The sequence below is a fragment of the Eleutherodactylus coqui genome, chromosome 6 (genome assembly GCF_035609145.1).
Source record: "Eleutherodactylus coqui strain aEleCoq1 chromosome 6, aEleCoq1.hap1, whole genome shotgun sequence".
NCBI classification, from domain to species: domain Eukaryota; kingdom Metazoa; phylum Chordata; class Amphibia; order Anura; family Eleutherodactylidae; genus Eleutherodactylus; species Eleutherodactylus coqui.
This window is the reverse complement of record NC_089842.1, coordinates 143,906,287-144,032,438: the sequence shown is the minus strand read 5'-3', so window position 1 is coordinate 144,032,438 and position 126,152 is coordinate 143,906,287. Positions and strand designations below refer to the sequence as shown.

At 42.7% G+C, this 126,152-nt stretch overlaps 1 protein-coding gene across 2 annotated transcripts; it reads left to right on the top strand.

Moving 5' to 3' along the window:
- The first annotated feature begins 6,363 nt into the window (after positions 1-6,363).
- On the top strand, positions 6,364-99,901 carry LOC136632719 (myosin-binding protein C, fast-type-like). 2 transcript variants are annotated; one of them, XM_066607795.1, is made up of 30 exons: positions 6,364-6,531; positions 28,761-28,829; positions 32,369-32,398; positions 34,074-34,151; positions 38,717-38,865; positions 41,260-41,377; positions 47,440-47,485; positions 47,596-47,655; positions 54,185-54,372; positions 55,675-55,807; positions 65,264-65,388; positions 66,349-66,454; positions 66,685-66,851; positions 66,943-67,108; positions 67,231-67,337; positions 71,612-71,641; positions 71,735-71,874; positions 72,054-72,213; positions 72,318-72,422; positions 72,547-72,735; positions 73,600-73,734; positions 75,625-75,792; positions 75,884-75,972; positions 79,037-79,232; positions 82,923-83,062; positions 86,106-86,265; positions 88,113-88,249; positions 92,709-92,895; positions 95,621-95,663; positions 97,869-99,901. In XM_066607795.1, the coding sequence occupies exons 1-29, from the start codon at positions 6,513-6,515 to the stop codon at positions 95,629-95,631; spliced, it is 3,408 nt and encodes a 1,135-aa protein (XP_066463892.1). In that variant the 5' UTR covers positions 6,364-6,512; the 3' UTR covers positions 95,632-95,663; positions 97,869-99,901. The 2 variants fall into 2 exon arrangements, with proteins under 2 accessions (XP_066463892.1, XP_066463893.1); XM_066607796.1 differs by lacking the exon at positions 32,369-32,398.
- The last annotated feature ends 26,251 nt before the right edge of the window (positions 99,902-126,152 follow it).

The window sequence follows — 126,152 nt, the reverse complement described above, 5'->3', positions numbered from 1 at the left end:
ATTCCCCCAGCCCCACTAAACACCCTCTCCGACAAGACGCTAGCCGCAGGACAAGCAAGCACCTCCAGGGCATACAGCGCTAGTTCAGGCCACGTGTCCAGCTTCGACACCCAGTAGTTGTAGGGGGCAGAGGCGTCACGGAGGACGGTCGTGCGATCGGCTACGTACTCCCTCACCATCCGTTTACAGTGCTCCCGCCGACTCAGCCTTGACTGGGGAGCGGTGACACAGTTTTGCTGGGGAGCCATAAAGCTGTCAAAGGCCTTGGAGAGTGTTCCCCTGCCTGCGCTGTACATGCTGCCTGATGTCCGCGCCTCCCCTGCTACCTGGACCTCAGGACTGCGTCTTCTGCCACTAGCGCTGTCGGATGGGAACTTTACCATCAGTTTGTCCGCCAGGGTCCTGTGGTATAGCATCACTCTCGAACCCCTTTCCTCTTCGGGTATGAGAATGGAAAGGTTCTCCTTATACAGTGGGTCGAGCAGTGTGTACACCCAGTAATCCGTAGTGGCCAGAATGCGTGTAACGCGAGGGTCACGAGAAAGGCATCCTAACATGAAGTCAGCCATGTGTGCCAGGGTACCTGTACGCAACACATGGCTGTCCTCACTAGGAAGATCACTTTCAGGATCCTCCTCCTCCTCCTCCTCAGGCCATACACGCTGAAAGGATGACAGGCAAGCAGCATGGGTACCCTCAGCAGTGGGCCAAGCTGTCTCTTCCCCCTCCTCCTCATGCTCCCCCCCTCCTCCTCCTCCTCCTCAACGCGCTGAGATATAGACAAGAGGGTGCTCTGACTATCCAGCGACATACTGTCTTCCCCCGCCTCCGTTTCCGAGCACAAAGCGTCTGCCTTTATGCTTTGCAGGGAACTTCTCAAGAGACATAGCAGAGGAATGGTGAAGCTAATGATTGCAGCATCGCCGCTCACCATCTGGGTAGACTCCTCAAAGTTTCCAAGGACCTGGCAGATGTCTGCCAACCAGGCCCACTCTTCTGTAAAGAATTGAGGAGGCTGACTCCCACTACGTCGCCCATGTTGGAGTTGGTATTCCACTATAGCTCTACGCTGCTCATAGAGCCTGGCCAACATGTGGAGCATAGAGTTCCACCGTGTGGGCACGTCGCACAGCAGTCGGTGCACTGGCAGATTAAACCAATGTTGCAGGGTCCACAGGGTGGCAGCGTCCATCTTGGACTTGCAGAAATGTGCGCTGAGCTGGCGCACCTTTCCGAGCAGGTCTGACAAGCGTGGGTAGCTTTTCAGAAAGCGCTGAACCACCAAATTAAAGACGTGGGCCAGGCATGGCACGTAGGTGAGGCTGCCGAGCTGCAGAGCCGCCACCAGGTTACGGCCGTTGTCACACACGACCATGCCCAGTTGGAGGCTCAGCAGCAAAAGCCAGCGGTCGGTCTGCTCTGTCAGACCCTGCAGCAGTTCATGGGCCGTGTGCCTCTTCTCTTCTAAGCTGAGTAGTTTCAGCACGGCCTGCTGACGCTTGCCCACCGCTGTGCTGCCACGCCGCGCGACACCGACTGCTGGCGACGTGCTGCTGCTGACACATCTTGATTGCGAGACAGAGGTTGCATAGGAGGAGGAGGAGGAGGAGGAGGGGGGTGGTTTAGTGAAGGAAGCATACACCGCCGCAGATACCACCACCGAGCTGGGGCCCGCAATTCTGGGGGTGGGTAGGACGTAAGCGGTCCCAGGCTCTGACTCGGTCCCAGCCTCCACTAAATTCACCCAATGTGCCGCACGTCAGGGAGATATAGTGGCCCTGCCCGCCTGTGCTTGTCCACGTGTCCGTTGTTAAGTGGACCTTGGCAGTAACCGCGTTGGTGAGGGCGCGTACAATATTGCGGGAGACGTGGTCGTGCAGGGCTGGGACGGCACATCGGGAAAAGTAGTGGCGACTGGGAACTGAGTAGCGCGGGGCCGCCGCCGCCATCATGTTTTTGAAAGCCTCCGTTTCCACAAGCCTATACGGCAGCATCTCCAGGCTGATCAATTTGGCTACGTGCACGTTTAACGCTTGAGCGTGCGGGTGCGTGGCGGCGTACTTGCGCTTGCGCTCAAACAGTTGCGCTAGCTACGGCTGGACGCTGCGCTGAGAGACATTGCTGGATGGGGCCGAGGACAGCGGAGGTGAGGGTGTGGGTGCAGGCTGGGAGACGGTCGTGCCTGTGTCCTAAGAGGGGGGTTGGATCTCAGTGGCAGGTTGGGGCACAGGGGGAGAGGCAGTGGTGCAAACCGGAGGCAGTGAACGGCCTTTGTCCCACCTTGTGGGGTGCTTGGCCATCATATGTCTGCGCATGCTGGTGGTGGTGGCTCCACAGCTGATCTTGGCGCGACAAACCTTGCACACCACAGTTCGTCGGTCGTCTGCACTCTCAGTGAAAAACTGCCACACCTTCGAGCACCTCGGCCTCTGCAGGGTGGCATGGCGCGAGGGGGCGCTTTGGGAAACAGTTGGTGGATTATTCGGTCTGGCCCTGCTCTACCCCTGGCCACCGCACTGCCTCTTCCAACCTGCCCTGCTGCTGCACTTGCCTCCCCCTCTGAAGACCTGTCCTCAGTAGGCTTAGCAAACCAGGTGGGGTCAGTCACCTCATCATCCAGCTGCTCTTCCTCCGAATCCTCTGTGCGCTCCTCCCTCGGACTTACTGCAATTACTACTCACCCACTGAAAGCTCTTGAGACAGTTGCCGGAAGTCCCCAGCCTCATCCCCCGGACCCCGGGAACTTTCCAAAGGTTGGGCATCGGTCACGACAAACTCCTCCGGTGGGAGAGGAACCATTGCTGCCCATTCTAGGCAGGGGCCCGAGAACAGTTCCTGGGAGTCTGCCTGCTCCTCAGAATGTGTCATTGTAATGGAGTGAGGAGGCTGGGAGGAAGGAGGAGCAGCAGCCAGAGGATTCAGAGTTGCAGCAGTGGATGGCGTAGAACTCTGGGTGGTCGATAGATTGCTGGATGCACTTTCTGCCATCCACGACAGGACCTGCTCACACTGCTCATTTTCTAATAAAGGTCTACCGCGTGGACCCATTAATTGTGAGATGAATCTGGGGACACCAGAAACGTGCCTCTCTCCTAATCCCAGAGCAGTCAGCTGCGATACACCTGGATCAGGAGCTTGGCCTGTGCCCACACCCTGACTTGGGCCTCCGCGTCCTTGCCCGTGTCCACGTCCTCTAGGCCTACCCATACCCCTCAGCATGGTGTATTACGAGTAGAGCAGAAACAGAATGCTGTAATTAAATGTGCCGCTTATTGGCCTGTGGTTGGAGGCTGACTTCGCTTACGGAACGCACAGCAGAGCCAGGAAACAATTTTGTGCACGCCTGTAGTGAGACGTAGGTGCGTATGACTGAGCTAGTGGAATTCACAGCGCAGAAGCAGTCAAGTGGCCAAAGGGCAGTGGTAGGCCTTAAGTATTTGGCTTCAATTTTTTTAAATGGTGAGCTGAAACACCAGACAGATATTGTATGCAGCGTATATTATGTATACTGTTTCCCTCTGGTGCTATGACGGCGGTGATGTAACGGGCACAGCAGAGCCAGGAAACAATTTTGCGCGTGCCTGTAGTGAGACGTAGGTGCGTATGACTGAGCTAGTGGAATTCACAGCGCAGAAGCAGTCAAGTGGCCAAAGGGCAGTGGTAGGCCTTAAGTATTTGGCTTCAATTTTTTTAAATGGTGAGCTGAAACACCAGACAGATACTGTATGCAGCGTATATTATGTATACTATTTCCCTCTGGCGCTATGACGGCGGTGATGTAACGGGCACAGCAGAGCCAGGAAACAATTTTGCGCGTGCCTGTAGTGAGACGTAGGTGCGTATGACTGAGCTAGTGGAATTCACAGCGCAGAAGCAGTCAAGTGGCCAAAGGGCAGTGGTAGGCCTTAAGTATTTGGATTCAATTTTTTTAAATGGAGAGCTGAAACACCAGACAGATACTGTATGCAGCGTATATTATGTATACTGTTTCCCTCTGGTGCTATGACGGCGGTGATGTAACGGGCACAGCAGAGCCAGGAAACAATTTTGCGCGCGCCTGTAGTGAGACGTAGGTGCGTATGACTGAGCTAGTGGAATTCACAGCGCAGAAGCAGTCAAGTGGCCAAAGGGCAGTGGTAGGCCTTAAGTATTTGGCTTCAATTTTTTTAAATGGTGAGCTGAAACACCAGACAGATACTGTATGCAGCGTATATTATGTATACTATTTCCCTCTGGCGCTATGACGGCGGTGATGTAACGGGCACAGCAGAGCCAGGAAACAATTTTGCGCGCGCCTGTAGTGAGACGTAGGTGCGTATGACTGAGCTAGTGGAATTCACAGCGCAGAAGCAGTCAAGTGGCCAAAGGGCAGTGGTAGGCCTTAAGTATTTGGCTTCAATTTTTTAAAATGGTGAACTGAAACACCAGACAGATACTGAATGCAGCATATATTATGTATACTGTTTCCCTCTGGCGCTTTGACGGCGGTGATGTAACGGAGACAGCAGAGCCAGGAAACAATTTTGCGCAAGCCTGCTGTAACGCTTAGCTGCGTATTAATTAGGACTACTACCCCCAGCAGACACGCAGTACACTGAAGACGGTCACAGGCAGCCCAAATATAGTATTTTTCCCCAATTTTTTTGAAAAAGCCCACTGCCTATATAGCCTGTATATCTTTCCCTGTACCACTGTTCCTGCCTCACCAGTACTGCCCCTATACTCTGTACAATGACTGCAGACTGAGGACGCAATGGTCTGCACGCCCGATACACAAAAAAAAAAAAGGGGGCAACACTGCTAAAAGCAGCCTCAACAGTACTGCACACGGTCAGATGTGGCCCTAAGAAGGACCGTTGGGGTTCTTCAAGACGAATATAACACCTAACGCTCTCCCTATAGCAGCTAAAGCAAGACAGCACTGTCCCTGATCTCTGTCAGAATGCATCTGTGGCGAGCCGCGGGCGGGGCAGATTTTAATACTCGGGTGTCATCTGATCTCCCCAGCCACTCACTGCAGGGGGGTGGTATAGGGCTTGAACGTCACAGGAGGAAGTTGTAATGCCTTCCCTGTCTTTCTATTGGCCAGAAAAGCGCGCTAACGTCTCAGAGATGAAAGTGAAAGTAACTTGAACATCGCGTGGTGCTCATCTCGAGTAACGAGCATCTCGAACACCCTAATATTGATGACCTATCCTTAGGTTAGGTCATGAACAGTAAAAGTCCCGAACAAACCCTTTAAGGAGTTGATTCATTATGGCCAGGCTCACGTGGCCGTAAGCAGAATCTGCAGCAGAGGCCCGCAGCACATTACAGCTGTGAGCTCGGGTGTAACTTTTTGTACGGTTGTGAAATTGTACTACGCTTGACCGCGTACTCATGGTGGCGGTCATGCACAGTACACCTGTTTTTTATCTTTGTTATATTTCCCGTGCTTAGCGATGACTCAGAAATAATTAAACAAGATTTTAATGCAGCCAGCCAACAGCAGCTCTCTAGAGCTTTTAATATAATCTTTGTCAAAGCACAACTTGCAAGAGGATTTTCACATTCATAGAAGATGCAGAGATAGCCTTTGCATGTGGGCTCTGGTGGCTTCTGTCATATAAGAAGCTAGCAGTATTATAAGAGACACATGATACAGTTGGTGGGGGTGCTGCTACAGATTTTGCATTGGGACCGAGAACCTTCAAGTTATCCCTTTGGAGTACTGAGAAAAGGTCCCTTGCTGACATGGATTTAACTATAGGGGACACAGAGGTTGCAGTTACATTCGGCCCTGGGTCTTAAAAGGGCCCAACAGGATCTTTTCCGGCATAGGAGAATAGTACTACAAGTAATGCATGGGAGCCTCAGGAAACCTGTTATAGACTTGTATTTGTTTTTTGACGTTAACACTTTGCCTGTGAATATATATTGAAGGTCTGTATATTAGTAGTGGCTTTTCATTGATACAAAATCCTGCAGAAGACAGCACATGCAGATTAGATGTGTGTCTAACGTGTATTATTTTTGTGCATTACTCTTATTTTCTTAATTTATGGAAATCATGATTTATGTTTATTATCTGTGAAAAAAAGTCTCTGCTTTAAAAATGCTCACAAAACCACTCAGAGGCATATTTACAATTCTAGATATTTTGACCCATCAGAAAAGTGATTAGCTGCAGCTCAGATCCTCCTAACTCTTGGCTTTCACTCAGGTTACATGTAGGAGCAGCTGGTCCCTCTATCATACTTATAGCTGTTCAGTTCATCTGGGAGTCTCCAAAGCTTTAACAAAATCAGATCCTGTGCCCTCCACAGCTTGTTACTATTAAGGCCAGGCCATGAATCCCCCCTTCATGAGGTTTAGGGAAGTTTATGGAATGACTTAGGAATTTGGCAACCAACTCATGGGGTCAGGTGACATTTATCAACGTCTCCCAGAAGAGGAGAGACTGTCTTTAAAGACACAAGTAGAACCCTCAGGAAGGAGTTTGTGCCTGGACCCAAGGAGAGGGTGACACAACCATGCCTGAACCAAAACCTGGTAGGATTGTCTTGGTTCTGAAATGTCTGGAGTTTATCTACAGATATTAGATATTCATATTGGTCAAGTTTTCAGTTTAAGACTTTTCTATATGTTTGGTAGTACATGTATATGGTAGTATGTGTGATGAGCACCAAAGATTCATCCCTCCATTCCCTATTCAGTGTGGGATATTTTCCAGAAATTTGAGATACATCCCTTGCACATACAACTAAATATTCCCAGTTGGCATAATATTTCTATACTAATTGCTAGTACCAATTTTTAAAATGTTAGCCAAAAAGATCTGAAACATGGAGAATCTTAGAATTCAACAACCTGTCGAAACTTTACAATACCTTGCACCATTCCAACAATGCTCATGTGCCATACAGCTGCTGCCTTTGGGCATAGAGTCCTTAGTGTTCTATAACAGTATAATTAGCTAATATACACATAATTTACAATGAAATCTGAAAAGGGCAATATTGTAATTTATAGCAACATTTACAAATTTGTACAAAGATCGAACTAATTATAATTAAATCTGTAGAGTGAATAAATATAAAATCACAGTGTTTAATGCTATTTTAGTTCAACATTATTTAATATTTTTACTTTACATACATAATGCATATCTATCTATCTATCTATCTATATCTATGTATCTATATCTATCTATCTATCTATCTATCTATCTATCTATCTATCTATCTATCTATCTATCTACGGTATCTTTATACTTTTTGTATAAACTTTTCTAGATTATTACATAAGTCAAGTATAGCATCAATTCTTTATGGGTTTCTACCACCCATACAATCCACACTAAAGCTGACCATAGACATTATATAAGAACTTCTCCTAAATTTTCAAGGGCAATTATCATCTAATCAATCACTCATTACCATTTATGTTATGTACATGCCTGTTAACTTTATACAAGGGAGAGTGGATGCTGTACATCAAAGATGCTACTTTCCGTACTAAACAAAGCATTAGGCTGAGGCAATGTCATTCCTCTGTCCATAAGCATGCACATGAGATTGTCAGCAAATGCTACCTAAAATGATGGATCTGGAAATAGAAAAAATTATCAGTTGCACAGTTTTTGATGTTTTTGGAGCCAACCCAGAAAATAAATACTTGGCAGAATTCATAATACAGCATTATTAAGATTCCTTGACAGGTCTTACTTAAAAAGCACCTGCCACATCTCCTGAACTGTCTATTTATGAAATACTTGTATTCCCCAATTCTGGAGCCTCTTTTCTCAGATCTCTGTCCTGTGCCATTCCTGTTATTCCTCCTAGAAATGTATGAATAAATTGACAGCTGGTTGTTACCATTCCCCTTGACCCCTTAACAGAGGAACGGCACGTCTCAGGGTTAGAGAAAGATGCTCCAGAATTGTTATATCAGGGAGAATACAAGTATTTCCTAAAACACATGTCAGGAGAGGTGACAAGTCCTCTTTAAGCACTAGCACCATAGCACAGATACTGTAAGGCTAGTCACTATTAAATGTAGCATTATTCTCATTCTATTGCTAATGTGGTAACATGCAATGGATAAAACAATGTCTGATTAATATTTGTCACGGCTAAATATTACAACACACTGTACTGGATTATTAACTTATTAGATCGTGCATTTTACGTCTTTGAGTGCTCATGCATGCATTACAATGTTTTCATCCTCTGTACTTCAGCCACAAGATAAAATGGAACTTTTTGAAATATTTGAAAAAGTCAGGTGCCTACTTTACTGTCTTTGAATTGTAAGAACTATTAGGACCTATCACCAGGATGTTATTATCCATTTTATTGACTTTTTAATTAGACTCCCCCACCCCCCAGTGAATCATTTTATATATATATATATATATATATATATATATATATATATATATATATATATATATATATATACAGCATTAAAAATTGCTACCAGCACTTAAAGTGTGCAGCTCCCCGCAGGAGTCAGGCATGATCTTCTGGGTAATCATAGCACTTTCCCAATAAGCCTCTATGGCTACATATGTGATCACAGAATGAGATCTCACTGTCATCACAAAACTTTGTGGCTTTCACTAAACGAGCACTGTCTGCACTTTAGCTCGTCACTTAATGATTGGTAAGTGCTGCATTAATGTAAAGGCTAGGTAAAAGCACAAACAGCGCTTGTTTAGTAAAAAATCATACACGTATATATGTTAACAGAGAAATTTATGCTGTGGCCACATATCTTGCCATAGGGGCTTGTGAGGGAGCTGCTGTGAATGTCAGGATTAGAAATCCTGGAAGTTGATGTCTAATTCCTCAGGGACTTTACATGGAGGTATGCAGGATGAATTGAAGGAATTTTTAAGGACATAAATTTGCCAAATTTTTTTATCTTGAGGGAATCTACTTAAAAAGTGAAAAAATATGATATTACATGCTGGACATAGGTCTTCATTAAAGTGTACCTATCATTCAAATTGTTTTTTTAATGTACCGAGTATGCAAGTATGAAGCTCCATTTAGACACGAGGAATGTTGGGCAAACGACGCTCAACACTTGTCCCTGTGTGTCCTCGCTCCCATGCTGTTGCACCGGAGCTAGTGTCGCTGGCTTGCTCACAGAAAATCTCCTATTTAGCTCCTTAGCTAGGAAAAGCACTGCTAAGAAAATGTGTCTTCAGCTCACAGCATAGCTGAACACAGAGCTCCTTTCTTCACTGCGCCTGCACTGTTATCTGTAGTGCAGGCACAGCAGCTTACATATCACAGTTTATTAATAAGATCTGTTCTTTATTTGATTCAGTTATACACATATTTCCTCACAGGATGCTTATCCTCATTACAATAAATAAAAGCTAGCAAAATCTAGGTATTCCAGCATGCAATTTTATATGGGATAGTCTCACAATATGGATATTAAAGCGTGTGGGGAAGGGGAGTAGGAGGGGGGGGGGGGGCAATGTTGAATGATTGCAATTAGTGAATTGTATCATGTAAATTGCTATCCTCTGACTTGAAATAATTCAAACTACACATTACATCATATACAGGGGTTTTGGTCGTGTCTAAATAAAAATGTAGTGTTTCTACTTGGTGATGTAAATAAATTGTAATGTGTAAATGGACTTATAATTGCAGCAGGAAGAAAGATATATCCATTTTTTTGCATTTAAATGGCAATAAAATAGTGGTTCATGAGAAAAGAAATCAGCTTAGGCATCATATCAATTGGTCAGCATTTCTTACAGAAGCCCCTCAGCTACCCAGATGATAGATCACAAACATTGAATTCCATTGACCTCTATGTTATGCTGCTCGAAAAGTTCTATAACTCAAACCAACTGAAGCCAAGCTCAACTTCTAGCTGAGGATGGACTGGAATCAGTTTACGTACAATGCTCTCATGTACTGTTTTAGGTCTAGCTGATATATAGCTACAGTCAGTGAAGACAGGTTGTAGTGGCTGTCATAGAAGTTAATCATCCATATGACAGCTTACCCAAAGTAGTTTACAAAACTATATCCTAGCTCTACATGGGAATGAACATTAGTAAAGGAGTCTTCGGTAGGTAATAGAAGGTCTTAATTTCACATGCAGAATTTTATTTGGCAAAACAAAAGAAATTGTAAAACATGAAAGAAGTTCCAAGGATGGAATATAAATCTAGGCATTATCTGGAGCATCAATCAACTTCTTACTTCTAAAAATCTGTAGAGCGTAAGGCAGACATACACATGTAAAAGTTGACAGCAACAGCTATCTGTGTTGAGTTCATCTTACATATACATGATTGTCCTGTCAAAACACTTCTGTCAGTAGCTTATCTCCACAAAGGATCTACTTTTCCATGACATCTCCTCCAGTTGATAAGCCCCCATACACGCGATTGTTCCATAAATATCAACTTTTTCTATTATGTATATCCAACTTTATAATTTCCAGAGTTTGTAAAAGTAACCTTAGAAGAGATAAGATGATGTCCAGTTATACTACAGGCAATGTTAACCTGCACAGCCCCCCCCCCCCCCCCACCACCACCACCACCACCCCTCTCCACAATCACAGCAACACTTAAAAGGGGCTACAAGATCTAGGTGCTTATACTGCAGGAACCTGAGGTGGTTTGGCATGAGCATTCATCATTCGGGGGTCTTCTTTTTTTTTTCTGCAACAAAAGCCCTCTTTGCTATATATACCCCTAAAGGCAGGTTGCGGTGGTGCCATAAGAACAGAGGTTTAAAGGCCTTCAGATATATCATTAATATATATCATTCGGAAAGAACAATCATTAGGATATTTGTCTGTTAATACTTTTCTGAGAAGAAAGGCATTGTTATGTCAGAAATAGGAAAAGGTTACTACTAATAAGTCTTTTCAGGCAAATGCTTGAAGTGCGTTTAGACAGAACGATTATCGTTCAAAAAATTGTTCAAATGAGCGAAAGTGAACGATAATCATTTGGTTTAAGCACAAGCCAACGACTGAACGACGGAAGGGAATCGTTCACTTTTCGTTCGTCATTCATTTTATGCAGGCATAAGAACCATCGTTGGCTCGTTCGCTTATAGCTTGGTTTAAACAGCAATGGTTCAGTCCCTCTCACTGGCTAATCAAGAGACTGAAGGATTCTGAATGATTCTTATTTCAACAAGTCAACGATGCATTTGCCTATCTGAACAGGCTGCACAAGTGCAAACGAGTTAGTGGTGACGTCACTCGCTTGTTCGCCCATTCAAACAAGGACCCTGAGCTGATTACACAAACCTGTGACTAGAGATAAGGTTACTAGGTAAGATGCAATCACTGACCAGACTCTCCTCTAAGTCCAGGAAATATGTTAAGAGATGCCAATTGGCAAATATATTCTAGCTACTTGTGACTGCGACTTTGTTGTGATAAGTTAATATAATACTGAGACTGATTAAAACAAATGGTGTGTTTAATAACTAAAGCTAACTAAGAACTTCATATGGCAGTACCTGAAACAACATATGGACCAATGGACATATGCTCCATCAAGAACACTTTTTGTTAACTACATGTTTATCATGAGTGGTAAATTCTATGATCTTATCATTTACATCTCAGTTTTGTGAGGAAAAGTCATGCAGGACAAAGCAACAATATACATTTTATTTCCCACAAATTAAATCAGCACATGCTGCCAAGGATCTGTCACGTGAGAACATACCCTTGAGGGCTCAGTCAGACGAGCATTTTTTCCTACAGAACGCATGTATAAAAAACGCACGACTGAACCATCAGACGCATTTTGTATTCACACTTGTTGTGCAGTCACACGATGGGAAATTAGCACATAAAAGTGCAGTCCCATTGCTATTTCCTGCTGTGGCTGTGGCAGCTGCAGCAGAGGATTCCTTGTGAAACCCTTTGATACTGTCACATCCAGGGGTTTGACCTTCTTGTCAATGGGGCCAGCGGCAGCAGCGCCGATCCCTTTGAAAACATAGGGAGTACATCGCACTACCATGACACAGCCGTGACAGCTGTGACAGCTATGGCAGTGGATTCCTTCATCCCCGCAAGTATGAAAGAATCCCCTGCCACAGCTGTGACAGCTGTGGAAGAAGTTTGCAATGCTATCCCATTGCCTTCAATGGGCCGGCGCTGCTGCCGCCCCATTGAAAGCAATGGGATGAAGTCAACCCCTGCAGCAATTATTTTCGGGGGGGGGGGGGGCTTGAAATATAAGCCCTACCCCAACAATCATCCCTAGCTGTAGAAAAAAACAAGTAAATTAGCTCATCTAGAAGCGCTGTCCAACTCTTCTTGCCATCCCTGGCAGTCTTTTCTGTATCCTGTATTCTCTGTATTCAGCTGTATGACAACTGAGCGCTGCCTCTGATTGGTCACAGCACTCAGCGAATCAGAGGCAGCACTTTCTGGAGGCGGGGATTTTTTAATCTCCGGCCACCGGAATACAGAAGAAAACTGCCGGGGACAGGGAAAAGAAGTGGACAGCGCTCTTAGGTGAGTTAGTTTTTTTTTCTACAGCTAGGGATGATTGTTGGGGTAGGGCTTATATTTTAAGCACCCTCCCCCTCCCCGCCCCCCACGAAAATAATTGCTGCAGGCGTTGACTTCAATTGTGTGAGCGCCAGCCCCATTGAAAGCAATGGGATAGCATCAGGCTCCTCTCCCCACATCAATGACCACTGTTTACAGCACTATCATAGTGTTCAGTAAAGATAGGACCCCCTGCGGGGATGAAGGAATCCCCTGCCACAGCTGTTACAGCTATGGCAGGGAATTCCTTCAGGGCGATGCGATGTGCGAATTGCACAAAGCTGTTCTATTTTTTACAGGTACGAATTTTATTCGCTTGTAAAAAAACGGACATGTGACCGCTTTCATTGTAAAGCATTGGTTCTAATAAATGGGAATCGAAAATGCAACTATAAATGCGTTTAAAATACGCTCATTTGACTGAGCCCTAAAACAAAGGTACTAATTGAAGCTCCTGAATCTCAATGAAAGATTTATTACAAAACCTTTCACTCCAATGTTCCATTTATGTGGCAGCATGGCCTTTGAACCTTCTCTGACTTCAGCGCCCAGGTATGACTACAACCTCAACACCTCCTATAGCTATGCCTCTGCTTAGAAGGCCTCTTAGTCTAGGGATCATAGCGCTAACAGTGGTCAGAATTACTTCCTCCTCTAATGAGGCTGAGCTTTGCCAACATACTCTAATGATGCCGAGCTTTGCCAAGGCACAGCCCATGAACATAAGTGACACTGGTTCTTCAAAAAAAACAGGTTTTTATTTTTTTAACTTTTTGTTCAGGTGGATTTTAGTTGGTACAAAAACAAATGTATTAGTTTTGTTGTAATTTTTTTTTTCTAAACATTTTAACTAAATTCACTGGTAGGAATTGAGCCAAAAGAACATTACTAGTTAAAAGCTAAGAAAATATACAAATGGTCCAAATTCAGAACTCTGTGTGTAGCGACCACACAGTCATATTTGTTTATCTCACATATTCTATAATCTATGAAGTACCACAACTGATAGGAAACATATGGTTGATTAATACTCTTTTTGTTATTGGATATGCATGACATTATCTTGAGTGGCCGGCATTCCTTTTACCACAAGAAGCGTCTTTACAGTGCAAAGGGTGTTCTGAGAGTTCTGAAAGCAACTTGGCAGGAGGCTTAAAAAGAAATAAAATCCTTTGGTAGTATTAGGTTGTCAAAAATCTGTAAGATGATATTTAGGTTTGTTTTGATCTTTCTGTTTGGAAATGATTAGAGAGGAGCGGTGACATTTGAAGAAAGTCATGAAATTAACAAAACCCATTGCCCAATTTTTGAGTAGCAAAGCAGGTTAATTTTAATTATTTCCCGTTGATTATATAGGGCCACATATTCAACAATACTGGACAGAGATTGTCATCGTTCACATCAATCTCTCAATGGGGCTTATACATACACACTAGGGACAATGTCATACAAAGCCATACACAGGGAGAACATGCAAACTGCATCCTGAACTTGGATTTAAATCTACAGTAGGACCCCAGTTTTTGGCCAGCTACAGACAAACGTATTGTCATGCATCCGTAATAAGGATGCGTATTACAGATGTCTTTCAGATGACATTATCACTGTATGTAATCAGTATTTCACCACTGTTTAATCAGTATTTGCCCCCATATATTTTAATTTCTACTGGGCAACTGCTGATACGTATTTGTCCAGTAGAAAAGAATATAAATACAAATGAGAAAAAAAATAGGTCACGCTGCATTTAAAAAAAAAAAAAACGGCCACTAAAAATATGCCTATGTGAATAGTTCTATTGATTTACTTTAGCTTCGTGCTATGGTGCTCAAAATACGGACCAAATATGTAGGTAAAATCTACTTGTCTAAAACCGACCTTTTAGAAATTCCTTGTAATGTCTTGTTCAAATGGTCGTGTAGATTAGTGTCTAGCCTCCTTTACTATATAACTAACACATCTTTAGGCTGCAATGGAAACCTATGTTGTATAGTTGGCCAATTATTAACAACTGTGCATGTAGCCCACTCAGCTAGCCAATATGATACAAGATAGTAATTGCTCAAATTCTGTGTGCACACAATGCACAACTGGTTGCAAAACCAATTAGTTGTGTGCAGAGGTGTAACTTGAAGCTCCTGGGCCCCAATGCAAAACCTGTAACAGGGCCCCAACTATAATGCTTTTTTCATATTACTGGGCTCCCTATAGGGAGAAGGGAGGCCCTTACATGGGCCACCTAAGGCTTCTGGGCCTGGGTGCAACCGCATCACCTATAGTAGTTACGCCAGTGGTTGCGTGTGACCTCCTGAACTCTAGTTGGCAGCTTTCTCCACTGACCTATCCAGCCCTTAGACAGTTCCTTTTTTGAAATTTAGCCTTGTTCCTGCAACCCTGAACTAGTCCCTGTTTTGGCTCCACCCTACCTGTTAATTTGACTTCCTATAAAAGCCTGGCCCTTTCTCCAGTACCCTGTGTGATTATTGTGCTCCAAGCCTTGATCAAGCGCTACTTCTACCTGCTCCTCTGCTATTCAGCTGAGACCTCCCGTTACTGACCCCTGGCTTCACCTTTGCCTATGTTACTCCCTTCCTCCATCTGTACTGCAAATTGAGACCTTCCGTTGCTGCCCCCTGGCTTCCCTTCTGACTATGCTGCCCGCCTCCTCCATCTGTACTGCGAACTGAGACCTTCCATTGCTGACTCCTAGCTCTTCCCTGACTACTCTGCGGCTATTACAACTGAGGCTCTAACCCAGTGCCTGAAACCGCTACATCCTTAATCAAAGCCAAGGGGTATGGAAAATTACTTAAAGTCGATCTGGTGACATACTATAGAGACAAACGCAATTATAGTGCATATACACTGATATACAGAAGTCCGTCAAGTATCTATGACAGTTTTCAAATGTATAACGTACTAATGTCTTCAACAGCAATGCAGGTTACAACAGCGCAGCTGTTAAATATTGTTCTAGGTGTTTATGTGCTGGCATATCAAGTGATGCTTATAATTGGAAACTCCTACGTCCTCAATGTTATAGATGACTGGTATGTTATAGATCACAGGCTTGGGCTTCTTGCCCTATGAGACTATGCTTTCATACCACACATCATTTCAAATGGACACTTGCTATTGTCAATAATAAATTTACGCAGTCCATGAAGAAACATAGAAGGATACATATGAAACCAAACCAAAAAAATAGCGTTTTTTTTGTCCTCTGCACCGATCTATATCACTTTCCCCAAAAGAGGGTGTGGCTTTTCAGTACGACGTGTGGTTTACTGGACAGAGACGTTTTGGTATAATTTACAGCAAAGACCAACGTTAAATATACCAGAAATGCACATTTATGTACGCTCATGGAGAAGCTGAGATGAGCATAAAATATGAAGAGAGGTGGGCCTCTTCATAGATTAGATGTATCATGCAATGGTGGGAATAATATAAAATGGGTTTTGTCTTTAAAAAAAAAATTCTATACTCACCTATTCCTCCCTAGGCAGACTCCTTACTGCATCTTCTCCTCACTGCGCTTCTCCAGTCCCCTGGGTCACCTAACCACAAGCCGTCTGGATTCTCTTCTTGTTATTAAACGTGCATTCCTTGCATTCTTCTTCCGGCAGGTCAGTGAAGGTCACGCCCCTGTGATGTAGCGTTCACTGGCTAGGAATAAATGCTGATCTATTGCAGGGACAGCGGACATGCATAGTCTCTGCAATAGCTCAGCACTCCCTGCTAGGCTATGAACTAGTGACGTTTTGTACAGGAGACTGCCTGTCAATATAGGTAACGTCACAGGAAGCAGAAGAATCAGCCAGCTGGAAGTAAGGTGACCCCCTGAGACTGCAGGAGCCAAAAGAAGATCTGGTAAGTAGACTGCCTGGGGAGAAAAAGGTGAGTATAGATTTTTTTTTTAATGACAGAACCTCTTTAAGGCCTTATTTATGTGGAGATGCTTTAGTTTGCTGGCCACATCACAGCCAAAAATAGCATCAGTGATGGATTGCCGTGATCAAACCCTAAAATTAACTAGCGTTTTCTCATCCATTTACACGGACATATCACAAGAAAAATACGCTGTAGCACGGAATTCTGTCGGTCGGCAGAAATCCTTGGAATTACTTTTAATGCTTAAATAGATCCATCTGTCTTTCTTTCCGAGCGCCGGACGCAGGTAAACTCCCTGCCTTTCCCTTTTTTTTTTTCATCTCCCATAGGAATCTATGGGAGTTTCCAGTGTTTTTCGTCAAAAGATAGGTCAAAACCTATCTTTTGACGCAGCATGAAAAATTGGCGATCGAAAACGGTTGCTGATTTCACATTTTGACAGTGCGATTTTTTCACATGCCCAAAAATTGCCCATGTGAATGAATGCACTGGAATTCAATGCTTCACATGGTTGTGATTTTCGGCCGACGTTTTGTGTAAATGAGGCCTAAGACTGGTGCTTGAAAAGCTAGTCTTAGTATACTGTATTTCTCCCTATGTTCATAGATGGTCTATTCAAAAGTGTTGGATTTGTATAGGAGTATCCAAAATGCAACAAACGCCCCCATAGAAGTCAATGGGGATGCACAAATGTGCACAAAATATGCTTGGAGATGTCTGAAACACAGCGTAATTATGCAGGAAAAAGAACACACCTGAAACACATTAGACTAATTTGCCATTTTATTTGGTGCATATTTTTTTGCTGGGCGCAAATGCACATGTCCTTGCACATGGAAAAAGTACAGTAAAATACGACAAAGCATGAAAAAAAGCATTATTCGTTCCTCAAAAAGGCTATGCTCATGCACGTGCAAATATGCATATGCTTGTGTGAATCTAGCCTTAATCTTACATAGTGTAAACATGGTCTTTAAAAATAATTTCACCCCCCCCCCCACCCCCGCCCCCCATGCTATAGATGGAAAATGAGAATTGCTGTTATGGTTCCAGCAATGTCAGTTGTGTTCTTATATGATGGTAGAATTGACAGACATGTAATAGGCCATTAAATAGTCCATCAGCTAACGACTGCTGGCATCTACTGAGGTGCAGACAACTAGACATGACCTTTAGCTTCTTCTTTCTCTCTTTTAATTTCGCTTGGCAGGTTATGACATGCTGTCCAAAGGTAGACAAAGGTTAAATAGAGAATGATACTAGCGGCACTCAGTATCTACTATTTCATTTCAATGATAGTCATATGGTTTATGATTTTTAATTAACTATTGTAGCAAATATAAGGGCTTTGAATCCATTTTATAATTTTACCAAAATCCACAGCAAAGGAACTTATCACTTGAGTAAGAACTAATGTCATACTTTATATTGGACAAAACCAAAATCTTTACATATCTAAGTATATCAGTATATACAATATTCATACAATTGGTTTTGCACAGCAGTTGTGCAGCGTCCCAGCGGCCACCTAGACACGAGGCCCCCACTGAGGAGCTGGCGGCGGTAGAGGTGTCATTTGTCACGGTGGATCTACCAGACTCCTCCCCAGAGGGACGCACGCAACCACTGCCAAGGCACCGCTAGGCCTCTTCCAGGCAACGCTGGGACAGCAGTTACCTTTATACATGTGGTAGATTTGTCACGCGTGATGCCACCATTCCTTTTCATCGTAGCTTGTACCCGGTAGTTAAATGAAGAGAGTCCACACACACGGTTGAAACTTGATAACTTGGTCACTGGGACGGGCAATTACCGGTGAACTTTACTTGAAGCTTTGCAGAATACAGCTTTACACACCAGTGCAGGAAAGACAGAGAATGTGAGTTCAGGGAGGAGGCACAGGATGACATCGGTCCTACAGGCCAAGTTATCTGTAAGATACCACTCCTGGAAAGGGGAGCACTCTAGAGGAGGATAGGGGTAGGAACACTCCACTGACACTAACTCAGTACTTGAAGATAGCTCTGCATGGCGGACTCTTCACTTCACTCGTTCTTCAGAGGCAGTTCCTGGCATGGAGAAGTTCAGGATACCTCTCCTCTTCTTCCATCACTTCACCACATGAGTGTTGAAGGTACCCCATGTGGCCAGCACTCCACTCCACTCAAACCATAGAAGATGATGAAAGACTCCCTACCACACCCCAATCACTCACATTTATAGGGTGCAGACATCACATGAATAGACAGATATTGATAATTTTCCAGATGTATCCCAGCCGCTTTCAGATATTAACCTCTCATATGCTACGGCTGAGCAATACACATAACAGCAGACAAGACACTTTGCACAGTGCATCTACATTGAAGATATGACATGTATGACAATTATGGAGGGGACAAAAATAGGTATTTCGAGCCACTACAGTTGCATTATATTACTGTGTTCTAACATATGTTTACCTGTTACACACCTATAAGAAGCAAGCATTGTCTGGACTACCGGCTCTCCCATATTGTCACTTTAATATGTAATGACCTGGACTGGCACTACAGGATAAAAGTACTTTACCTGCAAGTTAAGAGCAACTGTTCTAACTACCAGTTCATTTATCAAAGTTTAGTTAGGCTGGATTTCATTTAATAAGAAGAGGGAGTCAGGAAACTAAAGAGTTAAGGTTTTAGGCTCCGTCGTAAATCAGTTAGTGACAGGCCCCCTGAGTGAGGGAGTAAGGAAAAAAAGGAGGGGGCTTCTTCCTGCTCATTTTTTATTGCACAATTTTTCACGATAAAACAGTGTTACAAGACAGAAGTGAAGGGCAGTATGGAGGAGGTATGGAATGAGGCAGGGAACCATTCAGTCAGTGGGGCGAGAGAGGACCCAAGATGGAACCGGAGGAAACTAACAGCCATGTAAAGACTCAGCTTCTTCTCCTCCTCTGTTCTGCTGTAATTAGAGACTCGTTATGTAAACTTTAAAGCAATCCTGTGTGCAGCAGCCCATAAATCACCCAGACAGATGCCAAAACTGGTTATTTGCCCAAACCTGATGTCCGTTCAAGTCAGCCCTGCTTTCTACCGGATGACAACTTCAGACAAGAAGCAAAGAATCTTCATAGAGGTTTGTGAGTACTAAAGAACACTTGAGCACAGTGTTTTAGGAATGGCAAAACTGTTAGTGGGGTTTATAAAGGGTATTTTCTTGTCAGTCCTTTCTATATAGCTCTTCCTTAGCTCAGGTGCTGCCCCTTCAAAGTTTGTTTATCCGTGTATGAAGTGTTAAACAGTGTATTTGTAAGTTGTATATGCAATGTCTGGTGCATAAGAATAATGCAGACAACCACAAGCCTGAAAGTAAATAGTGTGCCTGCCATTTACCTACAAATATGTGTTATATTGCTACCAAGCTCTCTTAATCCAGGCACTGGCGTCACGATCACCTAATTCCATTACTCATCCAGATCCTGTTATATACCTTCAATGGTGCGCAAGAATAAAAAGAGTGTGCTGCTCCTCAGCCACATCTTAGAATCCGCTCAGAAAGTGCAGGCCTCTTCCCGCTTGTCGCCTGTTGCAAATACTCTGTGATATCAGTAGGGTACTTATAAATTCCTACTGCGGGATTACAATTAAAATAAAATAAATAATAAAGCAACTTTGCAAAAGAGTCTTAAAGCAACCCTCCGGTCCTGAAAAAAACAAGATGGCCGCATCACTTCTCTGCATTAGTTTTGCATCAGTAGCCTAAGACACTGCATGCTACCCAATAGGCTGAGTTGATATGAATAAAGATATATGCAAATAACTTCCAATCATAGAGTCCTTTTACACAGAGTGGGAGGCTGTTGGAACCAGTGAACAATGACAGTGTCGTTTGCTTTAAAATGCCATCAGTTTACACACACAGATCATTTACATTATTATGTCATTTGCTTATTCACTGGATCGCTGATCCTTCAGTGGATTGTGTCAGTGAATGGGAAACAGCCAATGATCGATTCTTAAAGGGGTTGTCCCGCGAAAGCAAGTGGGGTTATACACTTCTGTATGGCCATATTAATGCACTTTGTAATGTACATTGTGCATTAATTATGAGCCATACAGAAGTTATTCACTTACCTGTTCCGTTGCTAGCGTCCCCGTCTCCATGGTGCCGTCTAATTTTCAGCGTCTAATCGCCGGATTAGACGCGCTTGCGCAGTCCGGTCTTCTTCTTTTCTGAATGGGGCCGCTCGTGCCGGAGAGCGGCTCCTGGTAGCTCTGCCCCGTCACGTGCCGATTCCAGCCAATCAGGAGGCTGGAATCGGCAATGGACCGCACAGAAGCTGTGCGGTCCACCGAGGGAGAAGATCCCGGCGGCCATCTTCACCAGGTAAGTAAGAAGTCACCGGAGCGCGGGGATTCAGGTAAGCACTGTCCGGTTTTCTTTTTTAACCCCTGCATCGGGTTTGTCTCGCGCCGAACGGGGGGGCTGTTGAAAGAAAAAAAACCTGTTTCGGCGCGGGACAACCCCTTTAAATATAACAACTTGCAAATGACTGAGCAATGATTTTTATGCCTGCATAATCATTCAATATAAGGCTGGGTCCACATGGGACGGATTTGCAGCGGAAATTCCATGCAGAATTTCTGTGCGGCTCCTAATCCCGGGATTAACCAGCCAAGTGGCCAAGATTTTGCAAAAATCTCATCCACACGGGGCGGCCAATCTGTCGCTGCAAAGCCGTGCAGAGTCGGCGATGCAGCGTGGAATTGACAGTTGTAGCATGTCAATTCTTTTTTTTTTTTCTGTTGCGGCCTCACTCCTCTCTATGGGGAGAGAAAGCCGCAACGGAATGCCGCCGGCTGAACCACTCCAAAACCAGCAACACAATGCCACAGGTTTTGAAGCTGGGGCTCTCCTGTGGTAATATAGCGGCCTTTCAGTGCGGCCAAGCCGCGAGATTTCCGTCCCGTGGGAACCCAGCCTAAAAGGCCCTTAGTCAGACTTGCTGCCTGTTTTCTCTATAACAACAGCAGTCTGAACTAAATATTAAAGAGGGGAGTGTGTAGGGTAGATTGCAAATACAAAGGAACACTTTGAAGTAAGGCCATGTTTACACGTCCAATATTTTCGAACGAGTTTTATGCGTTGCGATATGCACAAAACTTGCATGAAAACAGAATCTATTGTTTACAATGGGTCTATTTACATGGACAATACATTCTCGCACGAGAGTAGTACATTCCAATGTGCGGTGTCCCACTCATCACACTGCACATGGATGGAATGTCTGTGTGAATATGGCCTTAGATGAACTCAAAGTTTGCTATTACCCTTCCTCTTCCATTTTACCTCTCTCTGAAGTACACAGGTCTAGGTTATTAAACAAGTATATCACCCCTCAGTATTCCCTGTAATTGTCCTGTTGTCAAGAACGGGCAAAATATACAGGAAATGTTACTGATACAATTTGTACAGAAAAAAAAACACTTGTGTTCCTCTGAAGGTAAATTCACACAGCAGATTTTTGCCATACAATCCATGCCAATTCAATGTCAAATGCTCAGCAAATGCTAATCCCATTACATTCAATGGGTCATAGTTTATACAATGCAGATTTTTTTCACACTCAGATGGCAAATCCACATCACTACTGGGAATTGCATAAGCGGATTTGCCCATTTAAAAGGGCTTAATCTGGGTGCAGATCCACAGTTAAATATTTTGCATAGCCGTGACAGAAATCCACTACTCAAATGTGCATTTCTATTATGGTTTTTAGAGGCAGAAACCAATGGAAAGTCCATGTAAAGGCCCATTTAGAAAGGCCGAATGTCAGGCAAACGATGTCCGACACTTGTCCCACACATACCCGCTCACGTGCTTTTGCACAGGGGTGTGTATCGTTGCTTAACAGTGGGGCGGCTGCAGGACATTTCTCTCTTTGCTCTCCCCCCCCCTCTCCATTCACTTAACATAGCGGCTGATCATTGAGACCCAGTGGTTGGACCCCACAAATCAGCAATTTATACTCTATCTATTGGCTAGGGAATGCTTTGTTTGCATGTGACAATGCCTTTAACTAATTTTGTACATCTGATGATGACGGAACTTACAGTCATTTTCTTAGTGATCAAAAAACCCAAATCCAATGCTGTGATGATTTTCTTTTCAGACCTTGATATACAGTATGCGTGCTGATAGACATCTTAGTATAGTGTCATACGATCATATGATCTATAGTGTCATATGTCGTATGATCTTTTTTTAGTGCAAGCAAGATCTCCCATTTCCAGATGCCATTACCCTGATGTATAGTGACAGCTTATATGATATTTACAGGTTAAATTCCAACACATTTTAATAACTTTTAATGACAGAGAAAATTAATATTCAAAGCTCATAATTTATCATTCTGAGCAACCAATATTGTCATCATCTAACACTTTGGAATTGTACATATATTGAAATATAATTATATCAATAGGAAATTAGTGGCGTTTTGCCATTAGAGATTAGATACCTGTTTATAGGTCTAATCAATTTTGTCTAGATCCAGTGGTAAGTTTATGCCATAGAGACTTGCAGACTAAAGATCGAAAGTTGGGAGAAAAATAGATCAGATAGGTTGGATTTTTTTGTTTGATTCTATAGTTTATTTTGAGATTAGAAAGAAAAAAAGCAACTGTCTCTTTCGAAATTAATATAATGGAGCAGCAGGTAATCCCCTTTTTACACTTCAGCTGGAAGCTCCAACAATCATCGGTAATCTGTGGAGAACCTGGCAGTAACTAGTCAATTTCCCTGCAGTGCCACCACAGGGGAAATCAAGTATTACAGTTCTCATTGAAATGAATGGGTAGTCCATGCAATGCATAGTCATGCAGGGTCATCCAGAGCAGAAGGAACTTTTTTGTGGTCACGCTCTGGTAAATAGATGTGGGCCATGAACAGATGACCCCTCACCCCAAAAACCAAGATTGACCTAACAAGATATTAGAAAGAAGGTTTTTAAGACAGACAACCCTTTTACCATGTATTTTATTATGGGAATTGTCCATTATAATTATTATATGAGAGGTTACTAAATGGTTTGACAAATAAAAAAGTCATTCTCTTATTTGTATAATCTTAGTAGAGGATCAATATGGTTACAGTTCTGGAACTAGTGTTCACATAATGTCTGGCTGCCCCTGGTTGATTTTAATGTAAATCCAAGTAATTCATTATCATTTTTTTTGTCTATGAATGTTTGCTGATTACTGTAATTTCACTAGCCAAAGCAAGCAGCTAATTATATCTTGGTTGCATGTTTAATAAACAGACTGCTGCCCAGTTCTATCTGCCCCAATTAGGCAGGGACCCAGAAAGGCAGCAATTTGAGAAGGGGACCAAAAGGTCAAGTTGTTGTCAAAGAGGAGGGGAGCTAACTTAGGAAGCGAAGCATTGATGTGTGGCTTCTTTAATAAGTGGCTAATAGACTAGCTAAGTATTTGGGATGTGAGACTCGTTCTCTTGACTTGATAGGGTAGAATAAGACTCTTATTGCATTCCATACATTCCTAATCCAACAAAGATTCCCATAGACCATGAACCTTCTTCTGTGTCAAATAATCGTAGACTAAAGTTCATTCTTTTTTTACTAGTTTCTATCTAATCTCTAGGGACACATTGGCACTGGCATTCACTATATAAATGTAAAACCCATCCACGTTCAGACAGCAGTAGTTGTGGAATCTCCTAGTCTACATGGCTGTGTCAGTAAATATGTCTATGGATCAGGCAGTGACATAGGGCTAGAATAGGAGATGACAGTTCACAAGAGTATAAGACAATAGGAATCATCTATCCAACCCCCACCCTTATAACCTTTATTAGGTAAGTGATGGCACTTTTGACCAATAGCTGCTTGGTAGCAGCACTTTTAAATAGCATAGGAGGATATTGAAGTCATAAAAATGAGGATATTAGTAGTTAAGATAACCTACTTTGGAGGGATATATGGTAAAGATATAGGACAAATTGCAAGCAAAATAGTTATTTTTTAGAATATTCAATAATTTAGACAAATTGTGACAGTTGACATTTTTATGACTCCAATATCCTCCTCCACAGTGTGTTATTTAATTTGGCCTATTTAACTATTAGACTGCTTTCAGACAAGCGTATTTACTCGTATTTGGTCTGTGTTTTGTGTACCATAATAACTAGCAATTATACAAATAGATCTATGTATCCATTCACATGGCCATAATTGTTATAGTAGTTGTAGTTAGTGTTCTGTTCAACCACAGCAAAGATTAAGCTCACTGTCCTTCCACTATAACTGTATACCTTGACCAAGACAAATTAGGTTTTTTTTCAATCCCCCCCCCACCCCCCTGAACACCTAAGGCACATAACCAGCAAGCACCCTATGAATATGCTACCCTTCAACATACTTTTAATAGGGATTGGAAGAGGGAAATATGTATGATGGATTTGATTGACAGGCAACTATTGTACTAGTACCTAGGTCAAGTTTTTTTTAGAACATGTTAGGATACTATAGAAATAAAACTTACAATGACATTGACACTCTGACTACAACAAAACTATTCTTTCTAATAGTCTATAATAATTTGGAAGCTACAAATATGACTCTAAAAGAATATAGTACTGCACCTTAGTGTAGATACTGAGGAAAATATGGGGCTAGAGCAAGCTATCTTCTACAAGCGGATAAAGGGTTTTCCTTCCCGCTAAACATAACAGCCTTCCACTTGATCTGTAGTGGTTTAGAAATGATAAGCATGTGGGACATGGTTCAGTCTTGGTTCAGCTGCTCATCTCCGTACCAGTATGAACATACTGAAATACCAACAGCTGCCTCTGGTCTTGGATATCTGAGAGCAGAAATAAGGACCATGAGAGGACGTGCAGGGAACTCTATCTACTTCGCTGTATGTAAAGCGATTGGAACCTAAGTGCTTCACTAGCATACCAGGACTTATTTAAAACATGCTATAAAGTGCTATGAGGTAAGAGTCTTATTGGAAGTGAGAGCACTTACTGGAGGTGTGATCAGTTAACCTTTCTCCTCATCTGATTGTTCAGCAATATGCTACACCAAGAGCTAATTATTTAGAAAGTAGATATTTGCATTGAAATGGCTCTCTGGGAATATGTCATTAAGGATCATTTAGTAGAAAGCAAGACATGCTGTAATTAGCTAATAGGGCACATTTGGAAACATAAGTCCAGGAGTGGGGACTTAGGATAAGGCCATGGATAAATTACATATATAATGATTTATCTATCCAGTTGTTGTCGGCTTTCAGTCACCTTGTGGATCAGCATACGCCATGCTTCCCTGTCTTTGGCCACTTCCTTCAGATTTTCCACAGTCACGTTCATGTCAAACTTGATTGTATCTAGCCAGCATTTCCTTCAGCGTCCTCTTCTTCTGGACCCACTGACTGTGCTGAGCATTAACCCTTTCCAATCCAATTTGTATCCTGGTTTTCCTAGGGGGTTAACTCTTTTTCTGCCATTATATAACGGTGCTATATGCTGGCTAAAGCCAGTACTGCATGAGGTGATACATTGGATAGGCTCTGACAGCAGAGCGGCTGGCAATATACAGTAAGAGAACCCCGATGGATGTCTTCCAACATCAGAGCTATACAGTCTTAAATCATAATGTCTTTAGACGTCAGACAGTGGATTGGAAAGGGTTAATGTTGTTTCAAGTGAATATATATTTCCACTCATAACAGTAACAATAACTGAACGCTACTATGACAAAACTAAGGGTACTTTTACATGGAATAATTGTTGGGTGCAAAAGTGCCCAAAAGTTGTCCTAGTGATTATCCCTCCTATGCTTTCACACAGGAACAGGAACCACTCACTGAATGGAGCCAAAGTGTGCTGGAGATCTCTTCTGGCCTCTCGTTGCCATTCTGAGTGAACAGACTGTTCAAACAGGCCAATAGTTGCTTGTTTTTTAGATGACTCTCACTCACTTGCACTATCAAGGTCCGTATTCACATTGGTTGACTGTCACCTATAATTGCTCTTTTGAGAAATTATTAGCCTGTGTACCCTAAATCATTGTAACAGTAAGTTGGTTTTAGAAGCCATAAAGTTAGTCAAATGGAAATCACTGATGTGCAACAAACATGAGACAAAGGATATTTCAGTTGTTGGATAGATGTAACCATATGAGTAAGGTCCAATTGCTCATGTGCTAGTGCTATGGTAATACAATACACAATACAAGAACCAAAGTAAATACTCCCAAACATTTTCCTCTTTTGGATTAGGACCCATTACCATTTTAAAGAAAAAGACATATTGAAGAGTAGATCTTCTGTATGTAGTGAGAAGTTAGTCATTTAAAAACAGGAAGGCTATGAAATTCGATTGACCCATCTACTCCTCTGAGCACCTGTCACGGGAGCTTCATACTCTTCAGTTTGCTTTCAGCCCTCCGCTGCTGAGCTGTATTTTTGACAGCTTTGTTTAGAATTTTCTCTCCTGCTCTGCCAGTGATCAGAAGGATTTCTGGAAGGTTTAGAGATACAGTCACCTGTTCCTCAAGTAATAAAACAGACGAACAGTTACTGTATCTTTTTATAGAGAATGATTTGCAGTACAGTCAGGTGAAACTAGTAAATATTAAAGAAGACCCAACAGGGTATTACTGCATATTATTAGGGGTATTCCGGGACTTATTTTATATTTTTTCTATTGATGAATGACAGATTAAGAATAGATTATGAATGGGGACCCGCTGCTCGGATCTCTATGATCAATCCCAGGGTCACTGTCACTGTGGTCAGTGCAGGAAGCAGAAAGCATTGACCATAGTGCAGTGGCTCGGGCTGATACTGCAGTGCAGATTCCACTGAATTTCATTGAAATATTTGCTAGTTGGTATGTTTTCAGGTGGCCAAATTTATTAGAGGTAATGTAAGAGCACAAAGAAGCTTGCAAATTACTCAAAGCATAGAATGTGATAGAAAGTTGTCTGATTTATTAGTTAATCCACAGATAATTATAATTTATTAGAATTCATTTATTATCATTGGTTATTAAAAACTCAACAAGTGCAGTGATGTCTCTTTAGAGACAGAACTTCTCTCAGGCCAATTGAAGCTATTTCTCATGAGACCTCAGTAAATGGCCTTGGAAAACGGCCTGGCATTCCTGTGATAGAAACAATCATCATATCTGCATATGTGCTAAGGAAAGACAGAGAAATGGAGAAAAGCAGGTTACAAGACAAGATGGACGATAGAAAATATTATGGCTTCTCTCACAAATTCAACAGGAGCAGTGCCTGCAATACTAATCCAGGCCACTGTGCTATGGTTTCTGTTTTCTGGGCTGACTACAGTGACAGCGGCCCTGGGAATCAGCTGATTAGTGGAGATCTGAGCGGTAGGTTCCTGCCCATAATCTATTGATGACCTGTAAGTCATCAATAGAAAAAAATGTAAAAGTATCAAAACATCATTTTAAATATTGAGGCCCTTTTACTCGCAATGATTATTACTTGAACGACCAAACGACTGAATGAATTAACAACTTTTTTGCCAAAAATTCTGAGCATTTAAATGTATAGATAATCATTTGAAAGCCTCTCCATTTTCCTCATTAGCTAAAGTAAGCACTGTATATGTTGTTTGCTCATGTGTGTGTTTATGCGAGCAATCTCTGGCCAGCAGGTTTTTAATTAGTGTGAGGAAAATCCATTGTCTTCTGAGGGCATGAGTAAACAAGCAATCATTGTGTTTTAGCTGGACAAACAATAACCCCTCTACTCAAGTCTTTCAGTCTTTCAAAGCACTGACCACATGCCATTTAAATGAAACGAAAAATGAACTACCTAATGACTATTTTTATGCTGGCTGAAACTCAGTGATAAATGACAAGTGAATGAATAGTGCACGATGGCTTCGCATTTACATATACCGATTATTGCTCACTGATTATTTGCTCATTTGAATGAATTTTGAGCAATAACCGGTGTGTGTAAAAGGGCCTTTAGTCTTATTGCTATAGAATAGTAAATTACAATATATGTGTGGTAGTAATAAATAATAATAATAACAAAGAGTGATATCTCCAAATCTATCTATCTATGAGTACCAACAAGTAGCAACTTACTCAAGGGATGCTTAAGAAAGGGGGACGTCCCTGGAACAATGCTAGAAAATTGCACAACTAAAATTATTTAGACTGAATGATGGTATGATATATCTTATGTTATATGTTATCCATGGAGAAATGAAAATGATAAAATACTAGTTACCTAGTAATTAAATTGCACATTTCACATTTTCTGTTCACAGCTATTAAAAAGGGACCTGGTCCTGCCAAACCGGCAGCAAAAAAAGAGGAAAAGCCAGCTGAGAAGGAGGGTAAGATTATTTAGTGATTCTAGCACTGTATACACTGCGGCTCCATTTATGGTGATAGAAATAAAATGTTGAGTAAACAAAAAAGTTAAACTAAACATTTTGCAAAAGACAGAAAAAGCATATGTCCTCCTTAATGTGGCGCGAGCCACTTTGGACAACAGAAGATTTCTGGTAAATTTAAGAGTTGACTCCAACAACGGGAAGCAATGACTCTTTTGACTGTTCCCTTTCATGCAGTGTCCATGGCCAAAATGTTGCTTATACTACATGGCAATGAGGTCAGTTACAGTAGTGCTCTATGATAGAGCTCTGTATAGCTAATTTTAATTACATACCGATACCAAATAAGAATTCTCTCATCATGAAGCTTCAGAAAAGTGAAGGTTCATTTAACAGTTCCGGTAAGAGTACCATAAATTTAAGAATTGTGAAATCTCACTATGGTGGACGGAATCAATGCACAAAATAACCAGCTTTGATGTACAATAAATTAAAAACATGTTTAATAAAAATCTAATAAAACTGGCTCTGAAATATCACTAAAGACCACGCTGTTTTTATTGATCAATGTGGTGTTTGCTCTTTATTGAGCTGTTTTATTTTGTCTTTTGTCGGTTGGATTTTACATGTAGTAGAATACTCAAAGCTTGTCAGTTGTTGACATTCTTGTAATGGTACATTGTAAATGTAGTGTGTAGTCCATATGTAGCAAGCCAGTATGTTCAAGTCATTGATGTAATATGTAAATTGTTTTCACATCTACTGGAAATTGTCTATATGTCTTGTTAGCAGGGCTCCATAGTACATTGCTTTTCTATAATACAATAATATGAAAAAATTAGGTTACAAATCAAAACTTTAATTAAAGGGTTCAAGTCAACTGTGGTTGCAATAAACCACAAAAATAAACTTAGAAGATATCAAAACTTTGATCTGATTTTACAATACATCCTCTGACACATTTTATACTAAGTTGCAATGATTTTAAGATTTTTTTTTGTTTGAAAGCTAAATCAGAAACAATAGATCCAAAGGATTCAGAACTATATTTTATCTAAAGGACCAGACACTGTTTAACACTTTTACCCATTTTTGTATATGTATATATATATATATATATATATATATATATATATATATTTATTTATTTTTTTTACTTACTTATTTTTGTAATTTGTTTTAGCATCTATGCTCCCCATGATATCATATAAGATCACTTGGGGACAATCACACTGTTTTACTTTTTTTTTACACTTTTCCACTGTAACTTGAACATCCATAGGTGCCCCACTTACAGGGGAAAACATCTCCCTAGTATGGCAGTAGACACTGTCAGAGCTGGTCAGGGGTCTGCTAAGCTATGACATGCCGGGGGGTTGCCGGAGATCACAATTGCCAGGACCTATGCAGGAAACAATACTGCCGCTTTCTGCATTCTCTACATAGTGTTTGTTGGAAGCCTATAAAAGCTGAATACTCAACCTTCTCCTTCTAGACTGAAAGGCGTTTGTCATACGCCGAAACGCGTTGCGTTTCAGACTTTTTTGTGTTTTACTTTTGGATGCATTATTGCAAGTATAATAAAAAAAGTCCCTTTGGCCATTACCAGTGTTTTGTCCAGCATTGAACTTTTAAAATAAAAAGTAAAAAAAAAAATTCCATACACTCAAAATGATTCTATGAGTCCTTCTATGTTCTCTGTGCTGTTTTTAGGGGGTTATCATGTATTGTACCTTTGTCTGTTATATCTGTCAGTACCTTAAGAAACTCACACCATTCATTCTTGTAATAGATAGGGTTACAGTTCATGCACCACCCACCGATAAGATCTTTAGACATGTTTCAATGACCAAATGTATTTACAGATTTACGTATTTTAAGAGATGAGCAGGTAGTTTTTATGGGAAGGCGAATTTAATATTAAGCTCAATAAGCCCAATTAATGGCATTAATTACCATTTGTCAGAGATAGTAATATATTCATGATAATACAATGGTGGACATTTATGAAAATAGCCTCAAAGAAAAAGGTGCTATAACTAATCTCAACATACATGCCATGCCTTATTTTATTCTAGAAAATCATTTGGCTAATTTGTGAATCCCAGATCTTTTTTCCAATGTACTCCTTTTATAAATGTCCCCATTGATAGCACTAAAGTGTGTTTAACAACAGAAAGCATAACTAATACTTATACTGATGTGCACGCTCTCCTGTTTTGAAGGCCATATGTGTTACAATAATGCAGGGCCGTGTTACAGAGTTGGCAAAAGAGGCAAATTCACATAATCCTTTGTCGTCAAAGACTCTCTGCCACCCTCCTCATCATGGTTGCCTCTACATCTTGGATGTTTACCTTGAGTAACTGGGAATGTAAGACTGCTACTGATATTTAGTTAGTGTATGACAGTGTTCTTATCAAACTATATGCCATTATTATTTTGGCACACTGCATATGGCTATATCTAGTCATTACAGTGATATTTAATACACTGTTTTGTTGTAATTGAGCTACAGTATGTAATCTTTTAATAAATTGTAACTGAATACATCTTTCTCATGTAGCTTGTTTTTTTCAAGATCTAGTCTTTCTAGCCTTGTTTCAAGGCATACATAACATAGAGATAGCTCATATAACTAATATTGACGGAGGGAGCCCAGTTGTAGTTGGCACATTCTCTCTGCCATTGGGTGGTAAGACCCTAAGCAGAACTTTGCTCAACAGAGTAACTTCACTGTTAGTAAACAATGGGGTGTAGAGTTGGCCCAAGAAAAATGTCAAGGATATGGAGGAGGAAGAAAAACACCATGGGTGTCGAATTTTGATCCCTGTTAAGGGTTTCCTTTCTTTTAAACAAACTACTGCAATAACACACAGTGTTTTGCCCAGGGGCCTAACAAACCTTTATCCAGTCTTGCAATAATGTATTTTAATTAACTCCTCATTAGTACTGATGAACATTTTTGAGATAGAATATATATGTTTTCTGTTAAAACTAATATTTAATGAAAACATAACCCAAGCTCTAGCTCTTGTGCCTTCAGTAAGACACATAGCAGCAATTAATTGCAATTTTCATACAGAAGACATCTCCAGCTAACATTGATAATATATTCACAATCTATTATAATGTAATAATTGTCTAATCTTCGTTTTATGTGCCGTTTCCATACTACATGTGTGTTTGTATTACATGTGCTAATTGTGCATGGCTGCATGTCAAAATTTTCAACAGCCATCAGTGAAGTCATTGAAGATTCCAGTGCTACTCGGGTTGGGTGAGGAGGTGGAAGATTTATTTTCAAGTGGGGTATGAAAAATATCTGATGTCGTCAAGGAGGAGCGGAAGCCAGAAATGTTTACCATGGCAGAAAACCACAGTTCCTTCCATATATTGAGCACAGGTTATTTCCATTTGCTCAATGATTCCTCTTCAGGCAAAACAAGATTGAATGGTGTAGAAGTCGTGGTATGAAATGTTCTCATTTCTATTAATATTAATTATTTATTGTGTCAATTTCCTTGTTTGATTTATAGGAGCCCCTGAGGAAGAACTTCTGCCTGCTGGTAAGTGGTCTATGAAGGTAAATATTGTCAGACGGCTGAAAGAAATACTCAACATGAAAATCAGAAGAAATGTAGAACTATCAAGGCTTGAAGAAATTCTGGAAATTGAAATATCATTGAAGACATTGAACATAATCAGATAATGTTGACGAAGACTTAGATAATCGATATTATTCAAGATCCCAACACACACTTAAAGCCTGGATATTGAAATATTGAAGAACTTCAGAGATTCAACATCATTCATTAATCTATCACAACTATGGACTGTAATACCAAAATGAAGATACCGAAGAAAAGAACTTCTCCAATCAATCTGTGACACACCAAAAAGAAAGATTTTAACTAGATTATTTTTCCTACAGTCAAATTTACACCGTTAAGCTCTTTTTATCATAGAGCCATAATTATCAACATAAAGGATGAGAAAAAAAAAAGAAAAAATATTGTGGGCACAAGTACTGAACTTGTCATGGCAACATTACTAAAGCCTATGAAAATTATTGTCATTGGAATCAAAGTCACTTAGAAAAAGTGAAATAGGCAAAAAATATTCAATGGTACTATATAGTTACATTACGGTTTAAAAAGATACACAAAACCATCAAGTTGAACTTTTTATACTTACAAACCCAGTGGATACAGAAGTAATCCACCCCTGTTCACTATAGAGTGGCAGTAGTAAAGATCCATTGATCAAAATTCTATATTATTGATACCTATTATCCTCTATATTGTATTCCTCAAGGAAATATTAAACTTTTTAAAAATATATCCACATGATTTTCACCATTGCCAAATTCTGTAGGAGCAGGTTTCAAAACATTACAGTTCGGATGGTAAATTAAGCATTTATTTTTTCTATAAGGAGTGACTTCATATTCTGTGATGTCTGCAAACAGAATTAGTTATCACAAAACTTTTCATACTGGTTACAATTATTAATAGGAACATTATTCAAAACATATTCTACTAGGGCTTTACAACAACTTTAGCTGCGACTCAAAGAATATTATGTAGCTCTGCAATCTTCTAATCTCATTTAAAGGGAACCTGTAACCTCCCTAAAGCACCACTAACTAAATTATGGTGTTAGGGGAGGTGAGGTATTTTTTTACTTACCCACTTGCTGGTTCTCGTGGTGCCCACCGCTAAAGTCCACACAGTGTACAAAAATCTGACACTTTTCAGAGACTCATGAGCACACTCTCCCATTACCCAACTCCCCATCACCTCCTCTAACAACACTACAAGTTAGTTTATGGTGCTGTAGGGAGGTGACAGGTTCCCTTCAGTCAATGTAGGTGACATTGTGATTCACATGTGGCCCCGACCACAACCGGGAGATTTCAAAGATCCAAATTCACTGGACTTCTTGCAATCTTGGTCTCACAACATGACCCACATTAACTTCAATAACATTAGGGGATCACATACCTACACAGCAATTTTGGGTTGCACAATCTGATCGTAGCTAAAGTTGCCGTGTAGCCCTATTTTTACCTGGTTTTAGGAAAGCACTTACATGAAACCAAAGGTTGATAAAACTTGGTAAGTTCTAATATCCTTTGGGCTTTGAACACTGGTCCCATCCTACAATTAGAATTTATGAATGCATTTTAAAAAAATTTATGTTGTTTTCAAAGGAATAATAATGTTCTTATCTGACTTCCAGAACCAAGTACTGAAGAACATGCCCATGAACTAACAGGATTATTTATAAAACCACCTGAGAATCTAACAGTGGAAACAGGTAGGTAAAATACAAAAGGTTTATTCACAAATCAAGAATCCTTGTGTCATATCTAGAGATGAGCGAGCATACTCTCTAAGGGCAATTGCTCGAGTGAGCATTGTCCTTAGCGAGTACCTGCCCGCTTGGGAGCAAAGATTCGGCTGCCGGCGGCGGGCGGGGAGCGGCGGGGGAGAGCGGGGAGGAACGGAGGGAGATCTATCTCTCCCTCTCTCCCTCCCCCCCGCTCCCCCCTGCCCATGGCCGCAACTCACCTGTCACCCGCGCCGGCATTCAAATCTTTTCTTCCGAGCGGGGAGATACCCACTAAGGACAATGCTCGATCGAGTAATTGTCCTTAGCAAGTATGCTCGCTCATCTCTAGTCATATCCCACCCTGGGCCCTGTACAAGGCAAAACACAGCCAATGTGTTACTTTAATCAGAAGTGATGAATCCATGACACCGACAAGTTGAAAGTTAAGCTATAAGTAGAAGAGAAAACAGTAATGAAAGATCCCTCAACTCACAAAGAGTTTAGTATTGCTAGTAAACATCTCAAACTTTATTAGAAGACCTACCTCTCTATTGAAATAAGAAACACAAGTCAAACCCAGTTTTGTGTGAAATATGACTGATTGGTACTAAAAAAGAAATATACACCTAATCCTTACAGTATTGCTATTGGTTTGCACCATTAATACGTAAAGCATCTCTACTCTACATACGTATTCACTTCAAGCAATAAGAAGGGCTTTTGCCCGGGTGACTATATATGCCCCTACTCTTTGGATTATAGTTTATCCATTCAAAGTGGGGCGCTAAATCGTAGAACTTTTCAAATTCACAGCTGAAAACTTTATGACTAGCGTGAATTTACTAATCACTTGGATTATTGTCCATCTAATTGAGTGCAGGCCATTATCTACATTTTATGTATGCTATATGAGTGTTTTGTCATTTTCCCCAAATTTGTGTACTCACACTGTTATCCTTTTGTTTTGTTTTTGTGCTCACTTTCTGTGCCCATAAGATATATTTTTAATTGGGAAATTAAAGGGGTTGTCCCGCGAAACAAAGTGGGTCTATACACTTCTGTATGGCCATATTAATGCACTTTGTAATGTACATTGTGCATTAATTATGAGCCATACAGAAGTTATCAGAAATTTTTCACTTACCTGTTCCGTTGCTAGCGTCCTCGTTTCCATGGAGCCGTCTAATTTTCAGCGTCTAATCACCAAATTAGACGCGCTTGCGCAGTTCGGGTCTTCTTCTTTTCTCAATGGGGCTCCGTGTAGCTCCGTGTAGCTCCGCCCCGTCACGTGCCGATTCCAGCCAATCAGGAGGCTGGAATCGGCAATGGACCGCACAGAAGCCCTGCGGTCCACCGAGGGAGAAGATCCCGGCGGCCATCTTCACCGGGTAAGTAAGAAGTCACTGGAGCGTGGGGATTCAGGTAAGCGCTGTCCGGTGTTCTTGTTTAACCCCTGCATCGGGGTTGTCTCGCCGAACGGGGGGGCTGTTGAAAAAAAAAAAAAACTGTTTCGGCGCGGGACAACTCCTTTAATAAAAATCTAGAAAGTTTTAAAATTGTCTAAACTGTGAAGGGTCTTTTCAGGTAGCCCTATATTTTTGGGAATCTCAAATAGGTGAAACTATGGAAGAGTTATTGAGCTATTTTTAAAATATGCGCTCACATAGCAGAGAAGGCAATACAGCTGGGGCCGCAGGCTCAATGTAAAATAAATTCTGCTGTATGCTGACTGCTTGTAGGCTGCCAGGACCTGCAGCCCAGCCAATTTTGCAGCCAATCAGCATCAGGGGGTGTCACCGCCCCTGTCAATCTTGACTCCACCAGGACTTCCTGGTGGAGTCAAGATACAATAATACCAGCAGAGAATACTCAGTATAATTTCAGTTTGCATCAATTCTAAATCAGTTTTTTTGTTTTTTTTGTAAACTAGTACATGGGCTCTGCTGTGTCTCTATATGCCCCCTATTTCATATAGAGGCATATGGAGGTTTTTACTTTTGGATCAATATGGAATCTGAAAAAATTTGTACAGTGATCCCTCATCTATCGCGGGGGTTACATCCCAGAGGCATCCGCGATACGTGAAAATCCGCAAAGTAGCGGCGTTATATTTACACAAATCGCAAAAGTGAACAAACAGACCGATGCTACGGTCAGTGAGCCAATCAGCATCCGATACAGAACACATTCCATCAGCCAATAGTGTGCCGTGTACAATCTCGCATTTGCAAGCGCTAGTGGTGTACTGTATTTACTGTATTACTGCAAAATTCCGCAATACAGCGAAAGACTCAGCCAAAAAAGAATTAGATATGGTCTATCTAAAATCCACGAGGCACTGAAGCCGCAATCATTGAACCGCGATATAGCGATGGATCACTGTATTTCTAGGGGAGAATACAGAATACCTTCAAAATACAGTGCTGTATTCGTGGAATCATACAGCAGCCCTGGGAACACCTATGGTAGCGTGAAAACAAAAAGACTGTGTTGTACTGTTGTGTGCATGAGCCCTCAGCTAAAGTGATACAACAGGATTGGCTATGTAAAATATTTGTCTCTAATAAAGGAATAGTATATATAGCTAATGCCTTAGTGTCAATTATATAGGGATTTCATTATCGTAGCAACTCTTATCAAGATGTATTATTATTAGTTAGTTAGTTTTTTTTAAGTGCTATTGATTCTAGTGGGCTGTAAATACGAATGCATCGGTTTAAATACATTACATGTATAAAATGACAGGAAGAATATACATGTAGGCTTTTCTAAAGAAATGGGTTTTCAGGTTCATTTTGAACCTTCCCAGGTGGTGGACCATCTGTTGTGCTATTGTAGAGATTTTCAGAGTATAAGTGACACAAGGGAGAAATCTTGGAGACAATTGTGTAAGGAACAGACCAGAGGGGTGGTCTTGCATCAACCTGAGGTTACGTGTAGAAGGGTATCAGGATATTAGGTCAGAGGCGACGAGGAGACCAGATTGTGGACAACCTTGTTAACACTGATAATATCTTGAATTGAATTCTCTGGACAATGGGTAGCTATTGAAGAGATTGGCAGAGGGGAGCGGCAGGAGAGTAAAGGCCCATTTAGACACAACGATTATCGTTCAAAATTCACTCAAAAGCCATCTTATCAGTGATAATCGTTGTGTGTAACTGCACTGACATCATGCAGTTTTCATTAAGACATCGCTAATCGTTGTCTTTCAGCGTGCTAAAAGACAACGATGAGCCTTATCAGGGATTCACAGCGGTATACAGCTAATACTATTGTTTCAGCTGTATCCCGCTCCCTGATGACAGGCGGGGTATGAAGAATAGAGCAGTCCAGCTCTGTTCTTCATACCTGGCACGGAGCGCTCCGAGCAGAGAACAGCTGGATGCAGAAGACAAGTGGGGACAACCCGCTCCGAGCTGTATAACAGCTGGGCGCTCGGAGCATGAAACAGCTGGATGCAGAGAACTGCTCGCAGCCAAGGTGATCGCTCATCTTGAGCAATCATCTTGCATTGTAAATGACACAACGATTATCGCTCAAAAGTCGCTCAAAAGACATCTTTTGAGCGGTAATCGTTGCGTCTAAATGGCCCTTTACACGGACCAAGGTGAATTAGCCAGGCAGCAGAGTTTAGGATTAATTGGAGAAGCACAAAGGCAATTGGACATGAGGCTGCAGATAAGGATGTTGCAGTAGTCTAGACAGGAGATTATGAGAACATGCACTAGCACTTTTGTTGACCCGGGGTTATGGAAAGATCATATTTAAAGGGGTTGTCCCGCGGCAGCAAGTGGGTCTATACACTTCTGTATGGCCATATTAATGCACTTTGTAATGTACATTGTGCATTAATTATGAGCCATACAGAAGTTATAAGAAGTTTTTCACTTACCTGCTCCGTTGCTAGCGTCCTCGTTTCCATGGAGCCGACTAATTTTCGCCGTCTAATGGCCAAATTAGCCGCGCTTGCGCAGTCCGGGTCTTCTTCTTTCCTCAATGGGGCTCCGTGTAGCTCCGCCCCGTCACGTGCCGATTCCAGCCAATCAGGAGGCTGGAATCAGCAATGGACCGCACAGAAGCCTTGCGGTCCACCGAGGGTGAAGATCCCGGCGGCCATCTTCAGCAGGTAAGTAAGAAGTCACCGGAGCGCGGGGATTCAGGTAAGCACTCTCCGGTGTTCTTTTTTAACCCCTGCATCGGGGTTGTCTCGCGCTGAACGGGGGGGGGGGGTTGGAAAAAAAAAAAAAAACGTTTCGGCGCGGGACAACCCCTTTAAGAGTTGTTTTTGAGCTGAAGGCTGCAGGAGGTGGCTAGGATGTGTATTTATTTGAAGGAGATAGTAGATTCAAATTTTACATCAAGTCAGCAGACTTGTTGGACTTGTGAAAGTATGGAGCCCTTGATTGTGATTGATAAGTCTGGTGTGCTAGGGTGTTGAGTAGGATGGAGAAAGATGATGATGTAACTATAGATGAACATAATGTACAAGGAATGACATAAAAGATTAGCAATATATATCCTTTAACACCTTTCTGTTTTCTGTACAGGAAAGGACATTCTACTAAGTGCAAGTGTTGATGCAAGCCAACTGACCGCAAAGCCAGCAATTAAGTGGTTTAAAGGCAAATGGTTGGAACTGGGAAGCAAAAGTGGAACTCGATTCCAATTTAAGGAAACTATTGAGAAAGAGAAGAAGGTGAGATATGGGGAGCAGGAATAGAATCACTGTTATAGGAAACAGAGTGGCTGGTATGAGGTGTGCTAAATTAATTTTTTTAAATGTCCAGCCACCATAGGGTTGTTGGTGCCAAGAATTGGACCTATGTAAAATCATAGAATCATAGAGTTGAAAGGAACCTCCAGGGTCATCAGGTCCAACCCCCTGTTCAATGCAAGATCCCTAAATCATCCTATAAGATGTCTGTCCAGTCTCTGTTTGAAGTCTTCCATTGAAGGAGAATTCACCCATCCTGTGGCAGCCTGTTTCACTCATTGATCACTGCCACTGTCAGAAAGTGTTTTCTAAAATCTAATCTGTGTCTCTTGCCTTTCAGTTTCATCCCATTGCTTCTAGACTTTCCTTGTGCAAATGGGCATAGGGCTGATCCCTTTGCACTGTGACAGCTATTTGTAGACTGCTATTAAGTCCCCTCTCAGCCTTCCTTTTTGAAAGTTAAACATTTCTAGATCCTTTAACTGTTCCTCATAGGACATGATTTGCAGACTGCTCACCATCTTGGTAACTGTTCTCTGAACTTGCTCCAGTTTGTCCATGTCTTTTTTAAATTGTGTTACACAGAACTGGACACAGTATTTCAGATGAGGTCTGACCAAGGACGAGTAAAGGGGGGATTATGTGATAACATGATCCCAGATTTGTGTTTGCCTTTTGTGCTGCTGCATCACACTATTGACTCATGTTCAGTCTGGGATCTATTAGTATACTCAAGTCTTTTTAACATGTGCTGCTGCTTAGCTCAATTCCTCTCATTCTATATGTACTTTTTTCATTTTTCTTGCCCAGATATAGGACTTTGTATTTGTCCTTTTTAAATACCATTCTATTATCCGCTGACCACTGTTGAAGTTTGTCTTTTTGAATTCTCTTCTCTAAATCACAGGGGCAGACCAATCTACTTTGACATTTAGAACCCTTCACAGAGTAGACGTGGCTAAATATTATATTTTATTTATTGAGTTTTAAAAAATATAGACAAGGCTCACAATATACACGTAATATGACTTACACATAAAAATGTGGCGATAATAGAATCGTCACATAAAGGTATAGAGAGACTAGACTTTAGAAAGAAGGTTTACTTAGATAATTATCCTAAGAGAGGGAAATTACATCTCTCTAAGGTGTTTGTAAAAATCACGATACAAATGATGATTATTTAGTGGTTCATGGTTCGCAATGGTTCAACGCATTTCGCTGCCCATATGACAGCTCATCAGGAACCAACAGACAAAGACTAGAGGAGTCAAATTGTGACCCAAAGATTTTTATATAGATAACTCCCTCCAAAATACAACGGAGAGAGGGTATCAGAGCAACCGTCTAGTTGTGAACTAATGGGAGCAAAATTGCAGACCCATATAGTCCTATGAATGCAGAAAAACTGCTATGCACGAAAAAGGCTCAGCGGTGGCTCTAACATATCCTACAGAGCAGCCGTCTGGTTTATGAACTAATGGGAGCAAAATTCCAGACCCATATAGTCCTATGCATGCAGAAAAACTGCTATGCATGAAAAAAGGCTCACAAGTTTATGTAAGAATTTGAACAATATCTCCTAAAATAGCGGTGGCTCTAAGGTTTGCCTATCTAAAGTCAAAGAGGTGCATAGCGATGCCAAAATAATAAAGAAAGGAGCAATACCAAAATAATAAAGAGTAGAATCTAGGCGTGTAACCTTGATGGTAGGTTACCAGCATTGAACTCTTTCTCTTCTCTAGCGTTAACTATCCCTCCTAGCTTTGTCTCGTCTGCAAATGTGATCAGATTCCCCTCAATTCCCTCCTATAGATCATTTATAAAAATGTTGAACCCGATTGGGCTTATGACAGAGCCTTGTGGTGCCCAACTTGAGGCGTTCTTCCAGTTGCATGTGTAGCCATTTATGACCACTCTTTGAAAACGATCACTCAGCCAGTTGTGAATCTACCTAACAGTTGCCTTGTCAATCCCATATTTGGTAATTTCTTTCAATAAGTATGGTATGAGATACTTTATTAAATGCTTTATTAATATACTATATCTACGGCACTTCACTGATCAACTCAATCAGTGATCCTGCCATGGAAGGAAATTAGATTCGTCTAGAATGACTTGTTTGTTACTAACCCATGCTGGCTCTGGTTATCCAAGTACTTGCATACATGCTGTTTAATCATTTCTTCAAAGATCTTTCCCAAAATGGAACAGTACGGTATGTATAAAGCTAAAAGTGAGAAGATTGCTTTGTCCTCCTTGTTTTTTATATCAAAACGTCATCTATTAATGGGTTTTGGTAAAACAAATGGGAGCTGACCTGCCAGTAAGAAAGCTGATGGGTTAATGAAATAATGATGCTATGTTTCACTATAGATATACCATTTTGAACTGAAGATTCTGAAGGCAATTGCAGCTGATGCAGGTGGATACAGATGTGAAGTGGTTTCCAAAGACAAATGTGATAGTGTTTCTTTCAATATTGATGTGGAAGGTATGTTACCCTAATATAAAAAGCAACTGTTGCATTGGGCAAATTCCTATTTACCATATATTCATTTTCAGTTCATTGTATTATTATAGACTCTATGGAGAACACGTATTAATTATTAAACCTTTTATGCCAGGTTTCTGACTGTTAAAACTCATGCATTTGGCATATGACAACTTATTTGGCAAAATATGTGACTTTTTGGTATTTTATGCCAGCCCCATCACTTTTTTTAGAAGCGGGCAGGATTAGCCTTAAGTGGATTTATTATTAGTTATGTCAGAAACTGGCATAATGTATAGCTGAAATCTATGCCAGGTGAGAGGACCTGCCTGAGAGGGCTTACAATCTACAACGTAAGGGTGAAGGAAATAGTAGGTGAGAATGGTAGCTGCTAATATGGTATTGTGGTAGCAGTAGGGATTATTGTAGCTTGACTGAAAAGGTGGGTTTTTAGGTTGCTTTTGGAGGTTTTAATAGGTGGAGGAGAGTCTGAGTGGCTGGGGCAGTAAGTTCTAGAGTATAGGAGATCCCTGGAAGAAGTCTTGGAGACATCTGTGTGAGTAGAACAAAGAAGGATGTCATGTGAGGATCAGAGATCATGTGTGGGGAGGTATTAGGATATTAGGTCAGAGATTTATAGATAGGATAAGTTGCGGACAGCCTTGTAGGTCATTGTTAATATTTTGAACTAAATACTCTGGGGAATGGGTAAGCAGTAAAGGGACTGGCAAAGGGAAGAGACAAAGGTGGAACGAGGGCAGAGTTAGATTAGTAGGGCAGCAGAAAGGAGGGTGGGTTTTAGGGGCTCAAAAGGTATGATGGCTGGCCACAGAGAAGGATGTTGCAGTAGTCCAGTTGGGAGATGATGAGGGCATGTACTAACATTTTAGATGACTTGAAATTGAACAAAGAGCAGATTAAAGAAATTTTTTAAAGGTGTAAGCATCAGGAGGTAATAAAGGCTTGGATGTGTGGTTTGAAAGACGGAGAAGAAGCAAAAGTCATCCCAAGGCAGCAGATTTGTGAAACTGGGGAAAGTGTGAAGCCATGTAAACTGTAATTGACAATCCTAGTGGAGAATGGGGTATTGTGTGAGATCAGAGAAAGATGGAAAGACAATTAGTTTAGTTTTCTCTATTTTCAGATTTAGAAAACAAGAGGAATACATAGATCTTGCAAATAAATATACTACTAATTAGAATATGTGTATGCAGTTAGGCATTAGGTTTTAAAGGGAAGCTGTCACATTGAAAATATTGTCTTATCTGCAGGCAGGATGTTAAATAGCAGGATGATCTGTATGGATTCATGCATAGTTTTGTGGGAAAAGATTCAGAAGATCATGTAATCTATTTCTTTAAAATCCAATCTAGGCTTAGAAATTTAGTGGTCAATCCTATCAGTGATTGACTGCCTTCCTTGCATGAGTGTGCATACCGAGATATCTGTCAATCACTAAGTAGGACCACTTACTGGAGTTTGGACTAGAGATGAGCGAACGTACTCGTTTAGGTTGATTTTGCACTCGAGCACCACTTTTTCCGAGTAACTGACTACTCGGGCGAAAAGATTCGGGGGCGGGGGGCAGTGTGGTGGAGCGGGGGGTAGCAGTGGGGAACAGGGGGGAGCTCTCTCTCTCCCCCCACTCCCCTCTGCAACCTCCCGCTCACCCCCGGCGCCCCCCGAATCTTTTCGCCCGAGTAGTCAGTTACTCGGAAAAAGCGGTGCTCGAGTGCAAAATCGCCTGAAATGAGTACGTTCGCTCATCTCTAGTCTGGACTCATCAGCCCATAATGAGCAGTAATCTTAATGCGAAAATACAAGTAATACAGAATCTTTTTGCCACAAAACTACAAATCCTGCTTTATAACCTGCTCAGGGTGTATTAACACGGGCAATATCCCAGTGCAAGTTCTGTCTGATTGCGATATTGAAGGAATTGTCACAGAAAAAGAACTCTGTCATTTGAATGGGCTCATGCACACTAGCAATTTTTCACTCGTACCAATGGTCTGAGTTTAAAAAATCACTGCGTGTCCTATTCTTGTGCAAGCCTCAAGCAAAAATTGGGCATATAATGCAGACCTATTTTGAAGATTTAAGCAAGGCATCCCCCACTAACATGAATGATATTGAAATCTGGCAAGACATCCTTAAGCTACTCAAACTCTGACCTTCTGGATTTGCTATTCTCTGAAAAAGAAGTATGAGTAATGGTGACAGCCTCGCCAAATAACAAAACCCTGGGTCCTAACGGCTATAGTAATGACTACTACAAAACCCTACAAATAGAACTAATACCCTCATTAACAAGACTGTATAGTGACATTTGCGCCCATTATGTTCAAGTTAACATGCTCCTTGACTCTAGAACTGTCGTTATACATAGACCTAACAAAGATCCTACAATCACAGAAAATGGCTGTTATTTACTGAGTAAGGAGTGCATATAGATGCATCCTCCTCTCACCATGCAGGTAGCTGACTACCAAATGGAGGAGCCAATAACACTTGTGCAGGACACCGATGAGACAACTACTCACACTGCCTCTTGATAATGAGGGGGGTGGCTGCTTGGTGTACACTCCCACATATAGTGGATACAGGGTGCCAGACCATTCTGATATATGTAGTTCATCATGCAGACCAGCAACCTATTAATGACGCCATGATAATTCGGCGGGTTGCCCTGCATACCCATCAGTGATCCACATTGGCACTGCCACCCTGGGCTCCCCCTGGAGTCTTAAAGCCACACTGCATGTGAATGATAGATAATAAATGCAAGGCATTGGTTGGATGTTGGCCAAGATACATGAGCCCACTAACCACTTCACTGTTCTTTGCGTTGTAGTGGGTCCCTACACTAATATAAATGCATCACAGAAGGAAAAATCAAGAATTAAAAACAATCACAGAAAATGGCCGTTACTTACTGAGTGAGGAGTGCATATAGATGCATCCTCCTCTCACCATGCAGGTAGCTGGCTACCAAATGGAGGAGCCAATAATACCTGTGCAGGACACCGATAAGACAGCCACTCACACTGCCTCCTGATAATGAGGGGGGTGGCTGCTTGGCTCATACTCCCACACATAGTGGATACAGGGTGCCAGACCATTCTGATATATGTAGTTCACCATGCAGACCAGCAACCTATTAATGACGTCATGATAATTCGGTGGGTTGCCCTGCATTTACTTCAGTGAACCACATTGGTACTGTCACCCTAACAAAGATCCTACGTCGGTATCATCATATTGCCTAATTTAATTATTGAATTGCGACTATAAATTCTTAGCAAAACTCCTGGCCAACCGCTTCTAAAAGGCACTCTCGAAAATTATTCATATATCCCAAAAAGGGTTTTACTGCCCAAAGACAATTCACTAAAAACATCTGAACCGCCATCTCAGCAACCATTAAGGCTAAATACCCAAATGCCCCCCAAATACCTCTTGCTTAGGCTGGACATGGAAAAGGTGTTTAATAAGGTATCTTGGTCTTTCCTATACTGTATCTTACGAAAGAGATGTTTTGGCCCAAACTTTTGTAATTTCATTTATCATATCCAATCTAACGTACCCACTACCCTTACAATAAATGGACATAATACGCAACCTATAGATATATTCAGAGGGGCCAGACAGGGATGCCATCTTTCACCCCTACTCTTTAACATCTCACTAGATCCCCTACTACACCATTTCCAATCGCGAACCTTACAACAAATCAGCCCACCCATACCACACCAACATCTCGTTGATGCACTAAAACGAAAAAAAAAAAGGTTTAGTACCATGTTAGCTAGTGGAGCAAAGTGTGATTGTTCTCAGTAAGAGAAAACAAGTAATCTTGTAGATATGATACCTTTTAAAGGCTAACAAAAATACATGATGTTAATGCAAGTTTTTGGACCTCACTCCTTCATCAAGGCATAATGAAAGACATGTGAGGTCTGAAAGCTTGCATTAACTTCTTGTATTTTGTTAGCCATTAAAAGGTATCATATCTACAAGATTACTTGTTTTCTCTTACTGAGAACAATCACACTTTAGTGACGTACTATTGATTTTCAAAAATCCAACTGTCTCTCTTCACTGGTACTCCCAGACCTCCAAATATTAGGACTTTTATCGGGATATACTCCCAAGTTGGAGAAAACAGAAGTCCTATTAATAAATGGCCCATCATAACCAGAATGGACCCTTTAATATCCTTTTCAGTGGCAGACAAGTTCCACTTTGGCATGCATATACCAAAATCATATGCTCGTCTCCTGTACATACTCCATGCTCTGAATGTATTTGGAAGGAAGGTAGGAATCGTATACCCTTTAACATCTTAAGGAAACCAAAATCCAGCGGTGGGATAAACCTCCCCAAGGGGCAGATATATATCATAGCTGCATTAACGAGAATGATAACCAATTGGACAAAACAAACATCTACATTTGTAGATACACATATTGAGCAAAAACAAGTACCATAGATTATTCTCATAGATCGTGAAATGGATCACTGATATTCCCGATTTAACCATCCCATACCTATTGAAGGCCCTAAAGAACAGTTGGTGCTCTCTCCCCTCGATTCGCTACATTGAAATGACTCTACATCATAGGTCATATATCACTACTCAAAGAGAATTTAAAATGGGAGTATACCCAGATGATAGGTGTCTCTCATGTTGGGAGCTGGGGGCAGGTCTTCTCCATTGTCTATGGGACTGCCCTGTGCTTCAAAATTTCTGGACGAGGATACACAGGTTCAACACCACACATCTGATCTCAACTGGCCCTTCAATCCCATCTGGGCAAGTTCTGGTAACATAAACCAGGAGAAACACAGATGTACACCAGGAAGTCAAAAACATCTACATGTGGTAGCCATGGCCATGGTCAGAACGATCCTGCAGACATGGATTGACCCAACGCCCTGACTTTAAACACTTTTTGGAAAAACTCAAATTTCTTATGCAGATGGACTGGGTGGAGGCTTCATCCGCAAAGGAAACCCTGGTACAGATGCTTTTCGAAAGTTGGGAAAGCTTTATTCACATATTACCCCGATGAGTGAGGGTAGCTATTAATGAATCCTTTAACCTCTCAGTATATGAAGAGAATGATGGGAGGAGACCCCTGATAACCTTATAAGTGATGTGATCCTGAGGGTGGCTTGGGGACCCTGTGTGTGATGCCACTGCACAAAAATCCCTGGGCACTATCCAAGCTCTGCTGGGGCCTTACAGTAGGAGAGAAACTCCTCCTGACTAACTTTGAGTTACCTATGAAGCCAACAAACTTTGCTGTTCAGTTTATATTTGTTACAGGGGTATAGTTATTAGACCTCATACCAACCCCCACCCTCCCCAATCCTACCCCCCTCTCCCCTTTATTCATTTGCTTTTCTACTCTACGCCTGCCAACTCCTCTACCCCTTCTCTACTGCTTTTCCTTTATTAGGATGCAACAAGATACTTTAAAAATGTTTGTTCTAAACCACGAACAAATCTTCTGAACCAGACATTAGCACCATAAGGCTTTAAAATGATTTCTAATGATCTAGTATCCTAATGTACCTCTATTATTATATAAGGTGCATCTATACCTTATCCTACTTATGAAAAAGTTAATAAAAACATTTTGAAGTAAACATTGGGCATATAATGTGCAGTGTTCCACACACCAGAGAACACACAGATGGATTGTCCATATGCTGTGCGATGCAAGTTGCGCACTATAATCTTGAGCACAACTTGTAACACCCATGTAAATATACCCTAATTGTAGCTCCGACTGCGTGCTCAACGTGACAGGTTCCTTTTAAAGTGGTTTTCCAGGATTTTTATTTGTTTGATTGTGAGGTTCATACCCCTAGGGTCCTCTTTAAACATCAGACAAATGAGTAGTGGTGTTTGCTGGATGGTCCATGAATTGAAAATCCCAGAAACACCCTCTTTAAACAAATGTATTATACTTATCACACAATTATTCCTTCTTTGAGCTTTATTCTTCAGCAATCAACCATTGATAGTGTTGTTTCCATTAACCTCCTTTTAGCGGCAGCAGCAGAAGAAGGAAGTGTTTTGCAAGCCTTCAAAAGGACGTAAGGATGATATTAATTTTATATCTGTTTTCTAGGATTTATATTCATTTTTAAGCACCTTCATATTGCTAATATGAAATTTATTTTCTACTTTGTAAAATTATTTCTAGAGGTGATCAAAAAGATGAAAATGCTGGAGAACTCGACTTCAGTGGACTGCTCAAAAAAAGGTAACCAAAGACACATGTGAACTTTTTCAGGACCGTAAAAGATTCAATCCAATTTGTGGGCAGTTTAAAATTATAAAACAAATATGTCCCTTGGTCCTCAAAGGGTTTCAAATGAAGAGGATTCACATATGCGGTAGATTAAGTAACACAGCTCCGAAACAGCATTATGGCTGTGTGTCCCTATTTCCTGTGTCTACTGTCTGACAAAATATAATGCAACAGGGGTGTTTCAGGACACAAACCCCTTTCCTGATGCCTGAGGATGTCGCGGTTGCTGACGAGAGATTATACCATCTCTCCTCTCTTCTGTACCTCGGACTGTGCTTTAAACAAGTTATGGACACTGGGTCACCCAAGTTATGGACACTGGGTGATCAGCTTGGCAGTATTTATTGAAACAATTTGGATAACACATTGAAACATTTGAAGATTATATACTTGTTGCACTCTATTTCTTATACAAGTGGATTTCGAGATCCAAGTGTGCAGCTGTGCATTCTCCGAGGAATTCCTTGGTGACAAGTTTATTGCTATTTTCTACAAGGAAGCGGATGTAGAGCCGCTTTTCCACATACTGAAGTGGCTTTGGGCTAGATGTTGAGGGAGCACTTGGAGAACCCTGGCTTTCACCCTTCACCCCTCCAACTGGGAGATGTAGTCTAAGTAGTGTGGCAGCTGATGCTATACAAGGCCCAGGCGTGGCATCTGAGGTTGTGGACAGTCGTAGCCTTGAGCTTAGGTCAGGGCAGGCAATATATACTTCAATACTAAAATTAGGTAATGGGTCAGGGCTGCTGGCAGAAAAGCTGCAATATGAAAAACAGTCCGAGTCAAGGCAGGCAGCTTGCATAGAGTGTGATCTGATAAATTTAGCCAGGCTCTGCAATGGAGGAGTCAGGATTATCAGAAACAGGCCAGAGTCAGGAATACAGGAAATCACACTAATTTGCAACAGGCTTACATAACTGGATAAACCAAATTGCATAGGCAATCTTCTTAGGGGGAGGATGCCTAGTATAGCCAGGGCTGAGAGGTGATAGGTTGGGGACAGTTTAGCAGAGTGCATACTGGCCCTTTCAGTATGGGTATGGGAACCCTACGGGCAGAGGCAAGTGATCAAGCACTAGGGAAGACATGATATATGCTGTGGCAATGAGCACAGTGACTGATCATAGTAGCAGCAAGTGACAGGTGACAGTAGCTGCCGTGACAGAAGTATCTTTTAACCAACTTAAAATCCTCTGATTTAAGTCCAACTTTCAATAAATTTTCTGTGAGCTCTTTATGTGTAACTGTATCAAAGGCTTTACTGTAAGCTAGATAGGCAATATCCACAGCACCACCTTCATCCAACATTTTTGTGGCATAGTCAGTGAAATCAACAACATTAATGTGACAGGATTTGCCCTCAGTAAAACTGTGCTTTATAGAGTCCAACAGATTGTTAGTTTTCAAGTGGTCAAATCCTCTTTTCAGCAGAGTTTCTATTAATTTGATTTCTACAGATGTCAAACTAACTGGCCAGTAGTTGATGACTTCTTCTTTACTATCCTTCTTATGGATGAGTACAATATTACCTATTAGAATGGACTGGTTAAACATATCAGTTAGAGGTACAGCAATCACAGACTGGAATTCTTTGCCTGAAGGCCTAAATACAACACCAGTTTTAATCATAGTTCCTAATTTAGTTTGCATGCAAACCCAGAGAGTTTCTAGCTTCTAGTTTCTACTTCTTTCTACTCTGTCTTTCTTGTACAATGTGTATCCAGGTACAACTATTTCCCAGTCATCACAGTGCTTGAACCATGTTTCTGTTATGGCAACCAAATCTAAATTATCCCTGGATATAATAGCCATTAACTCACAGAGCTTGTTGCCTACAGCTATGGGCATTAGTACACATTGTGTGGAGAATATTACTTTTTGCTTTTTCTTAGCAACTACATCAATTGCATATCTAATATTAACCACCATTTTTGTATGGTTACCAACACACCACCTCTTCCTAACTGATAGGGTATAGAAATTGTTCTAATAAATTAATTTTCTGACCTCTTCAGCTAGTTTAAATGTCTATCTGAACTTGTTATCTTACAAAGCTCTTGGTCTAATTCATAGCAGCCATCAAGTAGCTAAAATATGTATGTCTCTCAATTTCTGATGGACCTGGCATGTCTATATACTGCACTGACAGGCCATTGATTTCAATAAGCACCATGTAATGCTTCATTTTACCTGTAGTGATGCTGCAGGAAAGCTGACCCTTGCCAGGTTTCCCTTTGATTAACGTTTTTTTTGAAGAATAGCTGCGATCAAGTCCTGATCTTTAACCACGTATTTTTTGTTGATCACACGGGCTGTCGATGCATATCGGCAAAAAAATGCGCTGCAGCATGGATAACGCTCTTTTGGCAGAAATCCTCTGAATGATTGTTATTGCTTAAATAGAGCCTGCTGTCTTCTTTTTCCAGCATTTGATGCAGCTAAACTCCTCCCTTCCTTTTTTTTCAGCTCCCATAAGAGTCTATGGGAACTTCCAGTTTATTTCAGCTAAAGATAGGGTAAGACCTATCTTTTGATGCAGCACATAAAATTAGAGACTGGAAAGGATCGCTGATGTGCTATTTTTGTCAACGCAATTTTTTTACACGGACGAAAATCGCTCATTTAAATGAATATATTAGAATCCAATGCTTTAGATGATCGCAATTTTTGCCTGACCTTTGGACAGTCATGTGAATAAGGCCTTAAATTACTTCAAAGGTGTAATTTCACTTTAATAAATAGAGTTCCCAAATATTATATTTTGATAGTGCTGTGGATATAATTGTACTTTATACTTCAGTTGTGATAATCTGTCTTAGCTGTTTGTCATATTCAACTGATTCATGGTACATACAGTTAACTCAAAAATTATTGCTGCCCTGCAAGAAACTGGTCAAAAACAATCATATAAAAGATACCATAAATATAGCTACGCAAATATTCCTCAAAATATGTAAGGGCTCATTCACATTAGCATTTAGGGGTTTATACGCTATTTTGTCCTGTTTTCTAGCAGAAATCAGCAACAGAAGTTCCAAATGAAAGAATATTGTATTTTCTCAAAATGATATTGATCAAAATTATTAGTACCCCTAAATAATAATGAACATTTTTTGCCAAATAGAACAAGAGTTTCTGGATCTGCACAGATTAATAAATGATCATAAAACATTTCAATTACCATTAAGCACCAGCAGAATGAAAATAAAACAGAGTTAGAAGCAAGAAACAGATGACAATTTCCAGAAAGAGGATATATGGGCATTAGAGATGAGCGAACCTACTCGGCCACGCCCCTTTTTCGCCCGAGCGTCGCGATTTTTGAGTACTTCCGTACTCGGGCGAAAAGATTCGGGGGGCGCCGTGGGTGAGTGGGGGGTTGCAGCGGGGAGTGGGGGGAGAGGGAGAGAGAGAGGGCTCCCTCCTGTTCCCCGCTGCTACCCCCAACTCCGCCACGCCTCCCCCTGCTCCCCGGCACCCCCCCGAATCTTTTCACCCGAGTACGGAAGTAATCGAAAATCGCGGTGCTCGATCGAGTAATTACTCGAAATGAGTATATTCGCTCATCTTTAATGGGCATACTTGCCCCATGTACATTCAGGAGGAAATAGGAGAGACAAAGTTTTAGAACAACCTCACAGTTTAAGAAATGCACGGTTTAGTTGAATCTTTGGGTTTTCTGTTTTCAAAAGCCATTGTCAATGCTCATGGGGCAACACCTTTGTACATACGGAGCCCAATAGGACATGTCACAAGTTTCTTCTGTATGAAAATATCTTCATATGCCTATGAAGTTAGGGGCACAAAGAGGTACAATAGAAGCCCCAAACGCCACAAGACAGAGCTCTTACACATCCATGTGCATGAGGCCTAAAATCTATGAAGAAATGGTTACAGGAACCCAAAATCAAAGTTTTGCAATTAACTCGCTGCCACCAGATTCAAACCCAATTAAAAACCTGTATTATATATTAGAGAAGATAGTTCATAAGCAAAAATCCAAAAATATTTAGAAATGTTTTGCATCAAGGAGTGATCCAATATTGCTAACAAGTATTCTCTGACCCTCTTAAAAGGGTTGTACAAGATTAGATTAACATGGCTTCTTTCTTTTAGAAACAGTGCCACACCTGTCCATCAGTTTTGTCTGGTATTGCATCTCAGCTTTATTAACCCATTAAGGACATGGCCTATTTTGGGCTTAATGACGGAACGATTTTTGGCAGACTTTAATCTCCATTTTTCAAAAGCCATAACTTTTTTATTTTTCCGTCGATGCGGCCGTATAAGGGCTTGTTTTTCGCATGGCAAAGGGCTTTTTTGATCACTTTTATTGCGTTTTTTGGGAGACAAAATGCTAAAAACTAGCATTTTGCCTCTGTTTTTTTAATGCTATTTGCCATGCAGGATAAAAAGCATGTTCAACTTATTGTACATGTCATTACAGACACGACGATACCAAATACGTGGGGGGGGGGTTCTAATATGAGAAAAAGCACAAAAAAGGTTATTTTTTACATTTTTTTTTTACATTTTTATTTTTTGTACATTATTTTGATCTTTTTTTTACACTATTTGTGTCCCTCTGCGGGACTTACATGGTAGCACCGATGACTGATACGATAAGGCATTGCAGGACTTCTCAACTGCAATGCCTTATCTCTTATTACAGCGATAATAGGCAATGGTAATACAGAACGCCTGTAGGTGGCGTCCTATTACTATAGCAACCAGCCGGGCTCTCTGTGATTACATCGCGAGAGCCCGATGAAGTCACAAAGAGAGCGCACTCCCTCTGTGAACCCTTTCCAAGCCGCGATCTACAAAGATCACGGCAGGGAAGGGGTTAACTGCGAGGGTCGCATCTCCGATGCAGCCCCTCTGTTGCAGCAGAAGGCCGGCTATCAGTGACAGCCGGCTCCCACTGCTGGATAGCGCGAGATCTCTTATGATTTTGCGCTATCCACATGATGTAAGGGTACATTCAGTTACAGGAAGTACCCCGCTGTCATGACGTACCTTTACGTCATGTGGAGGGAAGGGGTTAAAGTGTAGAACTAAGCTGCAATAAAACACACACCCTCCCTACAAGTGAGAATTTTAAGATGAAGGCAGCTTTTTCTAACCCCATGTAACTATTTTAAGCACAGAAAGCTGTTCAATGCTGTTAGATTGTTGTTGTTGTTAGCTGGTTAGTCGTTCACGACCTTTGTCGACCCTAAAGGCGAGTTCCCTCCATTTTTTTTCGGTTTTGTACTGCTTCTTTCAATTGTGTTAGGTAGACTTCACCAATTATTGAAAAGGGGTTGCTAATATTTTTGGAAGCTACATTTGAAAAAAACTACAGAACTACTGAAAAAAAAGTTCAAAAACAGTGTGAAAACAGAAATGATGTAGCTTGCTCCCCTGTTAAAGGCTATGTACACCTTTGCATTCTTTTTTTAATTAATGTGTTTTTGGAAATTAAGATTTTTTTTTTTAATTGGTTTTCATTAAAATTTTCTGATTGATTTCTCGGCTTGCATTGTTTTTAAAGGCACTGCAGACTGGAAGACTAAAATCTTAGAAAATTCTGTCAGTCATAGTAAATTTATAGCTCCTTCCCTAGCTTGCTCCCCTGTTGTGAATGTTCAATCATTACTTTTCCACTGAGCTATTACAGTGGACTGTATGACAGTGCGAGTGGGGCTGTCAAGGGGATCAGGAGGACAGAAAACAGAGAAAGTTACTATTATAGAGGGCTGTACTTCAACCCAAGTGAATTTTCTGCTCTTAACAGCAGTGAGGGGGAACGGGCCAGCAGTTACTCAGAGAGAGGATGGAGAGACAGCTGTGTAGTATTGAGTGGGCGTGGTTATGCTACATAGCCCCTGAAAGTAAATATGGGAGGAAAAGCTGTGTGTGATCGTGAGAGAGACCAGCTGATCAGTGCTGGAAGCACCCTGGGACCAGAAACATGAATGTAGAACTGCCTGCAAACCAAGTATGAGGCTTTCTGAATGCATGAGAAGAGAAACTCAATACAAAAAAACTATGCATAATGTTTTCTGTAGCAACCTAATAAGATGTATGTATTGATTTTTCATGCACAAAGGTTTCCATAGCTTCATATACTGAAAATATACCTATGTAAAGTATGGTTTGTTGTACATATTGATATTTGTTCATTTCACAGGATGGTGTCCATAGATCTGAAGTTACCAGTTTTTTCATTTGCTTAAATTGCAAAATTGAAGGATTTGTTAATTGGGAAAGTGCAACATGCTGGGAAATATATTTGTGTTATGTTCTGCACATCTGGTTCTTTGAAGTATCCAATTCTCAACCCAATTACAGTTAGTCCAAGTATATACTAATTATTTTCAGAGGTTTTAAAATTTAAATCATAGCAGTCATACTATGAATGATGACTAACATTACATTCACTTGTTATATAGCTTATTACACAGTCATGTTACATTATATATTGTTCCATTCTCAGAGTGGAAGAAAAGAAAAAGGAAGCAAAGGGTGATGAACCAGAAGGAATTCCTCCTGATGTCTGGGAAATACTAAAAAAAGCAAAACCAAGCGAGTATGAAAAAATCGCCTTTCAGTATGGTGTAACTGACCTTAGAGGCATGCTGAAACGTCTAAAGAAGAAGAAAGTGGAAATAAAAAAAAGTGAAGGTAAAATCTAAATAGAGATTCACATCCAAAAATCTTATTTTGTTAGGATGCTTTAATCAATTTCCAGTATTGCAGAAAAATGCATCCCCTTAGGCCGTGGTCAGACAAGCTATTTATTTTTTTTTTGCGTGCCTATGTGTGCAAAAAATTCACACCTATTAGAACCATTGGTTTCCTATGCAGTGTTCACATGTCTATTTTTTTTTAGAGGCGCAAAATACTCGCATCTGCAAAAGATGCGTGCCGGTAAGGTCTGTGCTGTACATTAAGACATCATGTGATGTTCCGTTAATCCCCGTGAGGAGTCCCCTCATCACTGAACACTGTAACAGCACGGTCACAGTGTTCAGTGATGATGGGACTCCCTGCTAAGATGAAAGAATCCCCTGCCACAGCTGTCACAGCTCTGGCAGAGGACTGCAATGGTATCCATTACTTTCAATGGAGTCGGTGCTGCTACCACCCCTTTGAAAGCAATGGGATGAAGGCAACCCCTGCAGTGATGATTTTCAGGGGGGGAACTTGCAACATAATCCCTACCCCGAAAATCATCCCTAGCTGTTAAAAAAATAATTAACTCACCTAGAAGCGATGTCCGACTCTTCTCCCTCTCTTCAGTAGTCTTCATCTGTATTCTGGTGGCCAGGGTTTGAAAAATCCCCACCTCCAGAAAGTGCTGCCTCTGATTGGCTGAGCACTGTGACCAATCAGAGGCAGCGCTCAGCCATTCATTGAATGACAACTGACTGCTGCCTGAGATTTGTCACAGTGCTCAGCCAATCAGAAGCAGCACTCAGCCATTCATTTAATTCAACAAATGGCTGAGCGCTGCCTCTGATTGGTCACAGTGCTCAGCCAATCAGAGGCAGAGCTTTCTGGAGGCAGTGATTTTTCAAATCCCTGGCCACCAGAATACAGATGAAGACTGACGGGGACAGGGAGAAGAGACGGCCACGCTTCTAGGGGAGTTAAATGTATTTATTTTTTAACAGCTAGGGATGATTTTCGGGGTAGGACTTATATTTCACAGTGCTGTCACAGTATTCAGTGATGAGGGAAATTTCGTAGAGCAGCTGCACTTCTACAAGCACAGCTGCTCCACACACATGTAAAAAGCAGCACAGAGCTTCAGTCAAGCGCACTTTGCACATCCGTGGAGCACATTTTTGCGCACATAGGCGTTGTGCATTCTAACTGATATTTTTTATCATAAGGACAACCGCAGTCCACATGCCCTGCATCCATTACCTCATAACCTTATTCATTCTGTAAATATTTTTAATATGAATTTTTTTTTTTTAGCTTTTACTAAGAAACTGGATGAATGTTATTCAGTAGACAAGGGCCAGAAGATTAAAATGATACTGGAGATTTCAAACCCTGATCTTCAAATTAAATGGTTTAAGAATGGCCAGGAGATTCGTCCCAGTGCCAAGTAAGTGACAGTGCCAGTATGTTATACCTCTAGACCAGTGTCATATAAGGCTTCTATCTGTATAAAAAACTGTTGGACTGGGATGTTCTGGGCCCTCCAGTAAAATTGTTTGATTCTGGGGGCTCACTGTACAGATATAAGAAAATATTACCTTATCCCCTTTGACAAATCTCTCACTGCTGCATTCACTATATGCAATACTTCACTAGAAAGAAAGGTGGCTACTAGAGATGAGCGAGCACCAAAATGCTCGGGTGCTCGTTACTCGGGACGAAATTTTCGCGATGCTCGAGGGTTCGTTTTGAGTAACGAACCCCATTGAAGGCAATGGGCGACCCGAGCATTTTGTATATCGCCGATGCTCGCTAAGGTTTCCATTTATGAAAATCTGGGCAATTCAAGAAAGTGATGGGAACGACACAGCAACGGATAGGGCAGGCGAGGGGCTACATGTTGGGCTGCATCTCAAGTTCCCAGGTCCCACTATTAAGCCACAATAGCGGCAAGAGTGCCCCCCCCCTCCCAACAACTTTTACTTCTGAAAAGCCCTCATTAGCAATGCATACCTTAGCTAAGCACCACACTACCTCCAACAAAGCACAATCACTGCCTGCATGACACTCCGCTGCCACTTCTCCTGGGTTACATGCTGCCCAACCCCCCCCCCCCCCCCGCGCACGACGCAGTGTCCACAGCGCATACCAAAGTGTCCCTGTGCAGCCTTCAGCTGCCCTCATGCCACACCACCCTCATGTCTATTTATAAGTGCGTCTGCCATGAGGAGGAACCGCAGGCACACACTGCAGAGGGTTGGCACGGCTAGGCAGCGACCCTCTTTAAAAGGGGCAGGGCGATAGCCCACAATGCTGTACAGAAGCAATGAGAAATATAATCCTGTGCCACCACCATCAGGAGCTGCACACGTGGGCATAGCAATGGGGAACCTATGTGCCACACACTATTCATTCTGTCAAGGTGTCTGCATGCCCCAGTCAGACCGCGGTCACAGGCAGGTACAACTCCGCAATGGGAATTCCGTGAACACCCACAGCATGGGTGGCTCCCTGGAACCCACCGGCTGTACATAAATGTATCCCATTGCAGTGCCCATCACAGCTGAGGTAACGTCCGATTAAATGCAGGTGGGCTTCGGCCCACACTGCATGCCCCAGTCAGACTGGGGTTCTTTAGAAGTGGACACATGCAGTTACAACTCCGTGTGGACCGACAGCATGGGTGGCTCCCTGGAACCCACCGGCTGTACATAAATGTATCCCATTGCAGTGCCCATCACAGCTGAGGTAACGTCCGATTAAATGCAGGTGGGCTTCGGCCCACACTGCATGCCGCAGTCAGACTGGGGTTATTTAGAAGTGGACACATGCAGTTACAACTCCGTGTGGACCGACAGCATGGGTGGCTCCCTGGAACCCACCAGCTGTACATAAATGTATCCCATTGCAGTGCCCATCACAGCTGAGGTAACGTCCGATTAAATGCAGGTGGGCTTCGGCCCACACTGCATGCCCCAGTCAGACTGGGGTTATTTAGAAGTGGACACATGCAGTTACAACTCCGTGTGGACCGACAGCATGGGTGGCTCCCTGGAACCCACCGGCTGTACATAAATGTATCCCATTGCAGTGCCCATCACAGCTGATGTAACGTCAGCTTTAATGCAGGTATGCAAAAAACTAATTGGATTACACTGTAGGCGAGGGCCCCAAAAAATTGGTGTACCAACAGTACTAATGTACGTCAGAAAAATTGCCCATGCCCAACCAAGAGGGCAGGTGAAACCCATTAATCGCTTTGGTTAATGTGGCTTAATTTGTAACTAGGCCTGGAGGCAGCCCAGTTAAAATAAAAATTGGTTCAGGTGCAAGTTTCAACGCTTTAATGAGCATTGAAACGTATAAAAATTGTTTACAAAAATTATATGACTGAGCCTTGTGGGCCTAAGAAAAATTGCCCGTTCGGCATGATTACGTCAGGTTTCAGGAGGAGGAGCAGGAGGAGGAGGATGAATATTATACACAGATTGATGAAGCTAAAAGGTCCCCGTTTTTGATGGTGATAGAGAAAAATGCTTCCATCCGCGGGTGCAGCCTACGTATTGTTTAGGTATCGCTGCTGTCCGCTGGTGGAGAAGAGAAGTCTGGGGAAATCCAGGCTTTGTTCATCTTGATGAGTGTAAGCCTGTCGGCACTGTCGGTTGGCAGGCGGGTACGCTTATTTGTGATGATTCCCCCAGCCGCACTAAACACCCTCTCTGACAAGACGCTAGCCGCAGGACAAGCAAGCACCTCCAGGGCATACAGCGTGAGTTTAGGCCACGTGTCCAGCTTCGACACACAGTAGTTGTAGGGGGCAGAGGCGTCACGGAGGACGGTCGTGCGATCAGCTACGTACTCCCTCACCATCCTTTTACAGTGCTCCCGCCAACTCAGCCTTGACTGGGGAGCGGTGACACAGTCTTGCTGGGGAGCCAGAAAGCTGTCAAAGGCCTTAGAGAGTGTTCCCCTGCCTGTGCTGTACATGCTGCCTGATCTCTGCGCCTCCCCTGCTACCTGACCCTCGGAACTGCGCCTTCGGCCACTAGCGCTGTCAGATGGGAATTTTACCATCAGTTTGTCCGCCAGGGTCCTGTGGTATAGCATCACTCTCGAACCCCTTTCCTCTTCGGGTATGAGAGTGGAAAGGTTCTCCTCATACCGTGGGTCGAGCAGTGTGTACACCCAGTAATCCGTAGTGGCCAGAATGCGTGTAACGCGAGGGTCACGAGAAAGGCATCCTAACATGAAGTCAGCCATGTGTGCCAGGGTACCTGTACGCAACACATGGCTGTCCTAACTAGGAAGATCACTTTCAGGATCCTCCTCCTCCTCAGGCCATACACGCTGAAAGGATGACAGGCAAGCAGCATGGGTACCCTCAGCAGTGGGCCAAGCTGTCTCTTCCCCCTCCTCCTCATCCTCCTCATGCTCCTCCTCCTCCTCCTCCTGAACGCGCTGAGATATAGACAGGAGGGTGCTCTGACTATCCAGCGACATACTGTCTTCCCCCGCCTCTGTTTCCGAGCGCAAAGCATCTGCCTTTATGCTTTGCAGGGAACTTCTCAAGAGGCATAGCAGAGGAATGGTGATGCTAATGATTGCAGCATCGCCACTCACCATCTGGGTAGACTCCTCAAAGTTTCCAAGGACCTGGCAGATGTCTGCCAACCAGGCCCACTCTTCTGTAAAGAATTGAGGAGGCTGACTCCCACTGCGCCGCCCATGTTGGAGTTGGTATTCCACTATAGCTCTACGCTGCTCATAGAGCCTGGCCAACATGTGGAGCGTAGAGTTCCACCGTGTGGGCACGTCGCACAGCAGTCGGTGCACTGGCAGATGAAACCGATGTTGCAGAGTGCGCAGGGCGGCAGCGTCCGTGTGGGACTTGCGGAAATGTGCGCAGAGCCGGCGCACCTTTCCGAGCAGGTCTGACAAGCGTGGGTAGCTTTTCAGAAAGCGCTGAACCACCAAATTAAAGACGTGGGCCAGGCATGGCACGTGCGTGAGGCTGCCGAGCTGCAGAGCCGCCACCAGGTTACGGCCGTTGTCACACACGACCATGCCCGGTTGGAGGCTCAGCGGCGCAAGCCAGCGGTCGGTCTGCTCTGTCAGACCCTGTAGCAGTTCCTGGGCCGTGTGCCTCTTCTCTCCTAAGCTGAGTAGTTTCAGCACGGCCTGCTGACGCTTGCCCACCGCTGTGCTGCCACGACGTGCGACACCGACTGCTGGCGACATGCTGCTGCTGACACATCTTGATTGCGAGACAGAGGTTGCATAGGAGGAGGAGGAGGAGGGTGGTTTAGTGGAGGAAGCATACACCGCCGCAGATACCACCACCGAGCTGGGGCCCGCAATTCTGGGGGTGGGTAGGACGTGAGCGGTCCCAGGCTCTGACTCTGTCCCAGCCTCCACTAAATTCACCCAATGTGCCGTCAGGGAGATATAGTGGCCCTGCCCGCCTGTGCTTGTCCACGTGTCCGTTGTTAAGTGGACCTTGCCAGTAACCGCGTTGGTGAGGGCGCGTACAATGTTGCGGGAGACGTAGTCGTGCAGGGCTGGGACGGCACATTGGGAAATGTAGTAGCAACTGGGAACCGAGTACCGCATGGACCCATTAATTGTGAGATGAATGTGGGGACGCCAGAAACGTGCCTCTCTCCTAATCCCGCAGCAGTCGGCTGAGATACACCTGGATCAGGAGCTTGGCCTGTGCCCACACCCTGACTTGGGCCTCCGCGTCCTCGCCCGCGTCTACGTCCTCTAGGCCTACCCCTACCCCTCAGCATGCTGTATTACCAGTAGTGCAGAAACAGAACGCTGTAATTAAATGTGTCGCTTATTGGCCTGTGGTTGGAGGCTGACTTCCCTTACGGAACGCACAGCAGATCCAGGAAACAATTTTGCGCCAGCCTGCTGTAACGCTTAGCTGCGTATTAATTAGGACTACTACCCCCAGCAGATAGATACTGTAGGCAGCATATAATATTATGTATACTGTTTCCCTCTGGCGGGATGACGGCGCTGATATAACAGAGACAGCAGATCCAGGAAACAATTTTGCGCCAGCCTGCTGTAACGCTTAGCTGCGTATTAATTACGGCTACTACCCCCAGCAGATAGATACTGTAGACAGCGTATAATATTATGTATACTGTTTCCCTCTGGCGGGATGACGGCGCTGATGTAACAGAGACAGCAGATCAAGGAAACAATTTTGCGCCAGCCTGCTGTAACGCTTAGCTGCGTATTAATTAGGACTACTACCCCCAGCAGATAGATACTATAGGCAGCGTATAATATTATGTATACTGTTTCCCTCTGACGGGATGACGGCGCTGATGTAACAGAGACAGCAGATCCAGGAAACAATTTTGCGCCAGCCTGCTGTAACGCTTAGCTGCGTATTAATTAGGACTACTACCCCCAGCAGATAGATACTGTAGGCAGCGTATAATATTATGTATAATGTTTCCCTCTGGCGGGATGACGCCACTGATATAACAGAGACAGCAGATCCAGGAAACAATTTTGCGCCAGCCTGCTGTAACGCTTAGCTGCGTATTATTTAGGACTACTACCCTCAGCAGATAGATACTGTAGGCAGCGTATAATATTATATATACTGTTTCCCTCTGGCGGGATGACGGCGCAGATGTAACAGAGACAGCAGAAGCAGGAAGCAATTTTGCGCAAGCCTGCTGTAACGCTTAGCTGCGTATTAATTAGGACTACTACCCCCAGCAGATAGATACTGTAGGCAGCGTATAATATTATGTATACTGTTTCCCTCTGGCGGGATGACGGCGCTGATGTAACAGAGACAGCAGATCCAGGAAACAATTTTGCGCCAGCCTGCTGTAACGCTTAGCTGCATATTAATTAGGACTACTACCCCCAGCAGATAGATACTGTAGGCAGCGTATAATATTATGTATATTGTTTCCCTCTGGCGGGATGACGGCGCTGATGTAACAGAGACAGCAGATCCAGGAAACAATTTTGCGCCAGCCTGCTGTAACGCTTAGCTGCGTATTAATTAGGACTACTACCCCCAGCAGATAGATACTGTAGGCAGTGTATAATATTATGTATACTGTTTCCCTCTGGTGGGATGACGGCGCTGATGTAACAGAGACAGCAGATCCAGGAAACAATTTTGCGCCAGCCTGCTGTAACGCTTAGCTGCGTATTAATTAGGACTACTACCCCCAGCAGATAGATACTATAGGCAGCGTATAATATTATGTATACTATTTCCCTCTGGCGGGATGACGGCGCTGATGTAACAGAGACAGCAGATCCAGGAAACAATTTTGCGCAAGCCTGCTGTAACGCTTAGCTGCGTATTAATTAGGACTACTACCCCCAGCAGACACGCAGTAAACTGAAGACGGTCATAGGCAGCCCAAATATAGTATTTTTCCCCAATTTTTTGGAAAAAGCCCACTGCCTATATAGCCTGAATATCTCTTTCCCTGCCTCACCAGTACTGGCCCTATACTCTGTACAATGACTGCAGACTGAGGACGCAATGCTCTGCACGGCCGATATACAAAAAAAAAAAAAATGTGCAACACTGCAAAAAGCAGCCTCAACAGTACTGCACACGGTCAGATGTGGCCCTAAGAAGGACCGTTGGGGTTCTTGAAGCCTAAAATCACTCCTAACGCTCTCCCTATAGCAGCTCCGGCATCAGCAGCACTTTCCCTGATCTCTGTCAGAATGCATCTGTGGCGAGCCGCGGGAGGGGCCGATTTATATACTCGGGTGACACCTGATCTCGCCAGCCACTCACTGCAGGGGGGTGGTATAGGGCTTGAACGTCACAGGGGGAAGTTGTAATGCCTTCCCTGTCTTTCTAATGGCCAGAAAAGCGCGCTAACATCTCAGAGAGGAAAGTGAAAGTAACTCGAACATCGCGTGGTGCTCGCCTCTAGTAACGAGCATCTCGAACACGCTAATACTCGAACGAGTATCAAGCTCGGACGAGTACGTTCGCTCATCTCTAGTGGCTACATATGCATGTGGCCCTGTTTCCACTGAATAATATGAAGAATGCAGTGGGCCGGAATTCCTAGAATTGTAGAATGCAGGGTTCGCTGAATAATCCCAGTCTTTCCTTGTGCCAATGAGAATAGGGTTGATCCCTTTACACTGTGACAGCCCTTCAGATATGATGGGTTTCGGGTTAAAAATAAATTTAAACTCCTCATGGGATAACAACTGTGCTTCCTTTGTTGCCAGCAGTATCTCATGAAAATCCGAAAGAGAAATTGTACCGTACGGTCTTTGGGGATGACTCAATAGACCTGTTTGTCCATCAGTAATCTTTCCACCATAATCTTATAATCACATTGATCCATCATGACAGCATTCCGGCACTGATCAGAGGGCTTAATGCCACTCCTCATAACTGGGTGTTGTATCTGGTTTTATGCCCATAGTAGCCTGAGAATACATTGTATACTTTTCCCAGGGTTTGGTCGCTGTACTAATACCTTTGCTAATATTGGTGTCTATTATTGTATCTGACTGGCTAGTAGAGAATGTATCTCTTCATATAAAGAAACTTCTGTTATAGAGCCTCATGTGGTGCAGAGTGTTAAGGCAGCAGAAATGCAGTCCTAAGCTCTCGCTCCCGACCTGAAGGTTGCAAGTTTATTCCTTGCATTGTAGGGACGCACCTCTTTCACCAGACATCACTTTATTCATACTTTTTTTGGAGGAATAACGGAGAAATAGCACAGAGCAAACATTTTTTAAAAAGGGATCCCAGTATTGCTATTTCATGGGGAATACAAATATTTACTAGACATGTCGGGAATGCCTGCCGGTCTTTCTTAGGGTACCCTCTTCCATTCACTGAACGACTTTGTGGGAAAGCACAGGAGTCATCCCATGTTAAAGCTCCCTTAGCCCCTTAATGCTCCGGGACATGCCTTTACATCATAAAGTTACGGGGTTTGTATGGAGGGGGATCGGGGATCGATCCCAGCCCATATAATGCGGCTGCCGTCTGTTTCTTACACCTGCTTGCAACAGCTACAATCAGCCCTACCACTGACAGTAGCATTTAAATACTCCGATCGATGTTGGGGAGTGCCAAATGGACCTCCGCAATGAGATCATGGGGTGCTGTTTGTTTACCATGGCAGCTGAATGCCTAGGACTGCCATTGATAAATTGCCTGTCAGATCACGGTATAATGTAATACTTTTGGTATCAGTGCGTCCATAAATGTCAAAATCATACATTGTTTACCCCGCACAGTAAACGTAATTGCATAAAAAAATAGACAATGCTTAAATTGCACTTTTTTGGTCATCCCCTTCTCCGAGAAATTTTTTTTTTTATAAAAAAACAATCAAAATGTCTTATGTACTCCAAAACTATACCAATAGAAATTGCAGGACATTCTGTAAAAAATAAGGCCTTGCACAGCTACTTCAACAAACACAATGTAAAAAATATGGCGGTCAGAAGATGGCGACAGAAAATAATTGTTTTCCAGAGATATTTTATATTTTAAAAAAGTACAGCAGAAAAACAAAATGTATAAATTTGGTGTCGTAATCGTACTGATCCACAGAATAAAGTTACCGTATAATTTTTGCTGTACAGTGTACACCCTAGAAAAAAGATCGCCCTCCTCCCCAATGATGGCAGCATTTAGTTTTGTTTTCCATTTCACTCCACTTAGAATTTTTTTAAAGTGCTAACGTTTTATGGTATATAAATGGTACCACTGAAAAGTACAACTCGTCCAACAAAAACAGGACCTCCCACAGCTATGATGGTGGAAAGATAAAACATTTAGGATTTTTTTAAGTGGGGAGGAAAAAACAAGAATGAAAAAAAAGGGCAGCGTCCTTTAGGAGTTTAATATTAAATGGTATATGCAAAAATAAGCTTTTAGATAAGAAAAACTCCTTATAACTTTGTTTTTAGGATTATGTTCATGAGGCGGATTTTCTTGACAATAATTGATGCAGTATCCATATGATTCTACATCAAATCCTGCAGCAAATCTGCATCCCATTACATTTAATGGGAATTGGAACTGTGCTCTATACCGTGCAGATTTCAAATTCACATGTGGAAAAATAAGTGACATCTCACTTCTTTTTATGCAAATCCAGTGTCATTTCTCCACAAAATCTGTGTCGATAATCCTTCATTCTGATTTGCCCATTGAAAAGATCTAAATCCCCGTGCAGATCTTAGGCCCTACAGCAACCGTAACCGTGGCACATATTCCCAGCACAACTGTGGATTTCTGCAGTGGTTGTTGGAGGTGGAATCCACACAGAAAAATCCACATAGGATTCCACCATTTGAACATGTCCTTAGAGTAAATGTATAAAAAATGATATAGTTAATGTTTGTTTAAGGATATGGTGAATAAAGGCCCATTTACACGCAAAGATGATCACTTAAAAGATGGCTTTTAAGCGATTATTTTGCATAAACTACTAATTTATACCTATTAGCACTAATTAGTAGCTTAAGTGATGCATGTGAGCTGCTGGGAGCTATATTCAGAGAACAGCGGGTGGTCTGTTCTCTGAATACATTCCCTTTGTTCTGCCATGGGGCTGACAGCTGAGACAATGTAATCAGCGCTCCCCGAGCAGAACACAGCGTGTGATCCTTCTTATCAGCTCTTCTGCTGAACAATGGATTTTATGCCGAACTGAAAATCATCGTTGGGCAAAAAAGTGAAAGATGGGCACATTTTCACACAATGATTATCGCTCAAAAGATGGCTTTTAAGCGTATTTTGAGCGATAATCGTTCTGTGTAAAAGGGCCTTAAGAGAGATGGTAAAATAATGGGTCATTATTACAATATGTACACACTCAAAAGTGCTATTGACCAAAAAAAATCCTCTGTCTTTCAGATATGTGTTTGAGAGTGTTGGCCTGAAAAAAATAATGACCATCAACAAATGTACCCTAGCAGATGATGCCCAATATGAATGTGTTATCGGTGAAGAGAAATGTTCTACAGAGCTCTTTGTCAAAGGTAAGAAAACTCAGGTGTTAACCTAATTCTGTGACACATATGAAAATAGTACATGGTCTTGTCTGTGAATATGTCTGCATGCTTTACACAGTCATGATTATATAAAGTCCAAACTTTTAGTTGTTACGTAAATATACAAGAAAATTTAACATCGAAATTGGTTCAGGCTATAAAGGAGTAGGACATTGCTGACTGATTATTCCAGGATAGGGTGTGATTATGATAAGACTGGTATAGACTAGTGAAAAGTTTATATTTAGGCCAGAGGTGTAACTTGAAGCTTCTGAGCCCTGATGCAACATCTGTAATGGGGCCCCAACTGTAATGCTTTAGTCATAATACTGGGCTCCCTGTATGGAAAAGAGAAGCCTTATGGGTTCCTAAGGCTCCTGGGCCCGGGTGCAACCACATCCCCTATAGTTACGCCCCTTATTTAGGCCTAACATTGCAAAAATAGAATAAAAGCAGATCTAAAACGTTGGCTGACAATTAGTACAAAATCTGCTCAATCCGTATTTTATAAGAAGGGGAAAGTGTTTTGTATTTAATATTATTAACTATGTTTTGGTAAGTTGAAGAAGAAGTTATGTGTTTTATGTTTTAGAGGTTTTGTGGCTATTCATTTTTTATTTTTATAAACTTCCCTTGGACGGCAATTATGGAAGCAGTGGAGCACGGTGTCTGTGCTATATGGCAGTTTCAGTGAGTAGGAGTTAATGGTCAGAAACATATCAATAGATTAATACAGTCTTCAAGAATGGAGATGAAGTACAGCTGCCTCTCCAGAGAGGCCTTATCTAGGTCTTCACTAACATAATAGTCCAGTCATCTGTCAATATCTTCCTTGCTCTGTAATGATAATGAGGTGACTCTGCTGATCTTGATATTGTCCCAATCTATACAACAAAGCTGAAAAGTGATTGATATGTATTCATAATCAATTCAAAATGTTATACTTAGAACCTCCTGTCACCGTTGTGAAACCACTTGAAGACCAGCAAGTATTTGTGGGAGATAAAGTTGAAATGGAAGTAGAGGTATCAGAAGAAGGAGCTGTAGTCATGTGGTAGGTCTTCTATTTATTAACTTTAATTCCTTTGACAAGAATCTATTTTATGTAAAAGACATCTGTCCTCTGCAGATATTAGCAATTTGGAAACCATACAATGTAGACTATTAAGCCAAAAGGAAGCATTTGCACATTTGGGGTATTTTGCATTAATCAAAGGTCAACTTGAGAAGGCCATATACAACATATCTTTTCAAGTAACACATTGTATCCCTTTTTTTCTCAAGGATGAAAGATGGAGTTGAGCTGACTCGAGAGGAAACATTCAAATATCGCTTCAAGAAAGATGGGAAAAAACACATTTTGATTATTAACGATTCCACCCAAGAAGATACCGGGCGCTATAAAGTAATGACCAATGGTGGAATGTGTGAAGCTGACCTTATAGTTGAAGGTATGGGTCACATGGCTATATAGGAACAATACATGTAATACTAGCTTTCAAAAGTATTCACAATCATCTTAAAAATCACCCTTTTTTGCAGAGAAACAACTTGAAGTGATCCAAGACATTGCTGATCTAACAGTGAAGGCCACAGATCAAGCTGTCTTTAAATGTGAAGTGTCTGATGAGAAAGTGACTGGTAAATGGTATAAAAATGGCATAGAGATCCGACCAAGTAAGCGCATCACAATGACTCACAAGGGCAGGTAATTTGGAATATGACCTTTCACAAGTGTCTATTGGCCACAAATATATATATTATTAAAGTCTATGCAAAAAATGTGTTGTTTTCACTCTGTCGCTCTAAAAAATGCATTTGTGATTTCAGGATTCACAAGTTGGTGATCGATGATGTGAAGCCAGAAGATGAAGCCGACTATACTTTTGTTCCTGATGGGTTCGCTTTGACTCTTTCTGCTAAACTTAATTTTCTTGGTAAATTAATCTAAGTCTTGAAACATTTTTTTAAATGGGTTGTCCATAGGGACTCTTGTCAAGCACTACTCTGGCTACTGGAATAACACCTCCTCTAACCCATATAAGGTCCAAGACCATGTTAATTAGTATAGTACATTTTCTGCATCAGATTCGATGTGGTTAATACATGCAGATTTACTGCAGATTGTGTTGATTTACTGCTTTTTGACAAAACATGTATAATGTGAATCCAACATTAGATCTCATGTACATGGTAGATCACACACAAAACTATGAAGGTGTAGGTACACTGTGTGCCATTATACTGTGTGTTCATATGGCACAATATTACAAACATAGTTTCCTTCACAAGCAATGTCATCTTATGGGATATTAAAATATTTGTTATTGAATTTGATAGAACACTGACAGAAAAACCCTCTATGTCCCTCTGTATGAAATCAAAAGCATAAGGAAGGCTCATAGAGTCTCAAAAGCTCTATAGAACCATGGTATTGTAAAGTATATGAGGTCTATATTCTCCTCTACTCTTGGCTGTGGTTACAGTATAAAGTAGCTGAAGAAACACTCAAGGCGAAGCCTACACATTGGTTTATGCCTAGTAGTGTATGACGCTAGAAGTAATGGAACACCAGAGAGAAAATCAATGTGTCATGCACCGCTCCCTCAGGCCCCTAACACAGTATACCCATTTTGCATAAAGTGTTATTTTTCTCCCCAAAACATCTACATTGCACTAACTGCTTCATGCTATACTACTGTATATATCTGAGTACACAACAAAACAACATAGTAACATAGTTTTAAGCTGAAAAAAACCACATGTCCATCCAGTCCAGCCTATTACCCCCCAATGTTGATCCAGAGAAGGCAAAAAAACTATGACATAGAGGCCAATTTTCCCCATTGATGTGGAAAAAAGTCCTTCCTGTCTCCAATCTGGCAATTGGAATAACCCTTCTGAAGTTATTAGTAATTATAAAATATAATATTGTATCACTCATCCAGGCCCCTCTTGAACTCTGTTACATCACCATGTCCTGAGGCAGAGCGTTTCATAGTCTCACTACTCTTACAGTCAAGAACCCCCTTCAATTCACTGTAGAAACCTTCCTTCTTCTAGACGCAGAGGATGTCCTCTTGTCACAGTCCAGGGTATAAATAGATGATGGGAGAGATCTCTGTATTTTCCCCTGATATATTTATACATAGTTATTAGGTTGCCCCTCAGACATCTTTTTTCTAAACTAAATAATCCCAATTTTGATAACCTCCCTGGGTATTTTAGTCCGCCCATTCCATTTATTACTTTAGTTGCCCACCTTTGTACCTGCTCAAGCTCTGATATATCCTTTTTGAGTATCTATGTCCAAATCTGTACACAATATTCCATGTGTGGTCTGACCAGTGACTTGTAAAGAGGAAGAACAATGTTCTCGTTATGCACCCCTAGATTGCTTTTGATGTGCCCCATGATCCTATTTGCCTTGACAGCAGCTGCCTGACACTGATTGCTTCCAGTTAACTAAAACCCCCAAGTCCTTTTCCATGTCAGTGTTACCCAGTGGTTTTCCATTTAGTGTGTAAGGGTGCCCACCCACTAGCGTTTTTTTACTGCGAAATTCGCAGCGTTTTTTTTTTTCTGCAGGGGTCTTTGGGCTATGGGACATGCAAAGCTAAAATCGCGATCGCGCAAAATCGCGATATCGCGGTAAATCGCGATTTTTACATTACAAGTCCCATAGACCCCCTGCAGAAAAAAAAACCCTGCGAATTTCGCAGTGAAAAAAAACGCCAGTGGGTGGGCGCCCTAATAGTGACATGTATTTCACTACCCATGTGTATAACCTTACATTTATCAGTGTTAACCCCTTAATGACACGGCCTATTTTGGCGTTGAGGACCAAGCGATTTTTTGGTATTTTTCCATCTCCATTTTTCAAAAGCCATAACTTTTTTATTTTTCCGTGGACGTGGCCGTATAAGGGCTTGTTTTTTGCGTGGCGATTTTTTTTTTTTTTTTTACAGCGTTAATCATGCAGCATAAATGACACACTCAATTTTTTCTGCGGGTCGGTATGGTAACAACGATACAAAAATTGTTATATTTTTTTTAGGTTTTTACACTTTTTTGCAATAAAACCCCCTTTTTTTTGGAAATCTTTTTTTTTCTCTATAGCTGCATTCAAAGTCATGTAACTTTTTTATTTTTCTAGGTACGGAGCTCTTTAAGGGCTTATTTTTTGCGAGACGAGCTGTAGTTTTTATTGGTACCATTTTGGGAAATGTATGGCTTTTTTGATCACTTTTATTGCATTTTTTGTGAGGCAAAATGCTAAAAATTAGCATTTTGCCTCTGTTTTTTAGCGGGTTTTTTTACGCTTTTTGTCGTACAAAATAAAAAGCGTGTTCAACTTTTTGTACACGTCGTTACAGACGCGTCAATATCCAATATGTGGGGTTTTAGTTTTTTTTCCCTTTTTTTATGCTAATATTAGAAAAAGCATAAAAAAGGGGGTTTTTTTACATTTTTCTTTTTTTTACACTTTTCTTTTCTTTTTTTTATACTATTTGAGTCCCTCTGAGGGACTTACATCACTGTGCCTATGATCGCTGTCATAAGGCATGGCAGAGCTACTGCTCTGCCATGCCTTATCGCTTGTACAGCGATTATAGGCACAGGCAATACAGGACGCCAGTGTCTGGCGTCCTGTTGCCATGGTGACAGGCCGGGCTCTCGCGATGACATCGCGAGAGCTGGCCGGAGACACACAGGGATCGCGATCCCTCTGTGAACTCTTTCCCTGCCGCGATCTACTTAGATCGCGGCAGGGAAGGGGTTAACAGCGGCGGGCACATCTCCGATGTCCCGCCGCTGTTGGAGCGGGACGCCGGCTGTGACTGACAGCTGGCTCCCGCTGCGGGATAGCGCGGGATCTTATGTGATCCCGTGCTATCTCCAGGACGTACCGGTACGTCCTTTTGCGGGAAGTACCAGGCTTCCGGGACGTAACGGTACGTCCTGGAGCGGGAAGGGGTTAAACCTCATATGCTACTTTTCTGCCCCCAACTTATCCAGATCCTCTTGCAACAGTATTCTGTCCTCTCTTGTGTTAATTTCTTTACAGTTTTGTATCACCTCCAAATATTGATATGTTACTGTGCAATCCTTCTACCAGGTCATTAATAAAATATATTTTAAAAAATAGGGCCCAAAACCAACGTCTGTGGTACCCCACTAGCAACGGTGTGCAGAGTATGCACCACTAATAACCACCATCTGCTTTCTATTACTGAGTCAGTTATTTACCCAATTATACACATTCTCACCCAGATCAAGCATTCTCATTTTACATACCTTTTATGCAAACACTTTGGAAAAGTCCAGATACACAAGATCCAATGACTCTCCCCGGGCCAGTCTAGAACTTACCTCCTCATAGAAGCTGATCAGATTGGTTTGACAGGAGTGATCTCTCATAAACCCATGCTGATACGGAATCAAACACCTATTTTAGCTTTTAGAAACCCTTCAAACATTTCACCCACAATGGAAGTAAGACTTACCAGCCTGCAGTTTCCAGGTTCACTTTTCGACCCCTTTTCGAATATTGGCACCACATTGGCTATGCGCCAATCCAGTGAAACAGACCCCATCACTATGGAGTCTTTAAAGAAAAGAAACAAGATTCTGAACATCAGGGGTATATTCCATTGGGACCTGATGATTTGTCTATTTGAATCATTCTAAGATGGCCCTGCACTTCTTCCTGGGTTAGACTGGTGAAATTTAGTGGAGAGTTTACTTTATCACTCAGCATCTCATTTGATATTTCATTTTTCTCTGTGAATACATTGGAGAAAAAGCTATTTAATAGATTTGCTTTCTCCTCATCAGCCTCTACAATTATTCCTACATTATTTATTAAAAGGCCAACACTTTCAGTATTATTGATCTTTTTACTATTTATATAGTTGAATAACAGTTTAGAGTTAGTTTTAGCTCTCCTATAAAACTCTCTCTTGAAAGACAAGTTTAAATTTATTATAGTATGGTCACTATTTCCCAGGTGACCCCCAACCTGCACCCCTGTTACTCTGTCAGGTCTGTTGATTAATATTAAGTCTAAAATGGTCGTCCTTGTAGTTGTGGGTCCAGTACAAGCTGGTTAATTAAGTAATTTGGTAATTGCCAGTCACTATGAAAATTTCTCCGTGCATAGAGCTTAAAGGATGACAGGATAGTAATTATATCATTTTCTTCTTTTCAGAGATCAAGGTTGAGTATGTCCCACGACAAGGTAAGTTAGAGCAAGATAAGTATTTCAATATACAGACATCTTCTGTGCCTTGGCTGTGAAGAGTTACATGCAATCTGATTTATGTTTCTCTAGAACCTCCCAAAATTCACCTTGATTGCTCTGGTGGTGAACATATTAACACCATCATTGTTGTGGCTGGAAACAAATTGCGTTTTGATGTTCCAATCACTGGAGAACCTGCACCAACTGTTTCCTGGTTCAGAAGAGACACAGTAAGTTAATAGCAGTGGTCACTAATAACCTAAAAAGCTTGAATGTCCAATCAGAAGTGTAACATACAGATAACATTGCAATATAAGTAGAGTGATATCTTACTAAGTTACTCAAGTATTATGCAGATTGTGGCAAAGGTTGATGCATGCCATTTATATATTGACTTATTTTCTAACAGCCGTTTACTGACACAGACGGACGGGTGCACATTGAGCTTAAGACAGAGCTGAGCAGCTTAGTAATTGAAGGGGCTGAGAGGTCTGATGAAGGCACATATAACATTGTGGTGACCAACCCTGTTGGAGAGGACAAGGCGACCCTGATCATCAAAGTAGTGGGTAAACTGAACTTTACTTTTTATTATGTCAAATTGTTGTGGAAGAACTTTATTACCTAAAGATCTATTACCTGGTTTGATGAACCTATTATTTTCATATTTAAGATGTCCCTGACCCTCCAGAGAACGTTCGTATCACCAGTGTTGGGGAGGACTGGGCTAGTGTAATATGGGAACCTCCAAAATATGACGGTGGAAAAGAGGTGACAGGTGAGGAAAATGTAATAAAGTTACAGAACAATATTTTCTATCTAAAGAATTTTAGATTTCCAAAGATACTGTATTTTCGATTCAGCACAAATAATGAATTAATTTGACTTTTGGCATATTTTAGGATACCTCATTGAAAGGAAAAAGAAGGGCAGTCAGAGGTGGATGAAGATGAACTTTGAAGTCTACAAAGAGCTTTCTTACCAATCTGTAAAGATGATTGAAGGCATCTTGTATGAAATTAGAGTTTTTGCTGTGAATTGCATTGGTGTATCTCAGCAAGCCAACACATCCAAGCCATTTATGCCAATAGGTAAGTGTCTCTGTGTATGGTACAATTTGTATCTATGCTGTTCCATTCTACATGTACAATTGTGTCATTGTATATGAAGGACATTAACGTGGCAGAGGTCACATTTTAGCATTTATATTTCAACATCTGGACTTCTGGGGTTTTCCTGAACTGAACTTTGATCACCATATGGTTCTGTGGTCTTCAGTAGAACTTCTGCAAGTCTGGATATTGTGTCTATATAATGGTTGTGTGAAACCAGTCTAACAGGGGGTGTCACTTAGCCATGCTACGACTAAGAGCTGTATAGGTCTAAAATGTAGAAGAGTTAGCTTGTGTCATGTTGGATGTTATGAGAACCATAAGAAAACTGATACTTTGTTGCTTTTGGATGCTTGATACAGGGTTCTCTTCTATCATTTGGGTGTCTCCCTGTATATCTGGTCTAATACATTCCTTGGGCCTCGTTATTGCAGTATTGAGACCTTAAGACAAAATGTCAGCCAGAACACAGAAATGTATTGAGTTCGCAATATATTGGCATTTAACAAATAGAAAAACTATACTGAACATTGGTATCCATTATTGTCTTCATCAGCTCATACATAAACATAGTATTCACACATAAAGATTGAAGACGCTACAGTGTTCTCACTAGTCCCACAGCCCCTTTAATCAATTGATTGACAGTGGTCCAAAGCAGTTGATTCCCAACAATCAGATAGTGGTGGCCTATCCTGAGGATGGGTCATCATTTTCTGAAAGCAAGATAACCCCTTTAACCCTAATTTGACCAAAATAATGACATTCATATAAATTTGTTCTTATGGCTTTTTATATCAAGTAGTGCTGTAACTGTCAGACTGATAATATTCTCTTTCTCAGCTCCAACTAGCGAACCTCTGCATTTGACGGTTGAGGACGTCACAGACACAACCTGCACTCTGAAGTGGAGACCACCAGATCGTATTGGAGCTGGAGGAATTGATGGGTATTTGATTGAGTATCGTAAAGAGGGAGGTAAGTGCCTGGCGATTTCCTAATAGGAAAATAGGTAAAATATTCAATAGTGGGCACAAATATTCCACCCAAGTACAACCCCTTAGGCTGGAGCTAAACGGGGGTAAGTGCATTTACGCTATAGGCATTGTGTTTTTGTGTGCACGCAAGCATTTTTAACTCAACTTTTTGCACGTGCAAGTTGCCCGCATTTACTCATGCAAAAAATCATGCAAGCATGTTCCTATTTATTGAAATGGACAACTAAGTTATTTAGTTCAATGTGTTATTTTCATGCGCAAATGTGCAGGAAAATGGATCATGCTACATATTTTTTAGCGGGACCTAAATGTGCGCGCAAAAGACGCTTATGTGAATGAAACCATTGAAATCAATGGGTTCTATTCACTGCATATTGTGTGTGCAAAGTGCTGCACAAATACACCTGTGTGACACCGGCCTGAATCTGAGAAAAAAATCTAACAATAATCAGCATAATTTACTGTTTATTGCGAGCACTTAACAGTAATTGTGTATACCTGACTTAAGAGTGTTTGGTTATGTTTACTTTGATCAACATATTGATATCCAAAATGGAAAAAAATTGTTGCCGTTAGTGCTTTTGTAAAATAATAACTGTTACAGTAGGCTAGGGTTTCATGCTAACTTTTGGTGTCATGATGGTCATGGTTAAGTTGTTACTATGACCCTGGTACCATCTCAATATTCCCCTTTAGGGAAAGCTTTTCCACTATAGAAGAACAATGAAGCTGTAGTAATGCAACACCCCTAAGGGGTACCCAGGACACTTGACTAACGTGAAGAGCTGGGAGGGTTAAGTGTTGGCTTGTCATGGCGGCATTTACCAGGCTCTGGTCCCAGAGGGATAACACGTAGCCAAGGCCAGAACAGGATGGCAGGCCACCTTTGAAACCCCTCAGATAGGGAATGCCAATAAACGGGATGAGGGGAGTGGTAGTAGTACTTATCACTCATGACGCCACCGTTTCCACACACTGGTATGCTACACGGCACAGAATAAAACACAAAGGCTTGTGTATAGTACCACGGGTCCCCAGGAATAGTTAGGGCCCGGTATAACTTTACTTGGTATAACTTTGGCAAAACATTTATTTACAGAAAGGCAGTTACAATACTTCCAAGTATGAGCAGACCAGAGATCAGAGGTCAGGGAGTATACACAAGATGAAACCGGTCCTACAGTCTGCGTTATCTGGACGGTACCGCTCCTGGACTGGGAGCACTCTAGAGGAGGAAGAGGGGTAGGAGATAAAGGATTAACAATAACACCCAACGCGGCAGGCGCGTGGGTGTGTCTCAGTAGCGTACCTCTGTGCGGTGATCCTGACTTTGGACGCCGCACAGGTAAAACTTGTGGTCTGAATTGGTACCTGAACAATCGGTTCCTCTATACAGAACTATTGGGGGATGTTCTTTCTCTTAGAATCTTAGGACTCACTCCATTCACATCCAGACTCCAAACGCTATGGGATATCTTTCCTCCTCTTCCTCCATCTTCACCTACATGGAAGCTAAAGGTGCTTCCATGTGGCTCTGTGTTAGCACTCTCTCTGAAGACAAGATAGAAGACCTCTGAACACAGATTGAAGACCTTTTCCCGCTCTCAAACACTCCTATGTTTACCCTCACTCTTACCACATAACATGACAGGCTGTTACATTTACATGCAGGCAATGATTTTATTAATGTTAACCTCTCAAGTGCCGCAGCTGTGCAACACACACACTGGATATGACAAGACAAGCTTTGCACAGTGCATCGACATAAGACAAACATGTATGACATTTATGGAGGGAACCAGGATGGTGTTCTGGACCACTACAGTAACCAGTTCATTTATTTAATTGTTCAAAAATTTCACATTTACAGCTACCGAATGGACTTCATCCAATACTGAACTGGTAGAAAGATGTGGATACACAGCAAAGGATCTTCCTACAGGAGAGAGGATTGAATTCCGTGTAATTGCTGTAAATATTGCAGGATACAGTGAGCCGGCATTCCTGACTCAACCTGTCACTATCCGGGAGATTGTGCGTAAGTCACGAGAAATTGTAGCACCTTTTTGAGTGTTATGCAGCCACATTAGCACGCATTTCTATATAACCTCATTCTTTCCACTTTACAGAGCAACCAAAGATTCGTTTGCCTAGACACCTTAGGCAAACTTATATTAGAAAAGTAGGGCAGCAAGTGAATCTGGTTATCCCCTTCCAGGTAAATTGTTTCACTAATTATATATAAAGAAATGTGCCTAATGTAATCATTTTTGTGCATAAATACATTTTACACATGAATATATGAATCTTTGTGATAAATCTTATTAGAGGAATATGGCATCTTACTAACTTTCTGAAAGCTTAAACTTCTCTTATCCATGCCTGCATGCTGTCTGTAAATGTTCATAATCCTGTTCATCCAGCATATCTACCAAGCATATCTCTCTTTCAGTGTCTTTATGAGACTTCTGCTATGAGAGGGAATGAAGGAGGAGGGCAAAGCATGTCCCAAATTTTCTGCCCCAAAGTGTCTGTGAGATTCATGCTGTAAAGTTGGCCACACACACAGTGGCATAGAAAGAGGGGTGCGCCAGGTGCGGGCTGTCCCAGGTGCTATCACTGAGGGGAGTGACAGTTCAGCTGTGGACCTGCCCGCCATCCAGTCTACAGGACAACAACAGTATACAGCAGCCTCCTTGTACTGCCTAGAATGTATGGGCTGCCAGGAGAACCTCTCCGGAGAGAACACAATCTAGTCTCCCAATTTCAGCACATGACCGCAGGGCTCACAGATGCTAGCGGTGAGGCCTCGCCTCGGTGATGTCACATTTTGTGGGTGGTCCAGGACTGTGTTACATCATGGAGCAGGGGCTTCCAGGCTGTACTGGTCAGGATACTGAGGATGTCGATGCTGTCGCATTTCCTGCACTGGACGAGCGGGAAGATGGTAGTCCAGTGGCACAGGAGGTGCACCACTGCTCACTGAGCATGGAGCTGGGAATGGCTGAAGCTCCAGCGGCGGGTGGAAGCTGCAGAGTGGGGAGCATTGTGACAGCTGATGAGCAGGAGAGGAAGTCGTTGTCTAGAGGAAATCTTGGGTCTGTTTAAGGCTGCCTGCACACGAGTGTATTTGCATTGTGAAATCCAGAGCAGGCGTCCACTTCCGGATTCCACAGCCAATAATGCCCATAGCATGCTATGGCATAACGCGATTTCCTCCTCGCTATTCTGTGCGGATTTTGCACGGACGGCTTCCATTGAAATCAATGGATCCCTTCTGACTCGTAGCCCTTCCGCAATCATCATTGCAGAAAGGTTGCAGGATCTGTGTTATCGTCTAGCAACGGCGTGGCATTATCTGTACTGCGCATGTGTGACAACCGGCACATCCACACTGGCCGGGCACATGGTCAGTGGCCGGGCACATGATCAGATTTCACTGTGGGATTCCACATTTGGAATCCGACCCGCCCATGTGCAGGCAGCCTAACCAGCCCACCAATGAGGACCAGAAATCGGCAGTGTGCTACCAGTGTTGCGCAAAGCTACGAGCGGGGAGTGCCAAGCAGCTGAAGATTTAAGGCCGCCTGCACACGGGCGGATATTTGATTCAATGGTCGGCATCCGCACCACGAATCTGCAGCAAATACCGCCTGTTACTTTCTATGGAGATCTGCTGCTTCCTATACACAAGCAGAAATCAATTGCGATTTCTGCTCGCGGAAGAAAAATCACAGCATTTTCATGTGGGCTTCACACGGACGACTTCCATTGAATTCAAGAGAGCTGTTTGACCCACGACCAGTCCACAATAAACATTGCGGACAGGTCACCGATTTTGCGTCATCGCCGAACGACGGTGCTGGAAAATAAAAACATGTAAAAAAAACCCTGTACTATGCACGTGCGACAGCGAGCTTCTGGGTCCATCCGCAGTACAGATGAAGACGGCAACAGAGCAGGCACGCACGGATGCAGCTGCTGCCAGGCAGCCAAAGGACGCTGAGATCCACATCCGAAGGGACGCAGCTGTCACTGTCAGCCCTGGGCTAGATCCAGAAACATGCGGACAGTGGCTGTCAGTGTGTATTCCCCCAGCATCACAGCAATAGCAGACGAGTGGTCCCTGATTAGCTGTCATAGTCCGGATGTCCATCACATCCCAGCCAATCAACCCAAACATTGAGCTCTTCCTTCGCCATCAGGTAAGCAGGAGTTAATCCCAGGACAGCGGTGTCATGTCTGACCCTACATGCCATGGACAGATCATTAGTGACACACATGACCCTGCTGGATAGGCACAGTGCCAAAATGTCCAGCAGATGTGCCAGTCATTGAGGAAAATGCTGCTCCTGCTTGTATCCATAGGACCCTCTACGGAGAGGAGTGGGATCTGTTGGACCCTCTACTGGAGGGAGGGAAGGGGATCTATAGGATCCTCTACCGGGGAGGGTGGGGGGTGATAATAAAGATTTCCCGCACCGGGTACCACCTGACTTTGCTACACCACTGCATACACATTAGATAGAAGTAAGTTGATGGTTGAACAAGTGTTCAATGAACGATTGCCTGGTGAACGATCATTATGCAGAAGTAGCCATACTAATTTTAGACCATATTGGCCTTTACAGTTGTTCAGACTGGCCATACGTGTTCAATGACACTACGGGATGAACAAACAATCTTTCTGGAAATGTTCTTTCAAGACAATATCATGCTTGGAGGCAGAGGCGTAACTTAAAGCTCCTGGGCCCCAATGCAAAATGTGTAGCAGGGCCCCTAATTATAATGTTTTATTAATAGTATTGGGCTCCCTATATGGAGAACAGAGGCCTCATGGGCCCCCTAAAGCTCCTGGGCCCGGATGAGACCGCATCCCCTGCACCCACTATAGTTACGCCCCTGCTTGGAGGAAAGATCTTCTATAAGAATGAAAGATCTCTTATCCAACTATCGAACAAAAATTTCAAAGTGGCTGACTTTTATTCAAATGATCATGGTTTGTCATTGGTCAACTTAAACAATTGTACATTCTTATATTTCATCTGCTGAACAATCATTTTGATTGAAATCATCCATTTTCACCAACTTTATTGTAATGAGTATGGGCATGTTAAGAGAGGAAGAGCATATCAGAGAGATATCTGATTAGTCATCTAATATGGAACTTAAGCTGTCTGATTGTGATTTATTTTTTATTTCTGCCATGATAGGTATGTTTTAGATATTTGATTGGTACATTTAATTACTTTAACTGAGTTTTTCTGTCCTGAAAAAAATAGGGTAAACCACGACCAAAGGTGACCTGGGGCAAAGAGGGACAACCTCTGGATCCCAAGCAAATTAGTATCAGAACTTCTGATATGGACACCATCCTCTTTATCAGATCAGCTGAAAGGGCACACTCTGGAAAATATAGCCTCACTGTGCAAATAGAAAACATGGAAGATACAGCAAATATCAACATTCGAATTGTGGGTAGGTTTTGAAACTTGAAAACAAATTGTGAATATACATATAGTATGAGGGGTTCTTCTCAAAGGACTAGTCTTCTGGAGAGCTTTAACTTGAAAAGATCCGAAGTTACTTCAAAAAAACGTATTTAAATGAATGTTATATTCTACACAAATGTTCACTTATCGAGTACTAAAAATATATAAAATACATAAGTAATATATGGAGTGGAAAGATGGGGTGCAGTTCATACAAAAAGCTAAACAGTACCATAAACATTATAAAGCTTTACTTTAAGAGATATATACTATAGGCATATATGTACAGTATGTATCTGTGAAAATTATGTTTGCTGATGTCTACTTTATGTACAGTGATCTTCCTACAAAGAAGTGTGGCAAAGTATGAACTAAGAAGATCGCTGACAATCACACTGCAGTCTCACCCACTTTCAGCTGCTTAGCAGAGTAAACAATGGGGTCAACATAGGACTGGCCTGCACAAAAGAAACATATTTTTGAAATGTCCAGCTGCCTTCCACTTATACAGTCATGAGAAAAACTAAGTACCCACTCTTTGAATTCTACGGTTTTATGTATCAGGACATAATAGGAAAAAAATCTTGTCCTAAGAAGGTGCTAGCGGCAGGTAAATGCAATCTCATATGAAGAACAACACCACTTGACAAATTACACTGTGTCATTATTTATTTAACAAAACAAGAACAAAATGCAGAAGCAGTGTGTGAAAAATTCACTGCACTCCATGAATCACATTTACCAGTAATAAAGTCATACAGAAAACAATTACTTCAAATTATCAGTCCTTCACATCATTCTGGAGGAACTTTGGACCACTTTTACTTACAATGTTGCTTTAGTTCATTGAGATTTGCGTGCATTCATTTATGCACAGCTCTCTTAAGGTCCCACCACAGCATTTCATTTGGGTCTGGACTTTGACAGGGTCATTACAACACCTTGATTCTTTTCTTTTTCAGCCACTCTGATGTACATTTTTTTGGTGTGCTTTGGATCATTGTCCTGTTGCATGACCCAGCTTTAGCTTTTGGATAGATGGCCTCACGTTAGACTCTAGAATACTTTGATATACAGAGGATTTCATGGTCGACTCAATGACTGCAAGGTACCCAGGTCCAGTGGCTGCAAAACAAGCCCAAATCATCATTCCCTCCACCACTGTGCTTGACAGTTGCTATTAGGTGTTGGTGCTGATATGTTGTGTTTGGTTTTCGCCATGTGTGAGCGATTACGGATGACTGTCAAGCTGTGTAAATACGGGACCCAGCATGACTAGTGAGTGGGAATTGCTCACTTGTCGCTCAGTTTTCAGCTGAGCTAAAAAATGAGTGACTGACTGCCCATTTAAACAGGTAGTCGATCTTCTATGAATAACTGCCTATTTACTATGAATTGAGGCGGCTGGCTGGAAGAGATCTCTGGCATGCTCCACCTTCATTCAGTAAGTGATTATCATTCCTGTGTGAAAGCACAGCACTGATAATCGTTGGGATGGCTGTCAGGCACTCAAGTATCCAACAGTCATTTCATGTAAAAGTACTCTTACCCTCTTAATTCCTAGGGAAGGAGTAATAGTGTAGTTATTTTTTTACACACTGCTTCTGCATTTTGGCCTATGTTTTGTTAAATAAATAATGACACGTTGTAATTTCTTATGTGTTCCTTTTCACCTGAGGTTCTACTTTATTAATTTTAAGACTTATGGACAACATAAAGCCATAGTAGGATTCAAGGTGGGTGTTCTTAGTTCTTCTCATAATGTTATATGTTATAATGTACAAAAAATATTCCATAATTCAACATTTCACATTTGTTAAACTCCTGAAAAAAATCATTAACCCTATTTATCTAGCCAATGCAACATTTAAAGTTCATGTCAGAGCAAATCTACATAGATCAGGTTCCTTTATTTCAACTATGTTTATCTCATCCTGCTGGACAATATCCAGTACTGCCTGCAGAGACACGGATCCATCACAAGTTAGAGAATGTGAGAGAAGGTTTATTTTAATCCCTCCTAATTCAGAGATGAAAGTGTGAATTTACTGTTCCTGAATTGGTCATGAAGGCGCTCCTGCTCTTCTGGGAACTTGGCATGGCTCCCCTAGTTATTTTATATGCTCTGCCTGCTGGTTTAAGTTCATCAGCTGGCTAGTAAGATATTGACAACCTCGTTCACTAGGTTGGCATTTCATCACCTGTCAAGAGGGTTTATCCTCTTTATGTCTGTGCCACGTCTATATTGACGTAACATATTTTGTCACTATTTTCTCTTTAGTTTTATGACTGTTTTCTCCCATATCACATATATAATTACAAATATGTGTGTGTTTATATCACAATGTTTGATTGTATTTCCATATTATATTGGGGAATTAAACAAATATGTACAAAAAGAGGTATTAAAACAGAAAGCATATTATAAAGTTGAACACCTTTAATCGATACTGAATAACTCCTGACTAGAGATGAGCAAGCACCCTTGGATAAGGCAGTTACTCGAGTGAGCATCGCTCTTCTCGAGTAAATGTATTCTCCTCTGAGCAGGCTCGAGGGGGCGGCGGAGGGAGCGTGTGGGAGCGGGGGGGAGAATGAGAGAGATCTCTCTCTCTCCCCCCCGCTACCCTCCGCCGCCCCCTCGAGCCTCCTCGGACGAGAATGCAGTTTCTCGAGAAGAGCGATGCTCACTCGAGTAACTGCCTTATCCGAGCGTGCTCGCTCATCTCTACTCCTGACACAAAACAACAATTTCCGCAGCACACGTAATACATACATACATGCCCTGTTTTATCCCACGGAACCCCAAAATCCTACACGTACCACAAAGAAGCTGTGTGAGGATGGCAACACATTCTAAAATTTTAAGCAAGACTAGCTCTATGGGGGAAATTTACTATGTGCATTTCCATGATTTAGCTCAGCACGTGACATGCAGAATGCATGAAGACGCACAGACCTCTTCATGTATTCAGCACATCCACAGCACCTCCATGAGCCTTCACAGAAATGTATATCTGCTCCTAACCAGGCATATAATTCTAGCATAATTTATGCCAGTTTGTGCTGTACATAATACATAAATCTGTTGGTCTAGGGCAGACACACCCCTTCCTAACAAACTGCACCCACTTTTCAGAAAAGAGGCAGAGCTAGCGCAGGAGGAAGAAAAGTCACAACATTTTTGCGCAAGCCCGGCTTGTGGAAAAATTTGCTACTTTTTGAGCCGGTATTTTAGCGTATAATTTTTAAAAAATGAGTTTGTCTGCTTTTAATGCCAATTATATTTGAGTAGACCAAAATCAGATTACTATTCCCATTCCCTAGTTAGGTCCCTGGTTAGAAAATACTGCCTTAGTATCAGTCACGCCAGGTAGGCAGGAATGCTGATATTTTAAGGCTTCATCTATATATAGACAACATGCTAATATAAATCACAGATGTTTTTGACACATAATGATGTAATGCCTATGAATATTTGTCTAAAATTACATTTATATGCAGTTTGTGGTGAGAAATATCAAGTTGGAAGCAGAAAAAATTGAGTCAATGCAAAGAAATATCTAAAAAGTATAAAAAGTGCTCTGCGTTCTCTTACTGGGAAATACGAGCTTTCTAAGGAATTATTTTTGAAGATTGTGAGATTTGACATGTCTAAAAATGCTTATGTTTCTAGAAAAACCTGGTGCTCCTCAAGCAGTAACTGTCAAAGAGGTCTGGGGATTTAATGCTTTTATTGAGTGGTTACCTCCAAAAGACAATGGCAATTCAGAAATTACAGGCTACACTATACAAAAGGCTGATAAGAAAACAATGGTAAATATACATGCTCTGTTGTTCCATTAATGTATCCATTGATTATTTTCATGCAGATTGGAGGAAGGGGGCTTGACCTGGCTGTATAAAGTAAATTTAATCTCTTCCTACAATAATATATTGTCTATGCTATGTATATGTATATACAGTACAGTTTTATATTTTATGTATGTTGGGAAGGGTATGGTTTCTCCTTGGGGAGAGCACCTAGTGAGGAGACTTATAAGGCCATGCATGCTTCTCTGGGAAATTTATGCAAATGAAAAGATGGAACAATCTCTCTATAGCACCCCCTATTGGAAGGTAGCATTTTCCCAAGTCAATGTTAGACTGTTTAAAAAGTCTTGTAGCAATGACTGGGAATATAAGCCAAAGCCAGAAGTCTTCTTCGGGAAAAAGGTAATCATGCACAGATAAACAGTTTGGGGGGATTTGCTGGCTTGTCTAGTGAGAGGCCTATGACAAATGTTGGGAAGGGTATGGTTTCTCCTTAGGGAGAAAACCCAGTGAAAATACTTTTAAGGCCATGCATGCTCCTCTGGGAAATGCTGCCTTCCATGTCAGACCTTTTAGCAAGCCTTGTAGGAATGACTGGGAATATAAGTCAAAGCCAGAGTCTTTTCCAGAAGGAAAAGATGACCCATACACAGACAGACACTATTTTGGGGTTTGCACCCCTCATCAGTGTGTAGTAGGTTACTGGCTTGGTGACAGGCCTATGACGTAGGTTTGGAATACATACCTGTATACTACAATATAGTACAGATCAACCACAAAAATGAGCCATCTTACAATATTTTAGAAGTATCAGATTTCAAATGTTCCACCAGAGCATTAAGAGTTAAAGACAAACTCTTAAAAAATTATTCCTCACCCCTACAATTGTGAAAATACCACAGCATCGTGTTGGAGATTAATGGTCCACTGCTGGGCTATTCCACCCCTACACTTATAATGTATTCAGCTTTACCATCCAACTAGGGACATTTATGTAAAGGTCATACAATGCTCATATAACAGTCTGATGTAGTAGGGGATTTTAACCCCTGCTACTAATCATCCTGAGGGAGCAGAGGAAGCCCTAAGGGCCCTTTTACATGGAAAGATTATCGTTCAAAAAAACCATTGGACCATTTGATGATTGATGACTGAACAATGAACGAGAATCATGGTTAGCTTGTTTACACGTTGTTGTGTGTAAACAGTAATCATTCAGCCATTCACATTCACTGCTACTGCTTGCACAAATGAAAAACTAAATTCCGTCATCGCTCACCCATTCAAATATTTCATCGCTCCATGTAAAAGAAGTCTTAAGGCTCATTTACATGTAACGATTGTGGCTCAGAATTCGCTCAAGCAAACAAAAGTATGCCTAAATGTGATTTCAATAGCAGAATTACACCACAGTGTATTGCAGAATATTTTTATGATTTACCTTAGCTAAAAATCACCCAAAACTAAAAAATTCAAAAATGGAGTGGATGAGATAGGACAGCGCCTCTTGTGTATCTGGGATACGAGTGCTCAGGAACACATGAGAGAAAGAGACTTGTGGTGGTCACAGGTGGTGGGAGGGAGAACTCTGTCCCAGGTGGGGAACATCAAAAGAGAGCATGCATGGAGAAGGGTCTGGGTGGCACCTCCAGAAATGAGAATAGGAAATGAGAAAAAAAGTGACACAGACTTCGTTCTTTTGTGTTTGAGAAAGGAGCGAGCCAGCTCCGAAACGCGTTGCACTACATTTTCGTGTCTGGAGCTCTGTTTTAATAAACATCTTTTCTATCTACTAAAGAGAGTTCCTATTTAGAGATGAGCGAACGTGCTCGGCCCCGCCCCTTTTTCGCCCGAGTACCGCGATTTTCGAGTACTTCCGTACTCGGGCGAAAAAATTCGGGGGGCGCCGTGGCGGCGCGGGGGGTTGCGGCGGGGAGTGGGGGGGAGAGGGAGAGAGAGAGGGCTCCCCCCCTGTTCCCCGCTGCTCCCCCCCGCACCGCCGCACCTCTCCCCGCCCCCCGGCGCCCCCCGAATCTTTACGCGCGAGTACTGAAGTACTCGAAAATGGCGGTACTCGGGTGCGTAAGTACTCATTACGAGTACGTTCGCTCATCTCTATTCCTATTGCTTCCCTTTTATGGTCCTTTTGGTCCATATAGCTATACGTCCAAAACTTAAAAAAAACTATATGTTAAAAATAAACACTTCATTTAAACAACAGGTAATTTCCTGATTACATATCCCTTTAAAATCATGCTGAAATTGAACATAATATAAGAAATTAGAGGCACAGAAATTCTAACAATACTAATGGAAGTTCAACATTTTTCCATTTTGCATAACATTGTTTATGTAATTGGTTACCCTTTTCTGCAGGCCCCAAGTTCCTTTACTTCTGCTGAGTGACAATTATTGCATAACGGAAGTCAACACAGGATCATTTATATTGTTAAATTGTTTTAATATCTCCCAGCTGTTATGTAACATCACAAGATGGATAACTAGATGGCCTACCATGTAGAAGTTACCCAGATTACTGTAATATCCTTATGTTTACTAATGTATGTGGGCTTTCTAAAAGTAAATAGTTAAGAAAATCATTTTTATCCCAGTTACTAAAGAAACTTAATTCAACAGCTAGGTAATACAAGAACATGTTAAAAAGTAATGAGATAAAAAGTGACCAAAAATATTGTTCGAAAAAAGTATACCACAAAGTGAAAAAATTAGTGGAACGATCAACAAAATAAAAATAAATGGTGGTTTTTTATGTTTATTCTAAGGGCCAAAAATGTCTTGGTCTTCAAGGGGTTAAAGTCCATTCACATGTATTACACTTTACTTTTGTTAAGAAGTCTGCACAGGAAATCTTCAACTAATTAGCAACTCATCTGAAACGTGTGCACATGGCCTTAGGTAGATTTATACAAATGCATTATACAGTAGCTCATAAACTGTGATGGCAAATATCATTCTAAGTTATTTTTTTTATTATTGCTCTAAAATGTTATCCTCAAAGAACATGTGCATATGTCATTTCCCATAGGAATGGTTTACTGTATTTGAGCACAACCGGAAAACCCAATGCACCGTTTCAGATCTAATCATGGGCAATGAATACTACTTCAGAGTGTTCAGTGAGAATATTTGTGGTCTTAGCGAGAACCCTGCTGTTTCCAAGAATACAGCTAAAATCCAGAAAACAGGTAAGTGTTAAATCATATATTTGCTTAATTGGCTTATTTTATTTTTGTTAGTTACTAGAAATATAAATAAAAAATATTTAATTTGGAAAATGGCCCACAAGTTCTTTGTAAACATATTACATTTGGGCTGCTGGAAGACCCCATTATTGTCCCCTATGATGTATTAGGGCTAGAGATGAGTGAACGTACTCGGTAAGGGCGATTTCGCAATCAAGCACCGCGATTTTCGAGTACTTCACTACTCGGGTGAAAAGTACTCGGGTGCGCTGTGGGGCGGGGGGTTGCAGAGGGGAGTGGGGGGTAGCAGCGGGGAACAGGGGGGAGCCCTCTCTCTCTCCCTCTCCCCCCACTCCCCGCTGCAACCCCCCGCTCACCCACAACGCACCCGAGTACTTTTCACCTGAGTAGTGAAGTACTCGAAAATCACGGTGCTCGATTGCGAAATCGCCCTTACCGAGTACGTTCGCTCATCTCTAATTAGGGCCCTTTTACACTGAGCGATAATCGTTCAGATTCTCGCTGGATTGCGGGCATATGAAAGATAATCATCTAGTGTAAATTCCGTCAGCAACCCAATAACGAACGATGATTCATTTGTTGCTCAGTATCTGCGGCAGTTGTACAGCTATGAATAATTGCCCTTTTCTGTGAATAATAATTATCTTAATTTGTATAGCGCCAACATATTCCGCAGCGCTTACATAGACGGGGGATACAGAAAGACAAAATACAAAAATTACAGAACCATGGTTACATAGTAATCAGTTGATGGAAACAATAGGGGTGAGGGTCCTGCTCCAACGAGCTAACATGCAGGCAGGTCAGTGGAAGAGATCTCTGGTCCATTCTGCCCTCTTTTCCTGAGGGATCCCGTGTAAAAGGGCCCTAAATCAATAATTTACTATCAGTATTCATATATTTCATTTTATGGCATTTATTTAAAAGTGTACATACAGGCCCATTTACACTAGCAGATAATCACTCACTGATCACTTAAACAACAGTTTGGGCGACAGCTTTGAGCAATTATTTTGCTTCAAAAATATTTGGTATTCAAGTATTCTCAGCTACTTAAATACCAATTATGTATGATAATGAAGCCTTCACTGAGCACATGCTAATAGCCTGAGGCTATTAGCTGCACTCAAATCCATTGTTCTCCAGGGGGGGGGGGGGGGGAATCAATGAGATAAGCACTCCCTGTGGAGAACGACTGATAAAAATGATTGCTAAAATAAAGCTCACTTGATTTTAGAGATCAGCGAAAAGAGCCCGAAATACGGGTGCCCCCCGCCCATTTACACGCACCGATTATCGCTAAAACGATCGCCGATGAGCGAAGTTTTAGCGATAATCGTCCAGTGTAAATGGGCCTTAACAGGTGACTTTTCAGAATAAACTGTTCTAGGAATAACACTATTTCTGAGCATTAAATAACTTGTACCTGCATGGTTTTTAAGTTTTTCCTTCTCGCATGCTCCATCTCTAAATAAGAATTTTTCCTAAGCTGATGGACATAGACAAGCTGCTATGAGGTTTCTCATACGGTACACACTGAGAAGAGGAGATCCAGTTTCCTTATCTCTATGTCGATCACATACAAAGTAGTATCAGTACCATGTAGATCAGTGTAGATAAGAATCCAGAAACTGTGAGACAGTAAAACGCTTACTGTTATCTGCAGCATCTCTTTCTGCGTATTTTACTGCTTCTTTCTGACTTAGTTCTTCCTCCATCCTCTCTTCTTCATAAGCATGCAATCTGATCCCTCAGTGAGCTGTAAATTTATTTCTTCTGGACAAGTAATTTCTATCCATGGCTTTAATCAATCTTTGATATCTAAACAGGTATAGTCTTCAAGCCACTGGACTACAAAGAGCGTGATGTCAACATGGCTCCTACGTTCCTTACCCCTCTCATAGACCGCAATGTGATTGCTGGTTACAGCACAGCCTTGAATTGTGCAGTAAGGGGCTTTCCAAAGGTACACAGTTTTTTGTTTCTATTGCATTTTTGAAGAATGTCTTTTTTTTTTGTAGCATATGTAATCTGAATATGTAATTTTATCACATAACACAAAATGCAAATATAATTAATACATTTCATTTAGATTTGTTGCTAAAGCCACATTTACACAGGACGAATGCCGGGCAAATGACGCCCGACACTCATCCTTGTGAATACTCGCACCCAAGCAAACCCTTGTAATGTGAAAATCCATATATAGTGTCAAGTCTATTGAGAAAATTCTAGCGTCCCATTTAGGGCTTATGGGTGAGAAAAACATGCGAGTTCTGTGTTATTTCATGCAGGAATAGGACTTGCAATGTGTGGTGTCTCGGATGCAAATTGTGCTCGGCTATGTAAATATGGCCTTAGCATTTATATTTTATGACATCCAACTCTTAAAATTACTTTTTATTTGACCTTTTTACCAATTGCTGATTACATCAGCAGTGTCAGGGCTCAGTCACACGGGCGCATCGGTGCCCGTGTTCCTGCACGAAGCAGACGGCCGCACTGCAGTGCGGACGACTCTCTGCACCGCCGGAAGAAAGAACACATGACCGGCAATGGAGCCGGTCATGCGTTCTTTCTTCCGGCGGTGCATAGAGTCGTACGCACCTGCAGTGCAGCCGTCTTCTCATGCAGGAACACGGGCACCGATGTGCCCGTGTGACTGAGCCTTGACACTGCTGATGTATTGCCGGCTCCATTGAATTCAATGGGCGAACATCTTTCTTCTCTGCCACAGCTGTAACAGCTGTGGCAGAGGAGAACGATCTTTAAGTATATGTTCTCAATGGGGTCGGCGCTGCAGCCGCCAGCCCCATTGAGCGCATATATAAAACACAGCGATGTGCAGAACGCAGATAGGCGCGTCCTGCGAATCGTTGTGTCCTATAATGGATCGCACATCCGCATAAACAGCGGACATGTGACCGATCCCATTGGGATGCATTTGGTCTATAGTTCTGCAGATCGCAGGCGCGTCTGCAGATCGGACCAAAAAACGGTCGTGTGACTGAGGCCTTAGGGTGGAAAAATACTGTGCAGCTGGCTGCACCCAGCTAAACGATAGCCACACAAATTACTGGAAATAGTGTGCAGTCATAGGCCACTGTGGGTGGGCATAGATGGGTCATGTATAGCCAACCCCACCATGTCCTTCCACCCTTAACCCATTTATAAATACAGCAACAGATCGTACCTCAGTACATAAATACACAGCACCAGAACCAAACACATAACATGAATACAGCATCAGAATCCCCCCTCCACCCCACAAAAAAATCATATCTTCTATAAGACAACCTTAATGCGGCGTGTTAGATACAGCACCCCAGCTTTAGTATAATTCTAAATAATACAAGTACAATATAATAGTCTCAAATGCCGACTCTACACAGGGATAGTGATTACAATGTAGTTACCTCCAGTGATCATAAGTAATGACATCTCTTTTTGGAGTATTACATATTGGATTTTCTTCTCTCTGGGCCAAGACTGCCACTGAGACTACTTCCAGCCACGACTCACCTCTACACACTCTGCCCAACCTGGAATCCTTAATCAACTTTTCAGTGCCCCCCATTGTATAATGTGCCCACGGGTATTCCACTTACTAATAATGACCCACTCTATGGGTTCCCTATGTGGCCCCGCTTAGTAATGAGACCCTCCTACATGGCCCTTCTTAGTAATAGGACACTCTCTGTAGTCATGCTGATTGATAGGACCCCATGTGTGCCCCAATATAATTTAACCCCACAAGATGAAGCATCCTGTTATACCACTAGGTCAACTAAAGCCTGGCAGGCTGAAAATGGGATTCCAACACTTCCCTGGTCAGATAGCAGCTCTGAATGTTGCTTATTGAGTCCATACGTGGAAAGATAAAGTGAGATCTGTGTAAAAATCCATACTGCATCAAGGATGGATTAAAGGCAAAGATTCAGCAAATTTGAAATTCAACCACCCCTGAGGGGTGCCAAGCGGTATAAAACTCAGTGCCCTTTTGACTAAAAAAGTAATACTACATAAAGGGAATGGAACAAAGTTTTAAAGGGTCACTCTGGTGAAAACACATTTTTCCATCCCTGACCCCCTGTCACACTCTGAGGGTTTGAGAGTGAGAGATTTTGGTTTTACTGACACATCAATGATGCGTCAGCACTGCAGTAGTTAAAGCTACACAGTTTTCATCTGCTGTGGGATTAGTTAATTATCATTAATATACAGTATATACACCTAAATAAGGTATAGACCACAAATATACAGTCAGGAGGACGACCTGTTATCTCCTCTATTATAACTGTCTGACAGGAGCTGTGAGATGATCATTAACTGTGATATGAGTGCCTGTGTCCCCCTGTAGGCAGTTTCTGTAGTAGATCCATTTAACAGAATAACACAGACTGTGAAATTGACCAGAAACAGTATATATAACCCCAAGTAGATCTGAGCTGGTCAGAATTAAGATCACATGACCATCTGAGCAAAAACAGGCCAGGAGTTTTAGATAGAAATTAATAACTAACCAAAGTAACACTAGTTCACTTATATTAGGGGGGTAGCTACATATGGAATGAATTCTAAAAAATCACCAGAGTGGACCTATGATAGGTCATCAATAGTATTTTGTGTGGAAAATCACTTTCACATAAGAAATCTCTTTGTTTCTAGTAGTTGGATATTTTAAAACACATTTTCTTATACAGAAATGTTTATTTATTTGACAAACTTCATTTGTTTTTAATCGTATTATTTTTTAAATAAGGTACCTAAACAAGCTAATCTAACTGACATTTATGCCGCCTGCAGACGGGCGGGTCAGATCCGGCGGCGAGAATTCTTTCCACGGGACCCGATCCCAGCGCCTGCAGGGACGAGCGCGTACTCACCCGTGCCTGGCGGCCCCGGTTCTTTCATTTGCCGGCTGCCGGGCAGCCGGCGCATGCGCAGACCAGAGCTGGCAGCCGGGTGAGTGACGTTTCTGTGCGAGGCTCTGCGAGCCCCGCACAGAAATAGGACATGCCGCGGTTTGTTTGCCGCGCGACATTTCACGCAGCCAAACCGCGGCCGTCTGCATAGGAGTGCGTATTGTAATGCACTCCTATGCAGGCTTTCAGTGGCGGAAATCCCGCGGATAATCCCGCCGTGGGATTTCCGCCCGTGAGCAGGCGGGCTTAGAGGGTAGCCGAACTATTATGAAAAGGGGCAGTATATGGTACAGCTTTGTCTCATCTGTATTCCTGTATCATTACATAAACAAGATAAAAATATTTAAGAGGTTTTCCACTGAAATACTATTGATGACCTATCATCCGAATAGGTCATCAATAGTTGATCGCCCGGAGTCCATTGCTCGTTACACAGGAGGTCGATTTCAGTGAAAGATGCGCCTGCAGTTACAAGCACCGACCACTACACGGAGGTCGGTGCGGAGACCTCTGCTCTGAACTCTGTGTATTCACGGTGCTGACTGCATGCGCCCACTCAGCTGATCAGTCGGGGTCCTGAGCGACAGAACCCAGCCGATCAAGTATTGATGACCTATCCTGAAGGTAGGTCATCAATAATATTTGACTGGAAAACCCCTTCAATCTTTTTTAGGCTCATTTACACGGGACAAATGTCAGGCAAACGATGCCCGACACTCGTCCCTGTGTATACTCGCTCCCCTGCAGCAGCACAGAAGTGAGTACACACATTGACGAGTGTTGGGCATCATTTGCCCGACATTCGTCTCTTGTAAATGGGCCTTAACAAAAGAAAGGAACAAAGGTTGGAATCCCCGTGCCAGACGGCTCCATTTTAGGATGTACCCTATTGACTACAATGGGGTCTGTTCGCTTTCTGCTCAGCTGCCCGCTATTCAGATGGAAGAAAGCACTGCATGCACCAGCTCGAGGTTCCAACGCAGAAGTCAAACTAGATTAAATATAGACAACTCAGAACTACAGAACTAGAGATGAGCGAGCATACTCGCTAAGGCAAACTACTCGAGTGAGTAGTGCCTTATGTGAGTACACGCCCGCTCGTCTCAAAAGATTCGGGTGCCGGCGGGGGAGAGCGGTGAGTTGCGGGAGTGAGCAGGGGGGAGGGGGGGTGAGAGGGAGAGAGAGATCTCCCCCCCCCCCCACCCGTTCCTCCCCGCTCTCCCCTGCCACCCCCCGCCGGCACCCGAATCTTTAGAGACGAGCGGGCAGGTACTCGCATAAGGCACTACTCACTCGAGTAGTTTGCCTTAGCAAGTATGCTCGCTCATCTCTACTCAGAACACAATACAGAATAAAAATGAATAAAATCCAGAAATGAAATGGAGCAAGTTGTAAAAAGAAAGAAACATATCTGTAGGTCACATCTATAGTTGAGCCATATTTTATCTGAAAGTGTAAATGAGCCCTTCCATGGGTTCTAACGGATTTCTTGTTCTGCAGCCTAAAGTCATATGGATGAAAAACAAAGTGGAGATCAGAGATGACCCCAAATTCATCATGAAGCACAATCAGGGAGTCCTCACTCTGAATATCCGCAAGCCCAGTCCTTTTGATGGTGGAACCTACACTTGCAGAGCAATTAATGAACTGGGAGAAGCTGAAGTTGACTGCAAACTGGAAGTCAGAGGTAGGATGGAGTTCTGTAAACAGATGCCAACATTTCATTTCATACTTGCAGGTAGAATTTGCATCGATAGCTCTAGATATTGCAGTGTTATATTGTTCTCTCTTATCAGTCATCACAAGCTGGAGAGAAACCCTTTACTAAGAGCAAAAATGCCTGTGTCCATAATACTTTATATATACTTCCATATGATTTGTACTTTAGTTTATAAGTAATTGATGTTGTGTTCAGATTACAACATATGCTGCAGATTCAATGTTTACAGTCTTCATTTATAAGACATTATGAGAAAGATACTGAGGTATTCAGCCAAAAAGATGAAATTATGACTCATGAGCATCCTGTTTATAAAGAGAAGCGGCGCACAATCTTCTGTTTTGATAACAGATAAAAGAAGAATTACACTGCTGAGTGCCATGTATGGCCAGTGATATAATGTATCTTTATTAACACTTGTGTTCTAGGCAATTGCTTGAGGACTTTAAAGCGACAATGCGTACAATGAATGATGATTAAGACAGAGCGCCATCTTGTGGCCATTGTTATGAACCACTTGAAGATGTTGCATTGAGACATCATAGATAATCCCTGTTACCTAGACTATTTCAGGCAGAGATTACATAAACATGAATGTTTCTCCTTGAAGCTGTTTTTGTGCAGCGGTGCATTTAATATAATAGCATGTGATCCTTTTTATGCAGCGCAAATAAGATTAAGACAAAACATGTGCAGTGACCTTAGAGACAGGCAGCAAAACCAAAATTGCCATTGGCAATTATGATAGCATCTTTTAAATGTCCACATCGACATTTGGTTCTTCTGAAGGCGTGTCCCCCCCCCCCCCCCCTCCAATGTAATCGAGTTGTGTTGTTCAGTTGTCATGGCAGCCTGGAACCTTCTGAAAGCCCCCTGGGCTTCCATGAATGATTGCCTACCAAGATATGCTTTTGTGTGTCAGAACGTGGTGTAAGGCAATGGTATTGCATTAGATTGTATGAGTGATTAAACAATCACAAAAAATAAAGTCCCCTATGGGGATTAAAAAAACACGTAAAAATAAGTTTTAAAAAGTTTTATGTTTTAAGTAGTAAAAGCATAAAAAAACATTTCCCGATCGCCTCATCAAAAAACTAAAATAAATAAAATAAAAATATGGTCACTGCATCCAAGAAAGTCCATATTATTAAAACATCCCATTATTAATTCCACCTGGTGAATGCCATCAGAAAAATATATAGGTAATGCCAGAATTGCACTTTTTTTGGTCCCCCTGTTTTCAAGAAAAAATTGAATAAAAGACAATCCAAAAGTCATATATAACCCAAAATGGTATTAAGAAAAACTAGAGGACACCATGCAATAAAGTTATGGGGGTCAATAGATGGTGACAGAGTTTTCTTTAAAGAGGCATTTTATTTTTTTGGTCATACTACATTAAAAAACTATATAAACTTGGTATTGCCGTAATCGTACTGACCCACAAACTAAAGATAATACATTTTTACTGCACTGTGAACGTCATAAAAGCAAACCTCCCCCAAAAAACTGCACAATTGGATTTTTTTCGATTTCTCCACACTTAGAAATTGTTTAAAGTTTTCCAGTACATTATATGGTACATTTAATGGTACCATTAAAGAAAATACAATTTGTCTTGCAAAAAAGCAAATGCTCATGTTGCTATGCAATGGGAAAAATAAAAGTTAAGATCTTTTGAAAGTAGGAAGAGTTAAAATTCTGGAGACATTCTGGACAAAAAGCAACAATCTGGTGGAAATATGGACTATGGGGGAACATGATTGTTTGTGTCATGCATGTGCCAAATCTGGGTCAGAATTGGTGTTGTGTCTCCTTCAGGAGAGCACCCAAAAAGTGTGTGGGGCACCTAAGGGCGAGTGGATCAGGGGGTGGCACAGCCTCTTCCCAATGACAGCACCCAGAAGGGGTGTGGAGACACCTAAAAGCTAAAGGGCCATTAACACGGAGCGATGATCGCTCAAAAGCGATCGTTTGAGCGATAAACGTTGCATCTAAAAGTGCGGCCATCGTGCACTTTTCGTGCACTGCTAGTTGATCGTTGAATTCAAGCCAGCCTAAAAATCATCCTGAGGTCTTATCAGGACCACAGGCTGAGTTCTCCGCGGATAGTGCTGATAGCATTGTTTCAGCTATTTGAACCACTGGAGAACAAAGGAGCTGAATGGAGATAAGAGTCCTCTGGCTAGTAACTGCATTCAGCTAAAGGCTTCATTTGCACGCTAATAAGCTATTAAGTAGCTGAGTAGCTAATTAATAGTTTATGCAAAATGATCACTCAAACTGTCGTTTGAGTGATCATCGCTCTGTGTAAATGGGCCTTAAGTAAGCAAACTTATAAGGTAATGTTCCTCTGGGAAATTTATGGAAATCAGAAAGATGGATTAATTGGCTTGGTTTAATATTCCCAATCATTGAGGACTTGTTATAAGGTCACTTTGAATTGAAGGAGTGCTGCCATCCAATAGATGGCGCTGTAGAGGTATTTTTCCATCTTTCTGATGTGCCAAATCAGGCATTGTTATTTGGCTCCTCTGATGGACTGGGACCACAGAAAACCAAACTGATATGTGAATACTTGATTTTACCTAAAGAAACTGCAGTTTCCTCTCCTGGATCATATCCAGAAATAAATTAACTAAGATTAAGAACTAAGTTTGTGTCTGACAACTATTTACTATATTATTTGTAGTTCCCCAATAAAGATGCCTCCAGTTATATGGATAAAAAGGATGGTAAGTATTGCATGAAAATGTGTTTTAACTAGAGATTGAGCAAGCATGCTGGGATAAGACAGTTACTCGAGCGAGCACCGCTCTGTTCGAGTAACTGCATTCTCGTCCGAGCAGGCTCTGGGGGTGGCAGGGGTGAGTGGGGGTGAGGGAGAGATAGATCTCTCGCAATCTCCCCCTGCTACCCATCGCCCCTGAAGCCCCCCCCCCCTCCGCTTGGATGAGAATACAGTTACTCGAACAGAGCGGTGCTCGCTCGAGTAACTGCCTTGTCCCAGCGTGCTCGCTCACCTCTAGTTTTAACCCTTTGAGGACCAAAATACACATTTGTTCCATAATTTTAAAGTGCCCACAAATTGGGTTGAATCTTTTAGGTCCTGAAAGGGTTAATGTGTTTAATGTTTACTTCTCAAAAGTAATGTATGATCTTGTGGTCAGCATGGATTAACCTTATAACTAACTCGACACTTCAGGCCAGCTGGCTGTAAAACACACATACACTTTCATACATGCCAGAAGAAAGAGATGGCTCCAAACACAATACAGTATAATGCAGAGCAGAAGCTGGGATTTTACAGTGCTGTGGCTCTCTGGTAAGACTATATGACACAAATGCATTAAAGGGAACCTGTCACCTTGGTTTTAGTACCTAAAATAGTACTAAAACTGTGCAAAGGACATGATGGCATAATTATTTTTTATAGTCCAGTGCCTTTGTATTTTCCTATATAACATTCAAAGTTCTCACATCTGAAAAATCGTCTGATTGGGAATTGCAGGCGCAGCTCTCATTGATTTTAATAGGGGCTGTGCCTGCAGTTTTGAGTACTGCCCACTACACAATGGTTGGAGCTATGTGCTTCTTCTTTATAGCCCTTGTGTGTTGTGGCGCTGACAGCAGGTGCCCAATCAGCTGATCAACCAGGGACACGTGGTGTATTCCAGCCAATCAACTATTGCTGACCAATCCTGAGAAAAGCTCATCAATAGTATTTGCCTGGAAAACCCCTTTGAGTTATCTTTTAATTAATTTCTCAGTTAGTTAATGGGCCACACCTGTGAAATATTTTTTTTGCATTCATTATGTAGCTATCCCCCCAGTGTATATAAGTGAGTTAGTGTTACCTTGGTTAGTTATTTCTTTCTATGTGAAACTCCTGAACACTTTCTCCTCAGATGGTCATGTGATCTCAATTCTAACCAGCTCAGATCTACTTGGTGTTATGTGTACTGTTTCTAGTCAATGTTACATCTGTGTGGTGCTCTAAAACACCATGCCTCAGCCCAGACACAAGGTAGCGTCCTAGTAAAACTGCAAATGCACTCACCTAGTATTTACAAGGATCAATTACATCACTCCAGGTAGAGATGGAAGGAAACCTGTACCTTGTTAATATGGTGAAGTGGGATACTCATGCCTAAAAGCAGGGATGGCGCCCTAATAAGGACAGCCTCACTGTCTTCATCTGGGACCTGTCTATGCCTGATTAGGTACCTAGAGAGAAGCACAAAACACAAGACATGACACTGTTCACACACACAGAACATGACTGTTCACACTTATACACACCAGGTAATGCATACCATACAGAACAGGACAGTTCATACACCACATGTCTGGCCACCTGCGCAGACCCAACAGAACACATTGCTGTTCACAAACACCTCAGGTAATGCAAACCACCAAGAACATAAAACCCACTCAGAACTCTCATGCAAACAGCTAGAAAACCATAGCTAGTCCAAGTGTCCTCACACAAAGGGGAAAGAGAGTCAGCCACCGTGCTGACATAAAGGGAATAGTGTCAGGAATCACCCATCTGACCATATGTAACATCAGACATCTGAAGGCCGCACCTATCAAAGGGGAAGGGAGAGGGGATCTGCAGACGGGGACTACAGGTGTCCAGACCATCCTCAGGGAAGGTGAAAGAAACACTTCAGACTACCATGCATAACACCAAGCTCTGAGTGGGAATAGAACAGAATGAGTAAAATGACAATCTGATAGTAAAGATATTCATTTTAGGTTTCTTTCCACTTCGCCACAGATCATTTAATGTTCTACAATGTATCTTCTAGAGTAAAGACTTTATAATCTGCATGAAAAACTTTGACTAAACTCATTACTTTTGTGTCAGCAATTTGTTTCTAGTGCTGTAAATAAATGTGCCGTCAGTAATTTGCTTCTTGTTTATATTCTCGTAGCGGGGTTTGGATGAGTCTTCTGCTGGCCTTCTACAACGAAACCACAAAGTAAACAAAGAACTGAGTCTTCAACACCCTGCATGTTTTGTTATGTCACATTTGTTACTGGGCTGTTTATCTGGAATGTAATTGGACTGAAATTGCCAAAAGTGTTGAAAGATCTGAAAGATGTTATTAAAGAGTTAAAGCGACAAGTGCCAAGCGTGCCAACTATTGATTCAATTAGTTGAGTAGTCATGCAGTTTGAAATATAGATCAGGGAGTTGGAGAAGCACTATGTGACCCCACAACTCTAACTCTTTAAGAGTATTTTTCAAAGTCCGGATTATAGCACAGTAAAGAGGCTATTGCCTAAGTACCTCCATGGATTACATAGGCTCTTCTCTACTATAGACATCCATTGTTTTTTTTTTTCTTGGCGGGTGACCTAAAATTTATGCCATCGAGCCAGCAATGGTATAACTTAGGCACTGTAAAGTTACTGTATGAAGTTATGTGTTCATCTTAGGACAAAATAATGTCAGCACTGTATAATGGTCTCACCTAGGCTCAGTCAGTATTATGGCACTATTAACATCCATCTGCAAAAATGGGAGTGGAGCTTCCATCCACAATATACCAAGGGATTTCCACAAACATACATCGGGGCCTGATCTGCCTCATGGGTCATTGTATTGTCTTTATGTGTATAGAGAAATGACTGCTATGTATTTTATTCTAATATCATTCTAGAATTATCATAGTTCTATATTTCCAACTTCTCCTTAATAATTATGTACAATATGTTGAAATGTACCCACTCATGTAACTATATTTCACTTTACTTATTTATATATTATTTATTCCTAGACTTAATTCCTAAGTCATTTGGCCAATATAACATTAACAACCATTACTAAAGTCACTTGACTGTCCATAGACTGTAAACGCCTTGGTGGCCCATGCCTGGTAAGGAAAGGGGGTAAAACTTCTGGCCAATTCTTAACCCTAGAGGTGACCATAGATATTAATAGATATTAAGAAATGTGTTAAGACTCCGTAGTAAAATAACATCAATAAGGGTAAAAGAAGTTTTAAGATTTACCTTCATATCCCTTCCTTTCAGTTTCCCTTCCTCTGGTTGAACGGGGTGGAGATGTATTTTTTCAATCAAACTAACTATGTAATGTAGTTGCCATAATCTCAACTGATAATGGGGAAAAATGGAATCAGTTATGTTGGATTTATCAAAGATAAGTATCACAAGATCTTCTCAGAAATTGCATCCAAGCTCAAGGAACATGTAAACTTGGCCATACTAACCTGAAGAGAAGATCGTTGTCAGATGAACTCTCATTCGGCTTGCAGACATGCATGGATCACTTTAGCCATATAGGGGGCTTCGGATAAACCACTGCCGGATACCTGTGTTAACAAAAAGGAACGGGACATGTTGAAATATTTCTGATCCTTATTTCCTCTATTAGTCGACTTTAGGAGATAATCAGACATTTGCCTCCATGTACACTGGATGGTTGATGTTGTATCTAATATGTATGATCAGTTTTAGTTGTCGGACGAAAGCCCTATGGCCCACTTATGAGAAAAGGTCTTGTATTTGGAATAGTCATATTTGTAACTATAGTTAATTTGTAATTTCTATTTCCCAAATGACATACTGTGAATTTACATATGAAGGGAGAGGTGATATGTTAATAGACAGTTCAGCAGGGGACCTAGATGTGGTTTAAGATTTAAAAGTACAGCATTGTAGCTGACCTGGGATATAGGACTGTTTGTACCCTTGTACTGTATCAAGTCTTTGCTGCTATGATATTTTTGGCTGATTACTGTTGCAGTTTGCTTCTTTTGTTGAATACATTTGCGGTCTGCAGTGCGTACCATGGGGATTGGAGTGGCTTCCGCAACTGTCGGCATTCACAGCGCAAACAGACAGTTCATTGTCATGATAACTCACTAGAGCCTTGTTACTCATTGGATCTGTATGCTACAGTGTTATCAAAGTTTTGTCTGTCAATAAAAGTTCATACAGGCATGATTGTTGAGTTGTTTATTCACGGAAGTCTAGGACTTGACTGTTCTGTATGGAAATAAGCCAATGTCACTGCAAGTGCAAAGAAAGGGAAGGTAATAGTGAAATCATTGTCTGTGAAACAATGATAACACAAGGCGCTGAGAGCCATGAATTGAGAGTATGAATTGAGCGAGTACATGCACCCTGTGAAAACAGCACACCTATAATGATTGGATTAGACTTGAGAAAGTTGTCTGGAGATAATACTCTCAAGAGACTGCTTAAAAGACACATTGTCAGCAACACAAGACTATGAAATATTACTTAGCAGCAACAGATTACCTAAAACTGAGCTTGTCTTTTTTTGGAGAAAAGCACCTGAAAAAACTCATACACTGTGTAATACCTAGTGCAGAGACTGAGGGGATGCTGCATGACACAGGATATTAAAAAACACCATAGAGAGAACCTCTATGTCATTCTCCATTCCCTTAAAGGGACAGTTGTAAACTATTGATGCCCTATCCATAGGATAGGGAGTAATAGTAGATTGGCAAGGGTGTGCAATCTGGGACCACCACTGATAGGCTTTGAGCTGGGCATTTGTGCTCATGCACTGAGCTGATTTCTGTAGGGAGCAGACTGTTCCCTCTGCAGTGTCCAGGCTTGGTATTATAGACATTGGAGTGAATAGGAAATTGACTGCAATACCAAGCCTGGCCACTGCAGTGATAACAGAGCTGTCTGCTTAATGCAGAAATCAGCTCAGTGCAGGAGCACAAAGGTCCAGTTACAGCTCATGAGTGGGGATTCCTGGCGCTGGACCTTCACCAGTCTACTATTGATGGCCTAATCTTTTCAGGCCCTTTCATTAAAAGGGATGAAATGTGCAGTATGAATTGGCCTTGTATCCATAGCAAAATCTGCAATAGATTGTTTCCATTCCATTTACATCCCTTGTGAATGTCCCGTATACATATATATATATATATATATATATATATATAGCACCAGCCACTTCTTCTCCTACATAGCTGACCAAGGGCATATCAATCACCTTTATTTATATTGTGCATGCATATTACATAGCACTTTACACTTGATGTTGGGTTCTGTCCCCATTGGGGCTCACAATCTATATTCACCTATCTGTATGTTGTTGGAGTGTGAGACAAAACCCACACAAACAAGGAGAGAACATTCAAACTCCATACAGATGTTTTTTTCAGGTAAATTTGAACCTGGAACACCAGCACTGCAAGGCAACAATGCTAACCATTGGGCCACCATCCTGCCCACGTATTTCTGTAGTTGTACAATAATAAAGTCTGATATAAGGTCACATCATTTCCTTTGTTTTCACCGCTTGCTGTGATCCCTCACATCGTTCTTATCTGGTCATATGATAAGATTAACATTTCTTTTGAGTCACACGCTAATGATGAAGAAGATAGCTGTGTGCCCAGAGTATTCATTAATTTAATGAGATTGACCTGACACCCACAGAGTCCTGCATTCCTCTGCAACTAAATCACTTCTACAAAGAGAATGGCTGTCTTGTTGCCCTCTGTATTTGGAAACTGAGTATCATACTCCACATTGAATTCAATAGTAATAATAGTGTTAATGACACAGTGGCATCACTTCTGTCAATGGACAGGTGTAGCGGCCCAGTTCTAAGTTGGAGTCACTAGCTTGTAACTGATGCGGATTGGTAGTGGGGTCATGAAAAGCTGAGGTTGCGGTACAGGAGGAGCAGGCAAGTAGTGGAGTCGTGGAAAGTCAAGGTCGGTATGCAAGTAGTGTCAATCAACAAATGGAGAAGCCGGAAGGAGGGGAGAAAGGTTACAGGCTGGGAGCGAATAACCATGCACTGAAGGAGAGACAGGACCAGGTTTATATAGTGTCTTTAATCAGGAGTCAAGGTGGAGCCAAAACAAGAACTGGATTGCAGGAGCTGGAAACAAGGCTAGGTTCAGCAGGGGAACTATCCAAAGGATGGATGGCTCAGCAGGTAGAGCTGCTGCCCAGTATGCAGCAGCTTCTGGGTTTGAGTCCCAACAACAGGACTGTGTCTGGTATTGCATCTCAGCACCATTCTGCATTTGCCCAACAAGTCACAAGCTTTGATAAACCAGCATAGCTGACACATATATGCGAAGCCTAAAGTCTTCTATAAATATCATAGATTTTACACTTGGAAACAAAAAAAAAAGCATATATTTTTTGTTTCTGGGAACTTAATGGCAGTTTTGTGTTGCTTGGGTAACATATAACAGGTAATGTGCTTTTATTGAGTCAAAACTTTGGTTTTGTATGAATAGAGCCAGTATTTTAGCTGGTCCTATATCCTATGCTACATATCACCACTCGCATCACAAACAATTGTAGCAGTAAACAAGCGTGTCAGTGCTCCGACGCATGCTTCTACTTGTTTTTGCAAGTTGGGAGCTACCTGGAAATCTAAAACATACTTTCTGTTATCTGCAGGAGACAATCAGACAAAGTATCCACATTGGTTTTCTCATGGCATTGAGAATTTGCACCTGTATACTGGAACATATGTATTTACTTACAACCTCTCGAGGACATGGGAAAACCAATGTGGATACTTTGTCTGATTTCCTCCTGCACACAACAGAAAATATATTTTAGATTTCCAGGCATCTTCAGACTTGCAAAAACAGATACATGTGCAGTGCACAGTGATACTTTTGTTTACAATCTGCCATGCTTAGTTGTGATGTGTGCAGTGATATGATGCGTAGGATATAGGAATAGCTAAAATACTGGCTCAATTGGTACAAAGCCAAAGTTATGATTCAATAAAAACACATTACCAGTAACATGTAATCTGGAAAACACAAAACTAGTGTTCAATTCCCAGGCACAAAACAAAAAAATTGTTACCTAGTGTAATTTGTGTATAAATAAATGCTAATGGTACTTGATTTGAATTAGGTTTACTGAGTTTATGCAAGATTAAGGGCTCAGTCACACGGGCATTTTAACATCCTATTATTCACACGTTAAAAAAAAGATTACACTATATAGAACCAATGCTTTCCAATGGCAGCAGTCACATATGCGAATTTTACATGCGCAAAAACATCTGCGGCGAACAGTATAGGACACCGCTAGCTGCGGCATTGGTATTTTTTTAATGTGAAAAAAGAGGTTTCACCTAGTGCTTAATGGGGCCGACCCCATTGAGAACATACAGTGAAGATCGCGATACTCTGGCACAGCTGTGGCAGAGGAGCGCGATGTTCTCCCATTGAATTCATTGGAGCCGGCACTACAGCCGGCTCCATTGAAAGCAATGGGCTGCCGGCAAACCCTGCAGTGATTTTCGGGGAAGTGCTTTAAATATAAACCCTTCCCTGAAAATCATCCCTAAAATGTGTAAAAAATAAAAAATATATATATACTCACCTCTTCACAGCTGCCGGGGCTCAGGTGTGTCCAGCCAGGTCTTCTCCTGCACTGGTCTGAAGTGCTTTTAGCAGGCCCTGAGAACAAGGGTGACCTATCCACGGTTTCCATATCAAACAGGTATGGGCTTCGATCTACTTGTAATGCTCTTGTTAAGAGTGAATCTTAGGTCCATTAAGTTTCCTCCTGCTCCCAAATCTAACATTGCCGACCCCTGTACCTTCTGATCTCCTATTAAGATCTCTATGGGGAGAACAAAATTGTGGAGCGGAGGCATGTTTGGCAGCATCCCGTTGTCTTGTGACCACTAGATTGGACATGACCTTGACGCTGGTTAGGTCAAGAGTCCTCTAGAACCTATTTGGGCAGTTTAAGGCATATTGTCCTGAGCTTCCACAATAAAGGCATAAATTTGCAGCTTAGTCTCTTTCTTTTTCAGCAGTGGAAAGGGGTTTACGGATGACATCCACCTGCATCAGTCCCAGCACAGTCTTAGTCCTTGGCTGGGGACCTGATGAGGGCTGGCTGGAGGAGTAGGTAGGGTTATTGCCAAAACCTTGCAGTCTCTCTTCTCTCCGCTCAGCAAGCCTCTGGTCAATTTGGATACACAGTTGAATGAAATCTGGGCAGCAGGGTTCAATGTGGCATCAGGCACCCAGCGATGAAATTCTACCGTGTATTCTGCAACGGAGTGTCACCCTTGCCATAGGTTATGTAACCTTCCTTTAGCTGTAGCACAAGGATTGGGATCATCAAAGATCTGATTCATAGCGATAGTGAAGGAAGCAAGGTTGTTGAGAAGATTACTGCTGGTCATTACTTGCGGCAAAGCCCGTGCAAGTACCTCCTCAGTGGGGAGATTGATGATACAAAAATACCTTCTTCTTGTAACTGGTGAACAAGGCAGGCTGCATCTGGAAATAGATTCAGCATTGGTTCAGAAACCCTTGATACTGATGGCGATCCCTGCTGAACTTTGCTGGCAGTGGCATGCGGACATGTGAGCCAGACTGATGCAAAAGTTGCCTCTATAAGCTTATTATCTCCTTCTGCTGATGCAGCACCAGTGTCTGTAATCCAGTGAACTTTGCTTGATATGAGGTACAAATTTCCTGGAGTTCTTGATATGAACTACAAAATTCCTGGACCTGCTTCTGCAAGTCGGTCACTTCGGACTCCATGTTTGGGCGTGATTATTTTGTGGCGTCTTTAGGCACTGGAAAGCCACACGTGTAGTAACCTTGCAGATCACTAAAGAGTAATCAGGATAGACAGGAGTCTTTACCAGGCAGTCTCTTGTCGCGGTGCAGATGGAGGTGGCGTGGTAGCGTTGTCGGAAGGAAACCCAGAAGTCATTATCGGTAAGTCTCAGGTGCATGTGGAGAAGATGGGTAGCATTTTCAGGAGGAAAATCATGAGTCGTGATTAGGAAGTCTCAGGTTGCTTGTTGTATGGAAGGAGAAAAGGAGCTTGATCACAGCTGTAAGCACAAAAAAATGCTCGCTGTTGCAGTTGCAGGGTCAGACTTTTATAATGAGCATGATTAGAAGCAAGGCGGAGCCAGGACATGAAGGTAGGAATAAGTTTGACAGGAGCATGGAACAAGGCTAGGTTCAGCAGGGATACTTGTCCATCAAGCTGAATAGCTCAGTGGGAGGAGACACCATCCGAGCACAGGTCCCAGGTTCGAGTCCTGACAAAACTAGTGAACCTGAGATTCTTTTTAGGATTCATGTTGACTTTAATTCCTCATGTAAAAGGCAAATAAAAATGTTTTAAGCTTTAATGTAGTCATGAAAAAAGTGATACAGATCTACATAATATAATTCAAATATAGCGACCTATAAGCAATTGCAAATCCAGGTCCTGTTTTCTATTAGCCAAGATGGCCAACACAATCTTCAGACTACCCAATCCCCACAGTGCATTGGTAGTGTTGGACTACTAATGCACTACACCTGCTCTCTGATTGGCCACAGTTGGTACATGTGATCTCTGATAAGCACTGATTTTCTGTTGAGAGGCTGTCCTCCATCTTTTAGTGGAGGTGGCATTGAAGTAACCAGGTTGATGGTTGAACAACTGTTGAACAAAAGTCATCTGGTGAACATTAGTTTCACATACATAGACATACACATTTTAGTCCATATTGGCTGTTAAAGTTGTTCAATAGAACAAGTCGCATACAATAGGAAAATGTTGCTTACCAATATACTAATAGAAGATAAAATGTAGGAAATTAGACAATGGAAACATAATGGAAAGCTGCTGGAAACCAAAAATAGTAATAATATTGTGAGATGAAGAATGACAGAAGCATACTCTCCATCATATGACTCAATTATTTACTAGAGACCGCTCACTACTACCATTACTTCTAAAGTTATGGCAGAATTTTACTTCAAACATTCAGGAGGTCAACATGTAAAAGTGTCACTGCCATAAAAAACTCTACACATACGCAGATAACAAGCTTCAACACATAGTGGGGTCATAGCATATTCTCAGCTTTCTTTTAGTCGTATTTCAATCATGAAACAAAAATGGAAACCCAGAACAGGAAGCAGACTTTGCTGATTAGAGTTGTGCTTGTTTCCCAAGTTATCATATCCAAAAATGCACATTACTGCCCAGCGGGGGATTACTTTGATAATTTCTAAACTGGTTATCATCACACGAGTATAGCATTGGCATATTTTAATACATTACATATTTTCATAATTTGGGGCTAAACTATATAGAGATTGTGAAAGTTGTGAGGAACTGTAACACAAATTCTAATACAACATTAAAAAGTTTCATAAAATTAAAACACCTTATTTGTTGAATCAATGTGATGTAAGAGGCACCCAAAAAAGGGTGTACCGGGCTTGACAATGGAAAACAAAGATGGCTGTTCAAAACATGACTGAACATACTTCCTGGGAACTTTCTAGTGAGATTATGTCAGCCCTATAAAAGGAATTTTTGCTGCCCCACATTCACAGTGCAGAGACTGTGTTAGTGAGTGGAGGTGTTGCTGGAGAGGTGCAGGAGCCTGCAGAAGAGCTGCCGATTCCAGAGAGGAAAGGGCAGCAAGTGGAAGCCTGAGCCCTTGGAAATGAGTGGGACGGTTCAAGTTTCTGCTGCTGTATGACTTTACTGAACTCTGGTACTGCGGGAGAAGACCCACCTGGAGGACAGAGAGAGCGCGGAACTGTGAGGTAAAGCAACGAACGAAGACCAAAGAGGACAAGGGCAGGGGCGTAACTATAGGAGATGCAGGGGATGCGGTTGCACCTGGGCCCAGGAGCTTTAGGGGGCCCATAAGGCCTCTATTCTCCATATAGGGACCCCAGTACTATGAATAAAGCATTATAGTTGGGGGCCCTGTTACAGATTTAGCATCGGGCCCAGAAGCTTCAACTTACGCCTTTGGACAAGGGGGAGTTAGTTGTCAACAAGTCATAAGTGAGGCCAGCCTTCTCTAAAGCCACTAGATGTGCACACCGCTAGGGATTAAGTAGTTAGCTGGCCTGGTGTAGTTAGCAGTCAACTTTAGTAATTATTGAATATTTGTTATTTGAATGGCTGTTAACAATTCTGGGCTTGAGTAGTCGGGAGTGGTCTAAGGAAATAATATTAAACAGAGTCGGGCTTAAAATCTCAGAGACATTGTCATTAGAGTTTGTCTAAGTGTGTTCCAGAATTACCAAACTGCGAAAGGTGGAGCGTTATTCCTATAAATATGAACTGTGTATTATGTTACATCTGTCGTCTTTTTGTACAACAGAATTGCTTCTTGGGCTGTATTATTGATGTTGTTGCATCTGTATTAGGGCTTTTACCCACTGGCGTTTTTTTTTTTATGCAGCCATATCGCTGCGTTTTTTTTTCAATGGGACTTTCTAATGTTAAAATCGCATCACAGAAAAATCGCAAGTTTGTGCTTTTGCCACTTTTGTGCGCTGCGAAGTTGCAGCGTTAAAAAAAAACCGCTAGTAGGTAAAAGCCCTTATGTCACATTGTACATAGAGTATTATTGATCCCAGGGGCGTAGCTAAAGGCACATTGACTTCAGCTCTCCCCCCCCCCCCTCACCCTTCGAAATTCTCTTCATGACTTTAGTTTATAACTTTAATAACTTCATGTCTGTCTAGCATTTTACAGGATGAAATAGTACTGCATGCAGCGAGGGTGGTTTGTGGTTTGAGTCGCAAGTTTAACCCTTATAGCTACACCACTAATTGATGCTAGAATTATGTAAAGCCTGGTTTAAACACAACGATTATCAGTCAAAAATCTTTTGAGCGATTTTTGAGCAATAATTGTTGTGTTCTTTACAGCTCAAGCTGATCGCTCAAACGTTGAGCGATCACCTTGCGCTCCGCGCAGAGGATGCAGACGACAACGGGGCCTCTTGTCTTCTGCATCCAGCTGTTTACTGCACGGAGCGCCCGGCTGTTATACAGCTGAGTGCTCTGAGCAGAGGATGCAGAAGACAAGCGGGGGCGCTTGTCTTTTGCATCCAGCTTTTCCTGGCTCAGAGCGCCCTGCTGTCATACAGCCGAGTGCTCTGAGCAGAGGATGCAGAAGACAAGCGGGGGCGCTTGTCTTTTGCATCCAGCTTTTTCAGGCTCAGAGCGCCCTGCTGTCATATCCTGCCGAGTGCTCTGAGCAGAGGATACAGAAGACAAGCAGGGTGTCCCCGCTTGTCTTCTGCATCCAGCTGTTCTCTGCTCGGAGCGCCCAGCTGTTATACAGCTTAGCGCTCTGAGCGGCGTATGGAGAACACAGCTGTGCCGCTCTGTCCTTGATACCCTGGCTGTCATCAGGGAGCGGGATACAGTTGAAACAAAAGTATCAGCTGTATCCCGCTGTGAATTCCTGATAACTGATCACTGATGTTTCAACGATAACTGTACTATGTCAGTGCAGTTAGACACAACGATTATCATTGAAAAGATGGCTTTGAGCCTTTTTTGAGCGAAAATCGTTGTGTCTAAAAGGGCCTTTAGCCATAGCTAGCGATAAGAGATTCTACAGTAAATTAGCAAATAAATATTGTTTTGTTTTGTAACTGATTTTGCTGCATTGTTTCCTGAGTCTACGTTGCAATACCACCTACCTGTGACAGTAACACTTTAGCTTTTTGTCGAAAATGGAGACACCCACCCTTAGTTAGCTGTTCAATGCTGATCTGGAGACCCCTCAGGGTCTTTCTGGGGGACTATACTTGCAGTTTTCAGATTCTGGGTTGCAGTTATCATAACCCACCCAGGAACATGTATGGAAAATAACTCTTTGCAGAGAGTTATTTCTGTACAAGTTCACTGTGGGTATGCTCACCGCTGCCTGCAATCTAAGCAGGGGCTACCTGCAAGAATATTCCCAGGGATCTTTGGATTAGGTAGGAAGGAACCCTATATATGAAACTTCAGCTATGGGGTACTTCCACTCTGAATCTCACTTTTTGCTCAGAATTTCACTTCTATAATATTATTACATTATTCCAGCAATGAAAGAGTGTAAATTGGTAATATGCAAAAACAGGAAGTTTGGAATGGAAAACATGGGAGCCATTAAAAACAGCTAAAAATATAGTATTTGTATTAATAGAGGATAATCTGTTTGTTAGGGAAAGATTACTCATGACTATTAATATTTTACTGTTGGTAATGTAATGTTATGTTTATTCAGTTTGCCTTTTTTCTGGAATTATGTGTCTTCGAAGGATTGTTGGTTAAAGAATAGGCTGTTTATTACTTGCAGTGCCAGTCCGTTTAGCAGCCACAAGTATGCCCTTGATAACAGTACCCTTACCACAACCATTTCCTTACACCCTGCCAAGAATTATAGTTACGCAGAAGAAAGCAGAACTAAAAGTAACCAAGATATAAGATAACATATTCTTTTCTACGGTATTATTGTGACTATTTCAGTTTTACTGTTTTACTCTTCACCCAGAATTGAAGGGGGCATTGCTAGATCTTAATGAATGCTATGTCTCCTTTTCCTATTTATTCCACCATTACTCTATTATCCTTAGATGTGTTTCTTGCTAAATAGAAGCCCCAGCCTAGGACATGTCTAGTGACAACATGAGTGCTAGAGTGGGGTCAGTGTTTTTCCTGCTGTAAAGTGTTTTTGTTAGCCGTTTAGTCGTTCATGAACCTTGACGACCCTAAAGGTGAGCTCCCTCCATGTTTTTCGGTTTTGCACTGCTTCTTTCAGTTGTGGGATATCCATGCCAGTATCAGCTCTGAAAGTATCAGCCATCATGTTCTTTTGCGGCCGGGTCTTCTTTTGCCACTGATCTGTCCAAGCATTATCGATTTTCTAGCACCTCTGCTTGCATTACATGGCAAAATACGTGAGTCTGAGTCTGGCCATCTTGCCCTCCAGTGATATATCAGGTCTCATACGATTCAGGACTTCTCTGTTTGTTCCTCTCGCTGTCCAGGGTACACGCATCAGCTTTGGTCACCACCACAGCTTAAATGCATCAATCCTCCTTCTCTCAGCTTTTTTTGCAGTCCAGATTTCACATTGATACATGGCTATAGGGAACACAATGGTTTGCACTATCTTACATTTAGTTGCGATGCCGATAGCCCTATTTTTTCATATTTTGTCCATATTATCATTGTGCTTCACCCAAATGCTATCCTACGTTTTATCTCTGGCATAGATTCTCCATCCTGGTCAATTTTTGAACCAAGGAAGATGAAGACTCCCACACATTCTATGGCCTCACTGTCGATTTTGATTTGAATTTGGCCATTTTCAGTAGTTGTCATCATTTTTGTATTCTTTAAAATCAGGAAAAGGCCCATTTTTTCACTTTCAGTTTTAAGATTGTTGATGTTTCTGCCACCTATTCTCTACCCAGTTTCCGATTTGTCTTGGTCCATTTTCTGCATGATCACTTCCGCATCAACTGTAAAGTACAGCCTGTACTATTATGACCCAGTAGAACTATGCTATAAAATATTATTAGCTAATGAAATATGCAAATAACACGCAGAAATAATAATAGCCAGAGTGCCCCCCCCAATAATAGCAACAATAGAGTAAGCAGTGAGACTTGGATAAACAGTGGTACCAACAAACTACCCCAAATAAATGGTGGTAGCTGAGTGCTCCCCATTGCCAGTATTGCCAGTAGAATTCTCTTTAACTTGTGCCCTTTAGTTTCTTTTTGGCCTGTCGTCTTTTCAAAAAAAGATACAATTCCATAGAATTAAAATTTTATGTAGTAACTAAGTGATTAAAAGAGTAAAGAGTGTCTACAGAAACCCTTAGGCTGGGTTCACACAGGACGGATTTGCCACAGAAATTCTGTGCGGCAAATTCGCCTACGATTCCTAATCCCAGGATTAGCCTGCCATGTGGACTAGATTTTGTAAAAATCTTTCCGCAGGATTTCCGTCCCATGGGAACCGAGCCTTAGTATCCAGACAGAACTTTCCCAGATGTGAAGAGATAACTTTCTGTTGGAAAAACATGACTCAAGAGGAAGTGTATAAATGAAGTAGATGCTTCGTCAGGAAACAAAGCTGCGCAGAAGATTAGTCTCTTTCCTTTGGACAAAAATTCCAGATTATTTAAAACTAAACAGTGTGATAAATGGGAGATTATTGAGAAATGTGGGAATTGGAAAACCTTAAAAATTAAGGTATTTGAGGTTTTATAGGTTCTAGAGAAACCTGTTCTGTCCACTGTACCACCTCAATGGAGAAGCTTTCTGATAAAAGAGCCAGTCACTTCCCCAAGTCAAACTATGGTGAACGGAGGATTTTCTTTTCATTTCTCGGATACTTTGAACCATGGCTAGCCTTAGACACCTGTGGAATGTGTGGTCACACAGGATGTCAACCACCAGCATGTAGGGTGGGCATCAGGCAGATGTAGTCTGGGTGTGATAATCTCCCTTAGGTCTGCCCAGGCAGATCTTCCTCCATGAGGTAGCATCTTGCGGGGCTGCATGAATCATTCTTCTTCTGGCTCTGTCTCCTTTCATCTTATGTTCCAAGGCCCTACTGTCAGCCCATGGCGCTCCCCCAAGACAATTGCTTAATTCTGCTATGGTATTTATGTTATAAGCTTGGTTCTATGACTGTATTTATGTTATGAGCTTGGTTCTGCAGGGTGGTCCAAAAGTATGGAGACACCTGAATAAATGGAAAACAGTAGTTGGGAACGCCATTCTGTGTGTGGCATGTTGCTAAAGGGAAGGGGATAAATCTGTGAGGGGCAATGTCCAACACAGTGAGTATAAAAAGCAGCTCCCTGGGACCCTTCTCCATTGACTTCATAACATAGTTTATGGGGCTCAAAGGTGCTGACAGTTTCCCTTTGAAGAATGCCTCATGAATAATGTATCTCCGCTTCTTCAGATGTTTCAAAATCCCATTAATTATGTTGTAACATTTGTCCTGCAGTGTTGAAAATACACCAAAACCTGTACATGTGAACATACCCTAAGGTTCCATGGATTCCAAATGTGGATATAATGCTTTTCAATGGGGGCAGGGGCGTAACTATAGGGGATGCGGGGGATGCTGTTGCACCAGGGCCCAGGACCCTGACAGTGGGGCTGCTGCACCCGAGCGCCATGGTCTGACAGTGGGGCCTTGAAACATAAGGCCTATCTTCTCCATATAGGGAGACTAGTAGTATGAATAAAGCATTATAGTTTGGGGCCCTGGTAAAGATTTTGCATTGGGGCCCCAAATCTTCAAGTTACGTCTTTGAATGGGGGAATATATACACTACCATATTTTCATCTTATTATGCTACTACATGCATTTATTAGGTACAGTCTTAGCAATATTTGAATCTCAAATTGTGGGACATTAAGATTTATCCCTTCCCCACAGAAAAACACTGGTAAAAGAACCAACACTGCCCCCTTTTAAAGCAAATTAGCAGGAACTTGGTTCAACTTAATTGGGACTGTTAATAAGTGTGTGGATATGACATTTTTGTGGTGCCTGTTTGGCCATGTATGTCTATATATATTCATATGCGTTGAGTGCCATGCACACCACTATTTAGGATTCCAAATAGAGCACCCACAGGAAGTTGGTTCCAGATAGTAACTTCTATAACTCTTGGAAATATCTCACCGGTGTCCACAAGCAGGCACCCCCTGGACCTCTGTGAATATCATGCACAGAGGTAGAATACTAGGGTTAACTGCTGTTGTGCCAGACTTTTTGGGTTATTATGAATCAAGTTAGCTTTTTATTGCTCTACACAAATTGTCCCACAGCTGCTATAAAAATACCTTTTATTTGGAAAAAGTTGGATAAAGTTGAGCTTAACTTTACCTTATTATTTTAATGTGTTGTAAAATATATTTAATAAGATGCTAAATATTTCATTGACACATGTGTTCAGTCCATCTGTCATGTGACTTCATAAGACGGTTCATGTTGGTTAAACATAAACTTTACTTTTTCTGTTCTCTATGAAGAATGCCTGGAGGCCATCAGTCATAGGCATGGCGAGATTAAGATTGACATGTTAACTAGAAGAAATTTAGTGTTTGAGGTCATGATCTCTGCCACCGACTAATAATGGTCATAACAGAGGATCACAAAGGTAACAAATATGTCAGTGTTACATGTATAAACACATTCCAGGTCTGCATTTCATCCTATGGTATTTACTAAGGCGGGGTAATTAGTAATACCACCTCTTAGCGCCCTGTCCTCCCTTGTATCTGACTATAGCCTGGTTGCTACCTGTATGATTTATGTCTAACTAAGCAAAGAAGAAAAAAATAGCCAGGTATTCAGCTGAAGCTATGTAATTATTTGTCTTTATTCAGCATATAAGCAAGTCATGACATACAACTAGCTGGAGAAATCTTGATATTAGTTGAGACAAGAGGGTATGCTTTATTGATACTGGGGATAACTTTAGCGTTATGTAAAAACTTTCCTTGCTTAAGCGGAAGATCTGGAGCAGCTCAGGCCTATCATGTGTGCGCCAATATCATGTTACTAGACATTATTTAGAGCTCATGCACATGGCTGTACTACAGATCTGACGCCCATAGGATTCTATGGACCTGCCAGTAGGCTCTAATTGTGTGTTGACGAGACCTCATTCTTGCTTCAAGTTTTGTCTTGTTTTTCCAACATGAAGACCCCCAAATCTTTATGTTGGGGAAACGGGACAAACACTTAAAGCAAAGATGAGGTTTCATTGTAGACTATTTGTTACGCAGAAATAATAATTATATGTGCAATTGTGCATTCTATCTAAATGTAGGTTTGATACAGTTATAGTGCCCTAATTGTACTTTATGCTGTAATATTGTGATTGGTGGCAGAGAGCAGGTGTCAAGAATGGCAGGAACCGGAAAGGGACTGATCCAAGTAGGTAGTGGAAGCTGCAAATGTGTGCGGATGTTCCTGGTCTTTGGTATGTGAATGGCTCCTGTACCAGGGCCTTTGTCTCAGCCATCAGTGTGTGGATTCACCTAAAGAGAGTCTCAGTAGAAGGTGGAGTGTCTTCAGTCAAGAAGGAACTTAGTGGAGACCGGATTGTATCTAGCAGAAGGACTTGTGCTTTCTTAAAGCTGCACAGCCTGCCACATAGTCCTTGGTCTGAGGACTAAGTAAAGCAGACAGATTGTCTGGTATGTGAGTACCAGTGCTTGGTGCTTACCAGACTTTGCTTTACTACTGGGCACAGAGAGACCCCTAGTTATTGGACCATGGGGACATTGTTTGCACTATGTGCCTAGTAGGTGGCAAGAGAATTTTGCTTTGGTAAGCCTGTTTGCAAACGATCAAGTAATTTGTACCTTCGGATTTCAAATGAATTGTTAAGCAATAGACCATACTGCTGTTCAGCATTATGGAAAGGTACTTTACTTCACGGCACCATCCACTTTTCCTCACGTTACAAGGTAAGACAGGAAGCTCTACCAGAGTCAGGAAAAACTGGGACGAGAGATTGCTCTATTATTTCAGGTGGAGGAGAGTCTTACTTTAGCATTATCAGCAATGGAGGCACTAAGAGTACTAACATCCTTCCCGTGCACCTATTGTCTGTCATTACATTGGGTTTCCATTTGACCATGGGAAATCCTCCCCTTTGGAAGCTGCTAACCCTATGTATAACCCCCCAACATCGTTGCCACACAATAAAAGACTCACCAAGGGTAGGATCACACCTTGGTTATGACTTTTAGTCATGATTCCAACTCTCTGTTCCATTTTTGGAGCAAACAATGGAATTAAAATGGAAATAAACATTTCTGGTTTTTCCCCCATTGATTGCAATGAGTTTTCCAAAAAACGTAAAAATGTGTGCTTCCGTTCCATTAGGTTTCTGATTTTTTTTAACGGAACTAATAACACTGCGGACTGCACTATGTGTTCCTGTAAAATGGAAACAGAATCAAATGGAATGAAAGCCAACCGAAAGCTTTCCATTTTCTTTCTGTTTTTTGAAAACCCATTGAAATCAATGGGGAGAAAAAACAAATGTTTATTTCTGTTTTATTTCACCTCCAAAAATGAAACAGCAAAATAGAATAATGACTGAAAGCCCCAATGCAGGTGTGAACGGGTCCTTACCTGCGGCTGGGGATTGTTATATTGAAGGACAACATCAAATCCCAAAGGGAAGGAGTGTTGGAATACACATTTCTAAAAATCTATGATATTTTGAAGAGGACTGAATCTGTCACAAGGATTTCTGGCAGGCTACAACATCTGAGAGATCTGGTGCAGGGATAGCAGGGGGGCGACACCGTTTCTCGCTTGCCCCACAGAATGGGCTGGTGACATCACCACCAGCTCGTTCATGCTCAGGCGGCTTGTTTAAACTGCACAATTCTTGTTGATGATCGTGCGGTCCTTGGGCACTTATTGTTCAGTGTTTCACATATCTGTGAAGCACTGACTGATAGGTGTTTAAATGGCATGATAAGTGTCCGAGCTGTCGCTAGTTTTTATGCTGCCTGAAATTGAACGACGAGTGAGAATTCGGTTGCCCACATTTAAACTGAACTACATCGTTCAGTTTAGTTCGTTGGAACGATTTTCTAAAGAATAATCGTTCCGTCTAAACCAGGCATTAGTTACACAAACTACTTTAACATCTAGATCCGCTTGCACCCTCATATCTATTTTTTTTTTTTTTTATCGAGGGCAAATCAGGATCTGCTCCACCACTTAAAATTTCAGTGTTATGATTTCCCTAATACTTATAAAATCTCCCAGTAGTCCATATATCCATTTTATCTTCATACACACCTCCAATCCGCCTAGCTTTCTGTACCCAGCCATTGCTGACTATCCCCTACCCCCTTTGTTTCTTCAAAAATAACTCTTGGAGGCAGAAGTTGATGATGCACAGCCATGTTGCTCTAGATGATCTCTCACTCTAAGGCCTCATGTCCACGGGGAAATTCGGGCCCGCACGGATTCTCCATGCAGAATCCCGCTGTGGGTTCCTCCTTTCCCACAGACATGAGGTCTCAAAATCGATTACACTTACCTCTCCAAACGCCATGGATCTCCCGTCCGTCATGGCTGGATCTCCTTTCTGCTGCCCGGCGGATGTGCTTGGCACGCCGGCAGCGTGCCGCGCGCATGCACCGTGCACTTCTTTTCTTTTAACTTCTGCTCTCCCGTGCTCCAGCTGCGGGTGTGCCGCGGGACCGGATGACTTCCATAGGCTTCAATGGAAACTGCGGGAGACCCGCACAAAATGGAGCATGCTGCGGGTGTTTTCTCGCATGTGCAATCCACACATCAGAGAAAAATGACACCCGCAGGTATTTAATTACGTGCAGGTGTTCAATGATTCCCTATCGGCGTGGATCACACGTGCGGATTTGCTATTTTTAATTTTGCCCGTGGACATTGGGCCTTAGGGCTCTTACCCACTTGCGTTTTTTTAATGCTGCGATATCGCTGCGTTTTTTTTAATGCAATTGTCAATGGGACTTTCTAATGTTAAAAACGCATCGCAAGTTTGGGCTTTGCGATTTTTGTGCAATTAGCTTTTCTGCTTGACATTGACAATTGCATTTAAAAAATGCAGCAATATCACAGAGTTAAAAAAACGCAAGTGGGTAAGAGCCCTTAGGGCTCCCACCCACTGGCGTTTTTTTCTCCACTGCGATGCGATTCTAAAGTTAAAGTCTCGCATCGCAGTGCGAGAAAAACGCCGGCAGATACCCAAAAATCGCTGGGATATCGCTGCAACATCGCCAGTCTTTTCAATGGGGCCAGCGGCAGCAGCGCTAGCCCCATTGAAAAGATATGGAGAATGCCGTGGACTTCTGCCACAGCTGTGGCAGGAGTTTCCTTCATCCCCGCGGGGACTGCAGGGATGAAGGAATCCTCTGTCACAGCTGTGACAGCTGTCACAGCTGTGGCAGAAGTCCACGGCATGCTATCCCATTGCTTTCAAGCTAAGAGCTATCTGCCATTGGCTGAGCGCTCAGCCAATAGCTAAGCACTAGCTGCTATTGGCTGAGCCCTCAGCCAATCCGCATAGCCCTTTCAGGAGGCGGGGATTTTTAAATCCCCGCCTGCTGAAAGTGCTGGACAGCAGTGTCGGGGAGCCAGCTAGAGGACGTGTCTGAGCGCCGGAGAGGTGAGTAATTTTTAAATTATTTTTTTAACCACTTTTTGATGATTATCGGGGAAGGGCTTATATTTCAAGCCCTTCTACGATAATCATTCTGCGGGGCTTGTCAGAAACCACTGCTTTCAATGGGATCGGCAGCAGTGCCGATCCCATTGAAAGCAATGGGATAGCATGCCGCGGACTTCTGCCACAGCTGTGACAGCGGGGATGAAGGAAACTTCTGCCACAGCTGTGACAGCTGTCACAGCTGTGGCAGAAGTCCACGGCATTCTCCATATCTTTTCAATGGGGCTAGCGCTGCTGCCGCTGGCCCCATTGAAAAGACTGGCGATGTTGGAGCGATATCCCAGCGATTTTCTCGCACTGCTCTGCGAGAGTTTTCACTTACTTTCGCAGTGCAGTGGAGAAAAAAACGCCAGTGGGTGGGAGCCCTTTGAATGAGAGATCATCTAGAGCAACATGGCTGTAAATCGTCAACTTCTGCCTCCAAGAGTTATTTTGGTAGAAACAAAGGGGGTAGGGAATAGTCAGCAATGACTGGGCTCACACTGCGCTCACACGGCTGTGAGTCATGCAGGGTTTTATCACCGTGGACCCGGCAGTGAGCTGGCCCATCACTGCGTATGGCAGCAATATTGTACTGCGCATTATAGTGTATCTCACGCATGCTGTCATGCACTGTTTTTTTGGGAGAGGGGGGTTAAATTTCCTGTGCTGCTGCTTTGGGCCAGTGCTGTACCGCAGTTAGCCACCTGTTCCCCGGGTCTGCCGCTGTTTCTTCCTTGTGTCAGAACCGGCAACTCTCGGGGCCGCCGTGCCCGCACCACCGGTCCGGCCACCCGGGGTACAGGAGCGCGGCGCAGAGGTACCCCGGTTCTTGTGATCTCCCCGGGCCGCTGTAAGACTGGTCGCCGCCGGGTTGCTAGGGAGGCAGCTGGTGCTTCTAGTGTCCTGACTACCAGGCTGGCTTCCCTAGTAACTGTCTGTGCAGCTAGACTGGGGGCGTGTCCCCAGCACCGCCCTGATTAGCCCTGCTGCTGTCAGGCTCCCCGCCCCAATCAGCTTCTGGGGCGGGAGCGCTGACAGCATTTAAATAGGTGTGTTTTCCTCTCAGGCCTCGCCAGTGTTAGTTTGGTTCTCCAGCTGCACCCGCGTTTATCCTGACTGCTCTTGTGACCTCGGCTTTTCTGACACCTGCTTTTGGACTTGACTACGTTTTTGCCTGACCCCTCCGTACTGCGTACCCTCTTGTTGCCTACCCGGATTGTCTGACCATTCTACCGTTGCTTGTCTCAGTGTCTGTTTGTCTCCCGTGTCCCGCTTCCCTAGTGAGGGTAGGGACCGTCGCCCAGTTGTCGCCCTGGGGGTTAGCCCAGGGGGGCAAGTAGGCAGGGACAGGGGTTGCGGGATATCTCAGGGAACCCCATATCCCGGACACTGTTCTGACAGTAACACTGGCCGAACTAAGGTCAGACCCTTGCATCCGCCCGGCAACTTTGAGCCCCTCGATGGAGGCCGTGGCGGCTGTAGCGAACCAGGTCCAGGTCCTTACGACCCTTGCCCAGGACCTAACAGCCCGCTTGCAGCCACGGGAACAAGTGGCAGCTGCAGGTCCCATGCAGCCCTCGTCCGCTCCAGGAACGATGTCAGAACCTCGAGCCACGCTTCCGGATTGCTTCTCCGGAGAGAGAGATCAGTTTTTTGCATTTAGAGAGAGCTGCAAGCTCTACTTTGATCTCCGCCCCCACTCCTCTGGTACTGAATACCAGAAAGTGGGAATCGTAATTACCCGCCTGAGGGGAGAGCCCCAGAATTGGGCTTTCTCGCTACCAGCTGGCTCTCCAGCCCGACTATCCCTTGACGCCTTTTTTTTCGCCCTGGGTCAAATTTATGACGAACCCGACCGGGCGGGCTACGCAGTCTCCAAACTTCTGGCCCTGCGCCAGGGTTGTAAGATGGCGGAGGACTACTGTTCCCAATTCCGTCAACATTGTACGGAATCCCGGTGGAACGATGCCGCCCTAAAAGACTTATTTTTGACCGGTCTGTCTGAGGGTCTCAAGGACCTACTTGTGGCCCACCCAGAGCCTAAAACCCTGGAGCAAGCCATGTCGCTGGCTATTCGAGCCGACCGACGTTTGAGGGCCAGACACGCCGCTCGGACCACCCCACTCCCCACGTCTACTTCTTCGACTGACCCGACCGTTTACCCTCCCACCACCGAGGCCAAACTTCCTAAGGGCCGCATTTATAACGTTACGGTTCCAGAGAGAGAATCCATGAGGGACTACATCCAGGACAGCCTGGCCAAGGGGCACATCCGGCCCTCAGAATCCCCGGTGGGTGCCGGGTTTTTCTTCGTTGAGAAGAAGGATGGGGGTCTCCGGCCCTGTATTGACTATAGAGAGCTAAATAAAATCACAGTCCGAAACCAGTATGCTCTTCCACTCATTCCTGACCTCCTCAACCAGGTCGCTGGTGCCCGATGGTTTTCTAAACTTGATCTCAGGGGAGCATACAACCTCATCCGCATTCGGGAGGGGGATGAGTGGAAAACCGCCTTCAATACGCCCCTCGGGCATTTTGAATACCTAGTTATGCCTTTTGGATTGTGTAACGCCCCCGCCATTTTTCAGGGGTACATGAACTCAGTGTTTCAGGATATCATGGGGGTGTTCGTGGTTGTATATCTAGACGACATTTTGATTTTTTCCTCCGACTTGCCGAGTCACCATACTCACGTTCAGACTGTGCTAGCTCGACTCAGACATAACAAGCTGTTTGCTAAACTCGAGAAATGTGTTTTCGGGGTACAAAAGATATCATTTTTGGGGTATATCATCACGCCATGCGACTTCCAGATGGATCCTGAAAAGGTGAAGGCCATCACGGAGTGGGCTCAGCCAGGGTCGTTGAAAGCCCTTCAACGCTTCCTCGGCTTCGCCAACTACTATCGCAAATTCATTAAAGACTTCTCCGTGGTGGCTAAACCTCTAACGGACCTCACCAGAAAGGGGGCAGATGTGAGGACCTGGTCTTCTGAGGCTCTGAGGGCCTGCAATACCCTAAAGGCGGCGTTCTCGTCTGCACCTGTCCTAGTACAACCGGATCTGTCCAGTCCTTTTGTGGTGGAGGTAGATGCCTCTGAGTTTGGTGTGGGAGCGGTACTGTCCCAAGGTCCCTCCACTCTCACCAACCTTAGACCGTGTGCCTATTTTTCTAGGAAGTTTTCGTCCACCGAACGGAACTATGATATAGGCAACCGGGAATTGCTGGCGATTAAGTGGGCTTTCGAAGAGTGGAGGCATTTTTTGGAAGGAGCCCATCACCAGATTACGGTACTCACTGACCATAAAAACCTCACTTATCTAGATTCCGCTAAGAGGTTAAATGCTCGGCAAGCCCGCTGGGCCTTGTTTTTCTCTCGGTTCAATTTTGTTGTTACCTATAGACCCGGTTCTAAGAATGTCAAGGCTGATGCCCTGTCTAGGAGTTTTGGTTCTCCGGAACCTTCCGAGCCGGAGCCTGAGAGCATTCTCTCCCCCGGGGTGGTCCTCGCTGCTGTCTCCTCCGACCTTTCACCTCTCATTCACGCCGCTCAACAATCTGCTCCTGAAGCCCTTCCGGAAGGCAAATTATTTGTCCCGTTGTCACTGAGATTGAAAGTGTTAGAGGAGACACATGCTTCAGTCCTAGCTGGACACCCCGGTATCAGGGGTACTCTGGAGTTAGCGGCCAGACTCTATTGGTGGCCGCACATGGCCAAGGATGTACGGGTATTTGTGTCCGCGTGCCCGGTTTGCGCAAGGGGGAAGAACCTCAGGAGACGTCCTGAGGGGCCTCTTCTGCCCTTGCCCATTCCGTCCAGGCCATGGTCCCATTTGTCCATGGATTTTATTACTGATCTGCCATCCTCGCTGGGGAATACGGTCATTTGGGTAATAGTTGACCGTTTCTCCAAAATGTCTCATTTTGTTCCACTTGGCAAGTTGCCTAACGCCAAACTTTTGTCTGAGATGTTCATCAAGGAGATTGTTCGGTTACATGGCATCCCCGAGGATATTGTGTCTGATAGAGGGGTTCAGTTCGTCGCTCGCTTCTGGCGAGCCTTCTGTAAAAATCTAAACGTTAATTTGTCCTTTTCCTCCGCTTTCCATCCCGAGAGTAACGGACAAACGGAACGAATGAACCAAGAACTTATCCAGTATCTGCGACTGTTTGTCTCTGATAACCAGCATCAGTGGGCCAACTACTTACCTCTCGCCGAATTTGCTATTAACAACCATGGTAACTCGTCGACCCAACTGTCACCTTTTTTTTTGTAACTATGGGTTCCATCCCCGGTTCTCGCTTTCTACTCCTTTGGTCTCGAACAATCCGGCCGCCGACATATCCGCCGAAGAACTGTGCACAGTTTGGGCCCAGGTTCGTAAGAACCTTCAGGGTTCCCAAGAGAAACTGCGTAAATACGCAAATAAAAGACGTACTATCTCTGCACCTTTTGTGGTCGGGGAGCAGGTTTTATTATCATCTAAGAATCTGAGACTTAAGGTTCCCTCCCTGAAACTTGCTCCTCGGTTCATTGGCCCATTTACGGTTTCTCAGGTTATCAACCCGGTGTCATATAAGTTGGCACTTCCTGACCCCTGGAAGGTCCACAAGGTTTTTCACAAGAACTTGCTTAAGAAGTATGTGACTCCAGTTCTCCCCACCCAGAACCCGCCTCCTCCCTCTCTGGTACAGGGGGAACTGGAGTATGAAGTAGAAAGGCTTGTGGATGCCCGACGGGTTAGAGGTGGGCTGCAGTACCTGGTCCACTGGAGAGGATTTGGCCCTGAGGATAGGACGTGGGTCCCTGCCAGGGACGTTCATGCGCCACGCCTAGTCCAGGCATTCCACAGGGCTTTCCCGCTTAAGCCCGCACCTGGCCATGGGGGTCCGGTGTACCCCCGTAGAAGGGGGGGTACTGTCAGAACCGGCAACTCTCGGGGCCGCCGTGCCCGCACCACCGGTCCGGCCACCCGGGGTACAGGAGCGCGGCGCAGAGGTACCCCGGTTCTTGTGATCTCCCCGGGCCGCTGTAAGACTGGTCGCCGCCGGGTTGCTAGGGAGGCAGCTGGTGCTTCTAGTGTCCTGACTACCAGGCTGGCTTCCCTAGTAACTGTCTGTGCAGCTAGACTGGGGGCGTGTCCCCAGCACCGCCCTGATTAGCCCTGCTGCTGTCAGGCTCCCCGCCCCAATCAGCTTCTGGGGCGGGAGCGCTGACAGCATTTAAATAGGTGTGTTTTCCTCTCAGGCCTCGCCAGTGTTAGTTTGGTTCTCCAGCTGCACCCGCGTTTATCCTGACTGCTCTTGTGACCTCGGCTTTTCTGACACCTGCTTTTGGACTTGACTACGTTTTTGCCTGACCCCTCCGTACTGCGTACCCTCTTGTTGCCTACCCGGATTGTCTGACCATTCTACCGTTGCTTGTCTCAGTGTCTGTTTGTCTCCCGTGTCCCGCTTCCCTAGTGAGGGTAGGGACCGTCGCCCAGTTGTCGCCCTGGGGGTTAGCCCAGGGGGGCAAGTAGGCAGGGACAGGGGTTGCGGGATATCTCAGGGAACCCCATATCCCGGACACTGTTCTGACACCTTGCTGTGGTCATGCAGTCAGCATACAGGGGGATGGATTTCTCATTGTGTGCCGCAGCGCAGTCGGATCCCTGCTGTTATCCAGCAGTGTAAGTCCGCTCGCGTTCACACAGTGTCCCCCGCCACAGTGGTGCCGAGCGCACTGTACTTAGCACACATGGGGTCGGGTCGGGGGCAAAGCCGCTTGACATGCGTTCTGCAATCCCTGAGGCCAACCCCGCTCTGCGCTTTAACACAGAGGAGGGTTCCGCCAGCGGGGAAGGCACTTTCATAAGTGGCAATGCGCGCCTGCAGCGGGGGCTATGCATAGCAAGAAAGGGATCTGAGGGTTCTTTCTGGTTGCCCAATGCATGGCTGCTGCTGAGGGGGACGTACACCCATAGTCAGGGAGCTGCTGCTGGGGGGGACATGGATGGAAAGACTGGGAGCTGCTGCATTAGCTTACTGGGCTACCATGACCTGCAGCCCAACCTCCTCTACAGCCAATAATCTACTGGGGGCATGGCTGCCCGCTATATCTTGTCTCTACCAGGACTTCCTGGTGGCATCAAGATACACCAGTGCTGACCCTGCCTGCCCTGTCTCTTGACTATGCAAGACGTTTGCCTCCCCTGACCTTCAACTTGTTCCTCAACCATGCAAGTTATCAGCCAGCCCTGATTATGTCTCTGTTTACACCCACTGGTACTGCATTAATGTTTGTACTTGTACCCACATAACATCAGCTATAGTTTCCCCAGAAATAGTTTCTACATGAAGACTATTTCTGAGAAAATGATCCTGGCCGCCCCCCACAGTGAAGACCCAATCCTGACTGGCGGGTTTTATAGGTGAAAACTAGGGAACCCAAGTAGCAGCTTTCAGACTTAGCCCAAAGTCAAAGCAGCTAGAGATATAGTGAAGTCATGAAGCTAAAACCACTATGTGTATACAGCACTTATGCAAATCTACTGTCTGTGTCTCCATGAATGTAGACTACAGACAAATCTTATGTAGTACATCAGGTAAATAAACAAGAAGTTGACACAGAAGGAGAGGACTATAAACACAGAATCAGACCACAAGGGTTTGTTTGTTGTTTGTAATCATGGAGAAACATAGGTCTGCATGGGTGTTGTAGGCACAAAACGATGGTAGATTTTAAATCAAGGTTATAAATCAAAATTGCTTAATTTTTTTTTATGTTAGATGCATTTCTACATTGCCTTCCTCATCGCAATCCACCACCCAACCCACGCCCTACGGTCTGCTAACGAAATTGAGTGCCACATTAATTTAAACCTCTCATTCCCACCTCCAAGACTTCTCCAGAGCAGCACCAGTCCTCTGGAATGCGCTATCGAAAACTATCCGCGCAATCCCTGATTCACAAAACTTCAGGAGTGCTCTAAAAATGCACCTCTTCAGGGAGGCATAACATATCTCCTAAACCAAACCCCTCTGTACTCCGCCTGATAACATGCTCCCTGTCCTACTGACTGCAATCCCTGCTAGCCGCCATCAACCGCCCCCTGCACTCACACCGATTCAGCCATCACTTGGCTTAATGTCTGACCATTGTCTATGTGTATAGCACCCCTCACTCTCCACCTCGCCATACCGTGCACATCTCCAGCCCCTTTACCTTCTGTCTCACCCCATTACCTGTAGTATGTAAGCTCGTTAGAGCAGGACCCTCACCCCTACTGTTTCCACCAATTGATTACTATGTAACCATGGTTTTTGTATTTTTGTACTTTTGTCTTTCTGTATCCCCCTGTTTTTGTAAGCGCTGCGGAATATGTTTGGAGCTACATAAATAAAGATTATTAAAGGGGTTGTCCCGCGCCGAAACGGGTTTTTTTTTTTTCAACAGCCCCCCCGTTCGGCGCGAGACAAACCCGATGCAGGGGTTAAAAAAGAACACCGCACAGCGCTTACCTGAATCCCCGCGCTCCGGTGACTTCTTACTTACCTGCTGAAGATGACCGCCGGGATCTTCTCCCTCGGTGGACCGCAGGGCTTCTGTGCGGTCCATTGACGATTCCAGCCTCCTGATTGGCTGGAATCGGCACGTGACGGGGCGGAGCTACCAGGAGCCGGTCTCCGGCACGAGCGGCCCCATTCAGAAAACAAGAAGACCGGACTGCGCAAGCGCGTCTAATCTGGCGATTAGACGCTGAAAATTAGACGGCTCCATGGAAACGAGGACGCTAGCAACGGAGCAGGTAAGTGAAAAACTTCTGATAACTTCTGTATGGCTCATAATTAATGCACAATGTACATTACAAAGTGCATTAATATGGCCATACAGAAGTGTATAGACCCATTTGCTTTCGCGGGACAAACCCTTTAATTCAGCAATAAAAATGTCTGGTCTTCAAAGTAAATACACTCTGTATTTATAGCATAGCGTATAATGTACATAGTCCACAGCACTGTTCAGAGATCATCATCACCTACATTGGGCCCTGGCCCCATGGAGGCTCACAATCAAAATTATTTATTACTATGGTTTTGGAGTGTGGAAGGAAACTGGAATATCCAGAGGAAGCCTACACAAACATTGAGAAGACATAACATCTCCATGCAGATGTTGCCCTACTTGGATTCAAAGTTAGCACTACAAGCTATATTGGGTTTCCACCACACAAGGCAATAGCGCTAACTGCTGAGCCACTGTGTTTGCATGTTCATTGACACGGCATACCTTTATACTATTACACAATAAATAATGAAATTGGCCCTTCTTACATAATACTGTTCAGAATTAGTTGATAGGAACTTGTATATCCAGACTGCACAGCTCAAGGTTTATTAACATACGTATATAATGCAAGTCAGCACAACCTCATCACTTCATCTAGATGCAAATTATGTCTCTTTCCTAGACAGTCAAACAAAACAGGTTGGAACCTGCTGAAGCCAATTTATATGATGATTTTAAAGCAGTAGTAATTGGGATATCTGGCAAGAAAAAACATTAGAGCCTCACAGTTTAGCATCCATATTAGCTGCATTGCGTAATTATCTGAGTATCTATGACCATCTGATAATGAGAAACGATGTGCTAGCTACTCTTTGCCAATGTAGCTCACACCTAAATGATATGGTGCCAGTCATTGGAGAAACATATTAACTGGTGGATGACTTGTGAGAGCCCAGTGCTGAGGACTGCAGGTTATTGTTACTCATATCTCTTCTGGTTCGATAAGTTAGCCAGCAGAGGGCCTCAGTAATACTTCAGCTGATAGCAACAGCAACAAGGATGTATGCTAAACTAATAGGAGATTTAAGGCAGATACATCATTCTGTGATAATAGCTATATGTGTATCAGCCAAGTGATGCCGGATGCATCCCTTTGAGGCCTTAGTCAGACGGGCGTTTTTTCGCGCGATTTGCGGATCGCATGACGGATGCGCATCCGCAAATCGCGTGACCGGTGCGCGCAAGTCGCCCGCAAATCGCCCGAAAATCTGCTCCTAGCCGCGTTTCATTAGAAACGGGCCGGAGCTGTCCAGCGCATTGCATTCAATGGAGACGGCAAAAAAGCCGCCTCCATTTAAAGCAATGCGCTGCGGGCGAGCCCGGGATGAATTGTCGGTAAGGGCTTAAATAT

What these genes read in the sequence shown, in the direction of transcription:
- LOC136632719 (XM_066607795.1), top strand. An exon ending in GGAAGAACTTCTGCCTGCTG is followed by an intron (nt 32,399 to 34,073) that starts GTAAGTGGTCTA and finishes TCTGACTTCCAG; the next exon opens with AACCAAGTACTGAAGAACAT. An exon ending in TACAGAGCTCTTTGTCAAAG is followed by an intron (nt 65,389 to 66,348) that starts GTAAGAAAACTC and finishes TGTTATACTTAG; the next exon opens with AACCTCCTGTCACCGTTGTG.